The sequence below is a fragment of the Colobus angolensis genome, unplaced genomic scaffold (assembly GCF_000951035.1).
Source record: "Colobus angolensis palliatus isolate OR3802 unplaced genomic scaffold, Cang.pa_1.0 Scaffold168, whole genome shotgun sequence".
NCBI classification, from domain to species: domain Eukaryota; kingdom Metazoa; phylum Chordata; class Mammalia; order Primates; family Cercopithecidae; genus Colobus; species Colobus angolensis.
In genome coordinates this window covers 5,982,900-6,127,078 of record NW_012114799.1, presented here as the reverse complement: position 1 = coordinate 6,127,078, position 144,179 = coordinate 5,982,900, and the positions used below count along the sequence as shown (strand labels likewise).

Sequence of the window (144,179 nt, the reverse complement as noted above, 5' to 3'; positions counted from 1 at the left end):
AGTGAAAATGTAGCATGATTGTTGTTTTCTCTGTGTGTTGTAAACTTGACTGTCTTTAGAACTAAATAGAGGGCTCTCAGATGCAGAAGAGGGCATAGTCATCTACAGACAAAAGAGAAGAAGCTTTTGAAGCAATGAATGCCATGACAATTTCAAAACTGGAACAAGCCAGCAACTTCACAAAGTCTTTAATATCAAGCCAAACCAAAATATCAGCCATCTCATATAACACCAGGAATTGTTGTGGGCATCTGACAGAGCACACAGCCCTTTGAAAATCTTGTGTGCACCTGCCTTTCCTCTGACTCTCTCGGCCTAAAGAAAGTTTAGGGTCCCATACGTCCTCCTCCTGCTTGACAATATCTGTGAGTTCATGAGTTCTTAATCCTTTGTCACTGGAACAGACATAGGGCATCCCAATCAGTAGTTCTGGAACACAACTAGTATAGAATGAATCATAGAATTTTAAGAAAATGTAAGGTTCTGGACCAAAACCCTGGAGATTCTGCCATGGTGGGTTTGAGGGCATCTCCAAGCAATTTCAATGATCACACAGATTTGAGAACTGAGCCTCTCAATCCTTGACTATAAAGTTGATTAATTTTATAAATATATTAATTAATGTTATAAATTTATGTTACATGCACACACAATTTGCAGGAGGAAAAAGCCAATATATTCAGAATAGGGAATTAGAACAGTTTTTATCTCTCTTAGTCTGAGTTTCACCAAATTCAGAGCCTGAGAGAGGGACTTGCACACAGGTAGTTTTGTTAGGAAGTGATCCCAGGAAGCAGGCAGGATTGACTAGGAAGAACAGCGCAGAGGGAAAGGGAAGGCCTATACTGGCATTCATTTGCAAGCTGATTATCTCTATGAATTTCTGAGGGCCAGTCCCACTGGGGATCCTCTGAGGATCTGTATAAAATCCACCTTGAATATGTCCATCTGAAGAAAACAATATGGGGGCATTTATCCACAGGGTTCTGCCATCCCTGGTCTAGGGTTGCCCCGAAGGGTAATAATACCTTCAAATATCCAGGTGTTTTTGTTTTTGTTTTTGTTTTGAGACAGAGTTTTGCTCTTGTTGACCAGGCTGGAGTGCAATGGCGCGATCTCGGCTCACCACAACCTCCGCCTCCCGGGTTCAAGTAATTCTCCTGCCTCAGCCTCCTGTGTAGCTGGGATCACAGGCATGTGCCACCAAACCCAGCTAATTTTTGTATTTTTAGTAGAGACAGGGTTTTACCTTGTTGGCCAGGCTGGTGTCAAACTCCTGACCTATGGTGATCCGCTCGCCTCGGCCTCCCAAAGTGCTGGGATTACAGGCCACCATACCCAGCTAATTTTGTATTTTTAGTAGAGACAGGTTTTCACCATGTTTGTCAGGCTGGCCTTGAACTCCTGACCTCAGGTGATCCACCTGCCTCGGCCTCCCAAAGTGCTGGGATTACAAGCGTGAGCCACCGCTGTCCAGGTTTTTTAATGTATCAGAATGGCTGGACATCTTCCATCACAGTAGCCAAGAAGTCCCAGGGCAGAAAGCAAGAGAAGTGAGGAATGATTGAAGAAAGGTGTTCTCAGAATATATCTGCATGAGCTGGTTGCTATAGCAATGTTGAAATTAAAAAGGTGGGCCAAGTCTGAGCACGGTAGCTCATGCCTATAGTCCCAGCACTTTGGGAGGCCGAGGCAGGTGTATCGCTTCAGCCCAGGAGTTTGAGACCAGCCTGGGCAGTATGGCACAATCCTGTCCGCACAAAAAAATAATAATAATAATACAAAATACAAAATTTAGCCAGGCGTGGTGGCACACACCGGTAGTTCCAACTACTCCAGAGGCTGAGATGGGAGGATTGCTTGAGTCTGGGAGGTGGAGGTTGCAGTGAACCATTATTGTGCCACTGCACCCTAGCGTAGGCAACAGAGTGAGATCCCTTCTGAAAAGGAAAGGAGAGGAGAGGGGAGAGGAGGGGAGGGGAGAGGGAAAAAGGGGAAGGGAAGAGGAAAGGAAGAAAGAAAACAAAAGAAAAGAAAAGAGAAAGAAGGGAAAGGACAAGGAAGGAAGGGGAAGGGAAAGGGAAAGGAAAAGGGAAAGGGAAGGAAGGGGAAGGGGAAGGGAAAGGAGAGAAAAGGTGGTCCAACATGACATGAAGCAGGGCACATAAACTGCCCAGTGCAGTCCACCCCTCACACTGCCCAGCTTTGCTCAAACCCTATGTTAAGTCCAAACTATCACAGAATCTTCAAGGTGGTGGCCAGCTGAAATCTCTATCAAAACCTTAAAACCCAAGCTTCCATGGCAGAGATCCTAGTCCCTGCTGATGCAGCTGATCCTAAAGCCAAATCTGATATTTTTCATCTTCTTTCTGCATCACATGTTTTAGCTTTCCCTCCCCCTCAGCCAACACTATGGGGAACCCAGGCCGTCATGCTCAAAGAATCAGAACCTTGAGTTGCTTTACTGATTTGGGGCTGTGCTTTTTGCCCTTGTCCATTAACAGTTAGCACTGGGCTTTGTAAGCTCTGACAGACACCAAGGGAATTCCTTTAGTTCAAGACATATTCTTTCCTATTCTTGCTATGCGGCAGCAATTCTAGTTCTTCGTGATCATCACCCTTGCCGATATGGTCCATCAGCATAAGACGCCTAAACTGATTGGGTAGTAGTCACAGCTTCAGATTTATACAAATATAGATTACTAGTACCTTTACTGTGTCCCCTGCAGGAAGTTCTTCAGTCCCTCTCACAAGAACCAGGGCAAACAGAGTTTAAGTGTTAAAGGACAAGAAGTAAGAATTCTACAGGTAGGTCACCAGGAGTGTACACAGGAGAGCCAATCGAACTTCTAACTCTTGGTTTCAGGACTTGCATAGTCTAGCTTATAGGAACAAGAGACAGAACATAACAATAAGATAACATTACCACTTGTTCAATGTCCTATGCATTTAAATCATATTTTATGACTTATAAAATATAAAATATAAAATCCTTTACAAAGGATTTTATAAACAGGGTCATTATGAACATCAGGCACTTTGAACAGTGCTTCTCAAGACTCTACAGAAATGCTAGAGACCACTGGAAAAAATCGTATTGATTCCATAACACAAAAATAAAATCAAAAATCAAAACAAATGTTTAATTCAATGTCTACAAATACAAAAAGTGACATGACGCTAATTGTTAAATTTAATATTTATAAAAATGTAACTGCATTTGAAAACAATTTGTAGGTTAGATTTTTCTCTCCAAAAGAATTTCTAAATTATGCATGAATTAGGGCCATGCACTTACAGCCAATTACAAATAAATAAGTTACAGGTAACAAAATAAGCTATAACTTTAAAATCCAATTACAAAAATTCATAAAATTGTGTGTATGTGTTTAACATGAAATGTGGGTAACTTGTAACATGTACAATTCAGAGTGGTAGTATTTCTAGGGGTTGCAACTTGATCCATAAAATTCTTTTTTTTTTTTTAATTTGTTTTTATTTGAAACAGAGTTTAGCTCTTGTTGCCCAGGCTGGAGTACACTGGCACAATCTGGGCTCACTGCAACCTCTTGCCTCCCAGGTTCAACTGATTCTCCTGACTCAACTTCCCAAAGCAGCTGGGATTATAGACGTGTGCCACCAAACCCGGCTAATTTTTGTATTTTTAGTAGAGACAGGGTTTCACCATGTTGGCCAGGCTGGTGTCAAACTCCTGACCTCAGGTGATCCGCTCACCTCGGCCTCCCAAAATGCTGGGATTACAGGCCTGAGCCACCATGCCCAGCCCATAAAATTCTTAAATAAGTCTTATTTATGTAAACCTTGATCTTACCATTTTTGTAATGATGTCATTAATTCTAATTTATACATATGTTGACTTAATATAAAAATATTTTTGAAAGTGTGTTAGACCCATCAATATAAAATCAGAACTTACCTGTTAATACATATTATTAGAATTTCAGTTTTTGATAGAAAGATGTCATTAGTTCTAATTTATACATATGTTGACTTAATATAAAAATATCTTTGAAAGCATCTTAGACTCATCAATATAAAATCAGAACATAGCTGTTAATACATATTATTAGAATTTAAGTTTTAGATAGAAGGAAGAAGGTGTGTAGTAGCACCATAGAGTGACAATAGTTAGCATTAATTTGTCACGTGTTTCAAACTAGCCAAAAGAGGGAAGTTAGAATGTTCCTAACACAAAGAAATAACAAGTGCTTGAAGTGATGGATATCCCAGTTACCCTGATTTGGTCATTACAAATCGTATGCTTTGGTTCAAGACATTCTCCTTGCTATCCTTGCTGTGTGGCAGCAGTTCCAGCTCTTCATGATAATCACTCCTGCCAATATGGTCCATCAGCATAAGAAGCCTTATGCAGATCAAAATATCACATGACTCCATACATAAGTATAATTATTATGTATCCATGATAATTAAAAACAAAAAAACTGAAATAAGAATTTAAGTTTGTTATATTCTTATGTAAAATGGTTGAATAATATATTTCAGTTAATCTTTCTTAGGAAATGCAGTCTAATAGTTATCAAATGAAAGTCCTATCAATGGCAAAATTGGCTGAGGAAGTTTTAACATTGCAGGTGATAATAGTGATTAGAAATTCAAGTCTCTGGACTTCAGTTCAACTCTGAACTGTTAATCCAAATAGGAACAACTGGTCTTGCCTTGTATTATCATAAATTATCGTGTTTTTCAGATCACTTCCTAGTTTTCTCAGGAGTAATAGCCAGTTGGGAGTACATTCATTTATAGAAGTATTATGAAAATCTAGTAGTTTGAAAGGTAACAGGTCAACCTGGCTGACTTGTCAGAAATGAATGATGCTTTAAGGGCATCAGTTGTAAAAGGCACGTTGTAAACATGTTTTCCCAAAGATCTGTTTACTAAAGTGTGTGGAAGGATAGCAGTGTTTTCTTTTGGACAGATTTGACACCACTCCTAATTAGAGAAGAATCCAGTACTTTATTTTGTTTAACTGAGGAAGTCACAGTACAGACTCGTCCTTCAGACCAACGGCTTCCTCCTCCTCCTTCCTAACTGAGAATAGTCTCCAGGCTGCACAGCAAAATATCCCCTTTTCTTTCATTCTGTAGAATTTCACAACAGAGTCTCCCTGGCAATGCAGAGGTGCTGTAGTCATTTTTACAAGCAAACCATCCAGAAAGACACCCACAGATGACACAGCACTTCTTGGTGTGAAGATTGTGGAAAGGATGGTATTGTTTCAGTACCCTCTTGATGGCTTTTACGCCAATGAATGTCCTGTCTCGGAATCTTCTATGCAAAATCTGACCTTAAATTGGGCTAACTAGTGCCAGCTCAAAGCGTTGTGGTTTTTCTTGAGTAATATGCACCATTTTTGAAAGTTGGGAAGAAAGACAAGAAGATTTATCATCTGGGGTTTATGGAAACTTTAAACACGCATCTCTTGAGGTCTTCTTTAGGGACTAATAGTCTGATACCAGTAGCATCATTACTTAACCTTTCTTAAACACCAAGTCAGATGTGTTGTTTCCCTGTTACCCATTGCTGTCTCCAAAAGATGTTCCGGCTTCGTGCTTACACTCCCCATCTTCATTGTCTGTCCTCACCTCTGCCCTCGCCACTCAGGGAATCTGTTTATGAAGCCATCTGGCTAGTCTCTGAAAGTCACCATGCTGGCGACCCCGATCTCAGCTACCAGCAGCTCACTCTGTGGACAAAAGAAGAGCAGCTTTTTTTTTTTTTTAAGTTAGTGAAACCAGCAAGGTTCAATAACTTCTTGGGAAAGCTGGGACTTGATGATAAATGAGAAATAAAAGCAAGTAATGATTTCTTGTCCAAACTTCTGCATTAATTTTCAAAACTAGAATCTGTCCTCCTTCATTTTAGTGCTAATCGCAGAAATCATTCCAAAAAGTGACTGAACCCATTGGCAATGCTCAGTGAGCATGGCATCTTTTAGCGTGTGTTTTAAGAACTTAAAGATCCCACAGTGGATTTCCCCTCACATGTAACTCTGCTGGATTTTAGAACCTTGAGCTTAGCACAAATTTAGAGAAAACATCTCATAAATCCTGTGAAAGCTTGTAAATAAAGGAGCACGTATAATATGTAAGCATTTTGTCAGGGTTTACATTTCAGAAAGGGGGAGTCGCAAAGGAAGGAGGAGAGAGGGCAGAGACCTGAGGATCTCCTGGGTCCAGATTCCGACCTTCCAGGTTTCTGCTTTCAGCACTCTCTTGATGAAACCCAGCCACCCACACAGTCAGAACAGATTTGACAAAGGTTAACCAAGTGTCTTAGGGAACTTCTGTGGCCTGCTAACGGTTGTCTGAAAAAGTGTGCCTGAGGTTTTTCATACCCTGCCGGGAGAGCTGCAGTCGGAACTTCTTGGGGAATGCACAGTGGTCCCCTGGGCTTCAGAGAGCCTTGGGGATTTCCAGGGTGGGGTGATGAATCAGTGATGCTCCTGGCGACACTCCTCCCCACCAAGGTTGTCGGGGACTCTGAAGGGTTCTCCTTCTGTCACGTAACGAGAGCCCCAAAGCAGCAACTGGGCGGACACCTGTCCTTAGTTCTAGCACTCATTTCATTGTTATTCCCTGCAATAAGTTGAAACAAGAGGGGAGGAAAAGAAGGGAAAGCAGCTCTCAACAGGAAGGTTTACCATTTAGCAGACTCTGACTCTGAACCTCAATAGCCTCATCTTTAAAATGGGGATAGCAACCTATATCACTGGTTACAAGAAGTACAAATATTAGGAAAAAGACTCTAAAAATGTAAAAAGCATAAAGCAAGTGGAAGCGATCACCACAAGGTTCAGTTCTGACACCAACTAGTTATGTGATCGAACGGACTGCGAATATAATTGCCAAAGTCCCTTCCGAAAATTCCACGATCTTGTGAAAAGTCAAACAAAAATTAAAAATCGCCAATTTCTCTATGGCTAAGGTGGTGCTCATCTCAACAGTATCCTCTGCACACAAACTGTCCATCCTACAAGTTGACGTTGTTCCCCTGGACACACTGGTGTGCCTGTCCCCATGCCTTTGCTCTTTCTGTGCCTTCCCTTCCAGAACTGCCTTCTCTCCTCCTTCCAGCCCTTTGATTGGCATACAACAGATTTCTTGAACACATTTTGGGGTTCAGCATTGGGCTAGGCATTGCAGATCTAGGAAGATAAACACGATATGATCAATGCTCCCAAGGTGCTTGGTCCCCAGTAAGGCTGATGGAATTCCAGCAGTAAATATCTAGTGATTATAGTGGGATGAGTGCCTGACGGAGTGGCTGAGAGAGTGTGAAGAAAGAAGAGATCCCTTATGGCTGGAGGGAGGGGGAAGCTTCCCGGAGGAGGCAGCAATGGTGTCTTGAAGAAGGGTTTCAGGAGACTAGGATGGGCATGAGATGAGGATGAGAGAACAACTGGCTTGACTGGTCCTGCAGGACTAATAGGTCTGACAAAGGATCTGAAAGGACAGTCACAAGGAAGGAAACCAACCTTTGTTGAGCACCTACTATGTGTAAGCACATATATTTTCAGATATCTTTACCATCACCCTCCATAGGTTGTACTATTCCTATTTGTAGGCAGAAAAACAGAGCTTCAAAGAGATTGAGTGACTTGTTTTAGGTCCCAAAGGCTAGGATGTGGCAGGCCCAGGACTTTTCGCCAAGTCTTCCCAACTCCAAAGTCTGTTCACTTTCTCTACATTAAGCTGCCTTCCCAGATCTGAGGCTGGAAAAGGCCGATTATGGCCACATGCTAGAAAGCTAAAGAAATTGGATTTTTCCTTCCTCCTTGCCTAGTTAAATTCTTCCAGGACTGGTTCAAACCCTACCCTTCTCACTAGGCCTTTCCTGAATGTTCCAGGCCCTCTGATATTCCCAAATACTGTTGACAGAGTCCCACTGCCCTATAAAATCCTTACTGGATCATGTGACTCCATCATGAATCCCCAATAAAAATGCAAGTTCTTAAAGAAGAGGAACAGATCATGCCCCAGAATAATCAATTATGGAATCCATTCTCTCTTTTTGGAGAGGATATGGAGATCAGCAATGGCTGCGTTCTACCCAGCACGGTCTGCCTGCACTCATGTTAGAAGGAGTGAGCACTCCCCAATTCCCCAAGGCCTATCAACAGATACTGGCCTTCTCTGAAGTTTCTCTCTGCAAGGAGATCCCAAGGAAACATGCATTACAAGAGCAGCCCATGCAACCTGCCACTGAGACACAACTGGACACGCCTAGTTAATCACCCTGGAAATGCATTATGGAATTTTATGGAATGGAACCTAGAGAGCTGCACCTCCCTCCCAGCCTGGAAGGAGACACTGCCACAGGCAGCTCCAGCTCCCATGTGGGAAGACCTGCAGACGGTGCCAAGTCATAGCCTGGGAATTTATTCAGCTTTCCCTGAATTTAGTGCCTAGATGGATGTGTCAAAGGGAGGAAGCAGCCTTACCTGCCCAGTGGTGTGAATTTGATGGCTCTGATCATTTCCAGGCCGTTTAACACTTCCACTCTTGTAATGGTTGATTTTCCAGGTCACAAACTTCATGGGTATACTTATTACTTACAGGATAACTATTGATCATTTAATTGCAAGGTAAATACCATAGAAAAGAATGGGAAAATCCCATGGTAAACAATTATAGCCGAAGTACTGGTTATTTTGCAGTCTGCCTGGCTACCAGTCATTTATTTTCTAAGTAAAAAATTTAGTCCTAGAAAATCCCTCATTGGTATACATGGGAATGCTCAAGAAGTATCTCCTTTTTATTTCATAATTACATCAGCAGTATGTTACATATATCCTTATCTTGTTCTGCCTGAACTCTCACATGACCATTTTCTTTCCATAGTACATTTCTTAATGTAGTGAGTGGAAGAAGGCCAGATTTGGGACACACAAACCTAGTAAAGAATAACCATCCTATTACTTACAAGTGGTGCTACCTTGAGCAAGATGCTTACACTGTCCAAGCCTTAGTTTTTCACCTGTCAGATGGTATGAAAATACCTACTTCATATGAACATTGATAGCAATAAGACCATTTATGTAATGCCTCTGGTACATAGTAATAATGACTATAAGTACCTATATGGTGCTTAATCCATGCCAGCCATTGTTTTAAGCACTCTGTGGTACCTCCATCAAAGAGTAACAATTATCATCACCATTTCTTGGGTAGCAAACTGAGGCACAGAGAGGTTAAATACCTCGCCTGAGGCCAACAGCTTAACGGGCAGTAGAACAGGGATTCAAACCCAGGAAGGCAGACTTCAGAGTCCATGCCCTTAACCACTACACTAGCCTGTGCCTGTAGAGAGAGGGCACAAGCTGTTTACACTTTGAAGGCACTGTGAGATGATGTGGATTTACCGGAGAAGTGAGAGGGTCAGATGTTGGGTTTAGAGGCTATGGTAGGCAGCCATTAAGATAGTCCCCGGGGATCCCCACCTCCTGGTATTTACGTCCATGTGTAGTCTCCTCCCCTTTAGTGTGCACTGGACCTGGTGAATCTAAAAATTTGAATACAGCAAAAGTGATGGGCTATATCTACCAAGGTTAGGTTGCAAGAAGATTGTGGTTTCCACCTTGTGCAGCCTGTCTCACACGCCCTTGCTCACTCTGAAGAGAGCCACCTGCCATGTTGTGAGCAGCCCTGTGCAGGGTCCCACGTGGCAGGGAACTCAGCTCTCTGGTGAACAGCCAGCAAAAGCCTGAGATTTGCCAACAGTCACTCTAGGGGGCTTGGAAGCAGATGCTCCCCAAGTCAAGCCTTGAGAGAATTGCAGCCAGCATTATTGACAGCACCAACCTCAGCCCAAAGTTTTAAATGCCAAGAAGCTGAGCGAATACAGGGTTTCTCCAGCACCTTCAGAACCTTCATCAGCAAAATTGCCAAAGATAAATTTAATAAAGGAAAACAGAAAAGGAAGGAGATAGGTTTATCTGTTTGTTGCTTTTGATTTCTTAATAAGGACCACTCATGTCTCTGACAGCGTGGGTTAGTGAGTGAAGCTCTGTCTGCATCAGAAGGAATAAGACCTGGGTCCTGTCTCACCCTCACTCTGCTCCCTAACTCCGCCCTCAATAGGGGTATAGCATCTGTAAACTCTCTGAACTCTCTGAGCCTCAGTTGTCCCATCTGTAAAAAGGGATAACACTTAGTCTGCCTTGGTAAACAAGGCCAGATCATCTTTCAAGGATTCTTCTTGTTCTGAAAGGCACAGCTCTCTGTGACCTTATTCAGACTGAGTATTGACAGCTCTATCACTGTGGTTTTCCAGCTTTTTGGTCTCAGGACCTCTTTCTAGAAATTCTAGAATTTCTGAAGATCCGAAAGAGCTTTCATTTATAGAGTGAGTTTTATATACATATATACACATACATATCAGTATTTTCTGTATTAAAAACTAAAACAGAAATTGGCTGGATACTGTGGCTCACGCCTGTAATCCCTGCACTTTGGGATGCCAAGACGGGCGGATCACCTGAGGTCAGGAGTTCAAGACCAGCCTGACCAATACAGAGAAATCCTGTCTCTACTAAAAATACAAAATTAGCTGGGCGTGGTGGCACATGCCTGTAATCCCAGCTACTTGGGAGGCTGAGGCAGGAGAATCACTTGAACCCAGGAGGTGGAGGTTGGGGTGAGCTGAGATGGCACTATTGCACTACAGCCTGGGCAACAAGAGCAAAAAAAGTCTGTCTCTAAAAAGAAAGAAAGAAAGAAAGAGAGAGAGAGAGAGAAAGAAAGGAAGGAAGGAAGGAAAGAAACTAAAACAGAAATTTAAATACATATATTTATATTTGTTGATTTAAAAAGCCTATTACATATTAACATAAAATATAATTTTATGGTAAGTAGCTACATATTAAAAAAAGAGTGAGAAGAAGGGCATTGCTTTGCCTTTTTTGCAAATCTCTTTAATGTCTGGCTTAATAGAAAACAGCTTGTTTCTCATATCCACTTCTGCACCCATTCTGTCACAATATCACAGGCCACATAGCCACTGGAAACTCCTCAGTATGCTGGTGAGAGAATGAGAGAGAAAAGAGCTAATGTCTTAGTATCATTACGAAAATAGTTTTGACCTTACAGACCCCCTTAGAGGGTTTCTTGAACCCCCAGGGGTCTCTGGACCACACTTTGAAAACTGCTGCTCTATTAATTCTTATTGGAAATGTTAACATTTTTTTCTCAAACCTTCTGCCTACCCACCATCAAAAGAAAGAAAAAAAAACACTCATACACACACATACAAACACACATGGCAATTTCCACACTCTATTTTACTACAGCCCCTCTCTGGGAAACTGCAAATCAAAATATTTTCCACACTCTATTTTACTACAGCCCCTCTCTGGGAAATTGCAAATCAAAATATTAACCCTGAGCAGACCCTCTGCAGAAACACCACTCCTCAAAGTGGGGTGTCAGCCCATCCTCCCAAATGGTGGCTTCTAGCTTATCTATTCTGAACCCAGTGAAAGTAACAAATGGCTTCTTGAGGATTTGCATCTAGCTTCTCCAACTGGATGAATAGCTGAGGAATTTCAAATGTTGCTTGCCTTTGAAGCCTTGGCTTCAAAAACAAATGCCTAAAGGAAATCAGCAATGAACAGGACTGCTTCAAAAACAACAGCTAGCAACCCCCTGATCCAACAAAACCACAGAGACCCTCTAAAGCCCCCAGAGTCAGCCAATCGGGAAGCAGCCCAAACTGGGGGCAGGGGGCAGCATCAGGCCAATTGGGGGTTTTCTAAGACAGCTTTTAACAAAAAGCTAAGTGGAAAAAGAAATCCCTAGATCTGTTCACACTACATAGGTGGGCTATGGTTTGGGAGACTCCAGTTAAAGGGTTTTCATTCTGGTTCTGCCACCAGCTTGGTGTTACCAAAAGCAAGTGACTTATTCTGAAAATGACAAAGAGCACAAGATGAGCATTGAGGTTCCTTCCAGCTTTTTAATGCTATATTTCTTATCATTAAAGCACATAGGTCTAAGGATATATTTCTGAACCAAAGATAGAGTACACTTCTTATCCCATTTATTGCCTGAAATACCTAATAATCCTTTCATGTATTCAATAATTATCAACACCACATTTTGTGGCAGTTACTGTTCTAACACTGAGGATACAGCAGTGAACAAACCATTGAAAAATTCTTGCCCTGCTGGAAGTTATATTCTAGTAGGAGAGTTAGACAAATAAAATACATCATATGTCAGTGGTTACAAGAGTTATAGGGAAACATAAAGCAGAGAAGAGCAATGGACGGCAGGGTTGAGAGTTGTCTGCACTTTTAAATAAGCTGATCAGTGTAGGCAAACCCACATGCCTGGGAATTTGAAATATACATCTTTGCTTGAATTTGGTTGTCCTAAAGTCAATCAGCATTCATTCTTTCAGTTAGTCAGTTAATCAGTGAGTCAGCAAACACTTACTTGGAAGGTTGAAGCCATTACAATCTTAAGAGCTTGGGGAGGCAGCCCCCTTGGGTTGAGATCAGCTTTTATTAAAGAGACAGCAGGCCAGGCACAGTGGCTCACACCTGTAATCTCAGCACTTTGGGAGGCTGAGGCAGGTGGATCATGAGGTCAGAGGTTCGAGACCAGCCTGACCAACACGGTGAAACCCCGTCTCTACTAAAAATACAAAAATTAGCTGGATATGGTGGCACGCACCTGTAATCCCAGCTACTCAGTAGGCTGAGGCAGGAGAATCGCTTGAACCCAGGAGGCGGAGGTTACAGTGAGCTGAGATTGCACCACTGCACTCCAGCCTGGGCAACAGAGCAAGACTCTGTCTCAAAAAAAAAAAAAAAAAGAAAAAAGAAAAAGAAAAAAGAGACAGCATAGGGTGATGGTTTACCATCAAAGATCTGAGCCAAACTACCTGTGTTTGCCTCCTACCTTCTAGCTAGGAGATCCCGGACAACTGACTGAAACTTGCCAGTCCTCTGTTTCCCCATTTTCAAAGTGAGGATTATAAAAGTCCTTAAATAAAAGGTTATTGTAAGATACAAGCTTTCCTCATACTGGACACTGTGCATAAAACCATTCTCAAACAGTAGCCATCAAAGCAGCAGTCAGAAGAGAAGACCAGAAAGGAACTGTTTGGGAGCACAGGGAGACTTTTTTAAGAGAACCCCCCAGACATAAATGGGATCCAGTAAGATTTGAGGCTTATTTTATCTCATTTGGCTGGTTGAGTCTTGGAAAAATCAGATTATTGTACACTTTTTCTTTTTTTAATTTTTATTTTCAGAGGTGGTCTCTCTTAGTCTCCCAGGCTGGAGTACAGTGGTGTCTATCACAGCTCACTGCAGCCTCGACCTCCTGGACTTAAGCAAAGCAATCCTTCTGCTTCAGCTTCCTGAGTAGCTAGGACTACGGGTGTGCACCACCATGGTCTCGAAACCCTAGGCTCAAGTAATCTTCCTTCCTCACCCTCCCCAAACCGCTGAGATTATCGGCTTGAGCCACCGTGCCCAGCTCTATACTTTTTCAGTGGATTCTGCAGGGCTTGTGATAAAGAGAAGTTAGTTCCCTCTGAAGACCTCCACTGCCCAATAGAGCTGGCTACAAAGGAGACCATTCCAAACAGGAGAAACTAATTATACTAGAGAAGGAAGTGGTTTTCTACGAGACGAATGACTGATAAACCTCTGCTTAACTAGAGTCCAGTCTCTGCCATCCACTCCTGCCCCCAGAATATTGTCACCAAATTATCTTAGCCTGTCCTCCCTCATTTGCATAAGAATCCTGCTCCATCTGTTAGAAGGAGCAATATCTGTTCATGCTAATCTGATTGCTCCTATCACTTGTATTAAAAAACATGGAGGTCACCACAAGCTTTGCTCTGACCTTTGATTTTTCAATATCGCATCTGGGGTAAGCACGTCCTTTTAATCTCTATGGACAATAGGCAAAATTTCACCGAGGCAACTGCCAACAGAGGCAGAGATCATAGAGCATGTGTCCATGACCCCAGGTTAGATGATTATAATAACGCTTTTTAGGCTTTTCTAATAAAGAATATGCTGAACAGGCTCCGACGTGTGTGTGCAAAAGTCTAATTGCTGTTAACATGTCACTCCCATCACGGAGAAGCAACAATGTACTGACGGCTTGTCAAATCCGGAATTGATTTTGAAATTGCTTTAATGAGGTGGTGAATAAGTTTTCAGGGCCCCGGCCATCTGAGAGGCCTCTGCGGCATCAGCCAAGATCACCTGCAGTTGCTTTGTTGATTGTTCATAAACGAGGATGAGATGCACAGAAGGTTGCTCTTTGGTTGCTGAGGATTTGCAAGCTCCGAGCTGGGATTTCAGTCCATCTCCACCTCCGAAGTCCCTTGCATTTTAGATTTAGATTTGTTTGTGTGTGTGTGCCTTATCCTTCCAGCTGCATTCCCCCAGTAAACACCTCCAACTAAAAGGGCTGGGCTGATTTTTCTCTGAAGCACAAAGAAAGATTACAAGTTCCGTCTGGTTCCTCATCCAATACACGTGAGAGGCACTCTGTTAGCACCGTACCTCCCGGTTTTGTGCTTCGCCCTGCCAATCAAGATTGAATAACGGATAGACGAAGGCCTGGATACAGAATCATGGTTTTCTATCTGCATTACTCTTCACAGTAGAGGAGTTGAACAACTGTCACTCAGACTCCACGATTCCTGCAACCATTATTTGTTTCCCCTGAAGGAAGAGAAAAATTGATAAAGGTTTTCCAAACTGTCAAAGGCAGGACCCCACAGTCATTCTCAATATCCAGCCAACTGAACCCTCATGCTGGGGACATGGCCGGGTATGTGATGACATCACACTCACATGGGCTCTCACCAGGTATTTCCACCTTGCCAGCCAGGTGGGGAAAGTACCAAAGTAACGTTCCAAACGTGTCCACCTCTAAAGCAACGAGTGCCGCCTAATTCCTGCGTGAGATGTGATTTGGGGTTCATGATGAGGAAGTTGTTTCCTCAGCCAAGAGAACTGAATAAGCTTTCCTGCTTCCTTGTCTTCCTTGTAAACAACACAGGAATTTTGACAATGAAGACAAATGTACGCCCAGCTTGCGGTAAAAATAAGAAAATTGCCAGTAACACTTCACAATTGTCGCTTTTATTACCTGCCTCCCCCGCTCAAAACATTATTTCATTCACAGCCCAGATAGAGCGCCAAATTGCCTTATTTCCAAAGGATCTGAGCTTTTCAAAAAGCTTCTGTGTACATTATATTCCACAGGGCGTCATCTTATTTATATTGCCCCCATGTTTATGAATGCCTGACCAGCATCCCCATCAGGTATAGATGCTTTCCAGAAATTGAATGCTACAGGGCCCATACATCAATGTTGCAATGATGTATTTTTCATGAAATCTGTAAATAAGGTCAACAGGATAGGGATATTTTGGATGACAGAATCTTTAATTGGCTTTTGAGGAATGGCCTGTTTCCCTGTTAAAAGTCAATTTACTCTTTTGTTTTCTTTTTTGACCCTTGCTCATTAAAAGTCTGATCTGGTGATGCTGGCACAGACAAAGGCCCCCACAGCATGTTGAAAGAAAGGAGTAGTTACTTTTCTACACACCAGTAATAAGAAATGCAAGTTGCTTGCATGAAGGGATAGAGGATAGAGGTGTTTCTGATATTTTGTCTTTTCTTATCACCTGGAACATCTCAAGCTGAAGGAATAGGTGACTTGGTCTTCAAGGAAGAGAATGACAAAAAAGGAAGAAGAAAATGCTCAGGGTCATGAAAGCTAGGATTTAAAGTTCAGCAATGTTGTTTTATAACCTCAGTGAAATTAGAAGGCAGGCTGGGTGTGGTGGTTCATGCCTGTAATCCCAGCACTTTGGGAAGCCAAGGCAGGCAGATCATGAGGTCAGGAGTTCAAGATCAGCCTGGGCAACACAGTGAAACCTCATCTCTACTAAAGAAAAAATAAAAAATAAAAAACTTAGCCAGGCGTGGTGGCACATGCCTGTAATCCCAGCTACTCAGGAGGCTGAGGCAGGAGAATTGCTTAAAACTGGGAGGCAGAGGTTGCAGTGAGCTGAGATCGCACCACTGGACTCCAGCCTGAGTGACAGAGTGAGACTCCATCAAAAAAGAAAAAAGAAAGGAAGGAAGGAGGAAGGAGGAAGGAGAAAGAAGAAAAAAGAAGGAAGAAGGAAGAAAGAAGAAAGAAGAAAGAGAGAAAGAAAGAAACCTCAGCTCCCAAGACCTCTGTCTGTCCTGGGCATCACCTGCACATCAGGATCTATCACGGTAAGAAGTGTCTGATTGGACCCTTTGTGTTGCTATCTGCTCACCTCTGTGCTGCTCAGGGCTGAACTGAGGAACCCAGCACAACTCTGAGGTCTTCTCACTCTGCTGAGGACCAAAAGCAAAACTGAGTCACTGGGAAAGACAGATTCTAGAGACAAAGGGGACAGAAGAGAACCACAGCTCAGAATGAAGCTGAAAACTGCCACAGAACTGGGAAGGCTGTAGAAATCTGCTTCCAGGTCTTGGGTGTCATTTCATTTTTCTGGGTCTTTATCTCCAAAGCTGTGAAACAGCAATAATGGTACCTCTGTGGAAGGTGATTTTGAAGAATGGGAATATTAGAGCTGCAAAGGGGTTAACCAAGGTTCAGTTCTCTGGAAGCAGTAAAGATTGGACTCATACTAGAGATCTAGATCTTGATCTTCTCACGGTTGCACATATATCTGGATATACATGTGTGTATACATTTTACAGAAAGAATATGACTCAGGTTCATGACTGAAAAAAGAGGGATGGGTTTTAATGATAATAACAGTGACTTTTAAGTAACTAAAAGGAAAGGAAAATACCCTTCTACAGTAAATACATTATTTTCTTATTATCCTTATTATTAATATTAATAAAACAATGTAGATAGTCTCTTCCAGATCAATGAGCATCCCCTCAGGCCTAAACACAACAGCGAAAATGAATCCTGAGTGACAGAGCCTAGAATTTCACTTGCTCCCGCCACCTGCTCTTGGGGGTCAACTGTACTGTAGTGTGTAATTACCACCCTCATCGCTGCCTCTCCACTTCCTCTCTCCCACTGTCTAATTGATGGCCCTGACACCAGTGTTGGATCACTCCTCTAAGAACACGTTGAGCACAAACTACTTATCCATCCAACAGATGCTGCACACTCAGAAACCTATCCGTGATCAGAACCAGAAGCTCAATGTTAGCTTATGTTTGCTCAGACTTGTGAAAAAATGATACAGCAAAGAACAAGATTACAGATATTCCCTAGGCAGAAAGAAAATTATCCACAGTCTCAGAATTTGGTCTTGGCTGCCACAATCCACCCTATGCATTAATGTATCCACTGGCCCTCTTCCAGGTGAAGGACACCTGGGCTAAAGTTTCTTGCCTTTCTTTTAAGTCTTACTTGCTCTCCTCTGAAATCACACACAGACAATGAAATTGTTGCCTTGGCAAATGCTGAAATGGTATAAGGAGTCCATATGGCAATGGACTGTTTACATCTGCCAACAGCTGCAAAGAGATCACTAGGACTGACACAACAACATACAAATCACCAGCTTAAATCTGGGACTCTCTTCCTGGGTGTCATGACACTTCAAAACCAGAACCAACCTTGCACCCAGGGGAATTTAGGGAAATTGATCTCTTGTTCATTTCTGAGTGGCTAGAGAATAAAGCTCCTAGCTTACTCCCAGAAGTATGCCCCTTCTTTCTTCCCAAACACCAAACCTCAACTCCCCTGGGAGACACAGATGCTCCATGAAGTGCCTGGTCTCCACTCCAGACCCTTCTATGTTTCAGCCCATTATTATGGCCCAGCTAAGATGGGAAAAGACACTTCACCTTAAAAATGAGAGTGCATCACACCAAAGGCTCAGGTGACAAATGCAAAAACAGATAAATGGAACTACATCGAACTAAAAAAGTCTGCTTTTTAGCAAAAGGAAACAATCAACAAAAGGGGACAACAGCCTACACATAGGAAAAACATTTCTATAATCCATATATCTGATAAGGGGTTAATATTCACATTTTATAAATAACTAATACAACTCAATAGTAGAAAAACAAATAACCTGATTTTTAAAATGGGCAAAAGACCTGAATAGACATTTCCCCAAAGAAGACATAAAAATGGCAAATGGCCAACAGGTATGCGAAAAGGTACCTAACATCATTAATCATTAGAAAAAATGCAAATCAGTCCTGGCGCGGTGGCTCATGCCTGCAATCCCAGCACTTTGGGAGGCTGAGGTGGGCAGATCACCTGAGGTCAGGAGTTCGAGACCAGCCTGGCCAACGTGGTGTAGACCCATCTCTACTAAAAATACAAAAATTAGCTTGGCATGGTGGTGGGCACCTGTAATCCCAGCTACTTGGGAGGCAGGAGTTACTCTCCTGAGACAGGAGAATAACTTGAAACCAGGAGGCAGAGGTTTTGGTGAGCCGAGATTGCACCACTGCACTCCAGCCTAGGCAACAGAGCCAAACTCTATCTCAAAAAAAAAAAGAAAAAGAAAAGAAAAATGCAAATCAAAACCACTATGAAATATCACCTCTCACCCGTTAGGATGGTTATTATCAAAAAGTTAACAAATAACAAAATTGGCAAGATGTAGAGAAAAGGGAACCTTTGTATATTGTTGATGAGGTTGTATATTGGTGCAGACATAATGGAAAACAGTATGGAGATTACTAATTAAAAACAGAACTATGATGCAGCAATACCACTACTGGGTACATACACAAAGGAAATGAAATCATCACCTCATAAAGATATCTACACTCCCATGTTCACTGTATCACGATTCATAATAACCAAGATATGGAAACAACTGAAGTGTCCATCAACAGATGAATGGACAAAGCAAATGTGATGTATATGCAAGGGAATATTATTTAGTCTTTAAAAAGGAGATTCTGTCAGTTGCCACAACATGGATGAATCTGGAGGATGCTATGCTAAGTGAAATAAGCCAGACACAGAAAAAAATATTGTATAATCTCACATATGTATGAAATCTTCAGGAGTTTGAGAGCAGACTGGCCAACATGGTGAAACCCCGTCTCTACTAAAAATACAAAAATTAGCTGGGCTTTGTGTCGGGTACCTGTAATCCCAGCTACTTGAGAGGCTGAAGCAAGAGAATAGCTTAAACCCGGGAGGCAGAGGTTGCAGCGAGCCAAGATCATGCCATTGCACTCCAGCCTGGGCCACAAGAGCAAAGCTCTATCTCAAAATAAACAAACAGATAAATAAAAACAGAAAAAAAAAAGCAGTATTTACAGGGGTGGAAGGAAAGAAGAAGTGGGAGAAGATGGTCAGAGGATACAAAATAGCAAACATGTGGGATGAATGAGACTAGGGATTCAACGTACAACATGAGGACTGTAGGTAATAAAATTGTACTGTATTTGGGTTTCCTGCTAAATGAGAAAATTGTAGCTGCTCTTGCCACAGAAGATCAAAAACAAAAATGGATAACTATGTAAGATGATGGATATGATTTCCTAACTATAGTAACCATTTTACTTTCTATATATGTATATCCTATAATATCATGTTATATATCTTAAATATACACAATAAGATTAATTTTTTAATGAGAGGGCAGGTGTCTGGTCATAGGAAACTCTGTAAACACTGACGCTAACCCCTCACTTTACCTGTAAACCTAAAACTCAAGAAACAAAACTGAACAACAGGTGCTGTGTGCTAAAAGACAACTGAAAATGAGGGTTTCAAAGGCAAATGGGGCAGGCTAGATATTTTTCATAGCAAACCCATTTCTTTCCATCATTTTCTCTAGATTAAGGGTCAGCAAACTGAGGTCCACAGGCTCAATCTGGCCTATTACCTGTTTTTGTAAATAAAGCTTTATTGGAGCACAGCCATGCCCATGTGCGTATTGTCTGTTGCTGTACTGACACTACAAAGGTAGAGTTGGGTAATTACAACAGAGAACATATGATCCATAAAGCCTAAAATATGCACTATCTGGCCATTTACCAAAAATGTGCACATGTATTGACCCCTGCTCTTTTGGTTGTCGTCACATCACCCAATTATTGTTAGTGGTAGATTCTCCAGTTTGCCTGTAACTGACTCTTTTGGCTTATGATGGAAAAGCTCACAAAATCCAACCAAAAATATACATGTATAGGAAACTCACGGCCACTAGTTCCTGGTTATAAGGGGCTAAGAGGTAACAATTACATACAAGGAAACTAGTCCAGTAATTTTTATTTAAAAACGACAAGTCAGGAGTTGTGTGGAGAAAATAGAGATGAAAGAACTCTGCTCTGTGGAATATAAATGAAAAAATCTTATTGAAGATTGTTGCACATCAGGCTCCACTATCCAAAATCCATAGATATGAAAATGAAGGAAATCCCTTTAGGGATTTGCTCAAGAGAACCCAGATTTGTTTCACTTGATCAAATACCACTATTAATTGATTCTTCACAAAGAAACCTTTTTTATAAGGAGTACATTGAAAAATGAGAAGAAAGAAATGAGTATTTGTTTTTCCATGGACTACATAATGTGAAATCTCGCATACTTCCCGACTCTGCCCCATGCCTGTGGGCCATTTTAGAAGTCACTGTTTAAACCTTCTCACTGAGTCTGACATGAAGTGAGATAAGGCCCTGGCAGAACTCTGACTGGTATGTTTTCTAAGAGGTGCATAATTGGACTTTACAACAAACGTACATGTCTAAGGCTCCCTCAAATCCCACCCCAGGGCAGAACTTGACCCAGGTTCCTTTGGTTTGACCGGGGAATTGAAAATTGACATGTATTTGGAGTGAAGCCAGGAAAGATCACTCCTGGGTTGACTCAGATTTTCTCAGTGATTGGGTCATACACTAAAGGAGTTGAGTCCCTAGTATGGAGAGGCTAACTTGTTTGTCTGCACTTCAGTCTAGATGGCTGCATAGATGTCCCAGCCATCGTGACCAAGCCTTATGGGTGGTGGGCAAATAGCCTTCAACCTCCCTATACCAACTCCAGCCTAGAAGGGGGTAGACACAGTCAGGCAGCACACACTTCCCTATCCATACCTCTCACACACATACGCACACAGAGAGCCTATTTCTTGCAATTAAAGTACAAGTCACATCTGGAATTCAAGGGCAGAAGGAATCTCTCAAATAAGAAAAAGAAGACTGCTACCAATGGCATCATCGCTTGATTTAAAGTTCATCTCCTTTAGAATACAATGCCCCTTCTCTGTACATGTTCCACACCATTTTGTGCTTAAACTGTGTCTTATTCATCCATGCGTCCGCAGCATCTGACACAGTATACGGCAAGTAGGTGTTCAATAAATGTTTTTCCATGTGTCTATTCAGATTCAATCACTAAATGTTTATTGAACACCTACTATATGACAAGTGCTTTGCTAAGTGCAATAAAATAATAAAATAAAGCAATGAATGAGACACAAATCTGTATCCTCAGCATGTTCCAAATCTAGAAGGAGAGCAAATAAGCAGACAATTACAATACAGGGTGATTGTGTTTCAATCAAGATTTCCAGAGTTGAGCATCTAACCCTGCCCTGGGGTGGGTGTGGGAGTACTTAAGTCAGGGCTGAGAATCCTTTCTCTCTCTAGAAATGTGGATAAATGCTGTCACACTGAGACTGGTGACCCTTATGGGGTACAATGAGGAGAGGAGTTTACTTTTTGACCATTAAATCCATGATATTTATCAGCAATCATCATTCACTATAATGTGGGTTTGCTCTTCACAAACAGAGAAACTCAACAAACTGCTGTTGAGCCTCCTGTCGATGTGCCAACATTCCTTACTTCTTGCCTTCCTTTAGGCATACGGCAGTCAAAAACAACAAAAGAAAAAATCAATTAGTCAGTAAGGTAGAATCAGATCATAGAATGTTAGAGACTGTAAAAGGGCATTTAAAATACTAGAGTCTGTTTGATGCCAGATGATGAGTTTGACCAGATTCATTCTTCTATTCAATTGACAAAGTGACGGATAGGCAATTTGGGCTTTGCCAGAAGGAAGAGTCACACAGGAAGTCTTGGCACTTGGGTAGTCATTTGATAAATGTAGTTTAAATGAATGCAGTCAAACACCTCAGGGTGTGTAGAGGAAATGTAGGTATCAAAATAGAGAAGCTCATATTGACCTTCTCATCAATCATCTCATCAATCAACATGCAGCATTGTTCTGGAGGCAGAGGAGAATGCAGAAGAAATGATACGTGGTCTCTGATCCTAAAGAATATACAAAAGATATAAACAGGCAGTTTGTGGAATAGGGAAGTCAAAAATATATGAAGAGATGCTCACACTCATCAATTATCAGGGAAAATGCAAATCAAAATATTAAATATTCCTTCAAACCAAATAATGGAGAAACATTCAAAAACTGGACGAAATAGTGAGTGTTGGTTCAGACGTGGGATACAGGATCCTTTATGCATGGCAGGTGGGAATGAAAAGTAGTGTAGCCTTACTGTGAGTAATTTGGTTCATCCTAGTCAAACGAAGTTTATGTGTAACCTGTGCATCATCAATTCCAGTTCTGGTTATGCACATATCCCAAAGAAACCTTCACACAGATTCATTCATAAAGAGCCATGAATGGGGACACGCATTGCAACACTATTTGTAATAAATGGCACAACATTGGAAGTGATCTGGGTACTCATCTCCTGGGAACTGGACAGAGAAAATATGGGAAGAAGGAGTACAAGCCATGGTGTACTACCATTGTACTAAAAGACAATGCTATTTGAAAAAAAAAAAAAGTTTGCTTATAAAATAAGGGTATAATTTTGTAATAAGGCTTCACAAAAAATGACATTCTTTAAACACATGAAAACAGTTACCTCTGGAGGTAAGATGAGAAAAGGGATAAATACAACCTTTGAAAGTGGGATGTTGCTGTAATAAATACCTAAACACGTGGGAGTGGTCTTGGAACCTCGTACTAGACAAAAATTGGGAGAAATTAGAGAAGCACGTTAGAGAATGCTTAATTATCTTGAACAGACTATTAGTAGAAATCTTGACTTTGAGATCCCTTCTGGTGAGGGCTCAAAGAAAGTGAAGAGCATGCTATTGGGAATTGAAGAAAGAAGAACCTTATAATGTAGTAGCAGAAAGTTTAGCAACATTGTTACCTGCAGTTATGTGGAAAGTAAAAAACATGCCTAATGAACTGAGTGGTCTAGTTATGGAGGGTTTCCAAAATGTTGAAGGTGCCAGTGGGACTCTTTTTCCTACATGGAGTAAGATGCAGGAAAAGAGAAATAAATTGAAAGATTGTCATACCCCCCTACAAAAAAGAAAAAAAAAGCCAAGTTTTGAAATTCTTCAGCCTCTCCAGACAGCAAACAATGCTAAAATTAAGAAATGGCTTCCAAGCAAATATCAAATTGAGGGCACTGCTAGGAAAACATTGTCTAAATACACAAATATGGTCCAAATATGTTTTTTTTTTTTCTAAAGACATGTTTGGAGAAACATTGCCAGCTTGGATTAAGAGGGACAAAATGAAGAGAGGCCTTTGAATCCCCAGAATTCTACTGGCAGGAAGCAGGCTGAATATGCACTACCATCCATGAGAAAGAAAAATGACCAAGAGTGCAGAAACAGTGCCCCGAAGAGCGGAGCCAAGCGCCATGGAGAATTATTCTCAGGCCTTGAGATCTAATCAAGGAACTTCTAATATTTGCTTGCTGGAATTTCAGAATGTCCATGGACCAGTGACACCCTTGTGCCTCCAGTTTTCTCCCTTGTTGAACAGTAATGACTTCCTGGCCCACAGTTGTATGTTAGGTAATCTGGGGTGGGAAGGACAGCTAGATAACCTCTATCTTGAGTTCCACAGGTCTAAAGATGAAGAGGATATGCATTTAAGGTACTATATTTGTGGAGACTCATCCATACATGAACCTGATTTAGATGCAGTTCTGCACTTTGAGCTGATGTTGTAACTAGATGAGACTTAGGAAGAGTATATGCGCATGCAGAGGGGTTGTAAATCACAGGGGCCAGAGGGTGAACTGTGGTAGGCAGTCTCTTAGATAGCTCCTAATGATCCCTGCCCACTGCTGTTCAGGTCAAAGAGTGAGAAAGAGAATGAGAGATATAAAAGACAATGCTATTTAGGAAAATAAAAAATGTTTGCTCATAAAATAAGGGTATAATTTTGTAATAAGACTTAACAAAAACATGATATTCTTTAAACACATGAAAACAGTTGCCTCTGGAGGTAAGATGAGAAGAGGGACAAATACAGACTTTGGTATCTGAAAGTGGGATGTTGCTGTAATAAATACCTAACCAATACCATACATACCTTGTGGAATAACCTTCCCTTGAGTGTGGGTTGGACCCAGTGACTAGTTTCTAACAGAACATGGTGAGAGTGTTGGGATGTCACTTCCAAGACTGGGTTATAAAAAGACTGTGACTTCCATCCTGAATCTCCACTCATTCACTCTAAGGAAAGCCAGCGACCATATTGTGAGCAGCCCTTTGAGAGACCCATGTGGCAAGGAGCTGATGTCTGTAGCCGGTAACCAATGAGGACCCTGAAGCTTGCAAACAGCCACATGAGTGAGCTTGCAGGGAATTATTTCCCAGTTGAACCTTGAGATGACCACAGCTCTGGTGACATCTGCAGACTTCAGAGAGACCCCAGAACCAGGGGACTTATCTAAGTTGTACTTGGATTTCAGACCCCAAGAAACTGAGCTAATAAATGCTTGTCATTCTAAATTGATGAGCTTTGGGGGAGTTTTATTATGCAGCAAAAGATAACTAACACAGATTTTATCTCCTAATTCAGATTTGATTTCCTAAGGGAATAATACAACTTTTAATGTAGATTTTTTAAATATTAAGAAGTTTTCATCCTATTTATAATTATCAAATGAGTGATTTACATTGTAAACAGTCCATTGCAGTTTCATGGATTAAGTCATCTGCAGAAATTTTTGTCTGATTTTGTGCTAGAGTATCTCTATGATCTGAATGTTTATGTCACCTCAACATTTATATGTTGAAATCTACTCCCCTAAAAGATAGTATTAGGAGGTAGGGCCTTTGGGAGTTGATTGGGTCATGGGGCTGGAGCCTTCATGAATGGAATTAGCATCCTTATAAAAGAGGATCCAGAGAGGCCCCTCATTCTTTCCACCACGTGAGGTCAGAGAGAGGAGACGGCTATCAGTGCAGAAGTGGGCCACCATCAGACACGCTATTTGGGGGCACCTTCATCTTGGACTTCTCAGCCCTGTAAACTGAAAAAAATAAATGTCTGTTGTTTATAAGCCACCCAGTCTATAGTGTTTTGTTACAGAAGCCTTAACAGACTAAAATGGGCATGTATGGGGTGTGGAGATTAAAAAAAAAAGAGAGAGAGAGAGATAGATGGTCAGGTGCTGTGGCTCATGCCTGTAATCCCACAACTTTGGGAGGCTAAAGCGGCAGGACTGCTTGAGGCCAGGAATTCAAGACCAACCTGGGCAACATAGCAAGACCCTTATCTCTATAAAAAATAAAAATTAAAAAAGTTTCCAGGTGTAGTGGTAGACACCTGCAGTCCCAGCTGCTTGGGAGACTGAGGTGGAAGGATCAGTTGAGTCCAGGAGTTGAAGCCTGCAGTGAACCGTGATTGCACCACTGCACTCCAGCCTGAGTGACAGAGAGAGGCCCTGCCTCAAAAAAATAAATAAATAAAAAGAAAATTAAAGAGAGAGAGAAAGTCACATCCCCTGGTTTCTAAGAGCAGGTGTCCCTTGGGGAGGCACATGAAGCTGGATAGTGTGGGATAAACCAAACCATAATGATGGCAAGGACAGGGAGAATGGAAACGCAAGTGGAGGGGCTCCTGAGGCCCGCTGGGTGGTCAACTGAGAGTGTGCATTGGACTCAAGACTCAGTGACAGACAAAACACATCTAATCAGCTTGAGCTCAGTGCAAAGGTCCAGGTGCCTCACTGGCTTCCAGCAGAGCAAGATTAGGGGGTCAAGGACATTAGAGAGACTCTAGGTCTCTCTGTCCCTCAGCTCTGTTCTCTTGGGTTGGCTCCACTCTCAGGCAGACAGTAGTCAAGAGCTGAGCTGAGCTGCCTGGTGTCCGAGTAGTCAATTAAGACAAGCGAAAAGGAAAGTAACGGCTAAGTCTTTATTTACTTACTGTGATGGTCTGAGCAAGAGGCTAGACAGGAGGAAGCGCCAGCTCCCCCACAGGTCCATACCCCTGGACCAGCACCTGGTGAGGGTCAGGTGGATCCACATAGACAGGGGACTTGTCTCACTGGAGCAATAGGCTCCTGCCTTTTCACAGATCTGGGCTGAGGTTCAGGTGTGGAAAAGTGCTGGACGCTGAGTCCAAGGGGAGAAAAGTGTCTTCAAGATTCCCCCTTCTGCCGATGAGCAGGGCTCAGGTGAGGCACCTGGGAAGGCCTCAGGCAAATGGAGACGCTGGAGCTAGAAATACAGATATGTCTCACAGCATGGCCGTTGATGGGAGCCCTTGACCGCAACCTGCTTCAGAGACCCCAGGGCGCTGGCTGTGCACCAAGTGTGGCCAGGGATGGCAGCTTTTTCTGTGAAGGCTGCCAGGTAAAGCCTTTGAATTCACCTGTGGTCAGGCCTGAAAGATCATAAGCAGGTTTTTGGCCGGGTGTTAGTCCCCTCTCGTCCTTTATGGTGGTGAGATGGCTATCAGCGGTTCCAGGCTTACATCTTATTCTCAGAAACACCAGTAGGAAGGGAATATTCCATCTTAATAGTTCCCGTAGAAATTCCGAGACTAGAGACTCGCTCCAGTCAGACAGACTTGGGTCTTGCACCAGTCCCTGAACCAATCACTGTGGCCAAGTGGACAGAATGAATGGATTGACCTGGATTGTGTCTGTAAGTCTGGATCCGGGGTTTGGGCAGGACCTCCCCAAGCTACTTCTATGGAGAGCTGCGGAGAGGCACCGCTTGCCAGAAGGGGGAGGGGCTCCTAGGTAAGCAAAATCCACAGATGCCCACTTTCTAGTACTTGAGTGACAATGAAAGGGTTTATTTATTTCTTCATTCATCCACTAAAGATTTATTGAACATTGGCTGTGGGCCAGGCATTGTTCTAGGCCCTGGAGAGACAGCAATGAATAAGTGCATCAAGCTTAAATTTTCCTGGGGGTGATAGACAGTAAATACGATCAGGAGGTAAAATATATAGCCTCTTAGTGATAAGGGATAAAGGGGGAAATATACATATAACAGAGCTTTATGGCCCTATAGGGATAAGGGAAAAACTTAAAGCAAACAAGGAGGTGAGGAGGTATGTGTATGGGGATTGGGGGATCCAGAAAGGCCCTGCTGAAGTTCATCAGAGAATGAGCATCCCAGATATCTCGGGAAGGAGCATTCAAGGCTGACGGGATAGCAAATGCCAAGGCCTCAGGTAGGAGCATGCTTGGTATGTTCAAGCAGTAAGAAGTAAAAGTTGCCAGACATAACACTGGATACCCAGTGACATGTGAATTTCAGATGAACAATAAATAACTTTTTTAGTGTAAGTACATCCCAAATAGCGTATGGTACATACTTTGGCAAAAAATAAATAAAAAGTTAAAAAAAATAAAAATTTCATGCAACATTTGAGACATATTTATACTAAAAAGTATTCATTATTTATCTGAAATTCAAATTTAATTGCACATCTTATTTTTTTATTTGGTTAAATCTGACAACTCTATCTAGGTCAGTGTGACTGAAGCAAAATGAAAGAGGGGGGATGTTATCCTCCAAAAGAAGATATTTTAACATCCTAATCCCCACGACCCCAGAAGATGACCTTTTTGGAAATAGCTCATTGCAAATGTAAGGAGTCGCGGTCATACTGGAGTAAGATGGGCCCCTAATCCAGGATGACCCGTGTCCTCATATGAAGATGACCATGTGCAGTTGCCAAGAGAGAAGGCCAAGGGGGCCAGAATGACTCGGCTACAAGCCTAGAAAGGGAAAGAGAGCCAGCAAACACCAGAAGTGAGAAAGAGGCTAGGGAGGGTGTTTCCCTTCAAGTTTTAGAGGGAGCATGGCCCTGCTGACACCTTGATTTCATATTTCTAGCCCCCAGAACCACAGGACAATGAATTTCTGTTGTTTAAATGACCTAGTCTGTGGTTCTTTGTTACGGCAGCCCCAGAAAACAAACACAGGAAAATAGCAGAAGATGAGGGCACAAAGACCAGGAGGATGATGGACAGATTGAGTAGAGACTGTAGGTACCGTGACGCCTTTAATGTTTGATTTTTTTGTTTTTTGTTTCGTTTTGTTTTGAGACTGAGTATTGTTCTGTCACCCAAGCTGGAGTGCAATGGTACAATCTCGGCTCACTGCATCCTCCACCTCCTGGGCTGAAGCCATTCTCCCCCCTCAGACTCCCAAGCAGCTGGGACCTATGGGACTATGGGCGCATGCCACCACACCTGGCTAATTTTTTTTTTTTTGGACAGGGTCTCACTCAGGTTGCTCAGGCTGAAGTGCAGTGGCACGATCTCAGCTCACTGCAACCTCAACCTAATTTTTGTATTTTTTGTAGAGATGGGGTTTCACCATGTTGCCCAGGCTGGTCTTGAACTCTGGAGCTCAAGCAATCCTCCCGCCTTGGCCTCCCAAAGTGTTGGGATTACAGGTGTGAGCCACCGTGTTCAGTCACGTGATGTCCTGACTTGTACTCTGAGTCAGCTAGAGAGTCATTTGAGAGTTTTGGGAAAGGAGTGGCCTGTGTAAAGAGATGAAAGAAACAATCCAGGATATCCCAGAAATGAAGTGGCAGCTCCAGGAAATACATGCAGTTTCGTCCTGCAGGAGAGCTTAGTAAAGACACTAGGTCCGAGGCTGCAAGGTGAATGGCAGCCACGTCTCAAAGAGCCTTCTGGTAACTTTAAAAATAGGGATATACTTCCCCCTGTAGGCCACTGGAAGCCAATGGAAAACTTCGAGCAGAGAGATGGAATCAAATATGCCTGCTGTTCATGGTCTTTGTTATTCATCATGATACAGGTGGGTACCAAAGAGTTTAAGAATGACGGGACAATGACAGAATTCCAAGTACCACTAGAGATGAGGGAAAGGAGATAATTTTCATTAGATCAGAGGCCTTAGTCCAAGCCCCTCAACCCAGACTATTGAGACAGCCACATTCCCACATACCCCTGAGGTAACTTGGAAAATACCTGGGGTTTCTCTGGAACATTAGAGAGTTTACCTGAGACTACTGGTATGCTGAGGGAGACAGATTCTTGTCTAAAGGGCAGGATCTGGAAGAGCAAGGAGGTGCTTTAGGAAAGACAGCAACAGACTTGACCCTGCATCTTCTACATCAAGAATCCAGGGACCCAGTTCACTGGCTCAAAAATCTCAGTGTTCAAAAGAAACTCAGGGAGTTTCTGAAAATGCAGATCCTGGGTCCCACCCCAGTTATCTTGATTAAGTAAAGATGGTCCAGGAACTACAGGTTGAGAAACTCTACCGTCCTGAGGGACTTGTGGATGTTCATGCAGATAGTGATAAAGGCTATGGAGAAAGCTTAAAGTAGGCAAGGAGGATAGGAAATTGTAGTGAGGAGGGGCACTGTTGCCATTTTGGATAGGGTAGCCAGAGAGGGCCTCACTAACAAGGGGACATTATATGCTGAAATTACATGCAAAATTTTGCATATATGTCAATTCGTAAGAAAATACACACATAACTTTCAAGAGATTCTTAAACAGATTCTGAACCAAATTAAAACTAAGAACTACTGCAGATTAGTTAGCAGAAAGTAGATGGAAGTTCAGAATCTGTTTTCATTTTCAATGTCTATAAATACTTTGACCTTAAACAGTGGTTCTCAACCTTGGCTTCACATTCAAATTACCTGGGGAGCATTAAAAAATACTGACGTCTAGATCTCATCTCCAGAAAATCTGATTTAATTGGTCTGGGAGTGTGGTCTGGGAATTGGGATGTTAAAAGCTTCCCAGAAGATTTTAATTGTAGGAAAACCTAAGAAAAACCAATCTAGGGTTTCAGATGAGCCTCTTCTTGTGGTAGGAAGGCTGGGTGATTATGGCTGTTTACCTGCTAGCAAACTGAGACTCCAGAATGAGTGATGAACCCTAGGTCCCACAGATGGTGAGTAATTCAAGACTCAGGACCTGGTTCTTAGCTCCTAATTCAGCACTCTGCCACTATCCCACCTGGGAACGGAGACCAGTGGGGTTTGATGAGGAATGAAAGGCGGGCACTTGGACTCCTGTGCTAGCAAGGGCAGGCCCAGGAGGACCCCTTGTGGGAGGAGGCCCAGCATCTAGGAAGCACAGTGATGGAGGTGCTACTTGCTGGAATGCTAAATGGGAGGGGGGCAGCACAGAGGAAAGTGGGTGGAGAGCTGAAAAAGCCAGCTGCCTCCTAGCAGGCCAGTGAGAGAGGCCAGAATTCCAATGTCTCCTTACAGCAACCCAGTCAACCCTGGCCTCCCATCTGGCCAGATTCTAAACCAAACAACAACAACAAAAATCATATGAGATAAGTAACGTTAATAGTTGTGTGACCTCAGAGAATCCAATGCCCTTCTTCATTCCTTGATACCAGCCAGGACTGCTGATGTATCTGGGAGATGGGCAGTAGGTATAACGGAAAGAAGTCACCATCCAAAAAGCAATGCTTTCATCAACTAGGTGAAAGCCTAAAATGCCTTCAATCAGAACAAAGCTTTCCACTGTCCAAGCGGTAATGAGTAACAACTTCAAAAGCAAATGTGCCCAGGAGAAAGAAAACCTTGGATGAAAAGCTCAAGGCCTCAGTGTTTAAACTAATTTTTAAACACAACTCTTTTCACGAAAAAAATCTGTATATGCATGTTTGTACACGTCATACTATATTATATGTATGACATTATATATGCATATATGAATCTTACATATACACTATATTATTGCCTATCACATGTGATAGAAATAATATTTATAATGTTATATGTGCATAGAACTATAAAATCAATGAAAGTAAACTTGCTGTGGACAAAGCAGGGGCTGGGTCTAGAAATTACCTGATGGGCTGGAGGAGATGGGAGAATAAATGTTGTCTCTCTCCCCCCACCCACCTGCCCATTTCTCCTTCCACCAAGCTGGCTTGCCCCTGAGCTGCCTCAGCAACCCCTAGAACAGCTTGAGAGAGCTGTAGGAAGGAACTCACTAATGCACTGGATGTGTGTTGAGAACCTACTGTGTACTTGACATCATGCTACACACTGGGACCACACGTCGGGTAATAACAGCTTCTTTATTCAAGGACCTCATGATCTCTGGAGGGTCATGGGTGGAAAAAGGATAATTAGGCAAAATGTGGTGGGAACTGAATAAGGGAACTTACCGAGCATGACCGAATACAGTGGGGCCTCTGAGGAAAGGCACCTTGGATGGGGGAGCAGGGGTGGGAGGCAGGAGCTATCAAGGAAGTTCTCAGAAGAAGACCTCGAAGGTCAGTTTCATTCCTGAGAGCTGATGTTCATAAGATGACTGGGGATTGGGGAGCAGAAGGGCTTTGGCAATTGGGAGATGTATAGGGCTGAGCCAGACAGAAGGAAAAGGCAGGGCATCAGGGGTGCTGGAGACCAGGGACATCAAGGACAAATCTCCCTACATCGGAGGCTTGCCCAGGCAGCCCCAGTGCCAGGACCCTAGACTCTCCCAACAGCATGTAAAGAAGAGACCGTAGGTCCCTCCAGACCCACAGCCCAAAAGGGCAGGTCTGGGGCCACCAAACTGGGTCTCCGGCGTGAAAAAACCTGCCTTTGAAGTGTAAAGATCAAAATGGCTTTTGAGAAATCAGATCTCCTCGGCTGGATTTCAGCCCTGAGAGCTGGCTTTGTTGCAGCCAAGCAGTAAAAAGAGAGCAAAAGCACAATAAAGTTCTAAGGAAGGAGGGGGCCGCTCCCACGCTGGCCTTGCCTCTGAGCAGACCCTCCTCCTGCAAACATTTGAGCAAAGCAATGCACAAGAGGAAATAAAGAAAGCAAGAAAGAGCCTGAGCCGGGGCAAGGAGGCCACCACCCCAAGAAACACAGTCATGGGACTTCCCGCTGGAGGAGCAAACTCCCTCTGCAGGAATGATGGTGATAATTGCTCACCTGAGACACTGGGGACAAGCAGGAGAAGGTGGCGTGTGGTGTCACCCTCAAAGCTGCCACTCCGCCTTCACAGTGTCCCCTTAAGAAAGAAAGCAAAAAGCACAGGCAATTTTAATGGGTTTTGCTTTATTTTTTTTTTTCCCACAGGCTCTTGTCTACTGTCTCAAAAACTGCCTTTTCTCCTTTGCTCCTTCATCTTCCTCCTTCTTCCCCGGGCCTCTCCCTTCTCCTTTGACACCATGACAAAGAAAAATGCCTGCATGGGCCTTGTTTTCCAGATTCAATCAAGGCTGGAAGCTTTTATCTTGTTCTTAATAGCACCTTGCACTGATAGAGCCCGGCAAGGCTTTGCGGGCCTTAATTATTTCCCCAAGATCGATGAGACCCCTCGGCCCCCTGGGCAGCAGCATCCCATGGCAGTTTTCCAGATGGATGAGCTGCGTCCAAAGCTGCAGAGCAGACAGGGATGCAGACAGGGCCCAGCACGCCCAGCAGAGCCTGCGGCCTGCGGGTTCCTCGGGCCAGGTGCCTTGGAGGCAGGTCTGGGCTGCCCTATTTCTCAGATACCCATCTCCATTTCCGCCCCCCACAGGGGATTTTTCAATGAGATTACAGGCTGATAAGACCCTCCCAGTTCACAGGAGAGGAAACCTAGGCGAGGGGACTTCCTGGTGCCACAGTTCAAGTCTGTGACAGGAGGCAAGAACCGGGCATGAGGATTCCCCTGCCTGCCTTCTTGCCCACTCGGTCCTGTCTCCCCATCAGAAGGGAGCAGTAGGCTTTCCCAGGCCTCTCAGCACAGGCAGCTTCGTTTATACCCAGCATGGGGAAGCCAAAGAGTGCCCTGAGAGAGGCAGAGAGGTGCTCATTTTCTGTTCCATCGCCTCCCTGTGCAGCCACCACACAGGAGGAAATCACACTTTCAGTAAGAGCTGGCTGACAAGCTTGTCATTCACAGTAAAGAGCCAGCATCAAGCAGCTCAATGTGCCGGGCGCCACCTGCAGCAGTCTACAAGCTGCAGCCTATGACACCAATGCCCAAACCTGGGGGAGGGTGTGAAATGCTAAGGGACTAAGGGGGTTAGGAGGTTGGGCCTCTGATATCTTACCTGGTAGGAAAGTGCGTTGAAGAGCAACGTAAATTGGTAATAAGACCTGCTAACTTTTACCAAGCTCTTCTCTATGCTTTCACAAGGTCTCTTTCATTTTACCTCATAGCAGCCCACGAGGTATCTTGCCTATAATCACCCAGCCAGAAAGTGGTAGAGCTGGGATTTGAATTCAAGTACTCTGGCACCAAAGCCCATGCCCCTAATTCCTTTACCAAGCTATTCAGCAAAGTTTTAGGCTTCCTGACAGGAAGCAGGTCTTTAGGTAGAAGGCACAAGACACTGCCTAATTTCCTCACACATCCGAAGATGTTTTCCGGCCTGGACAAGAGACATATATTTAGTTATGCTGGGTGACCTTCCAGAAGGGACAGGCTATGTGCTCCCTGATGGTGGGAACCATATTTGATTCTTTTTTGCATTCTCAGCACCTAGTACAGTGCCTAGATCAAAGTAGTTGCTTTAAAAGTGCTTGCCAACTCCTGGCTCAGCCCTATACAGACCGTGCAGCCAGAGGTAAGCTACTCAACTTCTCTGGGTTCCAGTTCCCTGATCTGTAAAATGAGGACAATAACGCAGCCGTGCCAGTGTAGCTGTATGATTAGAAGCCATATGTGCAAAGCCCCTCCCACAATGCCTGGCACAGAGTAGATGCTCAATAAACAATGGCTGTCATAACTGTCTTCAAAGCCAATATACTAAGGTGGGATTAGACAGACCCATGGTTCTTGTGTAAAAGCAGGATGGAGCAAGAAGAAGTAGCTCACAGTATTCCCATAGGTGTTTTCCAAGCAGCCTTCTCTAAAACTTCTCTTTTATTAATAGAACTTCAGAAGGCTCTGTGTCCCTAAGCGCCTTAAGGAGGAAAGATTCTGGGGAATGTTTACTGTACAAGACACTTTGATGGGTGCTGGCTGCTCCTCGTCTTTTTTCTCCCAACAAAACCCCAATGTCATGTAGGTGGCTACACTACTCAGTAGGACCTTGTGCTCCCAGGAACCCTGGCCCCAGTCCCAGAGGATGAGACATGGTTGATCTAAACCCATTGTGGTGGTTCACACATCATATCAGGGATTAATTTAGGCATAGACCTAGGAAATGGTTTTGGCTAATGAGAGAAAGTCAGTAAGAGACTTCTGGAAAGAATTTTTCTTGTGGACCAAAGATGCATGACAGCAAACAGTCCCTTTTCTCCCCTGGGATGTGGTCATGATGATGTAACACCTGGAGCTGTGACAGGCATCTTGCACCCATGAGGAAAGCTCATGCAAAGCCTAAACCAACACACTAAGTATGGCAGCAAAGAGAAGAAAGAGCTTGATCCTTAATGGCAAGCTGGAACCACTGAACTAACCACACCTGCAGCACCCTGACTCTGGACTTCCTGCTATGGGAGATAATGCTGCTTGCCCTTTAAGCCAGTTAAGTCAGTGATTTCCATTGCTAGCAACCGAAAAGATTCTGAAAATCTTGCCATCTAAAAAGATAATCTCAGAGAGGAAATAATCCTTAAATTACTAAAGAGAGAGAACAAAATATCCTGAGTTAAATGAGAACCCCTAGGCTAAGGCTCAAACACAGACACTTCCGCAAGCACAGGATGAAACCGATGGTAATACACTTGGGTCCACACAGGTGAATGCTAGTCCTGGGAAGGAGCGGTCAGGCTTCTGATTTCAAAGCAATCCCGGCTTCTCAACCCGTGATCCCAGAAAGCTGAGGAGCAGCAGATCTGAGGAACCTGTGTTGAGACTGGAACCACAGCCTGGCTCAGGGGTTCTGGTTTCCTCCCAACCCGGGGGCAGCCACACTCCACACTTGGTGAGCAGATCACAAAGGCTGCTATGTGTTTTGCTAGAGAAACACGCAGAGAACCAAGAGGGTGGTCTAAGCAAACACCTGCACAGGCACACCTTGCCAAACACCCCACAATGCACAAAATAGCAGAAGGTTACTTCCGTACTTCATGGGGTTCACTGCAGGAAAGGGGAAAAGAGGAACACAGAGGGGGCATGAGACACCACTCAATCAGCACAGTATCTACTGCGGGCGTCCCAGGCACCGTTCTCGTGCTGGCCGGAGATGAAGTGGTTGAAAGCTTGCCTCTTCTGCCCTCAAGGGACTATTGGAGTTGGTGGGTGGGAGTGGAGGCAGAGGAGAACAGGAAAACACCTCTAGTATACACGAAAAGATCTTTGCAAATGCGAGGCAGTAAATACTGACTGCCGAGAAGACACTACAAGAGCTGTGGGCGTTAAGAGAATGGAGTTACCCCAGCTGCCGGATCAGAGGGTCCGAGATGGGCATGTGGCCGTTCGATCCTTTTCCATTTTTTCCAAAAGAGCTACCAGATCTGAAATTCACGGCTGGCTTCCCACCATCAGATCTCCATGGCTTCAGCGTGGACAGCAAAAAAATCCAGTGTGTTATCACGGAATCCACTGCACCAGGCAGGGATATAGCAATTCTGGCCTGGGGGCCAAATCCAGCCTAAAAAAGACTATTTTTCTACAGCCCAGTAGCTACAAATTGTTTTTACATTTCTGCTGGGCGGTTTAAACAACAACAGCAAAGAATATGAAAGGGAGAAGTCCGGGCCCTGGAAAACCTAAAATATTTACCATCTGGTCTTTTACAGAAGATGTTTGCCAATGCTTGGCCTAGGGAGGCCACGGTGGCCAGAAACATAGCCTTTATTTGTCAAGATTTCCTGGAGGCCCTTCTGGGAAAACCTGAATGCCTTTGGCTGCTAGAGGTTCATCTCGAAGGCCTTCTCCTGGTTGGTCCAGGTGCTCTGGGTGTGAGAGAGTCCAGTTCACGGGCTGAGGGGTTTAGGCTCCTCCTAGTCCTCTTTGTTGGACCATGCCAGCCTGTTCCAGCCTGCTGGGGCTCTGCACAGTAATGATTCACATGGGAAGAGGTGTTCCAATACACTCCCAGCATCCACCATCCCTAAGCGGCAGGCCTTCAGGGAAGCTGTGGGAGAGGGTTAGTATAGCACACAGCCCACCAAACACACATCTCCTTCTCCAAGTGGGCCGAGCAGGTAGGGAGGAGAAAGGGGACCAGATGCCTGGAGGTCTAGGGCCCCCTCAAGCTCTTCATGCCAAGGGAACTCCTGCTGGAAACCTGCAGTCCACCTAGCCTTGTACTGACCTGGTTCTGTGGGCACCAGCTCCACCTGTCCTGGCAGGAAGCCCCATCACAGCCCCATTTTGTGGCCAAGGATGTATTCTAAGGACCCTTGTCACCCAGGAACAGAAGCTATAAAAAGGAGCCAACCCCTTTACAATGTCTTTTATATTCTGAATGTGATTCAATCTAAGTTTTTGAAGTCTTCCAGCTGGCCCATATTTCAAACAGCAACAGACAGAAGCAGTTATTGTATCAGCTCAGAGAAGATATTTTCATAATCAATGACGCTCATTATAGTTGAATACCCAATTCCTGCCACTGCATAATTTAAATAATCACTTCAAAGCAATTTGTTATATAATTATTGAGTCTTACATAATTACAACCCCCTGAAGAAGCAGAAGCAATTTATTTGGGGGGAAGGGGCATTAGACTTGGCTGGCAAAGAGGCTTTCCATAGCTCTGGACACCTGGCCACAGGCAGTATTGGTGACAAGATGGGAGGTGACATGGCCCTGTTTGAGGAGTTTCTGGCTATTCTGTTTCTTTGGCTGGAGGGGTCCACTATCAACCTACGCACATTGAGAGATATACTTATTTTTGGAAAAATGTTAGCCTTTGAGGGTAACAAATATTCAATAATAAAAATGAGTTTTATGGTGAAAAAATATGATACTCTCTGTAAAAAGAAATAAATATGGTTTCTTGATGTAGGCCGTGTCTGACATGAACCTCACCAAAGAGAACACCTTTTTCTTTTTTTTATTTCCAACTTTTACTTTTAAGTTCAGGGGTACATTTGCAGGATGTGCAGGTTTGTTACATAGTTAAACATGTGCCATGGATGGTAATTAGCTGCACAGATCATCCCATCACCTAAGTACTAAGCCTGGCATCCATTAGCTCTTCTTCCTGATGCCCTCCCTCCTCCCACCCCCATCCCCCGACAGGCCCCAGTGTGTGTTGTTCCCTGCCATGTGTCCATGGAGAACACCTTTTTCTGGGGGTGGTGAGTGACAGAGGGTGAGGCAAGACTGGGGCAGCGATAGTGGCACTGAGTGCTTAGCTAAACCAAGGACCCAGCAAAAGGCTCTCGTGGCCTTAAACCAAGAGAAACCCAATTCTTAAAGATCCACATCGAATCCAAAAGATATGGTAGCGTAGGAAAGATTCTGCTTTCCATCTGTTGAACCATCTGTAGTTGTCAAAAGAAAAACTCAGATGGTCATAGGAGTCAGGGAGATAACACAAGGGAGGGAGGTGAACAGGTACAAGCCTGTAGAAAGTTCTGGGGACTTTGACAAGCTGGATAACTCTTCTCTCTAAAGGGTGAAGCCACTCTTCAGCCCCAAACAATAGTCTCTTATTCAAGAACAAAGGGCCAATGTGGCCTGATCATCTCATTTTTAAATAGAATATAGAAATTCAGATTTTATGGGAAATATTCCAATTTTTCTATATTGACTCATTTTTATAAACACTGCAGATATGGTTTGGCTATGTCCCCACCCAAATCTCATTTTGAATTATAGCTCCCATAATTCCCAAGTGTTGTGTGACCTGGTGGGAGATAATTGAATCATGGGCACAGTTTCCCCCATACTGTTCTCCTGGTAGGGAATAAGTCTCACAAGATCTGATAGTTTTTATAAAGGGAAATCCCTTTTGCTTGGCTCTCATTTCTCTCTCTTGGCTGCTGCCATGTAAGACATGCCTTTTGCCTTCCACCATGATTATGAGGCCTCCTCAGCCACGTGGAACTGTGAGTCCATTAAACCTCTTTTCCTTTATAAATTACCTGGTCTCAGGTATGTCTTTATTAGCAACATGAAAACAGACTAATACAACTGCACGGGCCAATCAAAATATGCCAGTAGGCCATTCATCTACAGCCTGTCTTGTCTCTCTAATCTTTGACAGTGTTCTTTGTCAGATGGGAGAGGAAAAAGAGGGGACTGTCACAGGCTGGGTTGTCTGGAAGCAGATGCTGGGACAGAATATGAGGTAAGGATGTTTACTATGTATCCACACCTATGGAAGGAAGGGGGCAGATGCAGGATGGGGCAGAGGGAGAAGGCAGGTGTTGATGTAGGCCTGACAAAGCTCCTGCCAATCTGGCAGGAAGTTTCAGATCAAACATTGCCTGTCAGAGCTGTCCCAAGTGAGGCCAAAGTGGCTGGACTTTCATGATCCGTCTTGCTCAGTCATCTGATACAGGCTGTCCTAAAAAGGTTTGACCTCGAGTGAGGCAGTTCTCAGCAGCTGAGGCCAACCCTGAAGCTGCTGATGCTGGAGGCTGTTTGCTAACCTTTGTTGAAGGAAGATCTGGGCACCTGGACAGAGCATCTCATGTCTACCATAGGTACACATAAATACACAGACACAGTATAACACGACTGGCCAGCCGTGTCACAGAATCACAGGGTCCTTGATCACCTTCTGAAGGTCATTGAGATGGCCTGGTCTGTTGGAAGGAAACTTGAACAGATGGCCTGGAGGCGTGGGGTTGAATCCCAGGACTGACAGTTGCTTCTCTGTTTCCTTGTCTTGAAAATATAGGAGGTGACCCCTTGTTTTCACCATTTCTGTAGTGATGATCAGATGCTGGGAATGTTCTTAAGAAAGTTATGAGCACTTCAGAAGAGTCTGTGAAGAACAGTTATACTCTTTTATGTTTTATACCACTTTATTGAGGTATGACTGACATATTAAAAACTGTACATATTTAATGCATACAATTCAATGAGTTTGGGGATAAACATACCCATGAAACCATCAAGGCCATAAACATATCCATCATCTCCCAAAGTCTCCTCCAATCCCTTTTATTTTTATCCTCGGGTTTGGGGGGCGGTATTTATTTGTGGGATTTTTTGTTTGTTTTCTGGTAAGAACACTTAACATAAGATCTACTCTTTCAGAAAATTTTAAGTATATAATACAGTATTGTTAGCTATAAGCACTATGCTGTAGACCCAGTATAAGCAGAACTTACTTATCTTGCCTAACTGAAACATAATACCCTTTAACCATCACCTCTGATAACCGACATGCGATTCTCTGCTTCTGTGAGTTTGAGTGTTTTAGATTCTACATTTTGTGAGATCATACAGTATTTGTCTTTCTGTTTCTGGTTTATTTCACTGAACATAATACTCTGCAAGTCTATCCATGTTGTTGGAACATAGGAATGCAAAAATCTCTTCTAGATCCTGTTTTTAATTTTTTTGGATATATACTTCTTGTTCTTTTAATAACAGCCATTCTAAGATATGAGGTAATGGTTCATTGTGGTTGTGATATTCATTTCCCTGATAATTAATGATGGTGAGCACATTGTCACATACCTGTTGGCCTTTTGTCTTCCTTGGAGAAATGTCTTTCAGATCATTTGCCCATTTTTAATTTAATTATTTGGTTTTTGTTACATTTTTGCTATTCTGTTGCATAAATGCCTTCTATATTTTGGATAAAATCCCTTATCAGATATATGGTTTGAAAATATTTTCTCTCACTTCTTAATTTTGTTAATTGTTTCTTTGGCTACACAGAATTTTTTTAGTTTGATGTAGTACCACTTGTTCATTTTTGCTTTCGTTGTCTGTGCTTTTGGTATCATAGCCAAAAAATCATTGCCAAGGATAATGTCAAAGAGTTTTTTCCTATGAGTTCTTCTGGGAGTTTTACAGTTTCCGGTCTTATATTTAAGTCTTTAATCAATTCTGAGTTGATTTTTGTGTAGGGTGGAAGATAAGGATCCAACTTCCTTTATTTGCATGTGGATATCCAGTTTTCCCAACACCATTTGTTGAAGAGACTCTCCTTTCTCCACCATGTATTCCTGGCACCCTTATAGAAAATTAGGTGACCATATATGTGTGGGTTTATTTCCGGGCTCTCCATTCTATTTCATTAGTTTGTGTGTCTGTTTTTATGCCAATACCATACTGCTTTGATTCCTATAATTTTGTAATATAATTTGAAATCAGGAAAGATACTTCTTTTAGCTCTTTTTTCTTTCAAGATTGCTTTCAGGGTCATAGTTCCATATGAATTTTAAGATTGCTTTTTCTATTTCCATGAAAATGTCACTGAAAGTTTTATAGAGATTACACTGAATCTATAGATTGCTTTGGATAGTATGAACATTTTAGCATTATTAATTCTTCCAGTCCATGAACATAGAATATGTTTCCATTTATTTGTGTCTAATTTCTTTTATCAATGTTGTATAGTTTTTAGGGTAAAGATATTTTGCTTCCTTGGTTAAATTTATGCTTAGGTATTTTATCTTTTTGATACTATTGTCAATGGAATTGTATTCTAAATTTTTTTTAGATAGTTTATTGTTAGTACATGGAAACACAACTGATTTTTCAATGTTGATTTTGTATTCTACAACTTTACTGAATTCACTTATGAGTTGTAACAGTTTTCAAGTGGAATTGTAGGGTTTTCTATGTATAAAATGATGTCATCTTTGAACAGAGACAATTTAACTTCTTCCTTTTCAATTTAGGTGGTTTTATTTCTTTTTCTTGCCTCATTGCTCTGGCTAGGACTTCCACTACTCTACTGAATAGAAATGGTAAGAGTGGGCACCTTTGTCTTATTACTAATCTTAGGGAAAAATCTTTCGGCTTTTCACCTTTGACTATGATATTAGCTGTGGGCTCATCATGTATGGCCTTTATTTTTTATTTATTTATTTATTTATTTTGAGGTGGAGTTTTGCTCTTGTTGCCCAGGCTGGAGTGCAATGGCGCAACCTTGGTTCATTGCAACCTCTGCCTCCTGGGTTCAAGTGATTCTCCTGCCTCAGCCTCCCTAGTAGCTAGGATTACAGGCATGTACCACTACGCCCAGCTAATTTTTTGTATTTTTAGTAGAGATGGGATTTCTCCATGTTGTTTAGGCTTGTCTCAAACTCCTGGCCTCAGATGATCTGCCCACCTCCACCTCCCAAAGTGCAGGGATTACAGGTGTGAGCCACATCACCTGGCATGTATGGCCTTTATTATGTTGAGGTATATTTTTTCTATACCGAATTTGTTAAGTAATGTTGAATGAAGGAATGTTGAATCTTGTGAAATGCTTTTTCTGCATCTATGAAGATGATCATATAATTTTTATTCTTCATTCTGTTAATATGTTGGATTATATTTATTGATTTGTATAGGTTCAGCCATCCTTGCCTCCCAGAGATAAATCCCACTTGATCATGATGTACGACCCTTTTAATGTGCTACTGAATTTAGTTTGCTAGTATTTTGTTGAGGATTTTAACATCTATGTTCATCAGGGATGTTGGCCTATAATTTTTTTTTTTTTTCCTTGTTGTGTCCTTGTCTGGCTTAGGTATACCTCAGAATGCGTTTGGAAGTTCTCCTTCCTCTTCAACTTTTTTTGTAAGAGTTAGAGAAGAATTGGCATTAACCCTTCTTTAAATGTTTGGTAGAACTCACCAGTGAAGCTATCTGGTCCTGGGTCTTTCTTTGCTGGGACCTTTTTTTTTTTTTTTGAGACCGAGTTTCACTCCGTCACCCAGTCTGGAGTGTAGTGGCACAATCTCAGCTCACTGCAACCTCTGCCTCCCAGGTTCAAGCGATTCTCCTGCCTCAGCCTCCCGAGTAGCTAGGATTACAGGCTCGTGCAACCATGCCTGGCTAATTTTTGTATTTTTAGTAGAGACGGGGTTTCACTATGTTGGTCAGGCTGGTCTGGAGCTCCTGACCTCAGGTGATCCACTCGCTTCGGCCTCCCAAGGTGTTGGGATTTCAGGCATGACCCACTGCTCCCAGACTTTTTGGGATATTTTTAATTACAGATTCAATATCCTTACTCACCACTGGTCTGTCCAGTTTTTCTATTTTTCATGATTTAGTCTTGGCATGTTATGTATTTCTATAGTACAAAAAATGATTTATGTGCTACCATTATAGTACAATTTGAACATCTAAAATATGAAAAGTCAAAATCCAAAATGATCCAAAACCTGAAACTTTTTGAGTGCCAACATGATGCTAAAAGCTTATATGTTCATGGAAATGTATCTGTTTCTTCTAGGTTATGCAATTTGTGGGCATATTATTGTTCATAGTAGTTTCTTATAAGCCTTGGTATTTCTGTGACATCAGTTGTAATACCCTCTTTTCCATTTATAATTTGATTTGAGTCCTCCCTCTTTTTTTAATTATCCTACTTAACGGTTTATCAATTTTGTTTATCTTAAAAACAAAAACAATCAATTTTATTGATCTTTTCTATTTTTTTCTAGTCTCTTTTATTTATTTCTGCTCTGATCTTCATTATATACTTTCTTCTGTTAACTTTAGACTTCGTTTTTTCTTCTTTTTCCAGTTCTTGAGGTGTAAAGCTATGCTGTTCATTTGAGATCTTCCATTTTTCTCAGTGTAGGTGTTTATTGCCATAAGCTTTCCTCTTAGAACTGCTTTTGTTGCATCCAATAAGTTTTGGAGTGTGGTGTTTCATCTGTCCCTAGATATTTTCTTATTTTTATTTTGACTTCTTCTTGGACCCATTGGTTGTTCAAGAGTATGGGGCTTGATTTCCACCTATCTGTAACATTTTCAGCTTTCCTCCTATTATTGATTTCTACTTTTATACCATTGTAATCAGAAAAGATATTTAATGTATTTTAATATTCTTAAATTTTCAAAGACTTGTTTTGTAGCCAAACATATAATTTGTCCAAGCTCCATGTGTTCTTGAGAAGACTGTGTCTGCTACTGTTGGGTGGAATACTCTACATATGTCTGTTAGATTCATTTGGTCTACAATATTGTTCAATTCTGCTATTTCCTTATTGATTTTCTGTCTGAAAAAAATCTACCCATTGTTGGAAGTGGGTGTCGAAGTTCCTTACCATTATTCTATTGCTGTCTAGTTCTCTCTTCTGTTTTGTTAATATTTGCTTTAAATATTTAGGCGATCTGATGTTAGGTGCATATATATTTATAAATATTATAACCTCTCAATGAATTGGCCCCCCTTTATTGTAATGTGATGACCTTATCTGTCTCTTGTGACAATTTTTTTACTCAAAGTCTATTTTGTCTGATAGAAGTATAGCCAGGCTTGCTCTCTTTTGGTTATGATTTGAAGGAAATCTATTTTTCCATCCCTCCACTTTCAAACCATCATTCTCAGCAAACTAACACAAGAACAGAAAACCAAACACTGCATGATCTTACTCATAAGTGGGAGCTGAACACTGAGAACCCATGGACACAGGGAAGGGGAACATCACACACTGGTTCCTGTCAGGGTTTGGGGGGCAAGAGGAGGGATAGCATTATGAGAAATACCTAATGTAAGTGACAGATTGATGGGTGTAGCAAACCACCATGGCACATGTATACCTATGTAACAAACCTGCACAGTCTGCACATGTATCCCAGAACTTAAAGTATAATAAAAAATAAATAAAACAAATAAATAAATAAGAATTTTTTTCTGAAATAAAAAAGAAAATAATGTCAGTAATTGAAAGAATTAGAGGAATAACCTCTAAAATCCCTTCTTGCTCTAAACTTCTAGGCTCTAACAAAACATAGTCCAATTTATTTAAGTCTTATTTCTCAATACAGTTATAAAAGCTAGCATTTGGGCAGGCATGGTGGCTCACGCGTGTAATCCTAGCACTTTGAGAGGCCGAGATGGGAGGATCACTTGAGGCCAGGAGTTCAAGTCGAGCCTAGTCAACATATTGAGACCCCATTTCCATTAAAAATAAACTTTAAGAAAAGCTAACATTTGATAGTAATAGAATTTGCTTGATTTCTCAATTTTTCCCTCTATCTCAGTTATCTATTACTACATTAAAAAAAATCCCAAAATTTGCTGGCTTAAAAAAACCTTTACATTTTTTTCCTATTCCTTCATGATTTTGGGGGCTAGAAATCTGGGCTGGGCTCTTGGGCAGTTTCTCTTCTAGTCCCACCTGGGGTCACTCATACAGCTGCAGTCATCTGCAAACTTGACTAGGACTGGAAAACCTAATATGGCCCAAGATGCGTGACTCCCATGTCTACAGGCTGATAGTGGCTTCAGCTGGTGGGTCCAAGGGTCCTTAGCTGGGTGGCTCGTCTTTGCTCCATATGGCCTTATACCATTTAATAAGCTAGATTAGGCTTCATTACATAGCAGACTGGGGACTTCACATAGCAGCATTTTAAGAAGGCAACAGGGGAATCTATAAAGTCTCTCAAGAATTGGGCTCCAAAGTTGTACAACTTCCACTGAATTCTATGGGTAAAAGCAAATCATAGGACCATACAGACTCAAGGCATAGGATGATATAATAGATATTACCTCTTGATGCAAGGAATAGCAAGGATCACTGAAATTGAACATAAATTGTTTGCAGCTTATGCTGACATTATCTTCTCACTTATCTCCACAGTCCATTGGTCACCAATAGCAACTATTTATTGAAAATCTGCCCTCACAGTGAAAACAAGATGGTCTAACTACAATAACAGAATGTGAGTAAGCATAGTAAAGAAGTTTTTAGAAAACTGGCTTTCCCACACATGAAGTAAAGAAATAAAAATACAGTCCATTTCTTCACTTATACCGCATCTCATTCAGTACCATCACAATGTCTACCAAAGCATTTCAGACAAAACACTAAGGCACTTTGCAACTCTGAAAGCAAAGTCCAAAAAGCTTTGACTACAGTATTCCAAACTACTTTTGGCAGTTGAGAAAGGTAAGCTAAGAATGATGCATTAAAGAAAGGCCAGCTAGTAGTCATAGTTCCTAAACAATCCTAAATGTGTTTCAGGTCTCAAGGCCATGTAATTTTTCACAGTTATGCTGGAACATCACATTACAAGTAAGTCGCCTGCAGCCCTGTCATGGAGACTGTTTGATTATTGACCATATTCCCTAAGACCTTATCACTTTACAGTAGCCCAGATATTTGCAAGCAGTAATCTAAGTAGTAAGTCATAGATCAGGTTGCTCAGCAGTCCAGAGATCTGAAACAACACATAAATCAAAATTGACAGGTAATTAGCCAACTTGCTTATACAGTAAAAAAATTTGCCATCAAATCTTCCAACTCAGAGACTGACAGACACCTGATGCTCCTTGATAAGATAGAACCTCGCCTTGACACACAAATAAATGGGTAGCAAAGGCACTCACATTGTCATCTTTTCATATCATACTGAGCCAACCATGGAAAAAAACATCAGACCCTTCCAGGGAAATCATGCCCAAAACACCTGCAGATTCCTCAGCCCCTTGGGAAGGTACTCGGAAGGAAAAAGGACCTCAGATGCAGTTCAGATGAAATTTATCACTTCCTCAAAATCCACTCAAATCACTACTCAGATGACTTCTCTTTCTAATATTCGGAATGTGTTCATTCCATTGTTTGAGGAGCACTTCCTTTGGGGGTTAAAATGAATTTTAAGGGTGGCAGGCCAGATGGCTAAATAGGAACAGCTCTGGTCTGCAGCCTCAGCGAGCGAGACCAATGCAGATGGTGGGAAATTTCTGCATTTCTAACTCAGGTACCCAGCTCATCTCACTGGGACTGGTTGGACAGTGGGTGCAGCCCATGGAGGGTGAGCAGAAGCAGGGTAGGCGGTCGCCTAACCTGAGAAGTGCAAGGGGTCAGAGAACTCCTTCCCCTAGCCAAAGGAAACCGTGAGGGACTGTGCCATGAGGAATGGTGCAATCTGGACCAGATACTACACTTTTCCCATGGTCTTTGCAACCCACAGACCAGGAGATTCCCTCGGGTGCCTATACCACAGGGCCCCGGGTTTCAAGCACAAAACTGGGCGGCCATTTGAGCAGACACCTAGCTTGCTGCAGTTTTTTTTCATATGCCAGTGGTGCCTGGAAAGCCAGCAAGACAGAACCATTCAGTCCCCTGGGAAGGGGGCTGAAGTCAGGGAGCCAAGGGGATCCCACCCCCACAGAGCCCAGCAAGCTAAGATTGACTGGCTTGAAATTCTCACTGTCAGCAAAGCAGTCTGAGGTCAACCTGGGACACTCAGGCTTGGTGGGGGGAGGGGTGTCCACCATTACTGAGGCTTGAGTAGGCAGTTTTTCCCTCACAGTGTAAACAAAGCCCCTGGGAAGTTTGGACTGGGCGGAGCCCACCACAACTGGACAGAGCCACTGGAGCCAGACTGCGTCTCTAGAATCCTCCTCTCTGGGCAGGGCATCTCTGAAAGAAACGCAGCAGCCCCAGTCAGAGGCTTTTATATAAAACTCCTATCTCCCTGAAACAGAGCACCTAGGGGAAGGAGTGGCTGTGGGTGCAGCTTCAGCCAACTTAAACGTTCCTGCCTGCTGGCTCTGAAGAGAGCAGTGGATCTCCCAGCACAGCGCTCGAGCTCTGTGAAGAAACAGACTGCCTCCTCAAGTGGGTCCCTGACCCCTGTGCCTCCTGACTGGGAGACACCTCCCAGCAGGGGTCAACAGATGCCTCATACAGGATTGCTCCGCCTGGCATCTGGCAGGTGCCCCTCTGGGGCAAAGCTTCCAAAGGAAGAAATAGAAAGCAATCTTTGCCATTCTGCAGCCTTTGCTGGTGATACCCAGGCAAACAGGGTCTGGGGTGGACCTCCAGCAAACTCCAGCAGACCTGCAAAACAGAGGCCTGACTATTAGAAGGAAAACTAACAAAAAGAAAGGAATAGCATCAACATCAACAAAAAGGATGACCACACCAAAACCCCATTCGAAGGTCACCAACATCAAAGATAAAAGGTAGATAAATCCACAAACATGAGGAAAAACAAGCACAAACAGGCTGAAAATTCCAAAAACCAGATCCTCCTCTAAAGGATCACAACTCCTTGCCAGCAAGGGAACTAAACTAGACAGAGAATGAGTTTGATGAATTGACAGAAGTAGGCTTCAAAAGGTGGGTAATAACAAACTCCTCTGAGCTAAAGGGCAATGTTCTAACCCAATGCAAGGAAGCTAAAAACCTTGAAAAAAGGTTAGAGGAATGGCTAACTAGAATAAACAGTTTAGAGAAGAACATAAATGACCTGATGGAGCTGAAAAACATAGTACAAGAGCTTTATGAACATACACAAGTATCAATAGCCAAACTGATCAAGCGGAAGAAAGGATATCAGAGATTGAAGATCAACTTAATGAAATAAAGCATGAAGACAAGATTAGAGAAAAAAGAATGAAAAGGAACGAACAAAGCCTCCAAGAAATATGAGACTATGTGAAAAGACCAAATCTATGTTTTATTGGTGTACCTGAAAGTCACAGGAGAATGGAACCAAGCTGGAAAACACTCTTCAGGATATTATCCAGGAGAACTTCCCCAACCTAGCAAGACAGACCAACATTCAAATTCAGGAAATACAGAGAACACCACAGAGATACTCCTCAGGAAGAGCAACCCCAAAACACATATTATCAGATTCACCAATGTTGAAATGAAGGAAAGAATGTTAAGGGAAGTTAGAGATAAAAGTCATGTTATCCACAAAGAGAAGCCCATCAGACTAACAGCAGATCGCTCTGCAGAAACCCTATAAGCCAGAAGAGTGGGGCCAATATTCAACATTCTTAAAGAAAAGAATTTTCAACCCAGAATTTCATATCCAGCCAAACTAAACTTTGTAAGCAAAGGACAAATAAAATCCTTTACAGACAAGCAAATGCTGAGGGATTTTTGTCACCACCAGGTCTGCCTTACAAGAGCTCCTGAAGGAAGCACTATATATGGAAAGGAAAAACTGGTACCAGCAACTGCAAAAACATACCAAATTCTAAAGACCATAGACACTAGGAAGAAACTGCATCAACTAACAGGTAAAATAACCAGCTAGCATCATAATGAGAGGATCAAATTCACACATAACAATATTAACCATAACAGTAAATGGGTTAAATGCCCCAATTAAAAGACATAGATTGGCAAACTGGATAAAGAGTCAAGACCCATCAGTGTGCTGTATTCAGGAGACCCATCTCACATGCAAAGGCACACATAGACTCAAAATAAAGGGATGGAGGAATATTTGCCAAGCAAATGGAAAGCAACAAAAAAAGGAGAGGTTGCAATCCTAGTCTCTGAAAAACACACTTTAAACCAACAAAGATAAAAAAAAAAAGACAAAGAAGGACATTACATAATGGTAAAGGAATCAATGCAACAAGAAGAGCTAACTATCCTAAATATATATACACCCAATACAGGAGCACCCAGATTCATAAAGCAAGCTCTTAGAGACCTACATAGAGACTTACACTCCCACACAATAACAGTGGGAGACTTTAATACTCCACTGTCAATATTAGACAGATCAATGAGACAGAAAATTAACAAAGATATTCAGGACTTGAACTCAGCTCTGGACCAAGCAGATCTAATAGACATCTACAGAACTCTCCACCCCAAATCAACAGAATATAGATTCTTCTCAGCAACACATCGCACGTATTCTTAAATTGACCACATAATTGAAAGTAAAACACTCCTCAGCAAATGCAAAAGAATGGAAATCATAACAAACAGTTTCTCAGACCACAGTGCACTCAAATTAGAACTCAGGATTAAGAAACTCACTCAGCCGGGTGTAGTGGCTCACACCTGTAATCTCAGCACTTTGGGGGGCTGAGGTGGGCAAATCCTGAGGTCAGGAGTTCAAGCCCAGCCTGGCCAACATGGTGGAACCTCATCTCTACTAAAAATACAAACATTAGCCAGGCATGGAGGTGTGCACCTGTAATCCAGCTACTCAGGAGGCTGAGGCAGAAGACTCGCTTGAATCTGGGAGGCACAGGTTGCAGTGACCCAAGATCATGCCACTGCCCTCCAGCCTGGGTGACAGAATGAGACTCAGTCTCAAAAAAAAAGAAAAAAAGAAAAAAAAAGAAACTCACTCAAAACCGCACAACTACATAGCAACTGAACAACCTGCTCCTGAATGACTACTGGGTAAGTAATGAAATTAACACAGAAATAAATAAGTTCTTTGGAACCAATGAGAACAAAGACACAATGTACCAGAATCTCTGGGACACAGCTAAAGCAGTGTTTAGATGGAAATTTATGACACTAACTGCCTACAGAAGAAAGTGGGAAAGACCTAAAATCGACACCCTAACATCACAATTAAAAGAACTGGAGAAGCAAGAGCACACAAATTCAAAAGCTAGCAGAAGACAAGAAATAACTAAGGTCAGAGCAGAACTGAAGGAGATAGAGACATGAAAAACCCTTCAAAAAATCAATGAATCCAGGAGCTGATTTTTTTTTGAAAAGATTAACAAAATATATAGACTGTTAGCCAGACTAATAAAGAAGAAAAGAGAGAAGAATCAAATAGACACAATAAAAAATGGCACAGGGGAGATCACCACTGGTCCCACAGAAATACAAACTACCACCAGAGAATATTATAAACACCTCTATGCAAATATAATGGAAATCTAGAAAAAATGAATAAATTCCTGGATACATACACCCTACCAAGACTAAACCAGGAAGAAGTTGAATCCCTGAACAGACCAATAGTAATTTCTGAAATTGAGGCAGTAATTAATAGCCTACCAATGAAAAAAAGCCCAGGACCAGACAGATTAACAGCCGAATTCTACCAGAGGTACAAACGGGAGCTGGTGCCATTCCTTCTGAAACTATTCCAAACAATGGAAAAAGAGGGACTCCTCCCTAACTCATTTTATGGGGCCAGCATCATCCTGATAACAAAACCTGGTAGAGACACAACACAAAAATAAAATTTCAGGCCAATATAACTGATGAACATTGATGGGAAAATCCTCAATAAAATGGTAAACTGAATCCAGCAGCACCTCAAAAAGCTTACCCACCACGATCAAGTAGGCTTCAACCCTAGGATGCAAGGCTGGTTCAACATATGCAAATCAATAAATGTAATCCATCACACAAACAGAACCAATGACAAAAACTACATGATTATCTCAATAGATGTAGAAAAGGCCTTCAACACGATTCAGCAACCCTTCATGATAAAAACACTCAGTAAACTAGGTATTGATGGAATGTATCACAAAATAATAAGAGCTATTTATGACAAACCCACAGCCAATATCATACTAAATGGGCAAGAGCTGAAAGCATTCCCTTTGAAAACCAGCACAAGAAAAGGATGCCCTCTCTCACCACTCCTATTCAACATAGTATTGGAAGTTCTGGCCAGGGCAATCAGGCAAGAAAAATAAACAAATGGGTATTCAAATAGGAAGGGAGGAAGTCAAATTATCTCTGTTTGCAGATGATGTGATTGTATATTTAGAAAACCTCATCGTCTCAGCCCCAAATCTCCTTAAGCTGATAAGCAACTTCAGCAAAGTCTCAGGATACAAAATCAATGTGCAAAAATCACAAACATTCCTATACACCAATAACAGACAAATAGAGAGCCAAATCATGACTGAACTTCCATTCATAATTGCTACAAAGAGAATAAAATACCTAGGAATCCAACTTACAAGTGATGTGAAGGACCTCTTCAAGGAGAACTACAAACCACTGCTCAAGGAAATAAAAAAGGACACAAACAAATGGAAAAACATTCCTTGCTCATGAATAGGAAGAATTAATATCATGAAAATGACCATACCACCCAAAGTAATTTATAGATTTCATGTTATTCCCATCAAGTTACCATTGACTTTCTTCACAGAATTAGAAAAAACTACTTTAAACTTCATGTGGAACCAAAAATAGCCCATATAGCCAAGATAATCCCAGCGAAAAGAACAAAGCTGGAGGCATCGCGCTACCTAACTTCAAACTATACTACAAGGCCACAGTAACCAAAACAGCATGATACTAGTACCAAAACAGATGTATAGACCAATGGAACAGAACAGAGCCCTCAGAAATAATACCACACATCTACAACCATCTGATCTTTGACAAACCTGACAAAAACCAGAAATGGGGAAAGGATTCCCTATTTAACAAATGGTGCTGGAAAAACTGATTAGCCATATGCAGAAAACTGAAACTGGATCCCTTCCTTACACCTTATACAAAAATTAATTCAAGATGGATTAAACCCTTAAATGTAAGACCTAAAACCATGGAAACCCTAGAAGAAAACCTAGGCAATACCATTCAGGACATAGGCATGGGCAAAGACTTCATGACTAAAACACCAAAAACAATGGCGACAAAAGCCAAATTTGACAAATGGGATCTAATTAAACTAAATTAAACTAGGGAGGCTGAGGCAGGAGAATCGCTTGAACCCAAGAGGCAGAGGTTGCAGTGAGCCAAGATCATGCCACTGCACTTTCAGCCTGGCGACAGAGTGAGACTCTGTCTCAAAAAACAAAACAAAAACAAAAACAAAAAAACCAAAGAGAAATACCTAATGCAGATGATGGATTGATAGGTGCAGCAAACTACCATGGCGCGTGTATACCTATGTAACAAACTTGCACATTCTGCACACGTATCCCAGAACTTAAAGTATAATTAAAAAATAAATTTTAAAAAAACAGCTCCTGCCTTCAAGGAAGGAGAAGAAGGGTGTGACAGACAGTGAGTAGAAATTGTGACAGTGAGTCACACAGCAAGCAGACGGTGACATTCTCACACAGATTTTGTTGTTTAACACAACACTCCTGTGATACAGGTATTATTATCCTATTTTATTTTATTTTATTTTATTTTAGTCTTGCTCTGTTGCCCAGGCTGGAGTGCAGTGATGCAATCTTGGCTCACTGCAAACTCTGCCTCCCAGGTTCATGCCATTCTCCTGCCTCAGTTTCCCGAGTAGCTGGGAGTACAGGTGCCCGCCACCACACCCAGCTAATTTTTGTATTTTTAGTAGAGACGGGGTTTCACCGTGTTAGCCAGGATGGTCTCAATTTCCTGACCTCGTGATCCGCCCGCCTCAGCCTCCCAAAGTGCTGGGATTACAGGCATGAGCCACCGCGCCCGGCCACTCCATTTTAAAGACTGGGGAATTGAGGCTTCAGTTAGTAATCAACAGAGCCAAGATTCAAATTCAGGGAAGAGCAGAAGGAAAGAAGCAGGGCTGGGAAAGAAGGTGAAACTCAAGTGAAACACTGTAGGTAAAGCACTTTCTAGCAATACAAGACTTTGCAAACAGCTATGATTGTAATGTCAGTGAGTGTGAGGCAGAGATGTGACAACCAAGTGGAGAATACCCAGCTGCCTGCTGAAAATAAAAAACCTGGGGAAACGTTAGTTGCCAAGGAGTCAAAATTTTAAAAGGGCCTAAGGATGGATGTTGGGTGAACTCAGGACAAGTGGAAGGAAAAACAAGTCAGAAGGAGAGCCAGGAGTATTTACTAGCCCCAAAGCCAACAGTGTCAAGCACAAAAGAGTCAAATGCAGCCAAAGGGTGGAAGAGAAGGACGCCCAGAAAAGAGTCACTGGATTTTGGAAATTGGGAGGCCACTGGAAACCATCAAAAGAGATGGAGGGTAGGTGACAGAGATGAAGGTTAGAGAGAATGTGGGCAGTGAGGCAGTAAGGACATCAGCGTAGAATCCCCATTCAGAAAGTTTCCCCAGGAAGGAATAAAAGGAAATCAAATGCAATGATAGTTTAGGAGATAGGAAGATCTAAAAAAGGAATGAGTTCTTAATATCCAGGAGAGAAGGCAACGTAGAGGTTGAGTACCATTCCCAACTTCTTCACCTGCATGACTCTGGGACTGTTTGTGTAAAGAGAAATTTCTGTCATTGCTGCTGTACCTACTTAGAAAACATCTCCTCATTTTTCTTCCTACCAAATTCTATTAATTCTTTCTGTTCGGTATCTCTTGGATTTATCTTCCCTTTTCTGCCATACTATCTGAGAGCAGGTTTGTCTCATGGACTTCTGTGCCATCCTGCTGGTTCACTTTCCAAGCTTCCCACTTCTTCCCACAACTTGAATCTGAACCAGATTAACCTGTCAAAAAATCTAGTTTGCAAACATGAAAAACACTGTGTGGTGAAAGCACCCCAATATGCATTGGTTCAAGTCAGAAACCTCCAAAAATGCAAGAAGTTCATCAGGTGCCTCCATTCCTCAAAGCCAGCCTTTCCTTAGACCCCTTACACCTTGACAGTCCGAAGACTGTCCTCAGCCCTCACTGCACATTAGACTTATCAGGGAAGCTCTAAAAATGCTGAGGCCCAGGCTCATTCCAGAGATTCTTTTATTTGGTCTGCAGCGGGTCAAGGCAAGGGTATATTTTAAAAGCTCCCTTGTCAATTATTTCCTGGTTCTCTTTACCATTCTATGGGATACTCATAAACCCTGCTCTGAGCCTTTGCTCAGCAATGCTTTCCATGCCTGAGACACTTTCCTTCTTCCTTTCTATGAATCTGAATGCCACATTTCCCAAAGGCCTAATACAGTCTGACTTTTTTTAGGAAGTCTTTCCAGACCACCCCAGTCAGCAATTATCTTCTTCATCTCTAAGTTCTGATAACTCTTACAGATGGCACTGCAAAATTCAGCCCTTAATTCAATCAATATGTGCCTTCAAGGAGTTTATAGTCATGGTTTGGTGTGGTTGGTATGTGATGCACACAAAGCAGAGAGAGCTGCATGGAGAAGGGCAGGGCAGTGTGGAGGCCCCAGTATAGTCAGGAGGCCTCCGGAGCTTCAGGCAGCAGGACATGGGTCTGGATCTGTAGTCAATGGCAAGGTCAGGAAAGAGCTTGTATACCAGCAAAAGATTGGATCCTGTGGTCCTCAAACCCTTATTAGTCCTGGAGCTCTGTTTCAAGGAAATTCTGCAGAAGAACAGCAGGTGGGTTCCCTCCTCACCTCCCCACCCCCTAGATATCCCCTTGAAGGTGTCACACAACTAGAACATTTGAAAACCATTGCCATGAGCCATTGAGCTTCTCGAAGGCAAAGACATAGGTTTTTCTATAATTATTTTATGTGAACAAATCTCAACTCTCCAATAGATTTGCAACCCTTAAAGGCAAGAAAACTGACTCTTGTGTTTTTGCATTCCCTAGAGCACCTCGTCATTCTGGAGATAGAGTATAATAAAGAGTTAAAAACACAAGCTTGAGCAAAGGAGGCTACCCACAGTTGGGAAGCATAGAAGACAGAATTTTCAAAGGACTATTCATCATTTCAAGATTGATTTAAACATCTAAGTGGTACATGAGGAATAGAAGTGAGGTGACTTCCAAGAACTTGGAAATGCAGTTGCTCTTGAAGATTTAGGTTGGCAAAATTCATTCACAATGGCTGAAGTTAGCTATTATGCTAAATGAAAGAAAACCATAGTCTAAAAGAGTTTCTGTGAGTGTGTGCCAAAGATTTTGGGAACACCTGAGATTCCTTTCAAGGTGACAGGATTGAAATGAAATTGGATTTAACCAATGGAGAATGAATCAGCTGTTTCTCCAGGCAGTATAGCCTGGAGAAATTCTGTAGAAACAGAAAGAGAGTGAGCACACAGAAAAAGGGAAAACGCAGCATCAGAGGCTGGCTGTGTTTACCCATGACTTCCAGGGGAAAGAGAGACAACTAGGTGGACAGAAGCCACAGCAGTAGAGGAGTGTACCTTCTGTGAGGGTCTAACCTAGACCTGCATCTGCCAAGGTTTATGGCTGCAAACTCAGCAACCGACTCTGGGCTATTTCAAGAAAACAGTTGGGAATAAGGGGTATGGGGATGTTCTGTTGGATGGAGTAGTATGGAAAAGCACAGAGGATCAATATAGGGGCTGGAAACCAGGTTCAGAACAGATGAAAACCTGAAGGTCTTGGTCACAGAAGCTATTGCTCAGCCTCACCTGGGTGCTCTCCCCAGCATAAATAACACTCCAACCATACTCCCGGCATTCCAGACACAAAGTCCTGGGAGAGAGTATGATGGATCAAGCTGAGGTCACGTGCCTATCTCTCAGAGGAAGGCTCTGTTAGGAGGAGCCTTCTACCTTTAACAGAGGAGGGTATATATTGGACCAACCAGTCCCAAAGCCTGAACATGATAGTAGAGAGAAAGATCCCTAAAAGGAAACTGGGGTGCCCAATGGGAAAAGTCACTGGACAGTCAATATTCACAACACAGTCTGAGGAACTCCAGCGTTGTTCTCTTGCCTTTGTCCCGACCCTGTGCTCACCTGGCCACCTTTCCACTTCCAATCCACTGTCCCTGCGCTGGGGCAGAGGCTTCTTCCCTGACAGAAGATGTAAACCTTTCTTTGCAAAAGAAGGCAGATCCCTTACTGTAAGTTAGCAGGATTGTCAATCAGCTAGGATCGTGTTTACCTCAAGGCAGATCTCCTGAGTCAGGTCTTGGGATGCGCGAGGGTGAGAGCCAGCCTCTGACAGACAGCTGACCTCACCCATGAGTTCCACCTGGCTGCACGCCCCTCCATGCTGCAGCAATGACAGGCCCCACATGGCCAGTCTGGATCCAGAAATCTGCCACAAGGTTGACTTTCCTTCGATGTATTTTGTGAATTTCTACTTTCATCCATATGAAATTAAAAATCCATCTACAAAGTTTTCATTACAAAATAAAGTCTGCCTTTTCCAATCATTCCTGGACCATCTGTTGCTACTTGAGTGATTTGCCCATCATGTAATGGAGATTGGCTCCCTATTACATCGCTAACCACAGGCTTGAGGAAGTCAGTCCTACAAATATGCTACTCGGGCAGGAATAAATGGGCCAATGACAACGGGTCAGGCTGCTGAGACTTCAGAGTCAGATATACTAGGGCTGCCATGATAATATTTATCCTTTGGATCATATCTAGAGTGAAAGGCCTTTTAACAAACCCTAGATTTGGTTTCCTTATTTTTCAGATGAGGAAACTGAAGCCCAGAAAGGGGAAGTGACTTGCTCAAAGTTATCCAGCTCATAAGTGGAAGAACTAAGAAAACCTGATCTCATCCATCCTTTCCATTACATCATTACACTGTCCTTAAAAATGAAAAATTTCATCAACTTTCCAGGTCTCTTAAAATTAGTGAGTGCTCTCGTCACTGGCCCTTTGTATCCAAACAGGAGATGTTGATGCTGTACTTGCTTCAATATGATACTCAGTGAAAAGCTAATAATTAGGAAACTCAAGAATTGTAGTGCCCTGATAATTCACATTTCTGGTAATCTACGGAAAAAAAAAAAAAGTGGGCAAGATCTTTTTTAGAAATACATTATTACAAACATTCCTAAGTTGTGTGGGTGCGCGTATACATGTGTGTGTATGTATACGTGTGTGTGTGTGTGTATGTGTGTCAAAAAGAAAAAGTAATTTTCCACCCTAGTAAATATCATCAATGTCAAATGCAGCCTCCGAAGTGAGGGCCCCGTCAAATCACATTTCTGCTGCATCACCTTGAGCAAGTTCCTTATTTGAAGGTCAGTGTCCTCGTCTATGAAATAAACAACCTACCTCAGCATGTTGTTTTAATTAGACAATCCACAGAAAACATTTGGCACAGCGTTTGGCCAATAGCAAGCCCTTGAGTTTTTTAAGTTCTTAAGTTATATTAACATAATGAAACCTTTGGTGTTTGCTTTTTCACAAGGCCCTAAGAACACCTCCCTGATGTTTCAAAGCATAGCACTGGTTCTCAAACTTGGCTTGTTTAGAATCACCTGGGGAGTTTTAAAAAGTGCAGGTGTCAAGGATACACTCCTGAAGATTCTGGCTCAATTGGTTTAAGGTGCACTTGGGACTTTTCCCCCCAGTGTATAAAGCTCCCAGGGGACCTTGTATGCAGCAAAGTTTGAGAATCACTGATCTACAAAACCGAACCCATAACCAGAGAACAGGCAAGACAAGGACCATCAAGCAGTCAAGCTTACAGTCACTGCAACATCACTCTATCTCCCTACCTCATGAAGTTCACACTGAGATCTCAAAGCTTCTCATTCCAAAATATTTAAGATAAAAGAGGCCAGGCACAGCAGCTCATGTCTGTAATCTCAGCACTTTGGGAAGCCAAGGCAGGAGGATCTCTCGAGGTCAGGAGTTTGAGACCAGCCTGAGCAACGTGATGACACCCTGTCTCTACAAAAAAAATTTAAAATTAGCTGAACATGGTGGTGCATGCCTGTGGCCCCAGCTGCTCAGCAGGCTGAGGTGGGAGGACTACTTGAGTCCAGGAGTTCAAGGTTACACAGAGCTATGATCATGCTACTATGCTCCAGCCTGTGTGACAGAGCGAGACCCTGTCTGAAAGAAAAAAAAAAGAAAAAAAAAGGAGACAGAAAGATTAGACTAAAATTGAACTAACTCCAGACCTTACCTGGTAGATGATTTTGGGGTGGGGAGAGGGAGGTGGAGGGGATGTCAAATCTTTTCCCATTTTCTCCTAAAAGAAGAGCAGCTTGGGAAAAAACAAAAAACAAAAAAAACCCAGCTCACCAAAAGTACAGAGATGACGGTCCTAGAAATTGAAGGAGTCATTGTTTTATTTACAATATGGAGTAATGGATTCTTATTTTTTCCTATAATTTTTTTTTTCTACCTGGTAGCAAGGCCTCGAGTTTGACTGCATTTTAACAAGAGACAAGAGAATCAGAGGAAGCTTTGATTAGGACTGGACTTTGTTTTCCAGGCTTGCTGAGACAAAGGGGAATCAGGCATGTGATCTCCTTTTCCAGCTAATTTCACAGAAGACCTGGAAGAGGAAGGCAGCCTGGAGAGTCCCCATGAAGGTCCCCACTGGCCCAGATTTCGCCCTTTTGCTGGCCTGGCCTGAAGGATCCCGGCATGCTGCCACCAGGCCACTGCAGCTGTTCACGTGCCCCTGTTTGGGGAAGTGAAGCCTGGGAAAGCAACGGCGCAGGGGTACAGTCTGTCCCACATCAACGGAATTTTGACCTGAGAGCTGGCTTCCTCCTCTCAGCATGCTGGTCCTGGCAAGTCCCATCACCAGCCAGCCTTCCCAAAGAGGAACGCCTTAGGGTTGGCTCCAGCCCCTCAGCTTCCTCTTTCTTCCCTAGTTCCCTTGCAAGGATGACCCCAGGGCCCCTGGTTCCCAGCAGCTCCAAGACGGTGAGAATCTGAAGGATGGCAGAACAGAACTGGGACCAATGGTCTGAAGCCAGCAAGAGGTTGATTTCAGCTCAAAGTAAGCAATAACTTCCCAAGAGTACCATTTGGGGACAGTCTCAGTGGTTAGAGATCCACATCAGGGCAGGTGTTTGCACAGGGCCATAGAAGAGATTCTGAAACCAGACGAAGTTTGACCAGTTGTTCTCAAAGACGCTGTCCCTACCAGAAAGTACACGTCTATGAATCTTCAACTTAGCGTCAATTCACCAAGACAACAATAGGAGTAAGAAATCATTTTCTTACTGTTTCAAACTTGTACATATGAAACATTTCAATCATACTGACATGTAGAGAAAATAATATACTAGATCTGTGAAGCCCATCACCAAAATTGAAACATGTTTTGCCATATTGGTCTTAGATTGATCTCTCTCTATCTCTCTCTTTCTCTCCATCCCCGCCTTCAAAGAAAAGTGTCCAGATTCAACTGAAGCTCTATTTCGTCATCCTTTCCCTCCTTCTCCAAAGGTAACTATTAACCTGAAGTTGGCTTGTATCATTCCCATGTGTGTTTTTATTTTTTAATTAATATAAATGTATTAATAAAATTATATTGTTAGGCCCGGCGCAGTGGCTCAAGCCTGTAATCCCAGCACTTTGGGAGGCCGAGACGGGCGGATCACGAGGTCAGGAGATCGAGACCTCCTGGCTAACACGGTGAAACCCCGTCTCTACTAAAAAAATACAAAAACTAGCCAGGCGAGGTGGTGGGCGCCTGTAGTCCCAGCTACTCGGGAGGCTGAGGCAGGAGAATGGCGGGAACCCGGGAGGCGGAGCTTGTAGTGAGCTGAGATCCAGCCACTGCACTCCAGCCTGGTCCACAGAGCAAGACTCCATTTCAAAAAAAAAAAAAAAATATTATATTGTTTACATTTTAAGATGAATTGCATCTATCTATGTATGTACTTGTGTAGCACATACCTGTCCTTTTACAACCAACTTTTTCATTCACTATTGTTTTAAAGTTTATACATGTTGATAGAAATTGGATCTAGTACATTTCTGTTAACTGCTACATAGTGTAGTATTCAATTCCATTACCACATTCCATAAACCACAGCTTGTGGGCTATGTAGTCAGCACTCTTTCATCTGTGTACATATGTTGTGTGCACACATCTACATATACATGTGTGTATATATGTGTATCTATATGTATACATACAAACACAAATCTGTATACCTGTATGACGGTTTCTCCAGGCTGTTTATTCAGGAGCAGAATTGCTATTTCATAGCAGAAATGCATCTTTGACTTCAATAGATATTGCCAAATTGTTCTCCAAAGTGACTGTACCAATTTACACTCCCCCAGGGAGTTCCCTTACGGCCACATCTCACCATCCCTGTTGTCATCATACTTAATTAATTTTTACTAATCCGGTAGATGTGAATGGTATTTCATTGTTTCAATTTGCATTTCCCTTATCATGGGGAAGCAGTTATAGTTTTGAGCCAAAAAAAGATCTAATCCCTCCCCAGCCCACACACATACACTCAGTGGAGGCAGAAGGATGCATGGGGGTGGGAATGAACCCAGATAGTGAGGTTCCAGAGACCTAGGGCTGGAGCAAGGATTTTGTACCTCGGGGTCAAGCACAGATTAAAGTCAGAACAGAAGGTTGACTTCCAAAAGCACAGACCAAGTAGTTGCCAAAGAGAAGTGACCAAGACCAGGGATAATAGCAGCTTGGATAGAGCCAGAACCCTGAAATCGCAGAGGTAGACAAGAGCAAAACACACTGGAGTCAATGGGAAATGGTCCAAGTTATTTCCTAAATAACAAAGGCAGTTGTTTGCAGCTGGCAGCTGGAGAGAACAAGATTGAGGTTGGAGCAGCTGAGCAGAAAGGAAGGGAGAATAACAAGTGCCAAAGTCCCAGAAGCCCAGCCTGCCACTGTCATTCCCTGGCATGCCATTACTCTCCACTGTGGAACCTGAGTGCCCTAAGTAACTCTTCATAGGTTCTGCCAAACAAAGCCCCTCCGGTCAACAGACCAGCAAATATGGGCCACACTTTGGTCTGAGAGTTTGGGGTTTTCATTTCTTAAGATCTAACAACAACCAAAGCACTGCAGTGGGTAAATGATTTATTTTTGGCAAACTGTTTCTCTTTCTGGTGGCTTCTTTTCAAAACATGTTTTGGAAACATTTAGTAGTCCTTCCCATAGCACTGCTTCTCAGGGAAGTTAAACAAAGCTAAATTGACCGACTGACTTCAAGGCATGTGTGCTAAAATATGCCTCCCATATTAAAGATATTGGAGCTTTCTGGAAATAACTCATTTCCTTGGGGGACCCCAGAGGATGTGGGAATCCCATATATCTCTATGTCCTTTTATCAGGAAAAACTCTGAGAAGCAGAGGCATCTATCAACGCGTGTGACAGATATGGTCTTCTTAATGGGGACAGGAAACCACTCTAACCTCAATGGGTCCACAGTTTCAAAGTCAACTTTCCCTTTGGCTCCCTTTTCTAAGGACAATAGTCAAGGAAGTGTCTAGAGAGACAAGCATAAAGGGGCTAAGAAACCAAGACCCTGAGATCTCCTTTCCCTGATTTGATACCATGCGAGTATAAAATAGGATGAATCCCTCAGTTCAGAATAGACCGTATTTAATAAAACTCTAGAAACATGAACAAGTGTCTAGAACTATTCTGCAAACCCAAGCTGTGTGAGGGTCAATTCTCACTATTCTGACCATTTTAAGATAAAATGTGACAAAGATATACTACCTTTCCGATGACTCTTGAATAACAAGGTCATGCATGACAGTGTTGGTCATTTCTAATTCCTCTTGGCATTGAATACTTTATCTTTAAAGTAAGTTTTAGAGCCAGTTTATTCATACATTTGCCCACCCCACCCCCCAACACACACAATAACATCATGTTTATATAAGAACATCAGTCATGTCCTCTGGGATATCCAAATGCCACAGAGCCATTTCATTCAAGATTCTCAGTTGAGCATCTGCTATGGTTGATTAGAAGAAGCTACAAGTAGGTCAGGGTCAGAAGGGTGCGGCTCACAAAGCATCACAGATGGTTCAAATGAAGAGCCTTTAATGAATGGACCCTTCATAGAGTTGTGAGCCAAGTTGAGGGAACAGAACAAGAAAGGTGAGGCACCCGGGGACCAACCACCAATGAGAAGCAACAGCCACACCAAGGCTGAAGGGACACCAGAAGGAAATAGTGTTACTGGAGCCCAGTTGAAGCTGGAGTCCTGCAGGATGGCTGCCAGTGGGAATTGAGGTAATGGAGGGGCACAGCTAATATCAGAGACCCAGGGCAGAGAAATATGCCAATGTCTCTTCCCTCCCACCCTCAGATATCCTGCTGGGTTCCCCATTTGTTAAACCCAACTGGAACCCAGCTGGCAAGGATGGCTGAGTGATGCAGTCCTTAGGTGTCAGGCCCCACTGGCCACAGAGCAGGGTGGAGAAGAGAAAGAATAGATCAGGGGCTGGAAGGTGCTGGGGGTGCCCAGTGACTAGCAGGGTGGCTCATTTCCCATCCCACTGTGCTTCCCATTTGAATCAGCTGCATGCATCCCTTGGTCACAAGGCACACACAGCAAACTTGACATAAATCCTCTCTTGATCTCTTAATCAAATAGCTCATAAATCCTCCTGATCCACGGTCAGTCTCCACATTTCTTAGGAGAAAGATAGTCTAATTCAGAGTCATTTAAATCAAGAGTCAATCAGGCCGGGCATGCCTGTAATCCCAGCTCTTTGGGAGGCCAAGGTGGGCGGATCACCTGAGGTCAGGAGTTCAAGACCAACCTGGCCAACATGGTGAAACCCCATCTCTATTAAAAAATACAAAAATCAACCGGGCATGGTGGTGGGCCCCTGTAATCCCAGCTACTGCGGATGCTGAGGCAGGGAGAATTGTTTGAACTCAGGAGGCGGAGGTTGCAGTGAGCCGAAATCACGCCATTGCATTCCAGCCCAAGTGACAGAGTGAGACTCTGTCTCAAAAACAAAACAAACAAACAAACAAAAGGAGTAAATCAAACAAGAGTTTCCCTTATAACTTGAATAATGTCATATTAAATTAGGTGGGTGAGGACCCACACTAGGCTTAAGCAGCAAATTCCATTTCTCCAGACCAATTTGCTTCCGGTTTTCAGCAGAGAGGAGAGGGCTCTCTGTTCATTTTCTGGAGAAATGGCCTCGGATAGGCACCAGGCAGTTAGTTACCATTGATGGGAATAATGGACACCACTTAGTCCTTACCAAGTACAGGCACTGTTCCACAGGTTTGGGGTGTGTGCTGGTTGTTCCCCACTTGCTGAGGCATGAGATCAGAGGGTGAAAGGGGGAGGTGGGGTACTGATTCCTCTGCTCCCCTGGCTGTGTTGGCAGTGAGACTGCCTGCCTCTCCCTGTGCCCACAGCTCCCCAGCTAAGGGCCCCTCTCCCAGGGCTACACTTCTCCCTGAGTTTTGAGAAAGCACTCCTTCTGCTTGCCCCTTCAGATCTGGGGTGATAACAGCTTCTCTTGCAGGTTTCTCCTTCCCCTTTTGTTCCCAAACCCTCTCCACACCTCTTTTCATTAAACCTCTCCTCCATTATTATCTCTTTCAGTGTGTCGTCTACCTCTGGTGGTTCCCTGGCTGATACAATGTACGTAAACCAGGTTAATGATGCTGAAGATCCCAACTAGAGCACCACATTCTCAAGTGCACCGTGGGAACTGATGCTGGCAAGGATGCATCCGTTTCCTCCAGGGACATGGTGACCTGATCTGCCTTCAGCGGACACAGCGTACTTCATCTTGCATTATTTTTTCACAAAAGGAGTAGTGAACCCAGAAATAGGTTGAGTAATCACTATCTTGAGAGAGTATTTGGCATTTAGAGAAAAACACCAGCTTTGGGATCAGCCTTCCCCAGCTGTCCTACCTCCCTCTGGCTGATATCAGACAAGTTACCACTCTGGGCCTCAATATCTTAGTCTGTTAAATGGGACAAAACATATTTAGTCTACAGGGTTATTAAAAAGTAACAAATTTTAAATGCCTGGTCCAGAGTATGTCTTTAATAAATCTAAATTCTCTCCCCCTTTACTTTAAGGTTCCCATTGTTTTCTCTCGCGTCCTGGTCTTGCCTTTGGGTCTCAGAATCCTCCTCCTGTTCTCCTCCTTAACATGAGTTGAGTTCACTTTACCCAACCATCTTGAATCCTTAAGTCCCAAGGGCTTCATTCTTAGACTGTAATGGGAGGATGGGTTTCTCAATGATTCTAGGTACCAGCGATTTGCCTTGTGATGTAACACACATGCACACACACACACACACACACTTGAGCACGCACATGGAAACCTGATCCAGGACAAGCTCATTCCCACTTATGACTCATGCTTCCATTCAGATAATAGTAATTGATCTCTAGAGAATATTACAGGCGATAAAACGGCAGGGAGAACAAATGGATCGGAGTGAGAACACTTTTTGGAAATAGTCACTAAGGGCCCAGGGAGCTGATGCCCGGCTTGGCTAGAATTTAGTAGGTATTTCTTCCAAGGCAATTTTTAATTGGTGCTCAGTTCTTTGTGGCAAATTCAAGAGAGTTTCCAATTAGTTCAGTCATGACCATGGGGTGGAACCAGTCCGTGCTTCCTCTTCTAGTGATTAGATCTGAAATGATGAAACCTATGAAATTCCAATTTGGAGTTCTCCAACAAGCCATCGCCAGCCTTCATACTTTAGGAAAACATTTCAGGCAGTGGTTCTCAAATGTTCATTCACATCAGAATCACATTCCCAGAATCATAATCATATACCCCATCCAATGATTTTATAATTACCCTTGCATTTTTAAGAAGCTCCCCAGATGATCCTCATGAATATTAAAGACTGATAACAAATGATGCTAAGGGACTTGAAGAAGAGTTGTCCCATCTCCTCAATGCACCTGCCAGATGAATTAGAGAAAGGCGATCTGTCACTGGTGAACACACCCATGCACGTTGCCACTGGCCGACGAGTAAGGCAGCAGCAGGGATGACCCAAGGGGCATTTCTCTCTGGTTTTCAAAAGGAGCTTCTCTCTGACTTATTTCTCGCAAAAGATTTGGCAGACACATTCAATACGAACTTTCCACATAATAAAATTTCTGGTGGACAACCGATGAAGCATGTTGCTTGGTAAGTGAAGAAAGTAGAGAGTAAAGTAGAGAGTATAGGCAGTAAACTGGGTCTCAATTTGAAGAGTGAGGGAGCAATTCTGGGTGAGGCAGAGAGTGAGCATATGGCAGAAGCACAGATGTTAAGGCTGGAAGACTCTGGGCTGCATACATTTATATTCTGCCTTCACAGTGTTGCCCTGCCTGCCTAGGTCTCCACACTTCCAGCACAGTGGCCACAAGCCACATGTGGCCATGAGCCCTTAAAATATGCCTGGGTCATATCGAGATATGACATAGAACACACACCAGCTTTTGATGAGTTATTACTAAAAAAAAGTCAATTAGGGCCGGAGGCAGTGGCTCACCCTGTAATCTTAGCACTTTGGGAGGCCAAAGCAGGCAGTTCAGGAGTTCAAGACCAGCCCGGCCAACATGGTGAAACCCCATCTCTACTACAAATACAAAAATTAGCCGAGCATGGTGGCACGTGCCTGTGATCCCAGCTATTCAGGAGGCTGAGGCAGGAGAATCGCTTGAACCCACGAGGCAGAGGTTGCAGTGGGCCGAGATCGCACCACCACACAACCTGGGCAATAGAGTGAGACTCTGCCTTTCAAAAAAAAAAAAAAATCCGTCAATAAAATCTCTCTCAATAATTTTTCTAGCGATTACATGTAGAAATGGTATTTTTGACATACCAAGTTAAATAAAACATATGCTATTAAAATAACTTTACCTACTTATTTTTTGTTCCATGTGACTTTTATTCCATGATTTAAAATTCCACAGAAAATTTTAAATCATGTATGTGGCTCTCATTTTGTCTCCCATTGTATTTCTAGTGAACAGTGTTAACCATACTAATATTTACCTGATTGTTTTTTCTTTAAATTTGACTTCTCTTTTTTACCTAACTAAACTTAGTCTTCTCCCACGTACCAATAACCATGAAATAATAAGTTTGATGTGCCAATTAAAATTTTTTCTAATAAGCATTAAAATAAATATATAACATAGCCTGTCCATCCACTACCTAAATTTGGTTTATGTTTTGCCGGTGGTACCCAAAAGCGCATTTGGGGAAACATGCATCTAGTGTAAGCCCTTTGACACCCAGGAAGAGGGAAAGAGAACATGGCGTCCGAGGCAGAGGCAGCCGGGGCTGTTTAGCATCATCTGTGAGTTGAGGCGGGCTGGGGTTACCTAGGGCTTCCAGCTGTGGGAACAGCCCCACACAAACAAGCTCCCAGTCACTCACAGGAGTGGACCAGAGATTGCGTGACTCTTCTGGTAACGCTCTCTGGGCTTCCACTCTGCCCTGACATTTCATAAGGTAGGTGCCGTTCTTAAAGGGCCGGTAAGAACTGCAGCTTGCCTTTGAGTAATCGTGGAGGCAGGCCATGCCCTTCAATAACCCCTGTCTGCCCACTGCCTGCCCAACCACCATGGGCCTCCCTCGGCCTCTCCCTCCCCCCTCCCTCCACCAGCGCTGCTTCTGGGTGGCAGTGGCCATCGCCACAGTTCAAGGCTCCTCTGGCTCACAACCTGGCCCTGCCTGATCTCGGGGGAGGAGTTTGGTTTTGTCCTTTGGACACAGTCCTCCTGAGAGGCTGTGTGAGCCCCTTGCCTTGGCCAGGGCTAAGGATCCTCCCATGAAGAGGAGAAGCCAAGCCAATAGCCCTGTCCCGCAACTTTTTGTAACCCCACTAACCCAGTAGGTGCTCCATCAGTGCAGGTGAGGAGGCAGCCAGGGGCCGGGGCCGGGCTGGGGGTGGGGGGCAGTAGGTTCCTACTGTTTCTGCCTGGTTCTCTTCTCCAACCAGCAATGTTTCCTCCTGAGGAGGAGGAGGAGACTTGGGGCCAGTCCCAGCAGCCAGGACTCAACACAGGTGCAAGGTGAGAGAACGCTGGCTTTCCTCAGAGGAGCCTTCTAGAACATTTTGGGCCCTTTAAACCGGCCCCCACAAGAGGTCCAAAACAGTCTCCTCACAGACATCAGGGCACGCCCAGCAGTGGTCCTGGGCAGCTCCCCATTTTGTCAGTCTTGCTGCTGCTTCCCTGGCCTCCCTGGCGTTCTCATTCCTCGGAGCTCCCATCTGCTCTCGGCCTTCTTCATGTCTCAGGCCTGCCCCAGTGGCTCCTTTTAGCTAACATGATTTCAACCTTCACCCAAACACCAGATGTAAGCTCCCCACAGCCCCAGCTGAGTTAACCCCTGCCCCAGAGCCGATGGTCTCACTCTGTCATCCAGGCTGGAGTGCCGTGGCCCCATCCGACTCACTGCAACCTCCACCTTCCAGATTCAAGTGATTCTTCTGCCTCAGCCTCCTGAGTAGCTGGGACTACAGGCATGTACTGCCACACCCAGCTAATTTTTGTATTTTTAGTGGAGATGGGATTTCGCCATGTTGGCCGGGCTGGTCTCGAACTCCTGACCTCGAGTGATTCATCCACCTCGGCCTCCCAAAGTGCTGGGATTACAGGTGTGAGCCACCACACCTGGCTCATTTATTCACCTTTAAATGGGCACTGGGATGTTGTGAGGTCACGTAGAGTTGAAGTGTGCAGCTTGAAATGCTAAGGAGATAAGGGAACACCAGCAAGGACTCAAAACTCTTTGTGCCTCACCTCCATGAAAATGATAATAGTGAATAATCCTGGAGCAGTTACAACATGCCGGCCTGTGCTTAGCAGTGTATCACCTCTTGCAATCTTAATCACAACCTGAGGGAAAAGATTCAGAGAGGTTAAGGCACTTGCCCAAGGTCACACAGCTTCTAAGCGGCAGAGCCAGTCTGTCCTTAATCTGCGTGCACTGCCTCCTTCCCCGTGCCTTGTAAGAGACGGCGGAAAGGGAGAGCGGCAACCAAGGGGGGAAAGGAGGAAATATATTCAGTGCAGCTGCCCCAACGTCCCTCAAGGACAAGCACAAAGGGGCGGTGTGGGTGAGCACAAAGCAATTGGCCCAGGTGGCTTCCTCTCATTTGTCCCTCTTAGCACCACAGTCCCACACTCAGCAGAGCCCCCTCAAGGTCGTGCGCCACACGCCTGTCCCCAGGGGTCTGTGACAGGCTTTCAGGGTCTGTGCGGTTGACAGCTTGAATTTGACAAGATCTGTGCTGAAAATGGAGCCCCTTAACTGACTCACAGAAAGCCCCCCCCCCGGCCCTCCCTGGGGGTCCCCGTGATGGATGGGCCTCTCTCTGAGGCCTCAGTGGGCCGGCTGGGGAGGACCGAGGTCCACAGGGCCTCACTGCAGCTGCCAGGAGGTCAACTGCTGTCTGAATGACTGTTCTATGCCAGCCGCCTCTCTCTTCCTCAATCCAGGCCAAGGTCTGTCTTTGGCAAACCCCACATGCCCCAGGGGACTGGGCACACTCCTGTCCCGATGCTCCCCTTTCTCCCTGCCGGAACAGGGTATAGACCCCACTTCCAACCCCCATTTCTCCTCAGAGTCCAGGGCCTGGAGGGGACCTGCTGGATGCAAAGCCGAGGTAACCTCTCCTCCTGGCGTGCCATTCCCTGTCCGCCTCTGTGGACATAGACACACACAGGGTGTCACCTAAAGGGAATCAGGGAATGAATTCATTCATTCAACAAATTTCTGCCTGGCACCAACTAGACACCAGGCCCTGCTGTGGTCACAGGGGACATAACAAGGATGGAAACAAATGTGTCCCTGTCATCAGGGAGCTGACTATCTCGTAGCAGTTTTATATGCAGGGGCTCCTGGGAAGAAGAAAATGCTGCAGGATTTTTAGAGGCCACGATCCCAAATGCAAAGGATAAGGCCGTGGCAGGGCAGCACTCCCCACTCGCAGCCTCTGTCTTGCTTCTTGCCTTCTCAAGGTATTTGCTACTCAGCAGATACACGTCAAGGCATTGCTACTCAGCGAATTCCCTGACTACAGGTTCCCCAAACCAGTTGTGTTCAGAGTCGGGCTATGAGTATCTTAAATATACAGATTTCTACAAACCTGCTCCTAGAGATTCCGCTTCTGTAGGTCTCCAGCAGGGTCCAGGAACCTGTATTTGTAAAAACTTTCCTAGGTGACTCTGAGACATACCCAGGTGTGGGAAACCCTTACGCTTAACTCTGAGTTCCTCATTTGTCACACTTTTTTTTTTTTTTTGTCTTTTTTTTTCCTTTTTGTAGAGAACAGGGTCTTGCTACATTGCCCAGGCAGGTCTCAAAGTCCTGGGCTCAAGCTATTCTCCCGCCTCTGCCTTTCTAAAAGCTGGGATTACAGGCATGAGCCACCACGCTGGGCCCAAGTTCCTTATTTGTCTAGGGATCTGTAGGACCTAGATTAGTGTGGGAATGAATGAATGAATGAATGAATGAACAAACAGAAAAATACATGTTTGAGGCATGTTTGGAAGCTTGCGTGTGGCTGTGGTCAGCAGTAGAGGCTTAGAGGACTGGTAAAGCAGTGTGGGCCAGAGCTGCTGGGCTTACTAATACCCCACGATGGGTACACAGGATGGGGGCAGGATGTGGGTCACGATGCCAGCAGACCTGGGTCATCTTGCCAGTAGAGGCAGATGAGCTCAGTGTATGTGGAGTGCTGATGACTCAGAGGAAAGTGGAGTTCACAGTCCACAGACATTTCGGGACATCTCAGGTAGCCCATCTGTGCCAGGTCACCCAGAGATGGAGATGGACAGACAGTGTGGGGTGGCCCTGCACCCTGAAACTTCCAGGCACCACCTTGCATTGTCAGTTTCTAATTTTATACACACTGGGGAGAGGTCTGCTGTGGGCCAGACTGGCCACCAGCACTGGGGAAGTCGGGACTGGCCTAGCCACAGTCCTCAAGGATGCCAAAATCTGGTGAGGGAGACAAGCATGGAGAGAGACAGAGATGGCAGAGGCCAGGGCAGGAAACCTCTGGGCATCCTGGCTGAGGACACGGTGGCACACCCAGAGGAGAATGAATCCTGGAAATGCTGAAAGCTAAAGAGAGGGTAGGAACCCCAGGGCTGGGGTAAAAATGTGTAGGGTTCAGTTGGAGAGTGATGTGGAAAGATTCCCACACCGAGATTTAAATACAGTTTCAACCACTTCCTAGCTATGTGACCTCAGACTTGAGCTCCCAGAGCCTCAGTTTCCCATAAATGAGAAAGACAATTATCCCATAAAATGAGAAAGACAATAATTCCTACCTCTCAAGATTGTTGTGTTGACAACACAAGAAATCAGGTGTGAGAACACTGAGCACACAATAAGTACTCAATAAAACAGAACAACGACAACCACTCATTGAGCCCTTTTCATACATTTCTCACATGTATAACACAACCTGAAGGAACTGTCTGTCCTTAGCCCCAGCTCTCAGATAAGGAAACAGAGAAGCCAGAACGTGAACCCAGGTCTGTCGCATGCCAGAGGCTTCACTGTGATACTAGGCCATAAGCAAATATATTTTTGAAAGAGAAGATGTTTAAAAATCATAGTATCTGTGATTAGCATGATAATCAAAAGTAGCAGCTCATTGGAATTTCATTGAGGGTTACAAAAATTGGACTGTATCCAAAGGATACTACTAATCTCTTCCTTGTATTGAAGACTTACTGGGTGCCAGGCACTATAGCAAGCACTGTTAGAACACCACACCAAACACCTTGGTTTGTTATTTTACAGATACACCAAGAGGGACTTGAAAAGATTAAGTGCCTCCCTAGCACATTCAGTAAGTGAAAATAGCTAAGCCAAGATTTGGACGGAAGTCTCCTGGTCCTTGTTGCCTTTTTCCAATCCAGTTCCACTGTACTGCAGATTCCCACCAGAGATCACAGAGCAGAACATGCAAAAGGTAAGACTCCTTGGACACATGAGGTATTTCCCAGGTGACATCCTCACTGGGACTGGAATCAGGCTTGGTGGAGGTGAGAAGGAAGAAAAAGAAAGGGAACAGAGACAGAGTCCAATCCCAGGGTGAGCCGCTGTCCTTTCTACAGGCCATCAAGAAACTCCTACTGCCCTGGTTGACCTCTGTTAGAGCTTCAGGGACAGGGTGTAGGAGGGCACCTTCCTACATGGAAGCAGGAATTAGAGGGACTCTAGAAATCTCATTTCACCGCAGGTGTCCATCCCTTTCTGATGGCATTGATAACTTTGTGATGGCGCCATCTGCTTTGGATGGCTTCCCCATAAACTCCAGGCATGTCAGATTTTGTTTGTCTGTATGGGTGAAAGGCCATTTGTTGTTGCTTGCTGGTTGGTTGCTTTGGTTTCTTTTGTCAACTAAAAATGAAATGCAAGTCCCTTCTAAACTGACGCTGGACGTGCAAGCCCACGGACAGGTGGGTTCCTTCCCTCTCCCCATCTAAAACCTCCCATCCATCAATGATGCCTGTCCTTCCAACCTCATGAGGTGGCTTCAGAGAAGAAACGAGGTCATTTAAAGCATTACAACAAAACAAGGGGGTTTTTGTTTGGTTGGGATTTTGTTGGTTTTTCTCTTGTTTTAAGTCATGACACTGAGCAGTATTGCCTCTCTTTCAATGGGTAAGGTAAGCACTTAATTCTGTAGTTCCAGCTGAGGAATATGAAGGCCTGAGCTGGGATGTTGCTGGGCATGTGCGTCTCACATGTGCGCGGGCGCACACACACACACACACATACACACTTACACACATACACACACACACACACACACTTACACAAGTAGCCAAATAGACTTCCAACATGCCCCTCCATCATCACCCAGGTAAAAGACAAGTGAAGGGAGAATTCAGAGACCAGATTTTCCTTGCTCTTGTGACCCTGTTGGCAGAAACACTGGAGGCCCAGACATTTCCACAGCTCCAGTGGTCCCACTGCTCAAGGAGAAAGCAGGAGAGAAGAGGAGAGAAGATTTGGCCTTCACCTCCCATGTCCCTGGGAAGTAGGGCAGTCAGAGGCTGTTCCTCTGGGAACCGAGTCTTTGTGAAGTCCAGCTACAGCCTTGGAGATGCCAGTGGAACACACCCACAGCCATGCTCTGATTCTGCGCAGCGGCCACGGCTAACCACTGCTCTGGCTCAGCAAAGACCCCACATGGAGAAGGAGCAGAATGTCAAGTCTCAAGGGTTTGTTTCAATTTATTTATTTATTTATTTTTTTTGAGACAGAGTCTCGCTCTGTCACCCAGGCTGGAGTGCAGTGGCACCATCTCAGCTCACTGCAACCTTCGCCTGCTGGGTTCACACCATTCTCCTGTTTCAGCCTTCCGAGTAGCTGGGATTACAGGCACCCACCACCATGCCTGGCTAATTTTTGTATAGTAGAGATGGGGTTTTACTGTGTTGGCCAAGCTAGTCTTGAACTCCTGACCTCAGGTGTCAGTCCGCCTCGGCCTCCCAAAGTGCTGAGATAACAGGCGTGAGCCACCATGCCCAGCCTATTTCGATGTTTTTTATAGATTCCCCCCGCCACACCCACAAGCTGCCATTGCCTTTAGGTAGGACAAATGTCCTCTCTTCTTTATTATCTTAGACAGTTCCTTAAATCCATCCCTCTACTTTGACTAAAAAATAAGCTAAGCCTGGAAAAGCTCAGGCCAGGAAGCTGTGTAAGCTATATCATAAATGTTCTACTCAGGGATATAAATATCTTAGGGCTTTGTCCCCTTCCAGCAAAAGGCAGGCCATTCTGTGGAAAGAAAGGTTAAAAGAAGTGAAAATTAGTGACTAAAATGTTCCTCTTTCTTTAGTGAGATAAAGCAAATCTGCATTTAGCAGCTTTTCTGCTGTCCCAACTCCAGGTGTTTAATTGGAGCTAACCACTTTTGAAGTGGAGAGAAAAAGGGAGAGAAGTGAACCCAAGGATGGGAAAGGAGACAGGGTGAGATGCCAGAAGGATGGCTGAGCCTGTTAGGCCCAAACACCCTCATTCTAGAGCTGCAGCCGTGGGACTGGTAGTTCTCCTTAAGAGAGAGAGAATCACTGTTGAATTATCTGTGCGGGCAAGGCAGAGATCACCCACTCCCACCACATCCACACAACGGGGAGAAAGTCCCAATGTCTGAAAAACAAAAACTTATAAATAGGGAAGTGTCTGAGGCTGAAAAAACCAGCAGACACCTGACAATTCTCCTTACGCAAATCTCAACTAGTATACCAAAACAAGTGACTAAAGCTGGCATCACTTATGAAGAAGTTGACCTCTGTTTTCTACAGTCAGATGACTAGAGTCAGAGGCTTAAAAAACAGGAAGTGCCAGATGTAATATCAACTGACCCAGACAGTGAAAAGTAACGCAGAAAACTAAATTGGAAGACAGGAAGTCACAATCACACCACAAACAATACAGATATTTGTCTGAGATATGCTTGGCGGCGTGCCCTATCACGGCCAGAAAATGGAGGAGCACGCCTGAGATGTTTAGCAGAGGCCAGGCCACCCCCAAGGGCCAAACTGACGCCCTCCTGGAAACCTCTTTTCTGCCGCTGAGAAAAACTTCAGGGCTTATATTGCTGGATGAAAGTGCCATTTGTAGGCTTAAGGCCAAATACCATTACTAAGCCCTGGGATTTAGCTCCTGAAATAAAATCTCTGGCCCTCCCCCACCCCACCTCCTCCTTGCCCAAGGTAAGAGTAGTGGCCCTCTAGTGTTTCCAGCAACGATTCCTCCTTCAGGTAACTGCATGTTCACCTTGCCCATCCCTCGCCTACTCTCAGTTTCCATTCAGCTGATTTGAGTTGGCCCATGATGCTGCAGGCAAACCCCTGGCCACACCAACTGATTCAAGGGTTACCCTTCTGAAGCCCACAAACATGACTCCTGAGATTCTGCTGGAACTATTGGGAAATATAAGCTCCTTATCAACTGGAATTACTAATCGGGTAGCATAAAATCTTACAGCTGCCAGAAGGCACCAGGTGGATAGAACCTGCTGGGGAATTAAAACCAACACAAAGGAAAGCAGCACAATTAATACAGAGAAAAAAAGACTTTGTCTTTAGGATTTGATTCCAAACTCCTGGATCCATCTTTACCTGAAGCTAGGCCACACTGCTGGATGTTTCAGCAGTGATGGTTTTGGATCGGAATCTGTTTAAAGAGTTATAACACAGTAAGCAAAGGGTCTAGTTTCTGGTCTTTGTGAGGTATTCAGCAGGACCCTCTCTCCTCTTCATTTGTACTGAGCATCTGCAACTATATTCACCATGAGCCTTCAGCAAAGCTTCTTTGTCTCTCTGAATCTTTTCTCCTCTGAAATAAAGAGTTTCAACCAGAATAGGACTCTAAGGTCCTGTGCTAAAATGATGATTCCAGAACTCTGTGATTTTCTCCTGAAATGTTTCAGACCCCTTAAAGCTCAGAATACACTCGACTTTCCATTCCAGTGAATGATTTCTATACCTTTTCTATATAGCCCAGAGGGTCAGTATTTGCCTGGACAGTTTTTCAATATTACAGAAAACAACAATATTTCAATATTACAATAAAACAAATATATTTCAATATTACAGGAAAGTTAGCTGGAAAATACTGGTTGAGGAAAGTTCTTCAACTAAACATTACCTCTGACTCTCTTCTCTAAAATCAAGGTGGCCAGAAGCCACAGGTATTGGAGATGTAAAAGTACTGCCCGTTTCTGCCACCCAAGATTTCTGTGGTCCCTGGGTGGGTGATAGACTGCTAGTACCACAGACAATATGCAAAGGCACAGTCCTCAGGAAAATACAAGTTCCCCTTAAAAAATTTTTTGAGACTGTGTCTTGCTTTGTCACCCAGGCTGGAGTGCAGTGGTGGGATCACAGCACTGCAGCCTCAAAGTTCCTAAATTTTATTGTACACCTTTTTGATGAACTTTTCATTATCCGAAATTATTTAGGCTGCAAGTGACAAACACACCAACTCAAAATGGTTCAAACAAAAAAGCTCATTTATTTGGCTTCTGTAATTAAGGATCAACATTCAGGTGCCCAGGTGCTCAAACGCCATCTTCGGGAACGTGTCTCTCTCCCTCTGCCTCTTGGTTTTACTTTATTCTCTGGGAAAGCTCTTCTTATTTATTCATGTAGATAATCTACCAGCAGCTCCAACTTTATACCCTACCAAGTTAGCAGCCCCAGAGGAAAGCAAGAACCTCTTTGTCAATAGTTACATAAAAAACCCTAGAGCTAATACCCGTCGGTCTAGCTTGACTTATATGTTCCATCAAGCACTATGATACCAACTGGCTGGACCTAGGTCACACACACACACCAGAACTCCAGAGGGTGGGGTCATCTCTATCTGGCCCACATTGGCTAAGACTGAGGAAGGGATGCTGACCCCAAGGAAAATTAGAATGCTGCTTCTAAAGGAAGGGGAAATGGATGTGTGGAAGGGAAAAAACAAACACTTCACAGCTCTTGAGCCAAACGCAAAAGGCCCAGCCTGGAGTGCAGCATGTTTCCTTCTAAATGGAGGAATCATTCTCTTCTCAACGAGAGTAAAAAGTCCTATAGATGGGGTAGTGAAGACGACGCAGGAGGTCAGCTCCGTGGGCTGGAGATTGAGGGTCAACACAGGCATTTGTCCTATGTCAAACAGCAACCAGTGTTTTGCAGGGCTGTGGAAAAGATTCGTTATTATCTATGAGAAGAACCTACGAGGCATCTGAGGTTGTCAAGGCTGTGCCCTGAGATGTGTTTGATGCCTCCCCTCTGCTCCTTCAGGCCCCCATCTGCCTGGACCACTAGGCACTGCCACCAACATCTATGTGGTTAGCCAGCACACATAGACCAGGGCAGCCACTGCAGAGGTAACTGGCACTGCCAGGCATCTTGCAAGAGCATTGGCATTGAATGGCCTCTCCTTCTATCATGGCCAGCTCAGTTCCACTGATATTCCAGCTGGAGCATGGCAAAGACCTATTGACGAAAAACAATAGGGCTAGATCAAGGCTCTGGTGCACCTGAGTCACTGTGAGTCATATCCCCTGGGGGACCTTCTCAGCTCACCATTGTCATTAGTTAAAAAGACTCACGTAAGTCCGGCACACAGGAATGTCAAGCAGCAGCCAAGTTTGGGGATGTTGTCCTTTGGCTTGGAAAATAATCCTCCACTAAGAAGTTCACTGATAATGGCATTCAAATGTCCCCCAAAGACTGTTAATTTCAATTAGGGAGAACTTAAACTATAGCATCCAAAGGAATGACTACTACTTTAAAGAGTATGAGGCATTTGGTTTGCTTTGCCAGTCCTCTTTTAGCAATTTTGGTCATTCCTAATCTTCTGCAAAGACTTCCAAGGCCGAGTCTTAAGTCTGGCTAAGCAAAAACCACCCTGGTACCTCCAAATTTTCCACCACCTTCTTCTTCACAATATACAATTGTGCCCGACCACCATCACTGACGTACCTCTTTGTCTCCTTCTCTTCTCCTCTACCCCAGAGAAGTTTGGCTGACAACCACGATAAATGCTAATGGAAGAGATGTTGTAACTAAATAGCAGTGCATTTATATCTACATGTGTCTTCTGCAATATAAGATAAACAGACTAATCTTCCTCACCAAGCTTAGAGGGATAACGAACAAAAATTATAGTTGAGTAACCTGCCAACATAAATATTTCACAAAAGCTAAGCCACAGTAAATGGAGCCAAATTGTAGAATTGGAGTGGGACTTTCCAACGAAGATATCCCTGAAGCATTCTCAAGTTCATTCTCTTAATAGGATAATTTCCAGTTCTTTTAATATTTGGTCTTTCTAGATTGACTACCATTTCTACCAGACTGATGAAATAAGTACTGATCTTCATTTGCATATAACAGCAATTTATTAGACTCAAGCAATGTGCCAGACATTATGCTAAACACTTCATATGGATTATCTCTTTTATCCTCAGAACAATTTTAGGAGAAGGGGCTTCATTATCCCCATTTTGCAGATGAGGAAATTGAGTCTCAAACAGGTAACATGATGTGGAGCCAGGAGTCAAACACAAGCAGCTCACCCATGGCGCATATTCTTAACAGGGTTCATACCACATTTCCACATATGGGAAGAATCTATGACCCAAAGTGGTTACATTACAGCACCTCCTCCCCTGAGAGCCACACAAGGGCCCCCACCACCTTCCAGCTCATGGCTCCACCTTTGTCCTATTCTCAGGGCCTTCCCAGACCTGGCCTATACCCACGTCTCCATCACTTTCCCACTCGTGGCTGCACATTTTCTTCTCTGTCCCCATCCATCACTCAGTTCCCCACCACTCCTAAATGAAATACACAAGCCAAACTTACTCCCACTGCCAGGCTTTCCTGCAAGCTGTCTCCTTCCCTGGAAGGCCTGCCTCCTCTTCGCCACCGTTGGAGACCCTGGGTCAAGTCCCATCTCAAAACACCACCTTCTTACACAGCCCTCCTACCCTCTCTACCTCCTAGAAACTCCTGTGGCCCACTTGGTTTTCTTTACCATTCATTCTGAAACTTAAATACAGCCTTCTGATATTGGCTAGCTTTGAATGCACACATATTATTAGCCCAACTAGCTTGCAAACTCCTAAACAGCACGAAACACACAGCCTGGCTCCTCTGAGTCACTTTCGCACCTAGCACAGGGCCTGGCTGCATCCCTCAGCTCAGCCCCAAGACTGTCAAGATAATTGAGTGCCTTCCAGCTGCAGGGATATTTGGTATATATAAGACATCCCACTTAACTGTTGGTTTGTGCTTGATTACCATAACACAGCCCAAATTAATCCCTGAAAATGGACGGCCCACAGTAGAACCAGCTCCCAGCTGTGACACCCACGTGGCTGCCCCTCACAACAGTGTGTCTGGGGCTTGTGGGAGAGCCCTAGGAATAGCCAACTGTTCTTGCACATTGGAAGCTAAGGCAAGGATGCTGCATTGGCCTTGGGGTGGAAACATGTACGCATGCTTCTCAGATCCTCTCCGATCCTGAGTGTTCAAAAAAAATACCACTTGTTGTTTTTATTTTTATCATTCTCTAAGTAATACTATTTATGATAAAAAATAAAATAAAATAAAATAAAATAAAATAAAATAAAATAAAATAAAATAATGGGCCAGGCGCAGTGGCTCACGCCTGTAATCCCAGCACTTTAGGAGGCCGAGGCAGGTAGATCACCTGAGGTCAGGAGTTCAAGACCAACCTGGCCATCATGGTGAAACTCCATCTCTACAAACATACAAAAATTAGCTGGGCATGACGGCAGGTGCCTGTAATCCCAGCTACTTGGGAGGCTGAGGCGGGAGAATTGGTCGAACCTGGGAGGCAGGGGTTGCGGTGAGCCGAGATTGCACCACTGCACTCTAGCCTCAGTGACAAGAGTGAGACTCTGTCTCAAAAAATAATAATAATAATAATGGAAAATATGAAAAAGTATAAAGAATACATTTTTATTGTCATCTATTATCTCATCTTTTTGGTATATTTCCTTCAGTTTGTTGTTTTATATCTGCCTGGCACTGTGCTAAACCATAGAGATTTTTTAAATGTGAAGACCCATGCCACCCCTGCAGCCTAGGAGTGAAGCTTACAAGATAAGAGTAAAAGATCACACAATATGAAGACTGAGGCAAGTACAATGGACGAGGCCATGGAGTATGGAACACACAGAGGGAGAAGTAAAAACAAAAGCTGAGAATTCTGAAAGGGCTTGACATTTGATTTTCACCAGCACCGTTACTGAGATCCTGCTCTGCGCCAGAATGGTGAGGAACTGATGAGATCCAGAGGCAGGAACTGACTTGTTCAAGGTCACTCAGCTAGTTAGGACCTTGACAGTTATTTCTGCAATACTCACTGGTCCTCTATTCTGAAACCACAAGATCCTAAAAATCATTTCATTTAAATAAATACACACAGCAAAAAAGTGTGTACGTATACTTTTACTTATATAAAAAATATATATACTTATATATATTTATTTTTATTTTACACACTCACATACACAAAGATACCTTTTATCAGGCTTCGTGTTGATGTATACAAAATGCCCTTACTTTATTGAAAAGACTGAAATTACTTGAAATTGGGGAACATCCTGGAAAATCTGGGACACATGGTTTGGTCACCATAATTATACTATGTGCTTTTTCTCAATCCAATAGGGATTTCTTAAAATAGCCTTGCATTCCAACAGGATATAAAACCCTGTTGAAGATGCCCCAACCTGGAATCAAAGAGTCAGACTGGCTAGAAACAGATCTGGTTCATTTCACCCTCCAACTAAAATAGGATGCAAAACTAAACAATGTCATTAGAGAGACAGAGAACTTCATTTCCCCCAAACAGTCCTTTTAACCTAGAAAGCAAGAGGGCCTGGGCCATTGGCAAGCAGAACAATTTCTTGCTATTTTGCATTTCCTTCCTCAGAACTATCTTTAATAGTTTGAGCCATGGAGGAGAAAGAGAACAAACTAAAATTAATTTTTAATTGAATACAACAACAAAACAAAGCACAGGCAGAAGCTTCCTAAGCCCCAGAATTCTACGTGCTCTGAGTCCAGGGCTCAGTTCATACAGACAAAAGGAACAAGGAGATTCGGGCTCTGTTCTGCCTGATTAATTCAACATTGTTCAGCAAAGGTCTGTCCCAATGGTTAGAACAACGACTAGATGATAATCACAAAGCCCTCAGTGAGCAGTCAAAAATGAATTTGTCTGAAACGTTCGCAGTGTCTACTGAGCAACATCAAAGGAGCTCAGGGCACAGTAGACTTTGTGGAGTAACAGGTTTAAAAATGAACATTTTTCTGCCTGCTAACTCTAAAAGCCCAACTTGTGTTCTCAGAGTCCAGGAGGATCAATCATCCAAGCAAAGAGATAATAATACTGAAGACATATGATGCAATTCCAAAAAACCCATTGTATGCCAATTATTAAACCAGAATGCTGATCACATCCCTATCAAAACTGTATGTCACCTTGTAGATCATAGGAAAATATGATCTAGAAAAGAGGATAAAAATCACACTGCAAACTTCATGAAAAATGACTAAAGGAACTCTCCTAGTTCAGCAAAAAAGGTCAGGCTGATCGTCATTTTTTGATGACTTTCTTGTAGGGATAAACTCAAATGCATTTTCTTTCTCCCTTTCTGTTTGCAAGAATAATTTGTTTAAGAAAACATTTACGGCATCCTGATAAGCAGCACCTAGAAGATGACATTCTGGCAACAGGAATTCCCAAGACTGCAGAAGCTCCTTCCAAGCTCTGAGGCTGAGGAAGTGGGGCGTTTGGCTGGTTTTCAGCATCCATCCAACTCACAGATCCTCCCGCCTTGCTTTATTGTGTGTGCTACTATTTTCCACACATCACTGGTTCCAAATTTTCCTCTCCCCAGGGCCCTTTCATCTCATTCCCCTTCTCTATGACTCTCTGGGTCTGTTTACTTTCCTTCCCAACCTTCATTAATTTCAGCAAATACATATATTAAGCACCTACTCTTGCAAGACTCTACATCACTTTATCTCTCTTTGTAACACTCCAACATACCCATTTTCCTTTCCTTCTAGATTCTTTAAAAATTCTGTGTGGATAGGAGGAGGATGATAAGTTCTTGGGAAATATTTCAGACTTACAAAAGAACTACAGAGTAATATAGCAAAACACCTATGGACCTACTGCCCACATTAAAGGATAAAACATTAATACAATTGGCATCTCTTGTGTAACCCCTCCCTGGCCACATCTCCTCTCCATCTCCCCAAATATAACTACTAAACTGAATTTGGTTTTTATTATCCCCATGCATTTTAGAACATTTGTACTATGTATGTCTATATCTAGTCACAATTGGATACACAATATATAGTATGGTTTCACATTTTCTTAAACTTGATATGCATGGTTTTTCTTTATATACACATTTTCTTTCTTCTGTTTGCACTTTTGCTCAGCATTGTGCAGTTGAAAAGCCATCCATGTTAATACTTGTAGCTCTTGTTTATTCCAGTGTCACTACTGTCTATTATTCCATTAAGTAAGTTCACTCTGGTACATTTATCCAGTCTCTGCTTGATGGACATTTAAGTTAATTCCAATGTTTATATTACTACAAGCAGTGCCACTGTGAACATTCTTGCATGAGGCTTCCTGCACACATTCCCAATATCCTCTTTAGCTTCACCTACATATTGAATACCAGAGGAGTTGCTATTCCTTAAGTTGTCAATAAAACTCCTTCTGACCCAGCTATATTTCCCCCTGCCTGAACTCTGGCCCTTTTCCATCTCATCCATGACTTAAAAGGACGTGGCCAAGCTACTTTGATCAGTGAGGCTGAAAGATTCCAATAGATACCACCCCCAGGCTCCCTGGTCTTTGGTTCTGCCTCTCATCAACATGCCATGGAGCCAGGGAAGTTGCATTCTCATTCTGTGAACCTCGGTGCAGAATCAAGTCCTGGAGCCAGGGAAGTCACATTCCCATTCTGCAAACCTCAGTGCAGAATCAACTCGTTGCTGTTGGGTTTTATATGACACTTCTGACTCACTGTTTGTTCCCTGACACAAAGCAGGTGATGCTATCCCAAGAAATTAATTTGGATTTCCTTTACACTTTAAATTGTAAAACAAAAATGAGCATCTTAGCCTGGGTGGTCTGTTTCCTAGCTTATTTTTCCTAATCCCCTTCCCCGCAGTCGGCTGAAAGCACCATTATCCGCTCCTAGGCAAGGTCTAGGATGTCACATCCCAGGCTTGTTCAGTTCATTTGGATTGCTTTATTTCCTTTATCATCTCTCTTGTCTGTGCTTCCAGATGTTATTAAATAATCTTCTAGATATGCCTTTAGGATTTGCTGCAAAGACACTTGAGATAAAGCATCTGTCAGAACCAACCTGGTAAGAATAAATGGGAAATATTTGGTATGAGAGTTAGGACCTTCCCTCCAGCAGTGATTATTCCAAGACAGAACAGTTTCTGACTGAAGACAGAGTCTTTTCCAGAGTCTCCTTTATCAAGACATTAAAATCTTCCTCGTACTGCCTAGAAGTCAAATCTCCTTTTTATCATTTTCCTGAATACTGTTTTCTTAATGACTTTACAAAAAGGATACATGTGGAGAGTCTGAATAAAACCATGATAGAAATAAGGATATTTGAGAAATAAGAATATTGAGAAGGAATATTTGGCTAATAACTAAGTGCAATAAACTATTAATAGCCATAATCATTGACAATCCAGGCACAAAAGACAAGTTGTTGTTTTTTTTTAATGGAATGATTTTTGTTTAAATTTCAATAGGTTTTGGGGGAATAAGTTGTATTTGGTTACATGGATAAGTTCCTTAGTGGTGATTTCTGAGATTTTGGTGAACCTGTCACCTGAGCAGTATACACTGTACCCAATGTGTAGTCTTCTATCTCTCACCCTCTCCCACCATTTCCCCCGAGTCCCCAAAGTCCATTGTATCATTCTTATGCTTTTGCATCCTCATAGCTCCCGTTTATGAGTGAGAACATAAGATGTTTGGTTTTCCATTGCTGAGTTACTTCACTTAGAATAATGGTCTCCAATTCCATGCAGGTTGTTGGAATGCCATTTTTTCATTCCTTTTTGTGGCTGAGTAGTACTCCATGGTATATATATACCACAATTTCTTTATCCATTCGTTGATTGATGGGCATTTGGCTGGTTTCATATTTTTGCAATTGCAAATTGCGCTGCTATGAACATGTGTGTGCAAGTATCTTTTTCATATAATGACTTCTTTTTCTCTGGATAGACACCCAGTAGTGGGATTACTGGATCAAATGATAGTTCTACTTTTAGTTCTTTAAGGAATCTCCACACTGTTTGCATAGTGGTTGTACTAATTTACATTCCCACTAGCAGTGTAAAAGTGTTGTCTTTTCACCACATCCACACTGACATCTATTATTTTTTGCTTTTTTGATTATGGCCATTCTTGCAGGAGTAAGGTAGTATGGCATTTTGCTTTTGATTTGCATTTCCCTGATGATTAGTGACGATGAACATTTTTCCATGTTTGTTGGATATTTGTGTATCTTCCTTTGAGAATTGTCGATTCATGTCCTTAGCCCACTTTTTGATGGGATTGTTTGGTTTTCTTCTTACTGATTTGTTTGAGTTCCTTGTAGACTCTGGATATTAGTCTTTTGTCAGATGTATAGGTTGTGAAGATTTCTCCCACTCCATGGGTTGCCTGTTTACTCTGTTGATTATTTCTTTTGCTGTGCAGAAGCTTTTTAGTTTAATTAAGTCGCATCTATTTATCTTTGTTTTTGTTGTGTTTGCTTTTGAGTTTTTGGTCACGAAGTCCTTACCTACACCAATGAAAAGACAAGGTTCTTTACCAAAAAATGACATCAACCAAGAAAACAAAAGGAACTACTAGTAACAAAGAATATATAAAGAACACGATTGAAATACACATCCCCAAATGACTTACATATTATAAAACTGGTGTTGGGAAGGAAGACAATACCTTCTAAAATTGCCACTTGGAAATCTAAATCAAGAATTTGTCACCAAAAGCATGTACGGCAAGTTTTCCCCATTGAGTACGTATTCCTTGATGTACACATGCACACACACATACATGAACACTCACAAAGCATGAATGCACATATGCATGCACACAGTGTATGCCTGAAACTTGCAAGTACTTTAAATGTTTACAAGTGAAATAATATGGAAACATTTCAGAGGTGCTTTGTCTTTGCCAGTAGACCAATTATGCAATTATATTCTATTTAGTGAGCATTCATTATAGTCACACATTGTGCCAGTTACTTTTATGAGGATTTAATACACACCCAAACCAAGGCAATTTGCTTCACATGTATTATTTCATTTGCTCCTCACAGAGGATTTTCTTATTCTCCTTTATTTTCATGAGGAAACTGGAGTTTCAATCAGTAAATAATCTACTGAAGCTTTCTCGTGAATTAAGAGCTGGACTATGAACCCAAGGTTGTCTGTTGGACTCCAAAACCTAAGGACTCAAGCACTACCCTAACCTGGGTCCACACAAAAGTTAACCATGATACTTAAAATCTTTTAGTCCTCGCAGTACCTTGAATATAGTAGGCATGATGGATGGGTGGATGGATGGGTGGGTGGAAAAATGGATGGATGGATGGATGGATGGATAAATGGAAGGATGAATGGATGGACAAATTGACAGATTGAGGAGATGAAGGGTGGTTTTTCTCTCCATAATAAGGGATATATATAAACAAACATCCTTCTGGATATGGAGAGCATCTATTACTATCTATAGTAGGTAGGTAGGTAGGTAGGTAGGTAGAAAATAAAACACTTGATTTATCTGTTTTATGAATTTAATTTTTCTTTAGAGTTTCCTTTAACCTTTATATCTCAATATAAAGCACAGATGGAAGTATTTAGAAACGAGCTTTCCCAAATTGTGCCTTTATGCCCTAAGCTCATTTGAGGAACACATGAAAATAGCAAGTCTAGGGCCTAATCCCTCCATGGATCTGGTGGTTTCACCAGCTCTTCCCATACCAAACCCTCCTGTGCAGCCAGCTGCCTCACCTGAACAGGAGAGGCCTGGCCGCAGCAACCTCCAGGAAAAAAAAAAAAAGTGAGGGGGTAGTCTGCACACCCACATCTGCTATATTGCAACCCGCCTGCCCCAAGCAGAGCCACAAAATCCTCTCTATATAAGGAGATCAGCATTTCTCAGGATGGCCAGACCTTGAGCACGAAAGTAGGAAACTCAAGTAAGGAAGAATAAACCTGCACAAGAGCTGCATGAAGCACTGGTGCCAGGGCTGACACTGGAGCCCAGGCAGCCCATGTCCGACCAGCCACAGGCCCTGCACAAGCGGGGCACTCCTACATAAACTCTGATGGGACACTCCAGGGAGGTTTTTGCACACATTGTTTAATGAATCTTCATCTTGCTGAAGTTCATATTGTGTTGATCCCATTCTGCAGATGAGGTGAGTAAGGTTTCCAAGAGGACAGATGATTTACAGGACAGAGCCAAGAGTCAAGCCCGCATCTGTCTGATTTCGAAGCTAGTGTGCTTCCAAACACACTGAACTCCTGATGGTCCCTTCCTGCTCCTGACCCATCCATCTGCCACCCAGCTGCACAGTACAGCTCCCCAGGTGCACAGTAATGTGAGAGTTAAATAACAGTAGTAAAGACCCATATAAAATGTTTACAGCCATATTAAGTTTTCCTCATTGCAGAGTGACTGGGTGCTTCCTGCATCTGATGAGCATTTGGCTTTGAGATTTAACCAAGACTGCTCAAAGTACACAAACACAGCCCACAGCAGAGCAGACACTGTGTCGAAGGTGGGGAAATGACCAGTGTGATCCATTTTGTGTGCAAGCTATGACAATGCTAGAGACTTTGGTCCAGTGGGTCTCCCTGAGATGAAAATAAGACCCTAGTGCAAAACAGTAAGCACATTGATGCATGTTCATAGCTTTCACCTACTTCCCGAAGAGGAGCTAGGACCCCCAGAAGATGGGAAGCACCCTCTCAGGGATTCCTTTTAATGGCCAGTTCTTTAGGTGTTGCCCCAGGACAGCTGTGGGAAAGGCTCGGTGTCGGCACCTGTTTGGCATTCAAAACCAAACACAGGCTATTTTCCAAGCCTTCTGTGCTTGGCCTTCCAGGATAGGAAATGCAGATTAACATCCTAAACAGACCCCTCTCCAAGTTAAACTCAGCATTCTCCTGAATCCCTGTCCAATCTGCCTGCAACACTTCACCATGAGCTACAGTGCTTGCAAAGCTGTACTGTGTTCATTACCAGGCACACACTTCACAGCTGATTTCAAATTTCCACAGACAACAACTGTGAAAGCAGGCAGCTAACGGCCCTTAGCTGTTAGCCAAAGAGCATAGATTCTCAAGAAAGAGAAGTCAAGGATGAAGCCACAGCAAGTTTGACATTTGAAATCTAAATTTGACACTGCTGGAAAGGTCCAAAGGCCTCAAGCCCTTGTTCTCTGGAAGGCACTGTTTCACTAAAAAGGAGAAGGATGTCCCCGAGAGATCGAGCAAATGTTTTCAGGACACTGTGGGGTTCCCAGCCACAAACCGCGTGTCAAAACAGAGCCCTCAAAGGTGTGGGCATCAGGCAGAATTGACGTGAGGCCAAGGGAATAGGAAACAATAAGATAATAACCCCCACTGAAGCCTAGAAACCAAGAACAAACAAACACACACCCAGGGTGCCTGGGATGTCACATCACGGGCCTCCTGCCAGGGAGTGCTGAGGGGGCACAGAGCTGCCCTCCCTTGCCATCTCTCTGAAGCCCCCCACCTTGAATTCTATGCAAAAGCTGTGCTCCCCTACAGCTGGTCTGGAAAGGAAAGAACTTTCTTTAAACTACAGCTGAAGAAGTCAAGACTTCAAGAAGCTGTTTGAATAGCAGGGAGTTGGATAGAGAGCAAGCACAAGATCGAAAGTTTCCTCCACAAAGAATCAGTCAGGTCTGCAGTCTCACTTTTATATCTAATAGGAAATCTAAGGAGCAGAGGACTTGGCCCCAGCAAAACATTATAATAAGAAAACCCATGATATATAATGTATGACTTCTTACCATAAGTATGCATTATTTTTCTATTTCTTAAAAACCACTAAAAATATAAAAAATAAAAATTCTATGAAGTAGATATCATGGGTATTATTGTTACCATGTTCTATGAGTAACTCCTATACCCAAGGTCACATAGTTAATTAGTGGAGAACTAGAACTCAGGCCTTGTAACACTTAACTATTTCTTCAGTTCACCTCACCAGAGGCATCTATAATAGCTGCCTGGGTTCCAACTTTTTTGTTTGTTTGTTTGTTTGTTTGTTTTTTTGAGATGGAGTCTCACTCTGTCACCCAGGCTGGAGTACAGTGGCTCGATCTCAGCTCACTGCAACTTCCACCTCCCTGGTTCAAGCGATTCTCCTGCCTCAGCCTCCTAAGTAGCTGGGATTACAGGTGCGTGTCACCACGTCCGGCTAATTTTTGTATTTTTAGTAGAGACGGGGTTTCATCATGTTGGTCAGGCTGATCTCGAACTTCTGACTTCATGATCCGCCCACCTCGGCCTCCCAAAGTGCTGGGATTATAGGCGTGAGCCACCGCACCCGGCGGGTTCCAACTTTTTATAGGCGGTTTCATAGCAGTAAAGGTGACTTTACAGGCCAAAGGAATGGTGACTCCCGTCAGATGTCAGCAAGGTGGGAGAAAGAGCCGGATGACCGTCTTATTCAGTTGAGGCCTCCTATATACTTTACACACACAGATGACAGCCTCCCATGCCCTGGGCACTCCTCAAGTTTCTGGGAATGCAAAGGTGTTAAGAAATGGACCCCAGGCCAGGCTCAGTGGCTCATGCCTGTAATCCCAGCATTTTGGGAGACCAAGACGGGCGGATCATGAGTTCAAGACCAGCCTGGCCAATATGGTGAAACCCCATCTCTACTAAAAATACAAAAATTAGCCAGGCATGGTAGCACACACTGTAGTAGCTGTAGTCCCAGCTACTCAGGAGGCTGAGGCAGAAGAATCACTTGAACCCAGGAGGTGGAGGTTGCAGTGAGCTGAGATTGAGCCACTGCACTCCAGCCTGGGCAACAGACGAGACTCCGTCTCAAAAAAAGAAAAAGAAAGAAATGGACCCCAGCCACCTGAGTTCTCACAGAGCGGCGGGGGAGGGGAGCAGAGAAGTAAAGAGAATTCACAATACGGCATGAGAGTACTGAGATAGTGGTGGGTGCAGGATGCCACAGCAGCATTTACCAATGTTTATTGGGTCCCACATTAGGCCAGGCCCTGGGGATTCAGGGACAAATAGGAGGAGGTCCTTATCTTTGAGGATCTCTATAACCAGGGGAAGTAAATTAACTCAGTCTAATGGGATCAGCCAGTAGGTGCTTTAGTGGACATTTGAATAGAACTCAGAGGATGGAGGAGAGGATTCTGAGCTACAGGACACCTGGCACTCACTGCGTAACCCCTAGCAAAGGCCCACAGTCAGCGCTGCCCAAAGGCACTGCCATCTCTTCCACTGCTGTGCTCCTCCACCCTTCCCTCTGATTGTTAGAATAACTGACAAAGTTCAGGGGTTCGCTTCACTTCAAAGCAATTTTCCTCATTGTAGTTGTTCTTGCCATTCTTGTGAAGCAATCCTTCAGCTCTCTGCCTTCTCCTTATCATTGTTTTCTCTGCCAGACCTGGTGGGGCCTTCAGAGAGAAATCCATTCGGGAATAGCCCTCCTCCCAGAAAAGTCCATCAAAGGCAGCTCCTGTGGGTAAAAGGCTCCACAAGCAGGGGGCAGCTGTAGGAACCACACCAGCTGCTCTCCTGGGTCAATAGGTCAAGCCCAACAAAAACTCGAGCTCATACTTCTGACCCTGAATGCCTCAATAAACTTCAGAGGGCATTTTGAGTATTAAGGTGATACTTGAAAAAAATAACCAGAAGTGTGGCATTTCTACTACGGTGTAATAGCAAAGTAAAATTGGAAATGGCTGACGAACGGCTATCATTGAGTCAAGCAAGTGAACTGAAAAACATGCCGGGAAAAGAAAACACTCCTGTGACAGAAAGAGTTGAAGGTATGGATTCTAAATTGATCCTCCGGCACAAGGAGGCAGTTCAAGTGTAGAGGTTAGATATAAATCGAAAGGGATCTGGAGCCTTGGTCCTCCGGAAGGAAGAAGGAAGCCTGAGAGCATTTGCGGGTCTCTCCACAGAGCAATAACACAGAAGCTAACAGTGAACGTTTTCTTTTCTTTTGAGACAGAGTCTCACTCTGTCACCCAGGCTTGAGTGCAGTGGCGCTATCTTGGCTCACTGCAACCTTCGCCTCCTGGGTTCAAGTGATTCTCTTGCCTCAGCCTCCCAAGTACCTGGGATTACAGGTGTGTGCCACCATATCCAGCTAATTTTTGTATTTTTAGTAGAGATGGGGATTCACCATGTTAGCCAGGCTGGTCTCGAACTCCTGACCTCAGGTGATCTGTCTGCCTTGGCCTCTCAAAGTGCTGGGATTACAGGCGTGAGTCACCACACCTGGCCAGTGAATATTTTCAACAGCTTGTTTTCTTCTACTAAGCACAACACCTTGCTAAATAAAGGTGGATCCTAGTAAGCATTGCCTAAATGAATATTCTAGTGTGACTATTTTCACTAGAATTATACTTGCATTGCAAATGTGGGTACATCTATTGATTTGGCCTGTAGGCCTTCACGTTGTTTTTATAAAGGTAAATGAACTAAGGGGATGACTCTACGTGTCTCAAGGCCTCAGCCAACTACTCTTTTTTTTTCTTTCTTCCTTTCCTCCTCTGTCTCTCTCTCAGCATCAGGAAATTTGATCACTGAGCCTATAGCAAAGGCAGCCAATCAATAGCTCAGAGTGGAAAAAGCCCATCTGGGAAAACTCATATAACTGACCCAGCAGAAGGGAAGTAATCAGAGTACTCCTCATGTCGTGTCCCTACTGGCCAAAAATACACACATTTGGGAATACGTATAAGCAAAATAACCTGGTAGATTACTATAGAAGTATTAAGACAAGGATCAGGAAAGGGAAGAGTTTGATGGAAGTCAAGAACCTTTGATTACTCATCTCCTGCAAGGACAATCTGAGAGAAAACACAGTGACATCATTAACCATCAATCATTTTTTTTTGGTTCCAGGCCACTTCAATAAAGCAAATAATGCTAAAGCAAGCCATATGAATTTTTTGTTTCCTTGTGCATATAAAAGTTATGTTTACACTATACTGTAGTCTATTAGGTGTACCACAGCATTACATCTAAAAATGGTGCATATCTTAATTTAAAAATACTTCATTGCTAAAAAATTCTGACAATCATCTGAGCCTTCAGCAAGTCACAGTCTTTTTGCTGGTGGAAGGTCTTGCCTCAGTGTTTCTGGCTGCTGACTGATCAGGTTGGTGGTTGCTAGAGGTTGGGAGGCCTGTGGTGATTTCTTAAAATAAAACAACAGTAAAGTTTGCCACATTAATGGACTCTTTCTTTCATGAACGATTTCCTTGTAGCACGCATTCCTGTTTGATAGCATTTTACTACCGTAGAACTTCTTTCAAAACTGGAGTCAATCCTCTCAAACCCTTCCACTGCCTTATCAACCAAATTTATATAACATTTTAAATCTTTTGTTGTCAGATCAACAATATTCAGAGCATATTCAGCAGGAATAGATTCCATCTCAAGAAACCACTTTCCATACTCAACCATAAGAAAGCAAGTCCTCATCTATTCAAGTTTTATCGTGAGATTGCAGGAACGCAGTCACATCTTCTGGCTCTACTTCTCGTTCTCATTCTAGTTCTTTTGCTATTTCCACCTAATATGTGGCTACTTCCTCCACTAAAGTCTTGAGCCCCTCAAAGGCAACCATGAGAGTTGCAATCAATTTCTTCCAAACTCCTGTTCATGTTGATATTTTGACCTCCTCCCATGAATCATAAGTGTGTTTAGTAGCATCTAGAATGCTGAATCCTTTCCAGAAAAAATTTTACTTAGCCCAGATCCAGCAGAAGAATCACTATCTATGGCAGCTCTAGCCTTATAAAATGTGTTTCTTAAATAATAAGACTTGAACATCAGAATTACTCCCGAATGGATGTTGTGCTAGCAGGAATGAAAACAACATTAACCTCCTTGTACATCTCCATTAGAGCTCTTGGGTGACCAGGGGTATTGTCAATGAATATTTTGAAAGGAATATTTTTTTCTGAGGAGTCAGTCTCAATAGTGGGCTTAAAATATTTAGTAAATCCTGCTGTAAACAGGTGTGTTGTCATCTAAGCTTTGTTGTTCCATAAATAGAGTATAAGCAGAGTAGATTTAGCATAATTCTTAAAAAACCTCAGGATTTTGAAATTATAAATAAGCATTGGCTTAAATTTAAAGTCACCAGCTGTATTAGCCCCTAACAAGAGAGTCAACCTGTCCTTTGAAGCTTTGAAGCCAGGCATCGACTCCTTTCTAGCTAAGAAAGTCATATATGTCATCTTCTCCCAATACAAACAAGGCTGTTTCATCTACTTTGAAATTCTGTTGTTTAACGTAGCCACCTTCATCATTTGTCTTAGTTAGGTCTTCTAGATGATTTGCTGCAGCTTCTCTATCAGCATTGCTGTTTCACCTTCCACTTTCATGTCATAGAAATGGTTTATTTCCATAAACTTCATGGACAAACCTCTGCTGTCTTCAAACTTTTTTTTCTGTAGCTTCCTCACCTCTCTCAGCTTTAATAAAATTGGAGAGAGTTAGGGCCTTCCTCTGGATTAAGCTTTGGCTTAAGGGAATGTTGTGGCCGGTTTGACCTTCTATCCAGATCACCCAAACTTTCTTCACATCAGCAATGGGACCGTTTCGCTTTCATATCATTCATGTGTTCACTGGAGTAGCACTGTTAATTTCCTTCAAGAACTTCTCTTTTGCATTCACAACTTGGCTAATTGTTTAGTGCAAAAGCCTAACTTTCAGCCTATTTCGGCTTTCTACATGCCTTCCTCCCTAATATTAATTATTTATAACTTTTGATTTAAAGTGAGCATCAAGTGACTCTGCCTTTCTTTCACTCGAATATCTAAAGGATGCTGTAGAATAATTAATTGGTCTAATTTCAATATTGTTGTTTTTCAGGAAATAGGAAGGTCCAAGGAGAGGGAAAGAGATGGAGGAATGGCTGGATGGTGGAGTAGTCAGAACACATACATTTACGAATTAAGTTTATCACCTTATGTGGGCACAGTTCAAGACAATTCCAATGGTAACATCAAAGATCACTGATCACAGATCATCATAACAGATATAATAATAATGAAACAGTTTGAAATACGGTGAAGATTACCAAACTGCGACACAAAGCTTGCAGTGAGCACATGTTGCTGAGAAAATCGCACCAACAGACTTGTTCAATCAGGGTTGCACAGGCCTTCAATTTGTAAAAAACGCAATTGCTTCAAAGGGCAATAAAGCAAAGTGCCATAAAACAAAGTATGCCTGTAATTCACCTCTCTTTCTCCTCTTTCCTGGCCCCATCCTCCCCAGAAATATCACGACTGACTTTTTAAATCCTCTCAGCAAACTATCCCAGCATCAACCTCACCTCTTTTTTTATGCTTTCAGGGATGTAGCCAAAGCTAGGGAATATGTTCTGTTCCGTGGAGAGCGGACGATCAATAGGTGGTTCCCAGATAATGGAGTGACTGGACTGAGGGTGAGCTCCCCGTTCTCCAGCAGCTGTCAGAACTGACTACCAAAGTGCTGAACTGAAGACAGCTCAAGATAGTACAAAGAGTAATTTGGACAGTGGAGTGACCATTGTTCTCAGAAAGAGGACAAAGCTGTGGAAAATGGAACACATTAAAAAACATTTAGAAACACAGACAATTCAACTCTTTTTGGGGGAAGCATGGCGGGAGACAGGAGGTATTTTTCTAGGTCCTCTGATGTGGAGGAGCAGAGCTGTCCATATGTGTATGTGTGCATTTTTCTAGAGCGAGTGAATAGCTGTCATCAGACTCTCAAAATTCTCCCAGAACCTTCCTTCCCTCTCTATCCCAAAGAACCATTAAGAGACTGCCCAGGAAACTGGGTCAAATGTAAAACATCACACAGTGGAAGAATTCCAAAGTTGGACACCCAGGAAGTCTGCCCTCTGCCTTTAAACACAAGCACGTGGGGATCTTTGGCTCTGTGGCTTCATTTAGCTCATGTATTGGCTCCCATTGAATGTCTCATAGGCAAGTACTCTTTCTTGGTCAGTCCTCTGTAGGTACAGTTTGAAAAATGCATTCCAGCTAAGGATCTGCCTCAACTAAAACGCTCTCTTCCCACCGCACATAAACACCTCAATCCCCTGAAGAAGGAGGCTTAAGAGTTTCCAAGTTTGTGACTGCTTATTACTACAATGGACAATTCACTGAGAACTGAAAAGTTTAAACTTTCAAAATTTGAATAACTTTCGTTGTGGCTATTCAAATAAGGAAATGTTAATGTTTTTTTCTCACCATTTATTCACTGACTCATTGAGCAAGAGTTTATTGATCCAGGCCCTGGGGATGTTCCATGAATGACACCATTCCTCCCCTCAGGAAGCTAATTGTCCCAGACTCTGTCTACCTTCAGTTACTCACAGTGACAATTTTCAAGCTTGCTACAGGATCTAAACTAAGAATCCACCAGATGACTGTCTATGGCAGTGGCCCTGCTCTTTGAAAGTGACTTTAAAACTTACTGGCCAATTCTATCACAAGGATTCTGATAAGGACCACCTGGGGCTGCCAGGAGGCTTAAGTGAGAAGAGATAGGTGAAAGGTCTTTGTAAGCTCCAAAGCACTTTATAAATGTAGTGTATTGTGACAATGACCTCCTTCTACCCAGTTCTTACAACTTACAGATTTTTCTTTTTTTCTTTTTTTTTTTTTTTTGGTGGTGGTATATGGAAAAATATCAGTAAGGTTATGAAGATAGACTTTGAAATTTTAAGGGCATTGCAAAACCTGTACTACTCCTTTTGCCACTGCCACCACCAGCAAGAAAAGGAAGTATTTTCATATGGGGAGCAGGATACAGAATAAGAGGACAATTTAAAGCACATAGCCCAGGAATATAGATATGGGTGCGCAGAGGTGCTGAAAGCCTGGAACCTGAACAAACACTCCCCTCAATTTTAAAAGAAAAAGAAAATAGATTTTGCAAATAGACCTCAAAACCAACATTAACCTTGGGCAAGGATTGAGAACTGATTATAATAACAGCTGCTAATATATATGAAGGCTTGTCATGTGCCAGATACCACGCTAAGCATTTTTCATGTATTAATTCACTTCCATTTGGTAAGAACTCAATGATAAGAAATTAGTTAATATACGTATAATTAGAACAGTGCCTGGCACGTAGTAAGTACTCAACGCTCTAGCAGGATTATCAGCTCCATTTTATAAGTGTGGAAACCGAAGACAAAGAGACGAGTCTGTGTGTTTATATTTACACAATGAATTTCAGTGATAGACCCAAGCTGCCTGATCTTAAAGTCTAGAGGAAAAACATCTTCAAGGACTTTTCTGTATTTAAATTTTTATTATTCTTTGAATGACTAATTCAATTCAACACACAGTACCTACTTTAAGTAAAAGAGTCCAAGTTCCAGGAGAACTTGGAGTTTTTAAGTACCTGCTTTGAGTAAAAGATTTCCAAGTTCTAGGAGAAAAGGGAACTGGGTTATGTCACTGCTGTATCTCCAGTCAATTAATTGCAGGCATTTGGAAGAATAAGAATTACGTCATGATACTACAGAAGCTCACGAGCCAGTGGAAAGATACCTGCTTAAAAACCTAATATCTGTCTGGTTGATATACGGACTCCAATAGAAGAATGTGCTGGGGAATGAGAAACTGCAGATCAGGGAGAAACCTCTTGAGCTGGGTGTCCTTCGCTGTGAGTCAATGTTAGAAAGCTTTGAAGCATAACCAGGCAGGAAGGGGACTGATGCCCTCTTGGCGTAATAAGGCCAGTCCTATTAGTCTGTTATAAATAGGGTTAAGGTTATGTTAATAGAATGAATATTAATTTCTCCTGACTACCAGATGGGAGTCTTCAGAAGGAAATTAGTCCCAGGGGTCATAAACTGTCTTTGAGTTTTTATACTTTGGGAGAAAGCCAACCCAGCCTGGAGTTAAAGCCCTACTGTGTGTTCCACCCCACCCCAAAAAAATCCTCTAGGCCAGATCTCACTCCTTAATGGTACCAGGGAGTGAGGTGCCCAGAACAGGAATACAGCGCCCTACCCGATCTGCCACTACCAGTTCCATCACATGCCACACTTGACCAAAGAGAGCTTTGAAAAAATCACATAAAACCCTTCAAAAACAGCTCCTTAAACCCTCCATTAATGTCCTAAGGGAGTGACCAGCTAGAGAGATTGTGTTGAGGCAGCAACATAACAGTCATTCAGAACTACCTTTTCCCAAAGCTGTTTATAGATTGCAATGGCCACATGACAGTTCTAACCTTTGAAACATATGTGGAAGGTTTTAGGCAGGGCTGCAAAGAAAGTTCCTAAAAGGGAGGAGAAGGCATTATCAGCTGTCATGCACCTGTTTGCCTTTCAGTCTTCCACCATCCTCCTTCATGAAATCCAGAGATGGTGGCTGGAGGCATGGCAGCCCTTTCACAGCCACAAGGAAAATGTCAAGAGACTCAGAGCTCTCATCTTAAAATCCCCGAGTTACCAAATCAGTATCACAAACTGAATACCTAAACATTTCTTCTTACATCATAAAAAAGAATTCCTATTGTATTTAAGCCATTGTTATTTGGGTTTTCATTCCTAAAACTGGACTCAAAACTCAAAGCAGTCATAGATTACTAAAGAGCAATGAGGTACAGTACAAAGAGCTAGGAGGTCAGGCTCATGCTGGAGTCCTAGTTCTTTAGGAACTGTGTGACCTGAATCAATGACCCTCCTCTGTAAAGGGGAGTGTCTTACTGTGGGTGCTCCCAAAAGCCAAGTCTGAACAAGGACTTGGGTGGCAGCAGGTGATTTATTTGAAAGGTGATCCTAGGAAGCCAGAGAAAGGTAGTGGACAAGGAAGGAGGGAAGATCAATAAAGAGTGTGCTATTGAGCTGGGTCTCACAGTGGGCAATTCTGATTCAAACCCCTGAGGACCTTCAAAGAAAATTCTGTAGAACCTTCCTACTGAAAATGTGGGCCATGGGCCAGCCTCAGCATTAGCTGGCAGCGTGTTAGAAAAGCAGAATCTAGTCCCCGTCCCAGACTTCCCGTACAATAATTTGCACCAGGAGATCCTGTGCACATTCAAGTTTGAGATGTCCTGGTATAGAATGCACCTCAATGTTAGGCCTTGGAAAGACAGAAGCCTCTTGCCACTCATTAGTAGAGGAAGCATTTGCTCTCTTGCATTTCCTGGCTGAACAGACTTCCACAGCTTAGGACAAAACCCTAAAGAAGGAAAGCTGGGAGACTCAGCAAGCACTTGAGGTGGGAACCCTTCATGAGGGGAAAACTGATCACCCAGGCTGAGGGGATGAGGTGTGGAGCACCAGCAGCATCCACAACTGCGGGTAGTTATAATACCTAGTTCATATGGACATTGGAGACATGAAATGAGCTACTGTATATAACAGGAGAGTTGCCCAATAGTCTATTGCTGTTATAATCATAGCTACAACAACCAACCTCATTTGAAAAGACATCTTATGACTTACATGATAAAAGCCAACCTAGTTCCTGTATCTCCAACTCCCTGAGATAAGGAGAAGCACAGTCCTTGAACTCAAGGAACTTCCAACCTTGATAGGGAGATAAGGCTTGGGGACATGAAGCAATGCAAGACTGGCGTCATACATTATGTAATAACACACTCACATCAGTATTAGCAAGAGTCCTTTTGTGTGCTTATTATATACTAGGCACTCTTCTAAGAGGGGTGTGTGTGTGTGTGTGTGTGTGTGTGTGTGTGTGTGTGTTTTAATTCATTTGATCCTTACAAGAACCCAATAAAGTCGGTTCTATTACTAACACCATTTCACTGATGAGGAAACTGAGGCACCAACAGGTGAAGTGACCTCCCCAGAGGCTATACATTTAATCTCCACACGCCACTAAAACTAATATAGCTCCACATTGCCTGCCACCCCTCCTGCAGTGAGCCTCTCACTGTGATTTTAGACATGTTCTCTTTTTCCATGCTTAAGTCTCCTTCAAGGTAAGCAAGTCGCCTAACGCTGTCATCATTGTATAGATGGTGTGGGAACTGGAATTCAGTGAGATTACATTTCAGAGCAGAGCAATAGCCAGGGCTCCATTAAAGGCTTCAGAGGAACCAAAACCAGCTGAGCTCCTATTCACCCGGAGGTCAGGGAGGTGGGGTGGACAATGCCTAGACCTGGAATCAGGAATGCTGAGCCCTAAGCCAAGTGTGGCCGCTAACTCAAGCCATTTAGCCATTTGAGTGTCACTGTTCTCATCTACAACCCAAAGTGGGTAGGATTAGCTCATACACTAGTGTTCCCTTTAAGCTCTAAATTCCAATGGCTGGATGACTTGCTTAAGCCCTCTACTCATCTCTCAGTCCTCCTGGGAAAATACCTATAATGCAAAATCTGAAAGTAAGGAGAGTTTTTCCAGTCTTATTTGCTGTAATATTCTTTCACCAAAGATTTAAATATTGATCCTTTAAGAAGCTGCAAAGTCAAAAACCCACATAATGATATCTATAAATATTCTATGGATGTCACGTCCCATCTAATGTCAAGGTGTACTGTACTTTCAAGACTATTTTCTAATTTTGCAAAGCATTTGCACTTGGACTAACCTGGCCTTCCACTTTGTACTCTATATGTCTAATTCATTTGCTCTCTGTGACCTGATGTAGCCCTCAGCACCCTTGCTCCTTCCACAATTGTACCATATAACTTCATCATTAATGCCACAACGTGAACTCACCCCAGCAACTTCTTACCATGTGTGCCAGGTTACTTTCTTGCTGCAGTGATGCAGTCTTCCTACCAGTGTGCAGATTTTTAAATGGATCAAAGATTGGAGCCTATCTTCTGAAAAGTCACCCTCCAGGCTCCAATATTCCAGAAATCCATTGTTTGAAAATACCGGTTGGACAACTTCAACACAAACAGAAAAATGCCATCCTGTAGGCTTCAGGAAAAACATTTATGAAGGTGCCCTATCCAGTCAGTTCTCTCTTTGCCCACCCACAATCCTCCTCCACCCTCAAGAGAAGGTCCTGTGAATTGAGAGGAGGCTCAGGCCCTAAGAAAAAGCCCAGAAAGGGGGTGATGTGAATGGCACATTGTTCTATTCTGCCAGTTGCTCTGACTCAAGGACCACAGGTTAATTTCATAATCTTCCCCTTCCACTCCTCTTTCTATTTTTCTTTTAAAGCAAACAAGGCATCAGCAGGACTCCCAAAGCAATTTAAAAGTCATAAGCATCTGTCACTGTGAAGGATACAGCATCCACTATTTGCAAAGAACTGTAGAGACACAAATAGCACAAACTCAGTTCCTGTCCCTCCAAGTGCCTAAGATAAAGACAGCACAGCCTCTGACCTCAAGGGACTTACAACCTTGACAGAGAGATAAGACTTGGGGACATGAGGCAATACAAGACCAGTGCCACACATTATGTAATAACACACTCACATGAGTATTAGCAAGTGTCCATGGCTGGAATTTCCCCTATTCTCTTCCCCTCTTCAGTGCCTTCAAAGTCTTCTCTTGAGCCAATGTTGTTATTTGTGCCTAGTTGAAAGACTGCTCCCTCCTGCCCCTGGGCAGCAGAGACAAAGACCCTAACTTCTCTGAGCAGCCTGAAAAGCGACAAAGGGGAATTGGCACAGTTGGAGTTGAGAAACTGGCAGAGAGGTGATAAGATAAGGTTTAAAGTCACAGACATTGCTCTCACAAGAGAGGAAAAAGGAATAAAATTATTCCCACGCTGGAAGTCCTTTGGAATATGTGCCAAACAGTGTCTAGGGAAAAACTGGCATGTTCTTGAAACACATGTTACTCCTCTCCCCTCCTACACCCACAGCAGACATCACTAATCAATGACAGCACTCTTCCCTGCTGAGCACTGTGTGTCCTTAACACTGTTAGCACAGCACTCCAGGCAGCCACAGCAATTGAACAGAGTTGCCACAGGAGATGAAGTCTCTTCTGTCCCAGCTAGTGAAAGGGAGTGAAGACACCTGGTGCTGCCCTCTGGGTCAACCTCACCTTCTCACAACCACAACATGTTCATCCACACCTCCTGGCCATTACAGGTCAAGACACTGTACTTGAATGTTCTCCCTTGTGCTTTACCAAAGCAGAGTCATCCTTTCAGGTCTGGTTCAAATTTCATTTTTCCAAGAAGCCTCTAGGGTGCCCCAACCCAATCTTCCCTCACCCAATCTCTCTTTCCTTCCATTTCCCAGGGCTGCCTTCTGATACCACACAAGGGAGCTCTATCCTGTGCCCTCCAGTTTTGTTTCCTTATTACTCTTTCTTCCTCTACTAGACTTTAAACCTCTAATGTCTTCCAAACTTTTAAAAAACTTTGTTCAAAAAAAAAAAAATAACACAGGACATCGGATACAGTAGAATATCTGGTAAATAGTAGTTTTGTTTGTTTTAAATTTCAGTAATGGAATTGTTAACTTTGGGGGTGATTTTTAGTTTTGCTTTCTAGAAGTAGAGGCTGCCGTTTGCTTTGGAGCCCCTCCCCTCTTTATTTGGGGAAGTTCATAGGCCTTTCAGTTCCATCAAAGGAAGATAAGTCCCCACTCATTGTCCCCGGAGGAAACTGTGAGGTCTTCTTATATTTGCATGTATGTGCCAAACATGTAAAGTGAGCTCCCAAGGCAGACTGTACACTTGAAAGCAGAAGAAAAATGGTTTTTCCTAGAGAGAAATGCATACTGGACTGTTAGCTCTCCCCATTCCCTACCTGTTGTGGACTGAATATCTGTATCCTCTCCAGATTCATATGTTGACATTCTAACCCCTGCTTTGATGATATTACAAAGTTTGTGGGGGTGATTAAGTCATAAGAGTGGAGCCCTTGTGAATAAGATTAGTACCCTTGAAAAAAGCCTCAGAGAGCTCTCTCTCACCCCTTCTACCAAGTGAGGACACAGAGAGACAACAGTTATCTGTGAAGCAGGATATGAGTGGGCCCTCACTGAATACCGAATCTGCCATCACCTTGATTTTGGACTTCCCAGCCTCCAGAACTGTGAGAAATAAATGTTTATTGTTTAAACCACCCAGTCTATGATATTTTCATTAGAGCAGCTCGAACAAACTAAAACATTACCCCCAATGGAGTTAATAAAAGTGAATACCTGGGACTCTGGAGAATGTGCTGAGGACTACTATGCTGGGTCAAGGAGCTCGCCCTTAGTTAGACTTCTAGAGGGGAGGGAGAAGATTGTGTCTGGGCTTGGAGCAAATGTGCAAGGAGTGGTTCTTTCTTGAGATATGGGGCCAGGGCAGGGGTGGCAATGAGCAGAAGAACTTGTGGCTGAGCCAGACAGTCTGGCTTTCAGCAGTGGCATCATGACAATCCTGATGGCAGGGGATAGCAGGCCTGCAGCCAGATTGACCAGACTTCCTGACCACAGTAACCAGGCTGATGTCCTGGGACAGAGTAGCAAGCCTAGGAGTCCCCAAGAACATCCTGGGAGAAGAACAGCCACAGGAAAATGGACTTCTCCATTCAATGAGGGGTCAGAGATACATGGGGTCAGAATCATGTTAATTGACTGTTAAGATACAGAGAGAGAAAGCCGCTGCAAGTGATCTCTTTCAAGTAGGTGACATAGATCTGGGGTCCTACCTATTTGGACCCTATCTCTTCTTACCTCTCCTGCTTTCCTAAAGGGCTCAAGTTGAAAATCATAAGTTCTAATCTAAATTCCTTGTTTTATGCCTAAAAGAACCAGAGCCCAGAGACATAGAGAAGATCATTCAAGAGCACATGCCAAGCTAAAGACAATACCAGGGATAGAACCTCATCTTCTGACTCCTGGTCCAGTTCTCCCTCCAGCACAGCAAACAGCCTTTGGATTCCACTTGGGAGCAAGTCTTCCCTGAATGCCCACCATGTGCTCAGTCCTGTGCTGCACTGAGTGAAACACACAGATGTGTAGGACTTAGTGCCTGTTCCCCAACCCACACCCAAGAATCTTACAGTCAGGTTGGGGAAATAAGGCAAGTGAACCCTGACTTCCTCATGCTGTGGGTGGTACTAGAAATCAATCCTCCTGCTTTAGATTTGTACCATTGCTAGGTCCAAATATCTGATCCTCCCTCACACCCAAAACTCATCTGTCAAAACCTAATCATCAATGTGATGGTATTAGGAGGTGGGGCTGTTAGGAGGTGATTAGATCTGATAATGGAATTAGTGCCCTTATAAAAGAGGCCCCAGAGAGCTGCCTTTCTCCTTCTACCATGTGAAGGCACAGCAAAAAGGTACCATCTAAGAACCAAAAAGCCACCCTCACCAGACACCAAATCTGCTGTCACCTTGATCTTGAACTTTCCAGCCTCCAGAAATGTAAGAAATAAGCTTCTATTTATAAGCCATCTAGTCTAAGGTATTTTGTCATAGCAGCCAAGCTAAGAAAACCCATCTATACTCATGAGAGTCATGCAGTTGGGGTACTATTACCATTGGCCTAGCTCAAGAGATTTCTAGCAACCTTTCCCGCTCTCCCCTAGTAGGGTTGCCAGGTAGAATGCATGCACTCTTGCATGGGGCCTACTTATACAAAAAAATGCATTATTTATTCCAAATTCAAATTTAACTGGGAATGCTATATTTTTTATTCTAAGTCTACCCCCAAGTCCAGATGTTGAGGGAATTGTGCAACCACTGGCCTTATCTTGAGTTTACCCTAGTTTACCTAGGGTAAAAGACACAGAAGAAGTACATAGGTAATTAGTGGGCACTGAGCAAAACCTTGGAGCGTGGATGGATGTCACTCTGGTCAGGCAATGATGGGCCAAGGTGCCAACTGTTGATGAAAGGAAAGCATCACCAGACACCTACTGCAAGCTCTGCTGACAGAAACCTGGGCTCCTTTCAAATGCCATGATCAGCTTCAATGTTATGCTTGAACAACACTTCTCTTGCTGGTCTTTTGTCAGCTCCATTCTCCCAGCTTTACCTATACAGCAGACCCATCCCCTCCTTAGTAACTTCCCAGGCTTGGTTCTAGCTCTTGAGGCCACCTTGTGCTTCCCTCCTTCTCCCTCTCTGCACTCCCCTTGCCCACATTCTTATTGGCACTGAATAAATCCTTCTTTCTACCGAGGCACTTCGTTCCCTCTACCTCCTCCTCAAACCCTCTTCTCTTATTCCCTCAACATAAACATGATGACCCATCTGGCCCAAAGCTCAAGTAAAGGAAAAATCAGTTCCCACCTCCTGAGAAGCAGGAAGAACAGAAGCCTCACACCCTCCGTGGAGGTTAGGGGAAACATCTGTGCCTTAGGTCTAGTAAGGAAAGGGAAGAAACACAAAGCATTTCACTTCTTTATTAGTTTAAGTATAGAATAAGTGACTACAACGAGACCCATATTGCAGAGTCTAAAACAAGACCTAAATTTCTCTCTTATACTTAATATCAGGAGGCAGATAGGCAGTCTACAGCAGGTAAGCAACTTGATTCCCTAAAGACAACCCAGGACTCAAGTACCTTCTTTTCTTCCATTATCCTACTGGCATGTGCCAGCCTCTATTCTAGCCAGTAATAAAAGGAAGAGCGCAAAAAGGGGAAGGCCAAACATGTTCTTTTAATAAGGAACAATTGTGGACTTCTCCTCACAGGATGTCAAGTCACATTCTTCTATCATCAGCCACATCTAGCTGCAAGAGAGGCTGAGAAATACAGATTCTAGCTGGGCAGCCATGTGCCTTGTGCAAGTGGGGAAGAGAAATGTCTTATGAAAAATGAAGAAGGCACGATTATTATTCTCTGCCAAAATTAGAACAGTCTGAAAATTCAAATCTCACTATAATATACCAGCAATACACAACTATACATGATGCAATAGAAAGATGTGTAGTGCAAATGACATACTCTTAATATAAGGGCCCCAAGGAGAGAGGATTTGTTGTGAGGTTTATGATGGGGATAAAATTTCACCTGGGTCCTGGGAAGCCAATAATCACTCAACTTTCATTTCTTTGAAAGGTAATTTTTAACCAGAGCCCCCAATACCACTAAGGACATCTACTTATTACAACAAATTGTTAGAAAAAAAAACACTGGATCCTTGATAAGACTGAAGCATACACTCAAGACATTCATATCTCCAGTTACTTTGCAAACAACATATTAAACCTCAGGCCTCTCTCTCTTTCTGGTTTTACAGGTGTATTGTAAGAAGTTAAGCAACTAAAATATCATAAGGAGATAAGAATTAAGTTTAATTTCCTCTCATAGCCCTCCACTCCTCCTGAACAAAGTCATTTCCTGATGTATTGCAAGACAACGTTAATCATCCCCACCCCATTAAATCTATTTGCTTTCATTACATGTTCCTAATCCAGTTGAGCATGGACAAAACATTGGATTTACTTCCGATGAATTTCACCTCTTATTTTAATAACTACTTCCTTCACCTATTTTTCCTGGCTTGTCTTTCATCTTCTCCTCCCTAATCCTTCAGCTTCCTCACGATCTGGGATATAGAGAGCTCAAAGAAGCTCTAACAATGCCCTTTCTTCACATCAGCCAGCTCCCATCTGCACCCCCAGCTTGATCTATGCCCCACTGGTTCTGAGCATTAGTCTGATCTCAGGGTCAAGAGCATAAGAACTACAGCAAGATATTTTGCAGGCAAAGGTACTGGGCTACGGCAAGCTCCCTCATCCGCTCTGTAACAACATTTGAAGCAGGTGTAAAAAGTCACACCAAACCCATCTCCCTTCGGAAGCACAAAGTCAAAAGGATAAGAATCAAGGGGCTGGCGCAATCCTAGTCATTCTTCTTGTTCACTCCCTCTTGCTACCGGGTCAGGAGGGTCCAGGGAGAAATTAGGCTCAGAATTATAGTCTCAGCAACTTGGCTTTCTCTAAAATGAATGCTTCAGAAATGCCCCGTAGGCAGATTATTAAAACCTTCTTAAGCATTGTTATGGGAAGGCCTCTGAGAGCCACAAATCTTGCCACAGAGGTACATTATTTATCCAGTCAGCATTTCCATAGCGACCTGATGGCTGGTGAAAGATTTAAGAAGGTGGTCCTCCCAGTCCCTTCACTTTACAAAGTGCCTGTTACAGGTGTGTAGGCTGACCTTGAGTAGGTTCGTGTCTTTTCTCTGAACCTGTTTACTCATCTGTAAAACAAAAGGATTTGGTCAAATCCTACAAGCCTGAGTTGTAAGGAGATAGTTTTAAGGACCCTGTTCCCTCTATCCATTCCAAAGGGCCTGGATTCCACTCTGGAATGAAATGATGGTTCCACCTTGGGAAAACTGGCCCAAACTCAAATAGACTAATTGGTGACAGAAAGGCCATTTAGCCTGAATATTTAATTAGGCAATGGGAGTAGACATCTCTCAGGTGTCTGCTGAGCTCGGCCTACAACCCACTTTTCTTCCCAACACAGTTCACATGGTTGGGCTTCCAATAGCCCTTCTGGTGGTTAGACCAACTGTAGACACCTGACCCATGGACAGCCAATCAGATTGCCTCCCTCAGGAACTGGGGTTGGCCAGTCAATTTCCCCCTGAAACTGAAATCCTAATGTGTTTGTGGGCTGCTCTGGGTCAAGATAGAAAATTCATGCTCACCTTCCATTCATTCTTTCTTGTCTTTGAACTTTAAAATGTGAGATGTTCATTCTCATAGAACCTCAATTGCCTATGTGTATCTGCCCAACAGAACTTACCATTTCTCCTCAAGGTAGGAATGGGCATGAAAATATACAGGTTGTGTAACCCCCATTTCATACCAGAAGAGCTTCCTTGCTGGTTTTCCTGGCTTGGCGGCATGATATGGGAGCTTAGGCACATAGACCAACCTAAAAGGTGAGCTTGAAGATAGCATTAAAGGTAACCACCTGAACTGATGATTCAGAGCTAGAAAGCCCATACCATTTAATTAGCTCCCTTTGCACTGGCCTCAGTGGCATTTGAATAACATGATCTTGGCACTTACTGCAAGTTGAGAGGCTAATGAGACTTACCTCTACAGCATTTATATGGACTTTGGAGGCCAGGGCAGTGCAGTGAGGAACAAAGGGGAGTTGTGGAAGGATTATGTAACAGGGCCTCTGGGTTGTAGGGCTGTCATGGTCAGCCCTATGGACCAAAGAAGAGACTGTTGATCTGCTGATAGAGTGATGATACCCCAGGTTTGTAACAGAATTAGCCGTTCTATTACTGGCCACCACAGCATCCATAGTTAAAATCCAATCTGAATGCTCCTTGAGAATCTTTGGGCGCAGAGTGTCGGAAGAGAGGCTGACAAGCCTGTATCTTGTGAGCTACTCTGTCCTCACAACAATGCCCAGACATCTGCGCCACAACCTGTTCTGACTTCCCTTTTTCTGTGCTTCAAGCAGCCTTTTCCGTTCTTTGCACTAAACCAAGTTTGCTATCACTCGCCTGCCTCGATGGTTTCAGGGGGAGAGCTGTTGGTAGATGTGCTCACTAGTGACCTGGTGCTCAAAGCAGTGAACTAGAGAAACAGCCTGGTGGGTGGAGTGGCTAAAAGGAAACCAGGGCTCAGGATAAGGAGGAGCAGCCTGCTGATGAGCTAGGTGCCCTTGGGCAAGTCCCTTAACTTCCCTGACTTTCTCTTAACTCCTCTGTAAAACAAGCAGAGAGGATAAGGTGATCTTCAAGACCCTATGACTACCTGGTATGATTTCCCTTGCTCCCTCCTCCTGCAATGCCTCCTGTATCCTGAACAGTTCCTGTGAAAGTTACTTTTAGGAAAGGTATTTGACCCTCCAAAGCCTTTTCCAGATGCTGCTTGCCCAAAAGGGAGCGAGCTCTGATTGGGATTCACCCCAGACTTTTTCCTTCTAACACCAGAAATGCTCATTTGAATTGATGACTTGAGGACTGGACGTCTGTGTTGCTCTGGCGATAGACAGTTGAGTTTATTGGAAGTGAACACCAGGCTTTCAATTCACATCAGTGTGGGCCCTCGGATTTGCATGATTGCACATTCAGAGACAGGCACCTGCACTCGGGGCATCCTTGGCTGCCCACACGTTCCACTGAGCCAACCCCAGCTGCTACAAGCTGCCTGTTTAAACAAGGCCTGCTGAGAGTTGAGCAGAGTTGCTGAGGCGAAACAGTGTGTTAGTGGTTGAGGCTGTTCACACGGAAGAGTCCCCACTGTTGACCAAGCCTGTCTGGTAGCTGCTGGGGCAGCTGCAAAGGGTGTGTGACCCAAAGGAACCTCCTCCCTCGTGGGCTGGAGCATCCGCTAAGGCCTGTTCTTCATTCCTACTCAGCATCAGAGCTGAGTCCTAGGATGCTCAGCTCCTCCACTAGGGAAACCTCCTTGGACCTCAGTCCAAATTCAGAACCTCCTTCATGAAAATTTCATAGTAGCAGACAATCCATAGTTAATGTCAGGGGTTAAGTCCCAACATTACATTGACTAGCTGTGTAACCCAAGGGCTTTTGGAGCCTGTTTCCGCAACTATAAATGGGGATAATAATATTGCCTACATGGTTGGGCTGCTGAGGATTAAATTAATTAATACACGTTAAACACTTAGAACAGGGTCTGGGATGTGGAAAATGCTCACTAAATCTTAGTCATTATTTTGTTATTAATTTGGTTGAGAGAAGTCAGATGTGGAAAGCACCTGGAAAAATACAATTTAAGTTCATCGTTGAAAGGCAGTAATCTTATTTAAGTATCAAAATGTTCCTTATAAGCAAGATGGAATTGTTTAACTGTGACACCAGGTACTATAAATTGCAAAGTAATCTCTCATGAAATTTTAGAGTTTGAAGATTAAAATGCACTACTTAGAATGCAGTCTGGAGAAAGGGTAGGAGAATGGGAAGAAGGTCTCCTCCTTTAACCAGATCTGGTAGACCACCCTCAAGCTTTCTAGTCTCCCTCCCCATGGAATGACTTGCCGTCTTGCTCAGCTCCAAGCAAGAAAACCAAAGAACCGAGAAGTTAAACAATTTTTTTGCTGATCTGCAATTCAAGACCAGGTTCATCTGGATCAAAAATCCTTTGCTGATTCTGCCTCTCCAACCAGTCAAGCACTGTGCCGGGCAGACACTCTGGAGGAAACACAGATATATGACACGGCCCCAAACCCAAGAGTCAGCACTCTAACAGGAGTGTCTAATATTACACAGAAGTTCTGGAATACAGTTGAGAAAACCTCTCAGCAGTTGAGAGAGAGAGAGAAAATTAGATGACCAAAGTAAGAGATCCAATATCCAACAAACAGGAATTCTAGCAAAAAAGAGAGAGAATGAAAGAGAGGAAACCATTAAAGAAATTTAATAAAGTTTCTCAGACCTGAAGGACATGAGTTTCCTGGATGAAAAGGATCTGCTAAGGATGTAGAACTATAAGTGGCAGGGAATCCATCGTCATGAAATTGTGTATAATCAGAGATAAAGAGAAGATTCTAAAGGCTTCCAGAGAAGGAAAATAAGATACAAAGGATGAGGCCCAGGATGGCACCAGAGTTCTGACCAGCAACACTGAGGCCCAGGATGGCACCAGAGTTCTGACCAGCAACACTGGAAACTAGAAGAAAATGGAGCAACATGCCCAAAGTTCTGAGTAAAAACTATTCCCCACCTAGATTTTGATATCAAGACAAAGTCAATTGAATGTGAAAGTTTAAAAAGTCATTTTCCTAAAAACGTGAAGTTTTCAAAACATTTACTTCCCATGTACCCTTTTTCAGGAAGTAATGGATGTGTCCCATCAAAATAAGGGAGTAACCCAGTGGTGTGCTGTAGTTGGCTCATGCCAGCACTCAAGATTATCTCTTTTCAACTCTGAATTTAGTGGCATCACATTGGTCGCTTAAAACCAGCCATGATGGGAATATTGATACCACAGAAACCAGCAAACACTATGAACTAGGGTTTCCCATCCCCCTCAACCCTCCCTGACCCCCAGGTGGTTGTACATTTACCAGCAGACCACTGGAATAAATCAAGAAAAAGAAAGATAAAGGATGTGCTGTGGTCTGAATGTTTGTGTTTCTTCAAAATTCATATGCTGAAACCCAGTCCCCCACTGTGTTGTTATTAAGAGGTGGAGCCCTCATAAATGGAATTAGTGCTCTTATAAAAGAGGCCTGAGGAAGTTTGTTTGCCTCTTTTGCCCTTCTGCCATGTGAGGAGACATAGAAGGTGCTAACCATGAGGAATGGGCCCCCATTAGATACCAAATCTGCTGGTGCCTTGATCTTGAACTTCCCAGTCTGCAGAACTGTGAGCAATAAATTCCTATTGTTTATAAATTACTCAGTCTAAAGTATTTTGTTACAGCAGCCTGAACTAACACAAGACCTTTAGGAGAAAAAGCTCAGTGAATTCCAAAGATAATGATGAAGAGAAATCTCAGTATAGCTGAGGAGAAATCAGATAGAAATAAGGTTCCAGGGCCAGGCATGGTGGCTCATGCCTGTAGTCTCAGCACTTTGGGAGACCTAGGTGCGTGGATTACTAGGAGTTCGAGACCAGCCTGGCCAACATGTTCAAACTCCGTCGCTACTAAAAATACAAAAAAAACAGCTGGGCAAGGCAGCACGCGCCTGTAATCTCAGCTACTCAGGAGGCTGAGGCAAGAGAATCACTTGAACCGAGGAAGCGGAGGTTGCAGTGAGCTGAGATTGCGCCATTGCACTCCAGCCTGGGTAACAGAGCAAGACTCTGTCTCAAGAAATAAAAAAATAAAAAATAAAAGAAATAAGGTTCCAGAAAAAAATATCTTTCAAAAAGAAGTTAAAACTGATAAATTATCTGAGAGTTTCAACAATGTTGAGAGATCTTCTAAAACTCTGGTTTAGGGACACACTAGTGTCCCACTAGTCACAGATAGTCACTGTCCCACTAGTCACAGATACCAATACCAAGAAAAAAAAAAAGGGCAATTATTAACTACAGGGGAAATGCAACATTTCACAAAAAAGAAGGAATTGTAACTGTAGTACATTATTTGGCTCTGCTATGAATAATGTTGATATAATCACAGTGAAAGGAATATTAACATTGATGTGACTAACACTACAATATAACTATCAAAATAATGCAATGAGGGAAATAGGGAGATGTTAAAAGAAATAGAATACTTTCTAAATCTATAGTAGGAAAGCAATAAATAAATGTAATATAAAAATATTTGTATTATAAGCATGTTATATAGAACTAAGAAAAGGCTGGGCACGGTGGTTCATGCCTATAATCCTAGCACTTTGGGAGGCTGAGGGAGGCAAATTGCTTGAGCCCAAGAATCTGAGACCAGCCTGGTCAACATGGTAAAATCCGGCCTCTACAAAAAATACAAAAATTAGCTGGAAGTGGTGCCACTGTGGCCCAGCTATCCAGAGAGGCTGAGGCAAGAGGATCACTTGAGCCCTGGAGGCCGAGGCTACAGTGAGCCAAGATCATGTCATTGCACTCCAGCCAGAGTGACAGAGCATGTATCAAAAAAAATAAAATAAAATAAATAAGGAGAAATACAGCCAAAGAAACAAATTTTAAAACTGTACATGGTGAACTTGGGGTGGGGCAAGATGGCAGAATAGAGCCTCTACCAAGCATCCCCGCCGTAAGAACGCTTTTTTTTTTTAGATGGAGTTTCACTCTTGTTGACCAGGCTGGAGTGCAATGGTGTAATCTCAGCTCACCACAACCTCCAACTCCCAGGTTGAAGTGATTCTCCTACCTCAGCCTCCTGAGTAGCTGGGATTACAGGCATGTGCACGCCTGGCTAATTTTCGCATTGTTAGTAGAGACAGGGTTTTTCCATGTTGGTCAGGCTGGTCTCGAACTCCCAACCTCAGGTGATCCACCCTCCTCAGCCTCCCAAAGTGCAGGGATTATAGGCATAAGCCATTGTGCCCGGCCAGGATGCCAATTTAATAATTATCTACACACACACACAAAAGCACCTTCATAAGAACCAAAAATCAGGTGAGCACTCACAGCATCTGGTTTTAACTTTGTATTTCTGAAAAAGGCACTGAGGAGGTAGGAAAACATTCTTGAATCTCCAATGCCACCCTTCCCCCCTTCCCCTGGCAACTGCAGCGCAGTATGGAGAGTGTTTTGGTGCACTGGAGAGAGGAAGATCACAGCATCTGTAAGGCATTGAGCTCAGTGCTGCCCTATTATAACAGAAAGCAAAGTCAGACCAAACTCAGGTGATGCCCAACCACCAACGGAGCATTTAAATCAGCCCTAACCAGAGGGGAATTGCCAATCACAGTGTCTGAATTTGAGTTCCTGCAAGCCTCGCCACTATGGGCTAACATGCTCTGGAGCCCTCAATAAACTTGAAAGGCAGCCTAGGCCACAAGGACTGCAACTCCTAGTTGAATACCAGTGCCGAACTGGGTCCAGAGACAGCGGACTGAGGGGCCATGCAACCTACTGAAACACCAGCCAGGGTGACTAAGGGAGTACTGGCATTTCCCCTCCCCTAAATCCAAGCTGCACAACTCACAACTCCAAAAGAGACCACTTCCCTCCACTTGAGGAGAGGAGAGGGAAGAGTCGGGAAGACTTCATCTTGCATCTTGGATACTAGCTCAGCCACAGCAGGATATGGCACCAGTCACAGTCATGAGTCCCCCTTTTCAGGCCCTAACTCCCAGATGACATTTCTAGATACATCCTGGGCCAGAAGGGAACCTGTAGCCTTGAAGGGAAAGACCCAGTACTGGCAACATTCATCACCTGCTAACTGAAGAACTCTTGGGCTCAGAATAACCAGCAGTGATACGCAAGTATCACACCAAGTATCACACACTTGCTGGCTTCAGGTGAGACTCAGCACATTCCCTACCGTGGTGGCTATGAGACGATGCCCCTTCCACTTGAGAAAAGCAAAGGGGACTTTGTCTTTCACCTTAGGTACCAGCTCAATCACAAGGGGTAGAGCACCAAGCTGGCTCTTGGGGTCCCTGATTCCAAGACTTGGATCTTGAATGGCATAATTTCTGGACCTGCCCTGGGCCAGAAGGGAGCCCACTGCTCTGAAGAGTGGATCCCAGACCAGGCAGCATTCATCACAAGCTGACTGAAGAGCACTTGGGCCTTAAGGGAACATAGGTGGTAGTCTGGCAGTACTCCCCATGGGCCTGTGTTGGCAGTGGCCATGAGGTGAGGCTCCTCTACCTTTGGAAAGGGAAGACAAGAGTGGGAAAGACTGTGTCTTGTGGTTTGAGAGCCAGCTCAGCCACAGTACAATAGATAGACTTCTAAGGTTTTTGACTCTAGTCCCTGGCTCCCAGACAGCACCTCTGAACATGCCTGGAGCCTGGGGGAACTCACCACCCTGAAGGGAAGGACATAGGCCTGGCTGGCTTTGCCACCTGCTGATTGTAGAGCCACAGGGCCTTGACCAAATAGAGACTGTAGCCAGGGGGTTGTTACAGCAGGCAATTGGTGAGACCCAGTGCTATGCTGGCTTCAAATTTGACCCAGTGCAGTCATAGTGGTGGTGGCCACAGGTATGCTGTGTCACACCACCTCCACCTCCACCTCCAGGCGGCTCAGGACAGAAAGGGAGAGACTCCATTCATTTAGGTGAAGAGAATGCAACCTACTGAGACACCAGCCAGGGAGACTAAGAGAGTGCTGGCATTTCCCCTTCCCTAAATCCAAGCTGCACAACTCACAACTCCAAAAGAGACCACTTTTGGAAAACAAGAGTCTGTGCCTGGTAATTCAGAGAATTCTTTCAGATCTTTTTCAAGACCATGAAGGCAGTACCTCTAGGAGTCTACGAGAACCACGGTGTTACTGGACTTTGGGTGGCCCCTAAAGCAAATACAGCTTAGATCACAATATCCAAGTTTGTCTGAATATCTGGAAAACCTTCCCAAGGACAGGTACAAACAAGCCCAGACTAAGAAGACTACAATAAATACCTAACTCTTCAATGCTCAGACACCAAAGAACATCTACAAGCATTAACACCATCCATGAAAACATGATCTCACCAAATGAACTAAATGAGGCAGCAGAGACCAATCCTGAAGGAACAGAGATATGTGACCTTTCAGACAGAGAACTCAAAATAGTTGTGTTGAGGAAACTCAAAGAAATTCAACATAACACAGAGAAGGAATTCAGAATTCAATGTGATAAATTTAACAAAAAGATTGAAATAATTAAAAAGAATTAAGCACAAATTCCAGAACTGAAAAATGCAATTGGCATACTGAAGAATGCATCAGCATTTTTTAATAGCAGAATTGGTAAAGCAGAAGGAAGAATTAGTGAACTTGAAAACAGGTTATTTGAAAATACACAGTCAGATGAGACAAAAATAAAAGAATAAAAATCAATAAAGCATACCTACAGGATCTAGAAAATAGCCTCAAAAGGGCAAAGCTAACAGTTATTGGCTTTAAGGCCAGGTGTAGTGCCTGTAATCTTAGCACTTTGGGAGGCTGAGGCAGCAGATCACTTGAGCTCAGGAGTTCAAGTCCAGCCTGAACAACATGGCGAACACTGTCTCCACAAAAGATTCAAATATATATATATATATCTCCAGGCATGGCAGGACATGCCTGCAGTCCCAGTTACTTGAGGGGGCTGAGGCAGGAGGATCACTTGAGTTTAGGAGGTCAAGGCTGCAGTGAGCTGAGATCACACCACTGCACTCCAGCCTGGGTGACAAAACATGACACAGTCTCAAAAAAATAGATAGATAGATAGATGGATAGATAGATAGATAGATAGATATCAGAGCAGAATGAATAAAATGGAAATAAAGAAAATGATATAAAATATCAATGAAATAAAGAGTTGGTTTTTTGAAAGTTAAAATTGACAAACATTTAGCTGGGTTAATGAATTAAAAAGAGAGAAGATCCAAATAAAATCAGAAATAAAAAAGGAGACATACAACTGATACCACAGAAATTTAAAGGATCGACTATATCCCAATAAATCAGAAAATCTAGAAGAAATGGACAAATTCCTATACATGTACAACTGTATAGGACACATACACCAAGACTGAAACAGAAAGAAATCCAAAACTTGAACAGATGAAGAGCAAGTAATGAGACTGAAGCTGTACTAAAAGTCTCCCAGTAAAGAGAAACTCTTGACCACATAGCTTCACTGCTGAATTCTACCAAACATTTAAAGAAGAACTTATACCAATCCTACTCAAACTATTCTGAAAAATAGAGGAAGAGGGACTACTTTCAAACCAATTCTATGAAGCCAGTAATACCCTGATACCAAAACCAGACAAAGATACATTAAAAAAAAAAAAAAGACCAGGCCAATATCTCTGATGAATATTGGTGCAAAAATTCTCAACAAAATACTAGCAAACTGAATTCAACAATATATTAAAAAGATCATTCATTATTACCAAGTGGGATTTATCCCTGGGATGCAAAAATGGTTCAACATCCACAAATCAATAACATGATACATCATATCATCAGAATGAAGGACAAAAACCATAAAGTCATTTCAATTGATGCTTAAAAAGCATTTAATAAAGCTCAACTCTCTTCATAATAAAAACCCTCTGAAAACTGGCTATAGAAGGAACATGTCTCATCATAATAAAAGCCATATATGACAGACCACCAGCTAGTATCATACTGAATGGGGAAAAATGGAAAGCCTTTCCTCTAAGCTCTGGAAGATGACAAGGATGCCACTTTCACCACTATTATTGGACATAATACTGAAAGTCCTAGCTAGAGAAATCAGACAAGAGAAAGAAAGAAAAGGCATCCAAATTGGAAAGGAAGGAATCAAATTATCTTTGTTTCCAAATGATATGGGCTTATGTTTGGAAAAACCTAAAGAATCCACCAAAAAACTGTTAGAACTGATAAATTCAGTAAAGTTGCAGGATATCAGCATATGAAAATCAGTAACATTTCTATATACCAACAGTGAACAATTTGAAAAAGAAATTAAAACCTAATCAAACAACTCTATAGGAAATAATCTAATAATCTGATTTAAAAGTGGAGAAAAAATTTATTCGACATTTCTCAAGAGAAGACACACAAGCGCGGCGGCGGAGGGACGGTGACCTCACGCGGCTACTGCAGCACTGGAGTGTCAGTCATTGGTCTGACCCAGAACACTTCAGTTCTGCTCTGCAAGGATATATAATAACTGATTGGTGTGTCCATTTAATACAAGAATGTGGAAACTGAACAGCCAGAAGAAACCTTCCCTAACACTGAAACCAATGGTGAATTTGGCAAACACCCTGCAGAAGATATGGAAGAGGAACAAGTATTTAAAAGATCTGGAAACACTGATGAGATGGTTGAATTACGCATTCTGCTTCAGAGCAAGAATGCTGGGGCAGTGATTGGAAAAGGAAGCAAGAATATTAAGGCTCTCCCTACAGACTACAATGCCAGTGTTTCAATTCCAGACAGCAGTAGCCCCAAGCCTATATTGAGTATCAGTGCTGATATTGAAACAATTGGAGAAATTATAAGGAAAATCATCCATACCTTGGAAGAGGGCCTGCAGTTGCCATCACCCATTGCAACCAGCCAGCTCCCGCTCGAATCTGATGCTGTGGAATGCTTAAATTACCAACACCATAAAGGAAGTGACTTTGACTGCGAGTTGAGGCTGTTGATTCATCAGAGTCTAGCAGCAGGAATCACTGGGGTCAAAGATGCTAAAAGCAAAGAACTGAGAAAACACTCAAACAACCATCACGCTTTTCCAGGAATGTTGTCCTCATTCCACTGACAGAGTTATTCTTATTGGAGGAAAATCTGATAGGGTTGTAGAGTGCATAAAGATCATCCTTGATCTTATATCTGAGTCTCCCATCAAAGGACGTGCACAGCCTTATGATCCCAATTTTTACGATGAAATCTATGATTATGGTGGTTTTACAATGGTGTTTGATGACTGCCGTGGATGCCCAGTGGGATTTCTGATGCAGGGAAGATGTGGTTTTGATAGAATGCCTCCTGGTCATGGTGGAAGTCGCATGCCTCCATCTAGAAGAAATTATGATGATATGAGCGCTCGTCGAGGACCACCTTCTCCTCCTCCTGGACAAGGTGGCTGGGGTGGTAGCAGAGCTCGGAATCTTCCTCTTCCTCCACCACCTAGAGGGGGAGATCTCATGACCTATAACAGAAAAGGGAGACCTGGAGACCGTTACGGTGGCATAGTTGATTTCAGTGCTGATGAAACTTGGGACTCTGCAGTAGATCCATGGAGCACATCAGAATGGCAGATGGCTTATGAACCACAGGGTGGCTCCGGATATGATTATTCCTATGCAGGGGCTGGTGGCTCATATGGTGATCTTGGTGGACTTATTATTACTACACAAGTAACTATTCCCAAAGATTTGTCTGGATCTATTATTGGCAAAGGTGGTCAGTGGATTAAACAAATCTGTCATGAGTAGGGAGCTTTGATCAAAATTGATAAGCCTTTAGAAGGATTCGAAGATAGAAGGATTCGAAGATCAGATCATTACCATTACAGGCACACAGGACCAGATACAGAATGCACAGTATTTGCTGTTGAACAGTGTGAAGCAGAATTCTGGAAAATTTTTCTAAGACTAGTGAAGAACTGAAGGAGTCCTGCATGCTCTTTTTTTTTTTCCAATCTGCTTCTGTTTAAAAAGCCAACATTCCTCTGCTTCATAGGTGTTCTGCATTTGAGGTGTAGGGAAATTTTTGCTGTTCACCGGATGTAATGTTTTAGTTCCTTACCAACAAGGTTGGAGGGGGGAAGGGCATGCCAAAAAAACAAACAAACAAACAAAAACTAAAAAACAAAAAAAAAACTAACATTGAAATTTTGAAACAGCAGCAGAGTGAGTGGATCTTATTTTTTGTTATTGTTGGTGGTTTGAAGAAATTCCCCCTATGTAATTATTATGAACACCTTGCTTTGTGGTCACTGTAACATTTGAGGGGTGGGACAGGGAGGAAAAGTAACAATAGCTCACATGTCCCTGGCATCTGTTCAGAGCAGTTCAGAATGCAATGCTCTTTTGTAAGAAACATTTTATGATTTTTAAAATAAATTTAATTAACCCAAAAAAAGAAGACATACAAATGGCAAACAGGCATAAGAAAAGGTATGCAACATCACTGAACATCAGAGAAATGTGAATCAAAACTACAATGAGGTATCACCTCACTCCAGTTAAAATGGCTCTTATCCAAAAGACAGGCAATAGCAAATGTTAGTGAAGATGTGGAGAAAAAGGAACCCTCTTACACTGTTGGTGGGAATGTAAATCAGTAATCTCATTTACAATAGCCATAAATATAATTAAATGCCTAAGTATTAACCAAAGAAGGGAAAGAGCTTTATAAGAAAACTATAAAACACTGATGAAAGAAATGGAAGAGGACATTAAAAAAATAGAAAGATATTTCATGTTTATGGATTGGAAAAATCAGTAATGTTAAAATGTCTATACTATCCAAAGCAATCTACAGATTCAATGCTATTCCGATCAAAATACCAATGACATGCTTCACATAGAAAAAATAACTCCAAAATTTACATGGAACCACAAAAAAACCAAAATAGCCAAAGCTATCTTAAGCAAAAAGAAGAAAACTGAAGGAATCACATCACCTGACTTCAAATTATACCACAGAGCTATAGTAACCAAAACAGCTTGGTACTGGTATAAAAACACACAGACCAATGGAACAGAACAGAGAACCCAGAAACAAATCCACGCACCTACAGTGAACTCAGTTTCAACAAAGGTGCCAAGAACATGCTTTGGGGAAAAGATGGTATCATTGATAAATGGTGCTGGAAAAACTGGATATCCATATGCAGATGAATGGAGCTATGCCCCTATCTCTTGCCAAATACAAACATCAAATCAAAATGGATCAAAGACTTAAACCTAAGACCTCAAACTATGAAACTACTACAATAAAACATTGGGGAAAATCTCCAGGACATTGGTCTGGGCAAAAATTTCTTGAGTAAGACCCCATAAGCAGAGACAACCAAACCAAAAATGGACAAATGGCATCATATCAAGTTAAAAAGCTTCTGCACAGCAAAGGAAACAATCAACAAAGTGAAGAGACAACCCATAGAATGTGAGTAAATATTTGCAACTACCCATCTGACAAGGGATTAAAAACCAGAATATATAAGGCACTCAAACTACTCTATAGGAAACAATCTAATAATCTGATTTGAAAATGGACAAAAGGTTTAAATAGACATTTCTCAAAAGAAGAAATACAAATAGCAAACAGGCATAAGAAAAGGTACGCAACATCATTGATCATCAGAGAAATGCAAATCAAAACTACAAGCTATCATCTCACTCCAGTTAAAATGGCTTTTATCCAAAAGACAGGCAATAACAAATGCTGGTGAGGATGTGGAGAAAAAGAAACTTTCTTACACTGTTGGTGGGAATGTAAATTAGTACAACCACTGTGAAAAACAGTTTGGAAGTTCCTCAAAAAACTAAAAATAGAGCTACCATATGATTCAGCAATCCCACTGTTGGGTATACACCCCCAAAAAGGAAATCAATATATCAAAGATATATCTGCACTCCAAAGTTTGTTTGAGCACTGTTTATAATAGCCAAGATTTGGAAGCAACCTAAGTGTCTGTCAACAGATGAATGGATGATACGGTTTGGCTGTGTCCCTAACCAAATCTCACCTTGAATTGTAATAATCCCCATGTGTGAAGGGTGGGGCCAGGTGGAGAGAATCTAATTATGGTGGCAGTTTCTCCCATACTGTTCTTGTGGTAGTAAAAAGTCTCATGAGAACTGATGGTTTTATAAATGAGAGTTACCCTGCACAAGCTCTCTCTTGCCTGCTGCCATGTAAGAGGTGTTTTGCTTCTGCTTCGCTTTCGGCCATGACCTTGAGGCCTTCCCAGCCATGTGGAACTATGAGTTAATTCAGCCTCTTTCCTTTATAAATTACCCAGTCCTGGGTATGTCTTTATTAGCAGTGTGAGAGCAAACTAATACAATGAATACAGAAAATGTGGTACTTATACACAATGGAGTATTATTCAGCCACAAAAAATGAATGAGATCCTGTCATTTGCAACAACATGGATGGAACTGGAGGTCATTATGTTAAGTGGAATAATCCAGGTACAGAAAGACAAACATCACACGTTCTCACTTATTTCGGGGAATCTGAAATCAAAACAATTGAACTTATGGAGCTAGAGAGCAGAAGAAGGGTTACCAGAGAGAAGGTGGGAGCGGGAGGGGAAGGTGGGAATGGTTAATGGGTACCAAAAAAATAGAAAGAATGAAGAAGGCCTAGTGTTTGCTAGCACAACAGGGCAACTATAGCCAATAATAATTTAATCATACACTTAAAAATAACTTTAAAAAGTATAATTGGATTGTAATACAAAGAATAAATACTTGAAAGGATGGATACCCCATTTTCCATGATGTTGTGATTACTCATTGCATGCCTGTATCAAAGCATCTTACGTACCCCATACATACACCTACTATGTAGCCACAAAAATTAAAATTAATTGTAAATGGCTATCTCTGGGAAATTATAGAGAATTGGGAAGTTGGCAAGGGTAAGGTGAGTAACCCCTTGTTCTAATCCTCACAGTACAGATGGCCCCTGACTTATGATGGTTCCACTTATGACTTCTCAACTTTATGATGGGGCAAAATTGACACTTGTTCAATATAAACCACATTTTGAGTACCTATACAATCATTCTATTTTACATTTTCAGTAGAGTATTCAATAAATTATATGAGATATTTGATCCTTTATTATAAAATAAGCTTTGTATTAGATGATATTGTCCAACAGCAGGCTAATGTAAGTGTTCTCAGCATGTTTAAGTTAGGCTGGGCCAACTGTCATTCGGTAGGTTAGGTTTATTAAATGTATTTTTGACACAATATTTTCACTTATGATGGGTTTATCAGGACATTCAGGACATAACCCCATCATAAGTTGAGGAGCATCTGTACTATCTTATTCTTCAACTGTGTCCTTAATTATTTTAAACAAACAAGGAGAGGAGCCAGCATGACATTGATGATCTCAGCTTCAGGCCTTGTGGGCTCCTGAGATGAAGAGCAAGACAAAGTGAGCTGGGGAAGATGGAGAGCTCTAGACTTGCCTCTGTCACAGGCCTGTGAAAGGAAGGAGAACAATCAGAGAGGAAAGAAGAAATAGGACAGACAGGAGCAATAATCCATACTGGAGCTGGTCAGCCGAGACCTTCTAAGACTGAGTCAGCTTCTTTCTGAGCTGTTCCCAAACGAGTCTGCTAGCTATAAAACTCAAGAGTTCAGGGATAACAAGTATTATTGACAATAATGTAAAACACATGATGCAAAAGTGTCTCACCATAAGGATGGTTTAAATAAAAATAATATATCCAAATATAGAATACTGAAAGACATTTAAAAGGATGTTTAGAAGGCTATTAAATAACATGGAAAGGCATTTAAAGTCTATTTAGTTTAAGGGGAGTAAAAGCGGAGATCAAAAAAGGAGAGTGTACAACAGCATATACAGCATGCCTTTTTGGTTTAAAGTTATATATGCAAAATATTAAAACTATACACATATACATGTGCACAGAAAAAAGACTGGAAGAAAACAACTAATAAGTAATATTTATTTTAAATTGTCTATGTGTTTTTAAATCATCTACAATGAGCATATATTCCTTTCATAATAAAACAATAGAGGTGCTGCTGTTATTTTATTTTTTTATTTTATTTTATTTTATTTTATTTTATTTTTAGACAGGGTCTCACTATGCCACCCAGGCTGGAATGCAGTGACATGATCATGGCTCATGGCAGCTTCAACCTTCTGGGCTCAAAACAATCCTCCCACCCCAGCCTCTACAGGCAGGTACCACTACACCTGACTTTTTTTTTTCTTTGTAGAGGGGATCTTCCTATGTTGCCCAGGCTGGTGTCAGACACCTGGCCTCACGTGATCCTCCTACCTCAGCATCCCAAAGTGTTAGGATTACAGGCATGAGCCACTACACCCAGCCATACATTTTTAATTAATAAAATGAAAGATACGATCTTATCGCTGTCACCCTTACTAGATATGGTAATATACAAAATGTCCACCTGCATTTCACATTTCATTGCAAGCATTTAAATTACAAAAGACTGACACATTAAAAGAGTATAACTCTCATTTTTATTCAAGTTGGCCAGCCTCTACCAGAAGAGCTTCAGTTGTCTTGATACCAAATTTTTTTAGTAACACTCCAAATTTGGCCATCCCCTTCTAAAGCTGTCAGACAACAAATAGATATCCAAATGCAATGTGTGTCAATGCGTAAATGCTGGTGTCTAAGTTAAAATATAGCTCTTAATGTGGCTAGCATCGTGGCTAAGATCAAAAGGAGTGCTCCCTTTCCATCAGCGTGAATATAAACTAGGACAAACATTTGGGGAAACAACTTGTAAATATGTATTTAAGCCTCAAAAACCAACTCAGAGATTCCTCTTCTGGGAACATAATCTAAGAAAACTATTGAAATGTAGAAGAAAAAAGACATTGCAGCATTATTTATAATGCAGATGGATAGGTAAAGTGTTTAATGCCAAGGATGAGATATTACACAGCCATCAAAAAATATGTTTTCAAATAATTTTAATGACACAGCAAAATGGTTACGATTGTTATGAAAAAAAAGATACCCAATTGCATAATCTCAAATATTTAAACAAAATGCATAGAGTAAGTGCATTTGGGGAAATGCATAGTGTAAGTGCATAGTGGAACTTTCCTCTTGGCCCTCCAAAGTTTCACTGAAAAATCAACTTACAAAAGGCACATTAACTGGAGAAAAGGCATATGAATTTATTTAATGCATAGACACAGCAGCCTTCAGAACAAAGAAACAAAGATACAGGAGAAATTGTCCATTTTTATGCTTAGGTTCGACAAAGTATGGGCATCCTTGTAGAAATATGACTGATTGAACAAAAAGGGTACGAGCTAACGCTAATAGACTGAGCCAGGAAACCCAGCAAGGCCTGTCTGTCTACATTCCTCTTGGCCTCGCTGAGCAGCATTCCGCCTTTCTGGGTGTGGCGCAGGACCCTCTCTGCAATGGGGTCTTATGACCTCCACCAAACAAGGTAGGTCACATACTTTATTTATGGCCAGTTTTTACACAGAAAGAAGTGGGGAAAGTTAGAGTCATATTTTTAAGTTTTGTGGCTGACTTTGGGGAAAAGGGGTTCTGGTTTCTATGACCCATGTTGGGGCAGAGGGATTCTAGTTCCTATGGCTAGCCTTGGGGGAGAACAGGACTGAGAGACAGGAAGGCAGGAGAAGGTAGAGAAGAACTTTTGCTTCTGAGGCTCTTTCTGAGGCCTCCATTTTGGGGTATTGTTTTGTGAGCCCCAATATTGGCATATATGATGGTTAACTTTAAGTGTCTACTTGACTGAACGAAGGAATACCTAGAGAAGTGGTAAAGCATGCCTTCTGGGTGTATCTGTGGGGGGGTCTTTCCAGAGGAGACTGGCCTGTGAGTTGGATTACATGGGGAAGATCTGCCCTCAATGTGAGTGGGCACCATCTAATCACCTGGGAACCTAGAGAGAACCCAAAAGGCAGAGAAAGGGTCTTTCCTCTCTCTCCTGGAGCTGGGATGCTCTTTTTTTACCTGCCCTCAGACATCAGAACTTCAGATTCTCCAGCCTTTGGATTCCAGGACTTACACCAGTGGCCTTCCAGGTTGTCAGGCCTTTGTCCTCTGACTGTGAGTCACACCATCAGCTTCCCTGGTTCTGAGGCTTTCAGATTCAAACCGAACCGTGAACCAGGTCTCCAAATTGCAGACGGCCTATTGTAGGACATCTCAGGCTCCATAATCTTGAGGACCCATTCTTCTAATAAATCCCCTCTCATATATTATTTATATTTATATTTATATCTAATTTATATTTATATCAATACATAGATATCTATCCCATTCACTTTGTCTCTTTGAAGAACTCTGACTAATACAGCATGGAAGATGAGAAATTCATCAAAACATTAATCATATTTATCTTTGAGTGGTGGAATTATGGATGACTTCCATTCTCTTACCTAGACTATCTACGTCTTCTGAATTTTTGATACTTAAGAGGTGAAGTGACATTCCTTAGTTCATAGAAACTAGCAAATGCCAATGTTGTTTTAAATAGATTCATTCAGAAGTGGGCTCATAAACTGATACTCTAGAAACAAACAAAAAACATCTTAATGTATAACATTTGCTATTTCCATGACGTAAATACTTCCACTGTGGCCAATTTCATGTGTCAAACAGGAGGCCTCTTAGAGATGGGCTGGAGCAGGGCAGAGGTGGCGAACACCAAGAGCAAAAGAGCCCCAAGGCAAAGGGAAGCTGAAGAAACTGGGAATGAGTTGCTCACTAAGCACATCACCCCTAGCCCCAGGCTTCCCCTTCCATTCTTGTAATCCAGCTAAGAGTCACTTTTACCTGTAGCTGTGATAAAGAACACTGAAAAGTGAGATTTTTTTCAGTCCTGAAGGTAGATTCCAAAAAGTTGTATGATACAGAAGCCAAACTAAAAGCCATGTGGGTCAAAACCTGTGATTATCAGGGGTCACCCAGAGAAAGTAGGTAATTAGCAAGGAGGCCCACCCCCATTGCTTCGATTCCTAGTATGCCTGGGACTGGGCTGGAGAATGTGCATTTATGACAAGCTCCCAGGTGATGCTTATGTGCTGGTCCAGAGATCACACTTTGGGAACCACTGACCTGGATGGTTCAAGTTACCAGCAACAAAGGAGGAGGATTTCAGTAGGCGAATGAGTGCAGGCAGTCCAAATATAGATTGAAGGAAGGAAGACAGCTTCTGTTCCTTCTCAACACACAATTAATACAGTAGTTTTCAGTTCATGTCTTAATAATTTATAGGCCTCTAAGGCAGCAGTCCCCAACCTTTTTGGCACCAGGGACAGGTTTCATGGAAGACAATTTTTCCTTGGACCTGGGAAGGGGGGTTGGTTTGGAGATGATTCTCAAGTGCATTACATTTATTGTGCACTTGATTTCTATTGTTGTTATATGATAATGGAATAATGATACAACTCACCATAATGTAGAATCAGTGGGAGCCCTGAGCTTGTTTTCCTGCAACTAGACAGTCCCATCTGGAGGTGATGGGAGACAGTGACAGATCATCAGGCATTAGATTCTCGTAAGGAGTGTGCAACCTGGAACCCTCACATGCACAGTTCACAATAGGGTTTGTGCTCCTATGAGAATCTGATGCTGCCACTGATTTGACAGGAGGCCGGCCTCAGGCAGTAATGTGAGCCATGGCGAAGAGCTGTAAATACAGATGAAGCTTCATTCGCTCACCTGCCACTTACCTCCTGGTGCGTAGCAGGCCGTTACAGGTCCATAGCCCAGGGATTTGGGGAACCCTGCTCTAAGGTAATTTTAATTTTTATTAGACTGGACATATAGTTGGGAGTTACTATAAATTTCCAATAGCCTTCAGCTTAGCAAAAAAAATAATTTGAAATTTTGAGAAATTTACATGGGTAGGATGTTGTTGAGCCTCCTAGAAATAACAAGATTATTATCACAGTTAACATCAGCACATGCAGCCTCAGAGAGATCCAGTCGTCCCAGATCACTCAGCGAGGCAATGTGTGGGTCAGGCTGGATTGGCTCCTGTGTCCCTCCTCCCTCCTCCCCCCTCCTCCCTCCACCTCCATCCTTTCCCCCATAGGTTCTCTCACCCCCACTGCCCCTGCCAGTCTCACTGACTTTAGAGAAGGGATTAAGCTTTAGATTCTTCCATGTTTTGTGTCCTCTGGCATTCTGGAATCTCTGAACTTCTCATGGTGATGCTTTTCAATGCTTAAAATAAAATACCCAGGATTATAAAGGAAACCAACTACATTGAAAAATTGTTATCAAAATAGTATTAGAAAACAAAGTTTGGGTATAGGAATGTGTAGCAATGACAGATATCATTATATATTAAAGTACTTATAACAAGACCTAGGGGCTGGTCCAGTAAGTGTCAGAACTTTGAAGTACTGAAGTCAACAATAGTTTGAGATATCTGTAATAATGTCAATGTGCTATGGAAATAGCTGTGGTTTTTACTGGTGAAAACATTATAGGTTTGCTAATGTTACTGTGGCTTGTCATCTAACTTCATAATTAAAGGACATGCCAATTTTCAATTAGAGATGTAATTATTTCTTCCTATTCAAGTTCATGTGTCCTTTGAATTCTAAACATGTACTCCTTGGGGCACAGGGGGTCCATGGACATCAGTTAAGTCAGATTCAACAAATCTAAAGAAATCTTCGAGACACTAAAATTTATATTTCCATCTTAATTCTCATATTCTTTTTAAAATATGGCTACGTGATTCTTTGCTCTTTTTTTTTATTTTAAAACTTGGAATGAGGTATTCTTATTCAGTAATTACCCCAGGATCCACTACATGGAAGACAAAACACACTCATATTCCTGTCTCAACAGGACTTCCAAATGTCATCAATCCAGCTTGCTTCCTAAATAATATAGAACATCATTGGCTAAAAAGAAATTGCATTTTGACTCATAGGCCCATCTTTTCAGAATCGTAAACTCAGAAATCTTGCCTGCAGGGTGCTGGCCAAATCAGATCCGGCACTAGCTACAAAACATTTTTGGCTCCTTAGAACACATTTCATTTCATTCCTTAATGCATCTCAATTAATGCCCAAAGTTTTCCCCACCACCAGAACAAAAACATTACCCAAAAACTTTATTCTGTTTTGGGAAGCCAAATGCCAACGTTCTCTGTCATAGTTGCAAAGGTAAGAAAAAATTAACAGCGTTTATTCTTTTCCTGTCCTCTGTAACTCCACACCAACACATTGAGGTAACTGGAAGTTAAATTTCTACTTTTTAATAGTCTTGGGCATCTCTGCAGAGTGTGCGACGCCTGGGCATTCATGTTTTGCTTTTTTTCATTGCATTCCCCAAGCTCCTGCCCTTTCAAAGAGGTATGTAAATGAGGGGGGCCCAACGAGCTATTAATGCAAATTTCTTTAAATCAGAATCCTGAAAACCAGAAGGCTGTTGGTGGTTTCAGAAAATATCTTGCAGGAAAATGCTGTGTCCATAGTGAACTGTCACTGCATGACCCTGGGAAAATTAACTTGTGTGGAGGGAAAAACAAAGAGCAGCGGTTGGAGCAAGATACCTCTGTCAGTCTCCGAGCACAAAACTACAGCTAGGCTGCTGGGGAGGAAGATTTTGAAAGGGAGTTAGGAGGGATGCTGATTCTTTTCCTTTCCATAGACTTGAGGATTATTTTCTAACAGAAAATGTCTCCAAACATTATGCTTAATAACATATGAATAAATGTGTGAAAGGGTCTTCCATGGAGAGATGAAATCCCTCCACCTATCACTGGAACCTGAGACCACTGTGCTGATATCACTAGAAAGCCCTGAAACCAAAGGTTTCACTGAATCAAAGTTTCGCTGGCCTTGCCGCACATCCCAGCTCTCCCTGCCACCAGGAAGCTGGCTCTGCAGTTTGGATGTCAGAGCCACTTCATCCCTAGGGCTTTTCCTGCAGGGTGGAGGGACAGGATTTTGCCATTACCTGGAATCTGTTGAGAATTTGCTTCTCCCTCAAAGAACGATGTATTTTCACATCAGCATATCCTTGGATCAAGAAAGAGATCTTCTGTAACCAAGACCTTGGGAATCCAAGAGAAGAGAAACTAGCACTGGGTGAAACAGGCAGGCCTCCACAGCTTAACCTTGCAGTGCCTCTGTCTCATTTGGGAAAGGAAGGTAACATTAGTAGTACCTGCCTCATGGGATGTTGCGAGTGACTTTCAATGCAAGGTTGAGAAGTGTCTGGAAGAAGCCAATGAATTTTATGATGTCTTTTAACCCAGCCCCAAATACCTGAAAACACATACCTTTACGGAAAATTATTAACTTTTTGAACATGTATCAGTTGCCTAGAAAATACAGGACCTTGTCCGTTAGGAGCACCTTGTCATTTTTCCAGAAACGTGCATTTCAAAACTTTTCAAAGTGGTAGAAAAGGAGCACACATGCTTCTGGGAATCCTCCCTCTTGTCTGAAACCACAGGCAGCTGCCAGCCTGCAATCCCAACACTGCCACACTAAAAGGGTCTTGGGGAACCCACCCCAACAACACTCGGGCTTGTGGATGAGATGCTGAAGACCAGCAACACCTACCTGTCCACAGCCACCCAGCAGAGCCCACTCCAGAGCTCAGCGACCCTCACCCCCAGCCCAGACCTCACCTTCAGCTTCATAGGGTCCTCACAATTGTAAGGTGACCCTGATTCTCCACCCTCCCTTCCAAGTGCATTCCAGAGTTGCTGACAGTTGAAGATGCAGTCTAAACCTCTGAGCTGCCTTTGAATTTAGTCTCTTGAAGCCATCTGAACTCAGAAGCTAGAATTAGAAACTAGAAAGTCAGAGGTTTGAGGGAGAAATTTTCCCTGAGAATGGTCAGCCTGCATTTATTATTGAGGTCCCAGTAATTCTCTTTACCTCTCTCAACAGATTTCACTGCTCCATTAATTTTAGTACCTTTGAAAGGTCTAAATGCAACCCTGGATCTCAATTCCAAATAGCCCTTTAAGGAACAGCAACCCTGAGAAGGCAAGGTACTTAGCTACAATTGGCTTCGACCATATGTGAGGTACATGTTCACAGTCAGCCCAACCCACAACCCAAACATCATCACACAGCTGCCAGCCTCTAAATTCACACACCAAAGTCCAGACAAATGCTTAGGGGCCCACCACATAAATTCATACTCTACACAGTGGCCTCAAACACATACACACACCTGGCATGCGCTATACACACAAACCCTACATACACATATATGCACTGTGATCAACCTAACTAAACATGTGCTAACACACACACACACGAATACTATGTGTGCACACATACACACACATTCTCATTCTGTCTCTCTTGCTCTCTCTTACTTTGTTCCCTGCCTGATTGCTAATCCTCCAAGTCTTGGCTTTGTGACCCTGAACTTCAACTCTCAGGCCTACTTCTGTTGCTATGCATTTGGCATTTACTCTTGGATCCAACTTTGAACATGAGCTGACCTTATTGGTCTTTAACATAACTCGCTTTACTTCTCATGAGATCTGCAACCTGAATCTGCAACATCCATGCTCTAGCTCAGACCTCTGAGGAATCCAAATTCTGACACCTCCCATTTAATCAGAGATCCAACCCAACCAACCCAACCAGCCAGCATGGGGCAGAGCCTCTTCTTCCACCACCACCTTGTTCCCAAAGCAGGGGGACAGGGTGAATTGATTAGGCAGCACAGCCCCAAAGGACATCAGAGCATAAAATTTACCTACTTGAGCCAGCTGCTCCATTCAGTTAGCCTGGAATTCCATATCTACAGGCTCTGAGTGATCTCATCACAGGAATACACAATCACTGCCCCACTTCAACCCTTAAAAGAAGCCATAAAGGCTAGGCACAGTGGCTCACAACTGTAATCCCAGCACTTTGGGAGGCCAAGGCAGGTGAATCACGAGGTCAGTAGGTCGAGACCAGCCTGACCAACATGGTGAAACCCCATCTCTACTAAAAATACAAAATTTAGCCAGGCATGGTGGTGGGCGCCTGTAATCCCAGCCACTCGGGAGGCTGAGGCAGGAGAATCGCTTGAACCCCGGGAGATGGAGGTTGCAGTGAGCCGAGACCACACCACTGCACCCCAGCCTGGGCAACAGAGCAAGACTCCATCTCAAAAAAAAAAAAAAAAAATCTACAGGGAATTGACCCATTCTTGAATGTCTTGAGTTTATTTCAGACACTGGGAGGTTTTCTTTTTTTTTTTTGTCAGAAACCAGCTTGGCATCCTGACTTTCCCATGGCATGTTCTACAGACAGTGTGGCAGCCATCCACAGCAGCCAAGAACAGCCTGGCACAATCCCTCCCAGCCTCGCCGGCTGGAGTTACCACCAGAACTACTGACCAGGCAGAGTGTGGCTGTGCTGAGTATGCCCTTAAGATACCTACTGCCCATCCATGTCTTGATTTTGTCCTATTTCCCAACCCCATGGTCTAGTTCAGGGCACTGCCTATAATTGAGGTCTCCAAGAATGTTACCAACTGAAGTTTGGCTGCTTTTTTCCTCTATTGTTTTCACACAGTTTTGTTCTTGAACCCAGACAAGGGGGAAGGTAGAGGCAGGGGGAGTGATCTTGGATCCTACACAGAGAACATTCATTTCCAATGACGCCTCTGCTGCCCACTCTTAAACCCACTCCCAGAAGAAAACAGAGACTGGAGCCCAAGTTCTACAAAACAGCCATGGGCATTTCACATGCACACAAGTGACTCACCCTCCCCCACAGACTCCGCAGTCATCTTAATAGCCCATGACCTCATTGTAATTTAAATCCATCCATTGCTGCAATAAATGAAAATGGACTTGGGAAGAGCAGCCCAATACCATTCTCCTTTCTTGCTCCTGTCTCTGACCAGAAAGAGGTATTGATGCAGGGGAGCCACAGTGGATTAGTTAGCAGTTAGCCCCCAAGACAAGCGGATCCCATCCCCAGACTGCCTTAACCTCTAGGTGAAATGAAACCCAGGAGAGACTCAGGACTGGGTATATTGATGAATTGATACTTTGCCAAGTAATTAGAAAACAAACTTTAGTATCTGAGCTCAAACCTAATGGTAATATTTTACTTTTGTTGACTTTCGTATAGAATCGTACATGCAGCTATACATACATAAACATATAGATGAATTTTAATTGCCTGTGTTCTGCCTATTTACAAAAAGATTTGAGATGGCTGAAAGCTATATACAAGACACACATATATTTTTGTTTTTTATTTTTTTATTTCTATTTTTTTTTTTACTAATTTCTACTTTCATCTTAGATTTGGGGGTATATGTGCATGTTTGTTACCTGGGTATGTTCCATGATGCCAAGGTTTGGGGTATGATTGATCCTGTCACCCAGATAATGACCATAGTACCCAAGAGTGAGTTTTTCAACCCGTCTGATCCCTCCTTCCCACCTCTAGCAGTCCCTAGTGTCTATTGTTGCCATCTTTATGTTCATGAGTACTCAGTATTTAGCTCCCACTTATAAGTGAGAACATGCTTATTTGGACTTTTGTTCCTCTGATAATTTGCTTAGGATAATGGCTTCCAGCTACATCCATATTCCTGCAAATGACATTACTTCATTCCTTTTTATGGCTGTATAGTATTCCATGATGTATATGTACAAAAGTTTCTTTATCCAGCCCACTGCTGATGAGCACCTGGGTTGATTCCATGTCTTTGCTACTGTGAATAGTGCTGTGCTGCAATAAACATACAAGATGTGCCTTTTGGTTGAACAATTTATTTTGAAAATTATATTTTTTAAAAGAGTAATGAAACAATTCAAACATCTATCCACTGCTAAATGGATATAGCAATCAAAGTGGAATATTATTCAGCCATAAAAATCTGTATAGTACTAATACATGTTACAACATAGATAAGCCTTGAAAACATTGTACTAAATGAAAGAAGCCAGACACAAATATGCATATGATTCTGTTTATAATTGACAAATGGGATCTAATTAAACTAAAGAGCTCCTGCACAGCAAAAGAAACTAACATCAGAGTGAACAAGCAACCTACAGAATGGGAGAAAATTTTTGCAATCTACCACCTAACAAAGGTCTAATATCCAGAACCTACAAGGAACCTAAACAAATTACAAGAAAAAAACAAACAACCCCACCAAAAAGTGAGCAAAGGATATGAACAGACCCTTCTCAAAAGAAGACATTTATGCGGCCAACAAATTATGAAAACCAGCTCATCATCACTGGTCATTAGAGAAATGTAAATCAAAATCACAGTGAGATACCATCTCACGCCAGTTAGAATGGTGATCATTAATAAGTCTGGAAGCAACAGATACTGGTGAGGCTGTGGAGAAATAGAAACACTTTTACACTGTTGGTGGGAGTGTAAATTAGTTCAACCACGTGGAAGACAGTGTGGAGATTCCTCAAGGATCTAGAACCAGAAATACCATTTGACCCAGCAATTCCATTACTGGGTATATACCCAAAGGATTAGAAATCCTTCTACTGTAAAGACACATGCACATGATGTTTATTGCAGGACTATTTACAATAGCAAAGACTTGGAACCAACCCAAACGCCCATCAATGATAGACTGGATAAAGAAAATGTGCCACATATACACCATAGAATACTCTGCAGCCATAAAAAAGAATGAGTTCATGTCCTTTGCAGGAACATGGATGAAGCTGGAAACCATCATCCTCAGCAAACTAACACAGGAACAGAAAACCCAACACCGCATGTTCTCAGTCATAGTGGGAGTTGAACAATGAAAACACGTGGACACAGGGAGGGGACAGTCACACACCAGAACCTGTCAGGGGTGGAAAGCAAGGGGAGGGAGAGCATTAGAACAAATACCTAATGCATGTGGGGCTTAAAACCCAGATTACAGGGTTGATGGGTGCAGCAAACCACCATGGCACATATGTATACCTATCTAACAAACCTGCACATTCTGCACATGAATCCCAGAACTTAAAGTAAAATAAAATTAAAAAGGTGAGAATTGGCAAATCCATAGGGATAAATAGCTGTTACTGGTTGCTGAGGACTTGGTTGGGAGGGGAAGTAGGGAATGACTGCTTAATTGTTAAAAGGTTTCTTTTTGGGGTGACAAAAATGTTCTAGAATCAGATACTAATGGCATTTGAACAACATTGTGAATGTACTAAAAGCCACTGAATTGGATCCTTTAAAATGGTTTAAATGGTGAATTTAATGTTATATGAATTTTACCCCAAAATAATTTTTAGTAGTCGTCAGGCATGACAGAGAAACAAAAGGCAAGACACTAACATGAAGCCTGGAAGAGGGGGGAGTAGTGATTATTATACAAGTGCAAACCAGAGTTATAAGGAATGGGCTGCACTGATTCAGCCATGATTCCCAGAAGAGAGAACAGACCAAGAAATCCAATCATTTAGGAGACTCCCATTTTCCACAAGATAAGAGCAAACAAGTTAGTGAGGAGCAGCACAGGTCTCCCAGAAGTGGGATACAAAGGACCCTGTTCTATGAATCTCTAAAGAGGAAGCTCTATTATGTGTGGTTCTTCCCAACATCCTTCAGCAAACACAACAGCCAGTCTCACCCACATCTCTCAGTGCAGGCTGAAGGCAGAATGCCAAAGCACCGTTCACAACAGACATGCCCATTATCAAACATCCACATACTGTAGCATAGGTCCTTCGGTTTGTCTTTCAAGCCAGTGTCTCAAAGGATATTTTCACCTTTATCTTCCCTGTATTTTTTAATACATGTCTGTATTGTATGTATCTTTGCAGCCACTTTGAATGCTGTATTAGTAGCACTGAGAATGCTTAGAAAATGCAAATTTCAGGACCTTATGATAAACTAAACATAGATTCAAAGTATTTAAGGGTAGTATCCATGAATCTGCAGCTTAATAAACTCTCCAGTTGATTTTTAAGGACACTAAAATTTGAGTAGCCCACTCTAGTTCCTGAGAACCCTGAAGAAGGCCACAATACACAGGCAACCAGAACGAGCCATGGTACATCTCCCTCCTCTTTCCCCCAACCCTTCTCTCCAGTCAGCCAAGGTCTCCAGTTCCTGTTTAAAGGTAGAATCATTTTAGGGAAAAACGGATGCATGTGGTCTTTTCCAAGATCGCCTCTTGCCCCTTTCAGAGCCTCCTGCTTTGGGCCTGACACCCAAGGGGTCTCCAGAGCTCTGCCCTCAGAGGCAGGAGGATGTTGATAGGCTTATCTACCCTAAAGCATTAGGACTCCTTCTGAGTACTTTAACTGAGCAAGGAGGAGTCATCTCCTCACTCCCAGTCCAGCCCATCTACCCACAGAAGCAGCCGATTCTCGGCACAAAGTCCAGCCTCTCCCTCCCCAGCTATGAGGTAAGCCTGGGTCTGTGTTCACCACTCTGCGCTGGACAGCTCCAGCCAGAGGACCCCAGGGCACCTTAAACCCAACAGACCCAAACTTATCCATATCCCTCCATTACCTTTAAAGGCAGAATGGAGTGAATCTCAAGACTTCTTCAGGTAGGCATTCCTTCTGTTCTTTCATTTAGTCTGTGAAAGTGCTTCTTAAAAATTAGGGCAAAGGCTTGTACATGCAAAATCATGTACAATTTACTTAGTGGACTTAAGGTGTCTATTAAGGGTCATTTTGGCTCAGTTGTCTACCAACAAACTAAAGAAACTAACATACAAGTGATGTAACCCCATACCTATTTCTGTTTGCAGCATTTACCACTCGTGAGTGGGTTTTCCCACATTCCTAAATTCTGAATGCAAGCCAAGAGCCAAGTTTTTTTTCTGGGATTAATCTGATCCTCTTATCTGCTTATTTTTATATGGGATGTCTTTTTCTTATTGGTTTATAGGTGCTTTTTACATATTATGCATATTGGCCAATTAATTGGCATATATGGTACAATTATTTTCTCCTACTCTATTGGCTTTTTTTTTTTTTTTTTTTTTGAGATGGAGTCTTGCTCTGTCGCCCAGGCTAGAGTACAGTGGCACAATCTCAGCTCACTGCAACCTCCACCTCCTGGGTTCAAGTGATTCTCCTGCCTCAACCTCCGGAGTAGTTGGGACTACAGGCACGCGCCACCACACCCAGCTAATTTTTTTGTATTTTTAGTAGAGATGGTGTTTCACCGTGTTGGCCAGGATGGTCTCAATCTCCTGACCTTGTGATCTGCCTGTCTCAGCCTCCGAAAGTGCTAGGATTACAGGCATGAGCCACAGCACCTGGCTTGATTAATTTTTCATGTTGCTTCTACCACCCTTCACTATACCAACATTGTTGTTGTTTTCATTGTTGTTGTTAATGCTACAGACACTGTCCATCTTTTCATTCATGTGCTGCAACCTTCTACAACAGTGTTCGGCATGTAGAACACTCTCAGTAGACACATGTGGATTGAAATAAATGAATAAGCAAATCTGTGCTGATGACAGGGACAGGAGACAGGGAAATTCTGGGCAAAAGAGAGTGGTTTTCTGGCGAGGGCCCCACCTTCAAGCCAAAAAGCCTAATACCGGTGACCAAAGTGAGAACATACATCCCTATTTTCCTGCTTGAATGTTGCCTTTTCCAAAACCCATGGCCCACCCCACCCCTGATCCTGTGCCCATAAAACCCCAGGCTCAGCCAGCAGAGAGGAGAAGCAGCTGGATGTTGGAGACTACGGTTGGACATGAGAGAGAAGCAGCTTGACTTTAGAGAAACAGCTTGATGGTATAGCTTTGAAGATGAGTCTGGCTGAGGTGGCCGGACTCCAGGGGAAGATTACCTTCCCACTTTGCCCCCTTTTCAGCTCCCCTTCCCACTGAGAGCCACTTTCATCAGCAATAAAATCCCCTGCATTTACCATCTCTAATTTGTTCATGCAATCTCATTCCTCCTGGATACCAAACAAGAACTCGGGTGTCATGAGTGTGGGTGCAAAAGACTGTCACGCTGACCCTCCACTGAGCTGTTAACACTTGAGCCATCTGTGGATGGCAAAGCTAAAAGGGCATTGTAACACTCCTTCTGGGGCTTCAGGGGTCACCGGCACCCATCCTAGATGCTGCTGCAGGGCCCACACGGAGTTTTGCTCCTGCTGGCTCCCAGAAGCACTCACCCTGGCTCCTGCACCCACTCACCTGTGCAGCTCCTCCTACAAGGGGTGAAACACAGTGGGACCAAGAGAGTGGAATCTACTTCTTCTGGCACCAAAGCAGCCAGCTAGTTCTAGCACCCATGCACTCCAGTTCCTGCCTATGAAGCGGTCAGGGAAATATCCTGCTTCCCTGATGGGAGATGTCTAAACATCACTAAGGAAATTCTCATGTTTGAAGTGAAAGTCTAGAGGAGGAAGACCTTGCTGGTACAACACTTAACGCTGCTTTGAGATTTTTATTTCTCATGAACTCATGGGCAGCTGCTGTCTGTCTCCTCTTTTCACAAAGTCTCAGCCTCCAGGAAAGGTGCAAGCAAAAAGATGCCCACTGTCTGGCACAACTGCAGTCTTTTCTTGCTGAACCACTTACCATGGCTCCTTCAGCCACTAAGGAGCACAAATGAAATTGCTCAGGTGTCTTAGAAGTGGTGGCATGTCTTCCCTTCCTGCCAGGATCTTGGAAACCTAAAGAATTTGGTTGAAACCACACAAACAACACATACAATCGTTGTATTATTTCCCCTCCTCTGGCCAGTTCTGTTTTTCTAACCTGATTGGAAGCTTACTAAGGGAAATAAAGCCCACTACCTTTACACACCCACCATGCTTAGTTTCCAAGGACTGCTCCAAGAGTATAGTGCTAAGAGCACAGCTTCCGGAGTTATGCAGACACACTTTCACACCCTGGCTTTGCTGCTCTCGAGCTATTTAATCCGGAGGTAACCTGGCTTCACTGTGCCTTGGTTTCTTCATCTATAAACCCTATTTTACAGGATGGTTGAGAGGATTAACTAAGTAAATACATGTCTAGAGCTTATGGTCCTAGCTAAGAAAAAAACCCTCCAGACTTTCAGATAATCTGAATACACACTTGTTGTCTTGAGTCTGATCTAAAGGGAAGCCTTCAGTGGTGGTGCAAGAGGATACTGTAAATTAAATCTTCCATTCTAAAAACAGATATGGTAGCTGAACACATACCTATACCCTCAGGGCTAATTTGGCCATTGTCCCTTTTACTTGAAGAGGTTGTTGTCATAGATCCTATTTCCTGAGGCTCATTTCAGACCAACTGGAAAAAAAATAAATGATGTTAGGATTTAACCCAGGCTCAAACAGGAAGGCTGGCCAGACCCAGGGCCACCTGGGAAGTCGAGGGGGTGGGAGATCTTGCTCAGTCAACAGCTATTCTAGGCAATCAGATGCTAGAACATCCTGGGTGCTCTCTGCTGCAGGCCTGGACTCGGGTCCTGTAGTTGTTTTTTGCAGTCGTTTCAGCCATTCCCCTGGGCTCCTTGCCCTCAAGGTTGTGGGTAGAGAAAAATCCAGGCCAGATTTTACCAGAGGCTTTTTCTCTCCTGGGTCAGAACAGGATTTTCTCGCAGTTTGATCCATTTTTCATTTAAAAATTGATATTCAACTTAACACAACGAAATCTCACTCCCCAGAGAATTAGAAAAATAAGCCACCCAAATCCTATTCAATAGGGTAAATATTGGGATAAGATAAACATCTGAGCTGCCTTAAAAAGACCATTGTATTCAAGCAAACTGCCATTTCCTTACCTTAAGGAAGACTCTGAATTCAGAAAGCCTGAAGCTCTGAGGAGAGGACATAGCTATTGTAAAAGAAGGTTATTATTATAGTCACCTTTAGCCAGAGCAAACTAGTGACAGGTTCCAATTGGTTTGCTCATCCATTTAGGAACCCTGCAGGGTTCAAATCTTCATTCCTGTTTCACAAAGGCCCATCTCTCACTCCCTTTTCACCAAGACTTTGTGGCTGCCTCCCGCCCATGCCCAATGGATGGACCAGGTCAAAGGAGCTGACCCCATCTTGGTTCAATTGCCTTGACTTGTGTTGGGGCAAAGAAAATGATATCCTAAAGTATGGCGCTTGGGCATGCTAAGTACTTTGAACTGAAGGAAATAGGAAAGCTTCAGAAGCAAGGACTCTCTGACCTTCTCCTGCCCTCCTATCTCTTACCCCTCTTTGTTTTCCCTACCAAAGTGAGTCATAGAAATCAGAATCCCTCTTCCCTAAAGTGGCTCATAGAAACTAGAACCACTTTCTCCAAAAGCAAGCCATAAAAGCCTAGAAAGGCCACCCTCTCCCTTCTCCCTTGAAGACCCTTGTTTCAGAGGTTCCTGACTTATATGCCAGGAGAGGGACTGTTACAGAGAAAATCCAAGAAGAATCTGGACAGGTCCTGCTGGGTCACTGGCTTCATGACCATTAGATCACACCCTTTCGTTCAATCACATTTCTGTATGGCTGTCCATTTTTCATGAAACCTAAACATAAAAACAGAGTTTCCCCTAGATTTTGAGGTCTACATTTCTGAAGGTTCCCATGTCACATAACATGTGATTAAATACGTTTGTTATGCTTTTCTTTGTTAGCCTATCTTTTGTTATGGTGGTGACCCTTAAGATGAGTGAGAAATCACACCTTTCTCCCCTACGCTTTGCAGCATGACCTTAGGCTCACAGTTCCTCCTTTAGCTTCATTCTCTGCATCTCTGTCTTTGTATTTGCTACTTTCTTTCTGGGATGATAAACTGGTCAACAGTAACAGTGCTGGCTGTGTTTCACTGAGTAACTTCCAACATGGTTCTAAACCCTTTATATGTATTTTTATATATATATATATATTTTTTTTTTTTTTTGAGATGGAGTCTTGCTCTGTCGCCCAGGCTGGAGTACAGTGGCGCGATCTTGGCTCACTGCAACCTCCGCCTCGCGGGTTCAAGCGATCTCCTGCCTCAGCCTCCTGAGCAGCTGGGAGTACAGGTGGGTGCCACCACACCCAGCTAATTTTTGTATTTTTAGTAGAGAGGGCATTTCACCATATTGGCCAGGCTAGTTTCGAACTCCTGACCTCATGATCCACCTGCCTCAGCCTCCCAAAGTGCTGGGATTACAAGCGTGAGTCACCACACCTGGCCTATATATAATTTAATCCTATAAATTTGTTACTATTAGGTTGGTGCAAGAGTAATTGCAGTTTTTCATATTTAAAAATAATAACAAAGACCACAACTAATTTTGCACCAACCGAATACTGTTAACCACATTTTTACAGGGGCATAAGAAGTCCAGTAACTTACGTAACATACCAACTTTAAATCTCGTGTTTTTCATCAAAATCGAAGGCAGATAACAGATAGGAAGGGCCAGAGAGCAGTCTTGACTTTTTTAAGCCAACGACTATATCCATGAACCCTCCTGCTGATGTTTTCCCAAAGGGCCTGTCCAGCTGGTGTTGATCAGTCCTTTGCTCCAAGCTGAAGGGTGAAAGTCTGGAACAAAGGACTTTGAAACACTTGAGATGTTAAAAAAAGGCCATTTGATCTCAGAAAGTCACCAGAATTCCAAAAATTTTCTTAGGGTGCAAAGAGCTGTCAAAAGAGAAAGAGGAAAGGGAAAGGGAGGGGAGGGGAGGGGAGGAAAGGGGAGGGGAGAGGAGAGGAAAGGAAAGGGGAAAATGGAAAGAGGAAAGGAAAAAGGAAAGGAGAAAGGGAGGGAGGTAAGGAGAGAGGAAGGGAGGAAGGAAGGAAAGAAATAGTCTTCTATTGGTTCTGGATAACATGAAGGTACTTCATGGAACCACCTGGGTGTTCAGAAGCCCCAGCCAGTCAAAGGCATGGTCCCAAAGGGGCCACTGGGAAGAGGGCGCTTCTCTATGGAAAGTGAACTAAAGTACAGGGTAAGGAGGTGGAGAGAGAGGTCACAGTTTGGTCTTCTTGTTTTGGGGGTTGGGTGGTGGGTTTTGTTTGCACTAGCTGTTGGGTTTTTTAAAGTTTCTCCTGAAGCTTGTGTTTTCAGATGACTATCTCCTGAGCAGTCAAGCAAATGGACAAACACATTAAGGCAAAAACAAACATTTACATAGGCAAGGAAGTCGTTTCTCCCAAGTACCCTAGTTCACAGGACCATATCCATTTAGGAATTAAAACAAGCTGACTTTTTTTTCTGAGGAGAGTGGATTCTTTCCAGAATTCCCATACTCGAGAAAGCAGGAGAGGAACAAACTTTAATGACAGTGTCCTTTCCTCCCTCCCCACAAACGACCCAATTCTCATGAGTAACGCACTTTTTACTGTTTGCAGCCTCATCGTGATCCAGCAAATGAACCCCAACAATTAACCTCTTCATTTCCATTAGACCATGTCCTTGAACTCCAGAAAGCTGCTCTGGGAGCCAACCATATATGTATGTATGTATGTGTGTGTGTGTGTGTGTGTGTGTGTGTGTGTGTGTGTATATATATATATATAATTTTTTTAAAAAATTAATCTAGCCAGACTCTGACCAGTCATTAAAACTAGGAGATTAATCATTCCTTCCTTCTTCTTTTAAACCCATGCAACCCATGTAGACTGAAAATGACAGAAAGTTCAAGCTGATAGGCTTCTTAGGGATCAGCCAGTACAGTGTTTTTGAAATGAACCATTAGGGAGACAGAAAGTCAATATAATGAGTTATAACCAGCATTTTTTAAAAATAAGACAACACAGAGAATTTCATGTAGTACAAGTAAGCATGGCTTCAGGAAACTTATGTTTCAATTATGTATATGGTTCTGAGAGTGGCAATGTAAAATTGTGGGCACTTCTTACTAGGGGTCCTGGTCTAAAAAGTTTGAAAATGCTAGCTCCCTGGTCTTCCAGATGGGAAAAGTGAAGCCCCAAGAGAGGCAGTGACTTACCCAAGGTTCTGTTACAAATCAGCCCTTCTCCACCCACTTCCTGGCATGCCAACATCCCTGGTTCCCTCCCATCGGTTAGTACACAAATCAGCATGCATCAGGTCCTGCCTGGTGTTGGGTCCATCAGCATTTAGCTCCTTTCAGACAGCCGACCCTCTAGAAGGCCCAATGATACCCCACCATTATGTCACCCCACAGCACTGAGCACAGTGCAATGCACCTGGCAGATGTTGAATGTCCACCTGGTGAATCACTGAGGTGAGCAGAAGTGGTCTCAGGAAGAAGAAAAGGTGAAAAAAAAAGAAAAGAAAAGAAAAGAAAAGAGAGAAAGAAAGAGAGAAAGAAAGAAAGAAAGAAAGAAAGAAAGAAAGAAAGAAAGAAAGAAAGAAAACCCAGAGTGAGAAAAGCTTTATAGAAAGGGCTGCCATGTTTTTGAGCTCCCAAACGCTAATGGCAATGACAACAATGGTTCCAAAGATGGCTGTCCACCAGCTTTTTATGTTCCCCCAGGAGCTGGGCTGAGTTCTATGTATGCAATGCTTCATTCAGTCCTCACAACAAGCTGGTGGAATGCTACTGTCCCAGGGCCTACTGAAGTTTAGAAACAAGGTCATTTAGCTAACCAGGATTCAATACCAAGTGCTATGGTTTGGTTGTGGTTTGCCCCCAGCAAAGCTCATGTTGAAATAAATTTGCCAATGTGACAGTGTTGAGAAGTGGCGGACCTTTCAAAGGCATTTGGGTCATGAGGGATCTGCCCTAATGAAGGAATTAATGCAGTCTCAAGGAGTAGAGGAATGAGTTCTTGCTCTCTTGGGAATAGACTTGTTACCACACAAGTGGGTTGATATAAAGCAAGGCCACCTCTCCTGTTTGGTCTCTTTGCCTGCACCCATTTTCCTTTCCACTTTTTACCCATGAGGAACACAAGACCTTCACCAGATGGACTGCCCAGTCTTGAACATCCCAGCCTCTAGAATCATGAGCCAAATACACTTCTTTTCTTTATAAATTACCAGTCTTGAGTATTCTGTGGCAACACAAAATGGACTAAGACGGGAAATCCCAAGTAATCAGGCATCAGACTCCATGCTTTTAACCATTCCAACCCACACCTCCTCCTGACGAACCCCTCACAGAATGTTAACTGTTGCAACAATGATTAAGCACCTAATGAATCTGTTGAAAGACCGAATGAGCAGATGAAGGCAGAAGGGACGCACTCTGCCTTGCTAAGAAGCTGAAGGCTGAACAGAGAACTGCTATGGGAGAGCAGGTCTAGCCTGGAAGAACAAGCTAGCACACGATAAACATTCTTCAAAAGCAGGGCAGATGCTCCTGAAACAGACAGAATCCAAAGCATTCCCATCCTTCCTTCCATCCTCCTATTGTCACCCTTTGGGCCTCCATTGCTGACAAAACCAAAGGCTGCAGCCACGTCCTCAGTCTAGTGGCCTGGAGTGTGGGTTTGTAACCCAGTAAAGAAGTCTCATGAGACTATTCCCTAAACCAAAACTTTTCCAAAATTCCATTTAGAAAAATGACTTTATATGAGGTTGAGCTGGGGAAGAGAAAGCTAACTCAGCTTTTCATCAGCTTAGACTCCTGGGGTTGTCAAAGGCGGAGTGTCAAATTAAAACATACTGCAAAAATAAAGAAGAAACAGAAAGCCTGTCTCTGAGAGAGAGAACGTTTTCTTCTTATTCTTCACTGTCAAGGAGGCAAAGCTGGTTTGGTTATTCTTTTTTACTCCCCTTGAGAACTTCTCAATATGATTGGCAAGAAATCAGGAATAACAAGATAAAGTGGTGATGTAAATGCCAGTGGAAACAGTAGATCCTTTGTGATGACCTTGTCTAAGAAGTCTCAAAGTGGGAAGAAAAGCTGGCATCTGGGCTTTGATGCAGAGCCCTTGCATGTAAAATTTACAGTATCCTTCCTATCGGAAATGCTTAAATACTTTCCCTACAGGTATTTACAATTTGTCTCAACATTTGGCTGACTCCTGGCAATTTTCTGCTTTCATTCACATTAACTACTTAAAGGAAAACTCCAGGGCAGCATTTTGAGTAGCACATTGAATTAAAACAAAGGATAAATTACCAAAGAAACATTGAAGGGTCTGGAATGCAATCATCATCTAAGAAAAAAAAAATCATTATTCTTCACAAATACAAAACAATGGCAAGACATTGACAGGGACCTAGAAAGCTGAGAAAACTAGTCCAGGCAAAACTGCATTTGAAACCACAATACTCCTCTCTTTAAAACTTCCAAAGCTCTGACATTCCATTGTCCTGTCTCCATTCCAATTTAGAACCTCTTTAATAATCACAATAGACACAATCCTTCCTGTGTCTGGCTTAATCTCTCCAATTGCAGTTTAATTTGAGTTTCCCGTGTCTGTGCTCAATAGAAAGAGAAACACTATTTACTTGCATCATAAAATTTCCCAAGGTTGTGGGATGCTTGCCTGGAAGCAATCTCAAGACTCCTGTTTTATATTGTGAATTTTATTCCCTATACCAATATCCCATGTCTGTTTTCACATGAAAGCATAGTTTTCAGCTATCATTGAGTTAAATGGACACACTAGGAAAATACACTGTGTTTATGTAGTCACTGAACGTATCCCCCAGCGCACTGGCCCATGTCCCCCGTGAAGAAGCCCAGCTCTGGATGAAGTCTCTATCCATTTGAATGCTTTCAGCTGCAAGTAACAGAATATCTCATTTACACTAATCTAAACAGTGAAGAAAATGTGTTGCTGCACATCAAAAATTCTGGAGATGAGTGGTGCAGGGTTTTTCAGTGCATCAAAAATGATGCCAAGGACCAGGCACTTGGCAGCTTTCCATTCTGCCAACTTCCTTGTGCCATGCGTCCTCCCACAGGAACAAGATGGTCACTGTGGTTTAGGCATTCTGTATCAATGCAATAACATCTGGTTGAAGAAATTGGATGCTTCCTTTCATGAACCACACTTCAAAGGGGGAAGAAAACCTTTCCCAAAGCCCACAAGGAAACTTTCCCTTAAAGTCCACTGGCCAGAATTAGAACACGTACCATGCCTTAGTTGCAAGGGAGGCTAGAAAAATGGAAAATCTGATACTTTTAACTTCTAAAGAGGTGAACTCTGCCACCAAGAAGTAGATGGGATAGGGACCTCACAGCCTGCTGCTAGGCAGGCGACCAGAAGGATCTTCCACAAAGCCCCTCCGTCCCACAGGCTCAGTCCTTGTGACAGGGAGGAGGGAGAGCTAGATACAACCACTTTGAACGAGCAAGACTCGAGGGACCCAAGCAAGTAGCCCTAGGGATAGTGGCTTATTTGTGTAAAATTCTTTCACCTTCCTTTTCCGTCTCTTCTCTTTTTCGTTGTTTTAAATAAATGTTATTGTGTATATTTGAGGTTATAGCATGATGTTATGGGACACATATTGACAGTAAAATGGCTGCTACAGTGAAGATATTTTACTTGTTACTTTTTTATGACAAGAGCAGCCCAAAACTACCTGTTTAATAAAAATTCCTAACACTGGCCGGGCACAGTGGGTCACACCTGAAACCCCAGCACTTTGGGAGGCTGAGGCGGGTGAATCACCTGAGGTCAGGAGCTCAAGATCAGTCTGGCCAACACGGTGAAACCCCATCTCTCCTAAAAATAAAAAATTAGCCGAGCCCCAGCTACTTGGGAGGCTGAGACAGGAGAATCACTTGAACCCGGGAGGCAGAGGTTTCAGTGAGCCGAGATCAACGCGCCACTGCACTCCAGCCTGGGCGACAGAGCAAGACTCAGTCTCAAAAAAAAAAAAAAAAAGAAATGCCTAACACAATACAATTTTATTAACATTAGTTCTCTACTATCTCTACTATGCATCTGCTACTTTACATCCTTTGACTCGCACCTCCCCATTTCCTGTCTCCCTCTTTCAGTCCTTTCCTGCGCACTACTTCTGTCTCCCCCGTGTCTGTTCTCTACCTGGCACTAGGACCATGAGGTACTCCTGGAACAACTAGGATCCCCTCTTCTGCCACTGGATCGGGGCCCAGCTTCAACGGAACAGCCCTTGCTTCACATCAAGGTCACCAACTCAAGTGCCTCCAGGTGCGTATTTCTATGCACACTTAAAACTATTTTCCTACTATGGAGAAACAAAACACAATCCAAAAATAAACAACAAATGACACTTAACCTCAGGGATGGGGACTGACAGGGAATGTAGCAAACTGAAAAGTCACTATCCCTTCTAATAGGGACAGTGAAGTTGCTCTCTAGAAATTCAGACACAGGAATGCCAGATAATCCTATTTTTCTACAGAAGTTAGAATTCTCTATTTTTTTTCAAAAAAAGTTTAAGTGTTGGCTCAGTTTTTTTTTAATGTGTAAGTCAAACACAATGTGCACCTCTCTGCTTCAAAATATCCCCCACCATGTCCCCATCAAAGCATATGCCTCTCCCTAATGGACTTGCTAGGTCTAGCAGGGCCATCTCTTCACGTCATGGCTTTTCTTGACAACTGTCCCTCACCATGACCTAGTTCTTCATCCTGGGATAATTTTAGCCCATATTATTATTTCTGGCCACCTAAGGACTCTCAAAACTTTGACATCCTTATTGACATCACATCAGGCCTCTTGACCCTATAGTCCCTGGATCATGGCCTCATTTCACATTAGTATTTCTGGTCTGTTTTCCTGCTAAGCAGCCACCCAGCCTCTCTTTCCTAATAGCATCTTTCCACTTTGTCACCATGGTGACAGCTCTTCACCGTCACCAAGACCTCTCTAGACTTGACCCCTCTGCCTTCCCTGTGTGCAGCTATTGGCAATGCAGACAGCAGGAGCATTCTCTTCTCTGTACTCCTGTAACCATCCTCCTGGTTTAAAGACCAGGCCCTAGTCCTGGACCCCCTTGCCTGGCTCTGTGCTGTCTGGTCGTGATCCTGGGCTGGAGACATTGTTGGACATCACTGACACTGTGGACTTGGCCCACTATTAATTCATGGCTTCTCGCTTCCACGGAGCCCTTGCCACCTCTTGCTAGTACTACCATCCCACAGTGGCTCCTCAAATATTGTACCCTCTCCTAATCCCCAGGCCACCCAGAGTCTGCCACTGTCAGTGAACAATGAGACTGAAGATGCAAATGATGTGCAGAGGATTGTCTACTCACAGTCTGCATGTACACTCTGCAGTGTCATATTTAATCGGCTCTTCAAATAAGACATTATCATCCCCATGTATAGATATGGAAACTGAAAGTCATTGGAAATACACTAATTGCTCACGATCAAGTGGAAGTGTCTGAAGCAAGGAGTATATCAATGGTCACTAGTGCCAAAGCCTCACCTTTTCCTTCTTACCTGCTGAACTGGCTTGGCCAATGTCCTTCTTCCCTTTCTAGACTCTCTATCTCTGTCCCCCCGCCCACATTCTTTCTCCCTTCCCTTGAATCTCAGAGGAAAATTGATTTCTCCTTTCTGGGGCTAACAGCCGTACTATGCCCATCATTGCTTCATCTGTGTTCCCCTCCCATGTTCTCTTGGTTCTTGATTCTTCCATTTCTACCTCTCTACTCAACACTTCCCTGAGCCCCTTCCCACTGACTGCTTACGCTCCACCCATGGTCAAGAACCAAGATCCCTGTGCTGGAAAACCTTCACATTCTCCTTTCTACTACCCATTTATGTTTCCTCTGCTTTCGTCATCATCTACCAGGCAGTCCCTAAACTGATTCAAGCTAAGGTGTGAATGGATGATATCCCTTCTAAAAACTACATTTGTTCTATGAAAGCCTTTGGAACTTTACCTACAGAAAGAACAAGTTTAGGAGAAGAAAAGTTCAGGAACATGAATTTAAGTTGGTTGATAACAGATTAAATGGATGGGGCCCTCACGTCTCTCGTATTATGGAGAGAGCACGGGATCCCCAGCTGGATCTCACACACAAAGGACTCATTCCAGTTTCTTCCCAGACATGCTGCAGATGTTGATACTGCAGCCATTTGAGGCAGGTATTATGGGCCCTGCCTTGCAGTTTAGGAAACTAAGGTCCAGAGAGATTAAGAATCTTGCCCAGAGTCACACAGTGAAGTAGTAACATAAACTGCGATTTAAACCAAGCCGCCTGATTCCACAGGCCCAATCTTTTCATAAAGTGACACAATGTCATTGGGAAGGTCAAGGTCCTAGGACTGTAAGTGCTAAACCAGACCCACAAGACAAAGCACTAAAACCCACACCCACCGTTTCTGAGTTCTACAAGTCACCACTAGCCCCCTGCCTCCCCACACTACCCTCAG

At 43.0% G+C, this 144,179-nt stretch overlaps 1 pseudogene across 1 annotated transcript; it reads left to right on the top strand.

Moving 5' to 3' along the window:
* The first annotated feature begins 113,375 nt into the window (after positions 1-113,375).
* LOC105508804 lies at positions 113,376-114,908 on the top strand (annotated as a pseudogene). Its single transcript, XR_001001337.1, has one exon. The product of XR_001001337.1 is annotated as a heterogeneous nuclear ribonucleoprotein K pseudogene (transcript).
* Positions 114,909-144,179: the final 29,271 nt, after the last annotated feature.